Genomic DNA, 144,179 nt, shown 5'->3' on the forward strand with positions numbered 1-144,179 from the left:
TACTGTACGTGTGACATACTTTCAAGCATATATCACATTTAAAATGAAGAAGGCAAGCAGTAAGGGACATGGAAGTGGCCGTGATGCTGACGGTGCACGCAGAGGTCGTGGCCCTGGGCGCAGAGAAACAGTGCCTGCTGCCAGAGCACAAGAAAAATAATTATCCAAGATACCTGGCTTCATGTCCCAGTTTGCAGGGCAGTGCAGGACACCACTCTTGTAGTCAGACCAGGTGGTCGGTTGGATTGTAGCAGATAATGCTTCCAGTCGGTTAAGCACCACCCTGTCTTCCACCAAGTCCAGTCTCAGTAACCAGGAGTCTGGTCAACACAATGCTCACCCTGTTCCTCCTTCCTCCCACTATTTACATTCTGGCCAAACAAGTGATCCCACACTTGGATATTCCGAGGACCTCTTTTCATCGCCATAACTTGATTTGGCCCTTTCGCCAAGCACGCTTGAAGAGAGACATGAGATCTTGTGCTCTGATTCCCAACCTCTTGAACATCCACAGTCACAAAAACATGACGGTGGGTAACTGAAATTAGTGTTCATTGAAGGCCATCTTTAACAAGGGCCGTCTTTAACAAGGGGCAGCTGCCCGGGCCCAGTTGCTCCTGGGGGGCCCAAGGCAGCTGCCTCTTGAGCCCTGCTGGCCACTGCCCTGGGTGTCAGGCTGTCAGCTACACAAGGGGGTGCTGCCATGCCATGCCTGCGTGCCGACACTCCAGGCAGCAAAAAGTGAGAGCTGTGATTCTCTAGCAACCTAGCAATATTACTGGTCACATGGCTATGAGGTCATCAAAGGTCCTTTCTTTCTACCAGGAGTGTTGCTGCAGGAGAAGTTTGTCTTAACTGTGGAGCTTTTTTTGTGAAGATTACATCAGGAAAAGATGACAGTGGCTGTTATGCTAATATACTGTAAGCTACTGTATACTGTGGGGTGCTGTATACTGTGAGGTGCTGTATACTGTGGGGTACTATACTACTCTACTGTATACTGTGGGGTACTGTATACTGTGAGGTGCTGTATTCTGTATAACGTGGGGTGCTGTATACTGTGAGGTGCTGTACACTGCGTGCAGAATTATTAGGCAAATGAGTATTTTGACCACATCATCCTCTTTATGCATGTTGTCTTACTCCAAGCTGTATAGGCTCGAAAGCCTACTACCAATTAAGCATAATAGGTGATGTGCATCTCTGTAATGAGAAGGGGTGTGGTCTAATGACATCAACACCCTATATTAGGTGTGCATAATTATTAGGCAACTTCCTTTCCTTTGGCAAAATGGGTCAAAAGAAGGACTTGACAGGCTCAGAAAAGTCAAAAATAGTGAGATATCTTGCAGAGGGATGCAGCACTCTTAAAATTGCAAAGCTTCTGAAGCGTGATCATCGAACAATCAAGCGTTTCATTCAAAATAGTCAACAGGGTCGCAAGAAGCGTGTGGAAAAACCAAGGCGCAAAATAACTGCCCATGAACTGAGAAAAGTCAAGCGTGCAGCTGCCAAGATGCCACTTGCCACCAGTTTGGCCATATTTCAGAGCTGCAACATCACTGGAGTGCCCAAAAGCACAAGGTGTGCAATACTTAGAGACATGGCCAAGGTAAAAAAGGCTGAAAGACGACCACCACTGAACAAGACACACAAGCTGAAACGTCAAGACTGGGCCAAGAAATATCTCAAGACTGATTTTTCTAAGGTTTTATGGACTGATGAAATGAGAGTGAGTCTTGATGGGCCAGATGGATGGGCCCGTGGCTGGATTGGTAAAGGGCAGAGAGCTCCAGTCCGACTCAGACGCCAGCAAGGTGGAGGTGGAGTACTGGTTTGGGCTGGTATCATCAAAGATGAGCTTGTGGGGCCTTTTCGGGTTGAGGATGGAGTCCAGCTCAACTCCCAGTCCTACTGCCAGTTTCTGGAAGACACCTTCTTCAAGCAGTGGTACAGGAAGAAGTCTGCATCCTTCAAGGAAAACATGATTTTCATGCAGGACAATGCTCCATCACACGCGCCCAAGTACTCCACAGCGTGGCTGGCAAGAAAGGGTATAAAAGAAGAAAATCTAATGACATGGCCTCCTTGTTCACCTGATCTGAACCCCATTGAGAACCTGTGGTCCATCATCAAATGTGAGATTTACAAGGAGGGAGAACAGTACACCTCTCTGAACAGTGTCTGGGAGGCTGTGGTTGCTGCTGCACGCAATGTTGATGGTGAACAGATCAAAACACTGACAGAATCCATGGATGGCAGGCTTTTGAGTGTCCTTGCAAAGAAAGGTGGCTATATTGGTCACTGATTTGTTTTTGTTTTGTTTTTGAATGTCAGAAATGTATATTTGTGAATGTTGAGATGTTATATTGGTTTCACTGGTAAAAATAAATAATTGAAATGGGTATATATTTGTTTTTTGTTAAGTTGCCTAATAATTATGCACAGTAATAGTCACCTGCACACACAGATATCCCCCTAAAATAGCTAAAACTAAAAACAAACTAAAAACTACTTCCAAAAATATTCAGCTTTGATATTAATGAGTTTTTTGGGTTCATTGAGAACATGGTTGTTGTTCAATAATAAAATTAATCCTCAAAAATACAACTTGCCTAATAATTCTGCACTCCCTGTATACTGTGGGGTGCTGTATATTGTGGAGTGCTATACTGCTCTACTATATACTGTGGGGTGCTGTATAGTGTGGGGTGCTGTATACTGTATAGTGTGGGGTGCTGTATAGTGTGGGGTGCTGTATACTGTATAATGTGGGATGCTATACTGCATACTGTGGGGTGCTGTATACTATAGGTTGCTATACTGCATACTGTGGGGTGATGTATACTATAGGGTGCTATACTGCATACTGTGGGGTGCTGTATACTATATGGTGCTGTACTACACACTGTGAGGTGCTTTATAGTATAGAGTGCTATACTGCATACTGTGGGGTGCTGTATACTATAGGGTGCTATACTGCATACTGTGGGGTTCTGGGGTGCACTGTAACGCTAGGGTGAGCCGAGCCCCGGTCTCCTTCCTGCAGAGAGGTGCTTACTTCCAGCCTGAGCCCAGCTGCCTAGAGCACTGATCCTGAGCCACTGGAGTCTTCAGAACTGGAAGTATTTACAGTCATTCACTGCACTCTACCAGGTGTGTGGATTTTTTTTGTGTGTGTGTTGTGGTGGAGGGGCGTAATTGCATGCTAGAGTGTGGGAAGGCAGGATTCAGGGAGCCCAAGTAAATTTTTGCCCAGGGTCCAATAAATATTAAAGACGGCCCTGAATTAGGTGGATGATGATGAGACACAGTTCCAATGAGTCAACCACAATTACAGTCTCAAGAGGTTGATAAAGAGGATGAGACACAGCTGTCAATCACTGAGGTTGTGGTTAGGTCAACAAATCAGGAGGATGATCAGAGTGAGGAAGTGGAAGAGGAGGTGGTGGACGATGAGGTCACTGACCTAACCTGGGAAGGTGGAAAGCCGAGTGAGGACAGCAGTACAGAGGGGGAGGGATCTGCCGCACCGCAACAGGCTGGAAGAGGCAGTGGGATGGCAAAATCAAGTAGGCGGGCCACACAACACAGGCCCGCAACTGTTCCATAGAGCAACCCCTTGCGGAAATCTCCGTTGCAAAGGGGTAGATGGCGGTTTTGGAGCTCGGCAAGCTCAGACACATCCCATGCTTAGCCCTTGTGTTCAACCTTGTGGTTTAGCGATTTATGAAAACCTACCCCAATTTGCCTGAGCTACTGGTGAAGGTGCGCCGCGTGTGTGCACATTTCCTCAAGTCACCGACAGCTTCAGCCGGTCTGTCAATGCTGCAGCAGCGTTTGAAATTGCCAGCTCACCGTGCGACATGAGCACGCGCTAGAACTCAGCGTTCCACATGTTGGCCAGGCTTTGTGTGCAGCAGAGGGTAGTAGTCGAATACCAGCTGCAACATGGTCGTCGGCTTTCTAGTCAGTTTCCTCTATTCACAAGTGAGGAGTGGGCATGGATGTCTGACCTCTGTGAGGTTTTAAGAAACTTTGAGGAATCAACACAGATGGTGAATGGCGATAATGCTATTATCAGCGTAACCATCCCACTTCTGTGTCTACTCAAACTCTAGCTGCTCAAAATTAAGGACGCTTTGCATGTGGAAGATGTGGAAATGGGGGAAGACATTACACAGGGTGATAGCCAGACCACCCTCAGTTTGTCTTCTCAGCGCGAATTGGACGGTGAAGAGGAGGAGGAGCAGGAGACGGTTGCCTCCGCTACAGAAGGTAGTACCCATGGAAGTTTAATGCCATCTGTTCAGCGTGGGTGGGCAGAAGAGGATGAGAAGATTGAGAGTGATCCTCCTGATGACAGCGAAGTCTTGCTTGTTGGTACTTTGGTACACATGGCTGACTTCATGTTAGGCTGCCTTTCCCGCGACACGCGCGTTATACTCATTTTAGACAACACGGATTACTGGTTGTTCACCCTTCTCGACCCCTGCTACAAAGAGAACTTCTCATCTCTCATTCCTTTGGTGGAGAGATCGAGCAAAACGAAGATCCAAAAATTTCCATCTGACAACGCTGGCGGCAGAGTCCGAAGTTCCTTGGTCAACCGAGGAGGGGAGACAAGGGGAACACACAACTGTTCCAACTGAGGCAGGGCAACACTCTCCAAAGCCTGGGACAGTTTCATGACACCCCGCCAGCACCCTCACCCTGATGGGCAGCCTAGGGAAACATTTTGTAAGATGGTAAGCAGTATATAGCAGACCGTGTCAGCACCCTCAATGATCCCTCAGTGCCTTACAACTACTAGGTATCCAAGCTGGACACGTGGCACGAACTGGCGCTCTACGCCTTGGAGGTGCTGGCCTGTCCTGCCGCCAGCGTTTTGTCTGAGTGGGTATTTAGTGCTGCTGGTGGCATTATAACAGATAAGCGTATCCGCCTGTCAACTGAAAATGTTGACAGGTTGACCTTATAAAAATGAACAAGGCCTGAATTGACCATGACTTCTCGACTCCACCAGAGGAAAGCGGCTGAACATAAAGGCACCTTAAATGTGTTGTCTATAATGTACTGAATACACTGTATTCCCATGCACCCCTTCCACCACAATGGGTATATGGTTGAATCTTCCTTTTCTCATCCTCCTCCTCCTCTTCCATCATATCAACATGCTTATTCATCACATATAATGCCCTCGCATACAGTGGATATAAAAAGTCTACACACCCCTGTTAAAATGCCAGGTTTCTGTGATGTAAAATAATGAGACAAAAAATAATAATTTCAGAACTTTTTCCACCTTTAATGTGAACTATAAACTGTACAACTCAATTGAAAATCAAACTGAAATCTTTTAGGTAGAGGGGAAAAAATAATAATAATAATAATATGGTTGCATAAGTGTGCACACCCTTAACCTCTTCAGGACATAGGGCGTACAGGTACGCCCTTATGACCTGGTACTTAAGGACACAGGGCGTACCTGTACGCCCTGTGTATTTCTGATCACCGCCGCGCATCGGGCTGTGATCGGAAGCCGGTGCCTGCTCAAATCATTGAGCAGGCACCTCGGCTAAATGCGCGGGGGGGTCTCGTGACCCCCCCATGTTGGCGATCGCAACAAACCGCAGGTCAATTCAGACCTGCGGTTTGCTGCGCTTTCTGAAGTTTCTGATCCCCGCGGTCCCTGACCGCGGGGATCAGAAACTTTAGTATTCCTAAAATATATATGTTTCACCCCCCCTGCACCCCTGAATGATATTATGGCGGCGGGTGGTGCAGGGGGGGTGTTGCGGGCGGTGCGGGTAAAGGGCGGTGCGGCAGGCGGGATCGCGATCCCCCGCCCGCCTCCTCTTGAATAATCGTTGGTGGCCAGTGGGTATACCAGGGTGTCCGTACGGACCGCTGTATGGAAAAGGTTAACAGCTCAGGGAGCTCCCTCCCTCTCCCATCGGGGGGCTGCTGTGCCTTTGCAGCCCCCGATGGAGAGGGAGAGAGCCCCCAGACAGCCCCCCTCCTTACCCTTCCCCGTCTGCGCAGTTCTGGCCACTACTAAGCAGACAGGGAAGGTTCCCATGGCAACAGGACAGATCTGTGCTAAAGGCATAGATCTGTTCAAAGTGTAAGTAAAATACAGTACAAAACACTATATAGTGTACTGTACTGTATTATACAGACATCAGACCCACTGGATCTTCAAGAACCAAGTGGGTCTGGGTAAAAAAAAAAGTGAAAAAAAGTAAAAATAAAAAAACACATTTATCACTGATTAAAAATGAAAAAAAAATAAAAAATCCCTACACGTGTTTGGTAGCGACCTGATCTATAAAACGGTCATGTTACTTTACCCGAACGGTGAACGCCATAAAAATAAAAAATAAAAAACTATGATGAAATTGAAATTTTGCCCACCTTACTTCCCAAAAAAGGTAATAAAAGTGATCAAAAAAGTCGCATGCATGCCAAAATTGTAACAATCAAACCGTCATCTCATCCCGCAAAAATTATACCCTACCCAAGATAATCGCACAAAAACTGAAAAAAATATGGCTCTTAGACTATGGAAACACTAAAACAAGTTTTTTTTTGTTTCAAAAATGAAATCATTATGTAAAACTTACATAAATAAAAAAAAAGTATACATATTAGGTATCGCCGCGTCCGTATCGACTGGCTCTATAAAAATATCACATGACCTAAAATAAAAATATAAACGGTGTAAAAAAGCCATTTTTTGTCATCTTACGTCACAAAAAGTGTAATAGCAAGCAATCAAAAAGTCATATGCACCCCAAAATAGTGCCAATCAAACCATCATCTCATCCCAAAATGAGACCCTACTTAAGATAATCGCCCAAAAACTGAAAAAACTATGGCTCTTAGACTATGGAGACACAAAAACTTTTTTTATTTTCAAAAATGAAATCATTGTGTAAAGCTTACATAAATAAAAAAAATTGTATACATATTAGGTATCGCCGCATCCGTGACAACCTGCTCTATAAAATGACCACATGATCTAACCTGTCAGATGAATGTAACAAAAAAAAAAACAGTGCCAAAAAAGCTATTTCTTGTTACCTTGCCGCACAAAAAGTGTAATATAGAGCAACCAAAAATCATATGTACCCTAAACTAGTACCAACAAAACTGCCACCCTATCCTGTAGTTTCTAAAATGGGGTCACTTTTTTGGAGTTTCTACTCTAGGGGTGCATCAGGGGGGCTTCAAATGGGACATGGTGTCAAAAAAACCAGTCCAGCAAAATCTGCCTTCGAAAAACCGTATGGCATTCCTTTCCTTCTGCGCCCTGCCGTGTGCCCGTACAGCAGTTTACGACCACATATGGGGTGTTTCTGTAAACTACAGCATCAGGGCCATAAATAATGCATTTTGTTTGGCTGTTAACCCTTGCTTTGTAACTGGAAAAAAAAATATTAAAATGGAAAATCTGCCAAAAAAGTGAAATTTTGAAATTGTATCTCTATTTTCCATTAAATCTTGTGCAACACCTAAAGGGTTAACAAAGTTTGTAAAATCAGTTTTGAATACCTTGAGGGGTGTAGTTTCTTAGATAGGGTCACTTTTATGGAGTTTCTACTCTAGGGGTGCATCAGGGGGCTTCAAATGGGACATGGTGTCAAAAAACCAGTCCAGCAAAACCTGCCTTCCAAAAACCAAACGGCGCACCTTTCACTCTACACCCCGCTGTGTGCCCGTACAGTAGTTTACGGCCACATATGGGGTGTTTCTGTAAACGGCAGTCAGGGCAATAAAGATACAGTCTTGTTTGGTTGTTAACCCTTGCTTTGTTAGTGGAAAAAATGGGTTAAAATGGAAAATTAGGCAAAAAAATTAAATTCTCAAATTTCATCCCCATTTGCCAAAACCTCTTGTGCAACACCTAAAGGGTTAACAAAGTTTGGAAAATCAGTTTTGAATACCTTGAGGGGTGTAGTTTTTTAGAATGGGGTCATTTTTGGGTGGTTTCTATTATGTAAGCCTCGCAAAGTGACTTCAGAGTTGTAGTGGTCCCTAAAAATTGGGTTTTTGTAAATTTCTGAACAATTTCAAGATTTGCTTCTAAACTTCTAAACCTTGTAACATCCCCAAAAAATAAAATATCATTCCCAAAATAATTCAAACATAAAGTAGACATATGGGGAATGTAAAGGCATCACAATTTTTAGGGGTATTACTATGTATTACAGAAGTAGAGAAACTGAAACTTTGAAATTTGCTAATTTTTCCAAATTTTTGGTAAATTATTTTTTTTTATGCAAAAAAAAATATTTTTTGACTTCATTATACCAGTGTCATGAAGTACAATATGTGACGAAAAAACTGTCTCAGAATGGCCTGGATAAGTCAAAGCGTTTTAAAGTTATCACCACTTAAATTGACACTGGTCAGATTTGCAAAAAATGGCCTGGTCCTTAAGGTGAAATAAGGCTGTGTCCCTAAGGGGTTAAACTAATACTTTGTTGAAGCTACTTTTGATTTTATTACAGCACTCTTTTTCGGTATGAGTCTATCAGCATGGCACATTTTGACTTGGCAAGATTTGGCCACTCTTCCTTGCAAAAACACTCCAAATCTGTCAGATTGCGAGGGCTTCTCCTGTGCACAGCCCTCTTCAGATCACCCCACAGATTTTCAATCGGATTCAGGTCTGGGCTCTGGCTGGGCCATTCCAAAACTTTAATCTTCTTCTGGTGAAGCCATTCCTTTGTTGATTTGAATGTATGCTTTGGGTCGTTGTCATTCTGAAAGATGAAGTTCCTCTTCATGTTCAGCTTTCTAGCAGAAGCCTGAAGGTTTTGTGCCAATATTGACTGGTATTTGGAACTGTTCATAATTCCCTCTAGCTCAAATAAGGCCCCAGTACTAGCTGAAGAAAAACAGTCTCAAAGCATGATGCTGCCACCACCATGCTTCACTGTGGGTATGGTGTTCTTTTGGTGATGTGTAGCGTTGTTTTTGCACCAAACATATCTTTTGGAATTATGACCAAAAAGTTCAACATTGGTTTCCTCAGACTATAACACCTTTTGCTACATGCTTCTTGGAGACTTCAGATGTGTTTTTGCAAAATGTAGCCTGGCTTGGATGTTTTTCTTTGTAAGAAAAGGCTTTTGTCTTGCCTCTCTACCCCATAGCCCAGAAATATCAAGAATACGTGAGATTTTTGTCACATGTACTACACAGCCAGTAGTTGCCAGATATTCCTGCAGCTCCTTTAATGTTGCTGTAGGCCTCTTGGTAGCCTCCCCGACCAGTTTTCGTCTCGTCTTTTCATCAATTTTGGAGGGACGTCCAGTTCTTAGTAATGTCCCTGTTGTGCCATATTTTCTCCACTTGATGATGACTGTCTTCACTGTGTTCCATGGTATATCTAATGCCTTGAAAATTATTTTGTACCCTTCTTCTGACTGATACCTTTTAACCACTTGCCATCTGGGCCATTTGCCCCCTTCCTGACCAGGCCAAATTTTGCAAAACTGACATATCTCACTTTATGTGGTAATAACTTTGGAACGCCTTTATTTATCCAAGTCATTCAGAGATTGTTTTCTCGTGACACATTGTACTTCATGATAATCATAAATTTGAGTCAAAATATTTCACCTTTATTTATGAAAAAATCCCAAATTTACCCAAAAATTTGAAAAATTCGCAATTTTCTAAATTTCAATTTCTCTGCTTTTAAAACAGAAAGTGATACCTCATAAAATATTTATTATTTAACATTCCCCATATATCTACTTTATGTTGGCATCATTTTGGAAATGTCATTTTATTTTTTTAGGACGTTAGAAGGCTTAGAAGTTTAGAAGCAATTCTTCAAATTTATAAGAAAATTTCCAAAACCCACTTTTTAAGGACCAGTTCAGGTCTGAAGTCACTTTGTGGGGCCTACATAGTGGATACCCCCATAAATGACCCCATTGTAGAAACTACACCCCTCAAGGTATTCAAAACCGATTTTACAAACTTTGTTAACCCTTTAGGCGTTCCACAAGAATTAAAAGAAAATGGAGATCAAATTTTTAAATTTCACTTTTTTGGCAGATTTTCCATTTTAATCAATTTTTTTCTTTAACACATCGATGGTTAACAGCCAAACAAAACTCAATATTTATTACCCAGATTCTGCGGTTTACAGAAACACCCCACATGTGGTCATAAACTGCTGTATGGGCACACGGCAGGGCGCAGAAGGAAAGGAACTCCACATGGTTTTTAGATGCCATGTCCCATTTGAAGCCCCCTGATGCACCCTTACAGTAGAAACTCCCAAGAAGTGACCCCATTTTGGAAACTAGGGGATAAGGTGCCAGTTTTATTCGTACTATTTTTGGGTACATATGATTTTTTGATCATTCATTAAAAGACTTTATGGGGCAAGGTGACCAAAAAATTGGTTGTTTTAGCACAGTTTCTATTTATTTACTTTTACAGCGTTCACCTGAGGGGTTCAGTCAAGTGACATTTTTATAGAGCAGATCGTTACGGACGTGGCGATACCTAATATGTATACTTTTTCTCATTTATTAAAGTTTTACACAATAATAGCATTTTTGAAACAAAAAAAATATGTTTTAATGTGTCCATGTTCTGAGAGCTATAGTTTTTTATTTTTTGAGAGATTTTCTTATGTAGGGGCTCATTTTTTGCGGGATGAGGTGACGGTTTTATTGGTACTATTTTGTGGGACATACGCGTTTTTGATCACTTGGTGTTGCACCTTTTGTGATGCAAGGTGACAAAAATTGCTTGTTTTGACACATTTTTTTTTTTTTTTTACGGTGTTCACCCGAGGGGTTAGGTCATGTGATATTTTTATAGAGCTGGTTTTTACGGACGCGACAATACCTAATATGTATACTTTTTTCTTTTTTTTCTATTTTTAACTTTTTTTTTCCATTCCTTACTTGGGGACTTTTTTTTTTTTTTTTACATGTGAAACTTTTTTTTATTTTTTTATTTTCAACCTTTTATTTTTATTTTTTTTATTTTACACTTTTCGTCCCCCATAAGGTCATACAAGACCTCTGGGGGACATTTGCTTCACTTTTTTTTTTTTTTTTCACTGTTGATTTCTCCTGTAACTGGGGCTGACATAGTAGCCCCAGTTACAGAAGAAATGCACCCTAGAGAGGCTGTACAGCAGCAATCCAGCGCTGTACAGCCTCACAGCAGGGCTGATCGAGGTCTCTGAGAGACCTCACACAGCTCCTGCACACTCCGGTCACGGCGGTCACATGACCGCCGGGCCGGAACAGGAAGCGCATAGCGCTTCCTTCTCTGCAGACACAGCGCTCGGTGAGCGCTGTGTCTGCAGCGATCTAGAAGGCAGGGACACCTGGGCACTGTCCCTGCCTTGTCTTAGGGTTGCCCTGCTGTCACTGACAGCGGGCAACCCGATCAGCAGCTGCACGAATAGCGTGCAGCTGCTATTTCTGAAAGGACGTTCAAAAACGTGCTTTCAGAAATAGACGTCCACCCATAGGACGTTTATATCCTATGGGCGGACGTGAAGCGGTTAACAATGAGATCCCTCTGATGCTTTGGAAGCTCTCTGTGGACCATGGCTTTTGCTGTGGGATGCGACTAAGAAAATTTCAGGAAAGACCAACTAGAGCAGCTGAACTTTATTTGGGGTTAATCAGAGGCACTTTAAATGATGGCAGGTGTATGCTGACTCCTATTTCACATGATTTTGAATGTGATTGCTTAATTCTGAACACAGCTACATCCCCAGTTATAAGGTGTGCACACTTATGCAATCACATTATTTTAGTTTTTTGTTTTCTTCCCTCCACCTCAAAGATTTCAGTTTGTTTTTCAATTGAGTTGTACAGTTTATAGGTCACATTAAAGGTGAAAAAAGTTCTGAAATGATTTATCTTTGTCTCTATTTTTTTACAGCACAAAAACCTGACATTTTAACAGGGGTGTGTAGACTTTTTATATCCACTGTATATGCCCTTCGCATATAATGTTTTACAGGGTCAGCTCAGCTGAAGGCCCTCGTCTATAATTTTTTTGAGGGTCAGCTCAGCTGCAGGCCCTTGCATATAATTTTTTAGAGGGTCAGCTCACCAGCAAGCCTTCACCTACAATCTTTTACTGGGTCAGCTCACCAGCAGGCCCGCACATAAATTCTTTTACAGGGTCAGCTCACCAGCAGGCCCACACCTCAATTCTTTTACAGGGTCAGCTCACCAGCAGTCCCGCACCTCAAATCTTTTACAGGGACAGCTCACCTGAAGGCCCTCGCATTAAATTTTTTAGAGGGTCAGTTCACCTGCATGCCCTCGCATATAATGTTTTACAGGGTCAACTCATCTGAAGGCCCTCACATATAATGTCTTAGAGGGTCAGCTCACCAGCAGACCCGCACCTAAAATCTTTTACAGGTTCAGCTCACCAGCAGGCTTTCACCTACAATCTTTTACAGGGTCAGCTCATCAGCAGGCCCGCACCTAAAATCTTTTACAGGGTCAGCTCACCTGCAGGCCCGCACCTAAAATCTTTTACAGGATAAGCTCACCTGCAGGCCCGCACCTAAAATATTTTACAGGGTCAGCTCACCAGCAGGCCCTCACCTAATAATACCTAATAGGTAATTTGCGCGCATGCTGCCTTGCTTGGATGTGGTAGCCGTAGCTGTTTCTCAGGCTCCCTCTCCGGAATCAAACCATGATTCCCCTGTTACCCATGGTCTACATGGTTTTGGGCAGACATCCGAATGGATCGTCGCTGTCATGGGGATGTGCGATCGTCCCCAGGTTATCTAGAGTCACCAAAGCGGCAGCAGGCCCTCGCCCATAATGTTTTAGATGGTCAGATCAGCAGGCCCTTGCTCCTAATGTTTTTGAGGGTCACCAGCAGGCCATCAATCATAATTTTTCAAGGCTGTGTATGATGCCCTCCTTTATGTGTAACAAAGGGTGCATTGGAGTGCCGGTTCCTTGTAATTTTTTGCAGCCCTTTCACTTAGTGCATAGGCTTTATGATTGTAGGAGTCCCACTACATGAACAATTGTACCACAATGTGAATGAGGCTCTCCTTTATGTGATATACAGGTTGTATCGGAGTGCCTCTTCCTTGTAATTTTTGGCAGCACTTGTATATATGGAGATAGTCACACCTTCACCTGGACACCAACTGGATTAAAACTAATTTATTACAACAGAATAAAATAAAATGAGGAATACAGAATAAATGATTAAAAATTGAAAGTTACATCCCATACAAATGGTCCCCAATATACAATGCAATACAATACTGCTAGCCTGTGTTTACTGTAACAACAATAATATGATCGTATTGTTTATCACCATCTAAATTATTACACCTTCTATACTGCTAGCAGTGAATATGACTGAATTACAGGTGAAACTCGAAAAATTAGAATATCATACAAAAGTCCATTTATTTCAGTAATGCAAATTAAAAGGAATTGCATTAATGCAGCTTAAAATTAGAATTTTGTGAAAAGGGTCAATATTCTAGGCTCAAAGTGTCACACTCTAGTCAGCTAATTTATCCATACCCCCCTGAGCAAAGGGTACCTCAAACAGTGACTTTGGGGTTTCATAAACTGTAAGCCATAATCATCCAAATTATAACAAATAAAGGCTTGAAATATCTCGCTTTGCGTGTAATGAGTCTATCTCATATCAGTTTCACCTTTTAAGTTGCATTACTGAAATAAATGAACTTTGCACAATATTCTAATTCTTCGAGTTTCACCTGTATATATCTGATGTTGCAGATTAGCCCTCCGCTGACATCCAGCAAAGCAGATCAACCCCTCACTGACATCCAGCAGAGCACAATACACAAATCTGCATGGTGTAAAAAAACACTCTGTACGCCGCTAAACAAGGTAAGTACATGCGGTTAGTATAGGAGATATTCCATATATCCGATGATGGCAACAATCCGTGCTGAAATAGATGGTGTTATGTTTTAATATAATGTTACTACTGGTTAGTAAAAACAGCAGTATTGATGGTGAAGGTAATTTTCACTGCGCAGTGAGTTGGTAATGGCCTTCTGTATAAGAAAGCAAGGCAGTCCAAACTATGGTATTTGTTACAGAATATTACTTGCACATGTATTTTGAGCCTTTAGTATGCTGGTTACTCACTGTTAGTTGCGCTGGAGCGGAGTCCCGTACTTGCTGTGGCGTCCCACGTGTATTATAGTTCGGGACACCCTTACCTCCTGCTTCCTTTTTTCATGCGACTTGTTGTGCTTGTATTTCTTTAGTATGGTGCAGTGGGATCGATCCGGCATCTCCAAATACGGAGTGTTGGTGAAGTCGGCGTCCCATGTGTTCTGCGCAATCCCCGCGTGACTCAGTCTGTTAGCAAAGTACTGTAAAGCTTACAGGAGCGCTCCTGATATATAGGTACAAAGATTAAAGGGAACCTGTCACCGAGATTTTGTGTATAGAGCTGAGGACATGGGTTGTTAGATGGCCGCTAGCACATCCAAAATACCCAATACCCAGTCCCCATAGCTCTGTGTGCTTTTTGAGATGAGTCAGGGGCAGGACTCATCTCAGGTTAATTTGCATATGTATCAAATCGTTTTTTTACACAATAAAAGCACACAGAGCACACAATGTGGGCATAACTACTGTTAAGGGGCAGATCTACGCATAACTACTGTGAAGGGGGGGACATCTGGGCATAACTATGGTGAAGGGGGGGACATCTGGGCATAGCAACCGTGAAGAGAACATCTCTGGGTATAGCTACTGTTAAGGGGGCATATCTGTGCATCACTACTATGAAGGGGGCACAGTGTGGGTGTAACTACTGTGAAGGGGGCACAAGGTGGGCATAACTACTGTAAAGTTACATACAATTATTGTAGTAATATGTATATAGTATATGTTTAAAAGTTATTTCTATAAAGAAAATAATTTATTGAATTGTGTCTTGGTATTTTTTTTTAGTTCAATTAACAAAAATACAAAAATCGAGATTCAAAGCGAAAATCGTCCACAGCGTTGAAAAAAAAAAAATCGAGATTTTTTTTTTTGCAAAATCGACCAGCTCTAACACGGTTATTATGGCATTTTTTTAGTGGTAAATAGTGCCAGAAAAAATTTGTGTGTGTAGGAAACGTAAAAAACATAATAAATATACTCCAGTTTTTTGCCACAAATTGCAATTCTGAATATTCTGGCGCATATTCAGTAGTGATTCTCCCGCTTATTATATAGCCTGGACATAGTGCTAAAACACTACATAGAATAAAGATCTAATAATTTATACTTGTAATAAATATATGTATAAAAGCAGCTTATAGGGGGTTATCCCATGAATTAAAGTTAATAAAATGAAAATCATGCATAATCTAATACATATTTCGCCATAACTACTGTGAGGGGGCACATATCTGGCATAACTACTGTGAGAGTGCACATATCTGGCATAACTACTGTGGGGGGCACATATCTAGGCATAATCACTGTGATGGGGCACATATCTGCGCATAATACATGACATCTTTCTAGCAAAGCTAGAACCAGCCGTGTAACTCATATGGATCAATATTCATTCATTACTCCAATTTTCTGCTAGATTTATTTCAAGCTGGCAGATTAAAAGTCGATGTGCTGGAAGAGAACCCCCTCCAACCCATATCTAACACAGCTTCTTTAGTATTCACTGAATTGAATACCAATGAGGCCTCATGCACACGGCCGTTGACCAGCCGTGGCCGTATTGCGGCCCGCAAACAGTGGGTCCGCAATATGCAGGCACCGGCCATGTGCTCCCCGCATCATGGATGCGGACCCATTCACTTGAATGGGTCTGCAATCCAGAACTGGGGTGCAGAACGGAGGCACGGAACCCCACGGAAGCACTACGGAGTGCTTTTGTGGTGTTTTTGTCCGTGCCTCCGCACAACAAAAAATAAATAACATGCTCTATTTTTTTGCGGTGCAGACGGATCACGGACCCATTCAAGTTGAATGGGTCTCGATCCGTCCCGGCCGCCGCACGGACGTTGGCCATGCATTGGGGACCGCAAATTGGGGTCCCCAATGCACGGAACGACCGCACAACGGCCGTGTGCATGAGCTCTGAGGCTGATGGTCCTGCTTGGATCTGTGATGTTCCAGCTGGGAGGGGAAGGAGATGCAGAGACCTGGTGTTAAAGACAATCTCTGTGAGTCATGCACTAAACACAAGGTGTGGGTCACAGACAACAATTACACTGGAGGAATCAAAATGCACTCAGAACTTCATTATCTGACATATAATGCAGTAAGGTTGAATGCTGGTGTTATTTTGTGTGTTTGTAACTGGAAAACCCCTTATATGATGACAGAGCTGCTTATACTGGCATGGTATACATTTCAAAGATACTGCTATCCTTTAGGGAATTGACCAGATGACATAGATGTTGACAGCTTTCCTTCAAATTTTAGAAGTCAGCATTGATTAGGAAAATACAGGGATCGGCTGACCCCAGGCTTAACCTCTCTCAATGAGTGAGAAGCCTTTAAGGCATATGGTAGGAAAGGCAAAGATAAAATCAGACAGAGAAAGTGATCAGCAGACACTGAGCATTGCAAATCATGGTTGTGGGTCTAAATGAGAAAGCTGGTACCTGGATAGATAAATATAGTCCTTAATGATTGTTTTATACTTACTTGCAGATGAAATGGAAATGCATACTGGTCCCTAGAAGTATCATATATAGGATGTCTGTAAGGGCAGAACAGAGATTTTGATATCTAGTACATGGCTGTATGAATACTAATGGTGACAGCTGAGACAATACCTGTAGAGTCTGACGTTCTCATAGGGTGAAATGTTTATGGGTGGTCATGGTGCACTCACACAAGATGTCTAGCCAATGTAACCCTCTAATGAAAGATGGTGATTTGTACAATGACTTACCGGTATCCTGTCTCTGCCATTTGAAACCCTGTGTACAAATGCCCTAATTACTCATTAGCTCGAATTGAGAGGCAATATTGCTTGCAGTGTAAAGCTATGCAGAGGTCTCTAACATCAATTTTATTAAACAATATTATTTTTGAAAATTTTAACATTTAGATTAATATGCCCTAACTGATCTCCGTGCCATCTTATAACATTTTCTGTAACTACCATCCCCTCTCTGACTCCCAAGTACATAGAGCATGACAGGTAAAAATCTAAGTACCTCTGAGGGAATACACAGGTGACTCCATATTTTTTCTTGGGTGTGGAACTTTTCAAAGCTCTGATGGCCTATACATAAGTGGGAGGTAACAATTAGGTCATGTGCACACGACCTTAGTTTTGGTCCGCATCCGATCTGATCCACATTTTTTGTTGATTGGATGTGGAAAACTGTGTGCTGTCCGCATCCAAACGTCCGTCCCACGGCCCCACAAAAAAAAAAAATATATAACATATCCTATTCTTGACCGTTTTGTGGACAAGAACAGGCATTTGTAATATATTGCTGGGCCAGTGGAAGGGGAAAATGCTGGATGCACACAGCTGGTATCAGTGTTTTGCAGATCCACAATTTGCAGACCACGAAATCGGATGCGGTTGTGTGTAAGAGGCATGAGCTATCCCCGTTTCACATATATCAGTTGTGTCTAGCCAGCTATTTTAGGCCGGGAGCTGAACACAACTGATATACTGGTGTCTATCCAATGATAGCGCCGAACAGAAAAACTGAACCTGCAGCATTTTTCTGTTCAGCGCTGTCTGGCATTTGGCATCACAACTGCATCCGTGTATGGTTTGTTTTTCACTGATCAATTGCATAGAAAATTGATTAAAAAATTTAGTAACAAAAAAAATAAAATCAACCCAAAAGGTTCTTCGTGGAAGGATCAACCACAGTGAAACAACACTGAAGCACATCGTGATGCAAAGTTCGAATACAAAACGGGACTCATTTTTGCATACACAAAATGGGCACAGACGTGTTAATAAGGCCATGAGGCAAGAAAGAATTACACTGTAATCTCAAAAAGTTGGAATGATTATTCTGTGTTTACTGAGACACCGTGATACAGCTACAGACAATATGATGGACTGAACAAAAGTATAGTCCAGAGATCAGCAACTTTTGGCACTCTAGCTGCTGTGAAACTACAACTCCCAGCATGCACAGTTGCTTGCTTATTGTTATAACTCTCTCAGAAGAGAAAAGAGGATTCTGAGAGTTGTATTTTCAGGACAACTGAAGTGGAGGATGTTGCTGATCCCTGGTATAGTCCATCCACTTGGACTTTTTGCAGTGGTAATTCTATAGTATAATGTATAGAAACCATATGTTAGTATTTCTAGTCAATATTTAATAGGCAGACACACTAAGAAACCTAAAACATCTATTAGACAATAAGAAACAAATATGCACGTGTGTCAATGATGAATAACGAAGTGTAGAATCCCATTTAGGACCAAAATAGGTGGTCATTAGCATTAAAGGGGTCTGCCCCAAATTTTTATGTATGCCTCCCCAACAGGTATGCTTTTGCATCCTGGGGAAAAACTGTTTTGATATTCAGTTGCTGTAGGTAACATCCTGCATTGGACTCTTGTAATGTAGGACGTAGGAAGCTTCATTGTTGAGGACAAGGGTTGTGGTTAGTGTCACATGATCTGCTGATGCTAGGACAAATCTTACTGCCCTAAGGCATGATGGGACAGCAGCCAAATGACAAACCAGGACGTAGGATTCAAGCATGGGGGATAAGAGAAAACTACAAATAATGTAAACCTGAAAAAAAAATCCCGCTACAGGGGTCAATGAAAATACATTTTTGAGTGAAAAGTGATTGGCTATATAAAACAGAGATTTACAATAAATGGTGCACTACAATGGTAAATGCAATTGACAATATATGGCTAAACCCTCACACTGATATTAAAATTAGACTTTCGGCAATATATGCTTATATCAAGAACATACCGGAGCCCGCGCACCCCGTCAAGTATCTCAAAGTGGCACAGGACCTAATGCCAATCTACCTGTGTGGCCTGCGTCACATGAGTCAGTGGTAGATGGGACTCACAGCCTCCTCCCTCCTCCCATTGTATGTGTGATTTCACGCTGGATGTAACTGGGAGTTGTTCGCTGTGTGTCGGATCTTATGCCCCTGTAATTGCCCATACGGCCCCTGTAATTGCCCATACGGCACAGGTAGGTTAGCGTTAGGACCCGTGCCACTTTGAGATACATTGACGAGGTGCGTGGGCTCTGGTATGTTCTTGATATAAGAATATATTGGCGAAAGTCTTATTTTAATATCAGGGTTTAGCCATATATTGTCAATTGCATTTACCATTGTAGTGCACCATTTTTTGTAAATCTATATGCATATCTAACCCTACAATCCACTCCTAACTGCATATTCTTTATTCATTGTCTAATGGATGATGCTTCTCGTTACTTTTACAATATGTCTGAATATAACATGTGGATGAGAAATACTAAAATATGATTTCTATACATCATATTATAAAATTCCCGCTGACAAAAGTCCTAGTAGACAGAGAATACTAGTATGGTCACAAGGTTAGTAGCCTGGTGGTTAGTAATGTTTTGTGCTTTATATTATCTATGTCTGGATAATAGTGTCTTAATAAACACAGATTATGCATTCCACCTTGTAGAGATCCCCATGAAATTCTTCTGTACCATGTACTCTGCAGCTGACTGTAATCTCTCTTGTTGTGTCATGCTGTCCATCAGAGATTGACTACTGTTCTGTCTGAAGAAAGGTCATGCCCCTGACACCAAGAAAAGAGTTGTCTCTGTTACACAAAGTAAAACCCTCCTTGCCACTTTCCGGATCTGTTGCAGAGTCTATCATATGCATGTAATTGATCTCAAATAACTGTTCTAATGTGTTTTTCTTCAATAAATATCAATGATTGTGGCTCATATTACTACTATGTTATATGGGTCCTACATTCAAATAGACTAGGGATAACATCTGAATGGAGTTTATTTTCTATTCTCGTGGTTTGCCATGGGTACACAGGTTTTTTCCTACATTTCAAAAATTGGCTTTCTATAAAATATTGACCAAGGTTTGTCTGATATGAGACAATTTCATGTTTATTCTACATGGTTGTGGTATCTGTTGCCATTATATAAATTATGAGAAAGGAAAAAAAACAAGAAACAACAAAATTTTCATTAAGAAGTCTTCTTATATAAATAACTAAATGAGAAGCACATGCATTGACGACATTGTTGTCTGCTAATCAAAGCACGAACCAGGAAATGGCCCATCACTGGTGATCACAAAATGTTTCACATCTGCTTTTAGTAGCAACGTAGTCTAAAAAAGAAATCATAGTAAAATCCACACTATAAAACACATTACCACTGTTAGGACTCATGCACACGAACGTATTTTCTTTCCGCTTCCGTTCTGTTTTTTTTGCGGACCGTATGCGGAACTATTCACTTCAATAGGGCTGTAGAAAATACAGAAGTTACTCTGTTTCCATTTCCGTTTGTCCACATCGCCGTTACGCAAAAAAGTAGTGCTATTATTGTCCGCAAATCACGGTCCGAGGAACCATTCAAGTCAATGGGTCCGCAAAAAATACGGAACGCACACGGAACACATCCGTATGTCATCCGTGTTTCATCCATATTTTGTGGATCCATATTGTAGAAATGCTATGCCCAGCCCATATTGCTCGTGTGTTTGGCGATTATAAAGTTACTGTTTCTGTATACGATCCACAACAAAAAGGATCAAATACAGAAACCATACGGATATGTTTTGTGCAATCAGAGAGAAAAAAACCTCAGATACGGAACAACGGATCCGTGAAAAACGGACCGCAAAACAACAACGGTCGTGTGCATGAGCCCTTAGTCAAACATAGAATTTAATTACACATTGCAGCAGATCACATATCATACAACAGGAGTAAAATATAATCTACCATATATTAGATACAAACATGTTACATTGAGAAATAAGCACTTTTCCACTCATGTCCAAAAAAAAAAATCTTAATTTTTGTGTAGTGAAACATTCTGTAGCTTTCATATATTCTTAATCCCTGGACATTTTTAAGATCTCTGCTATTAGTGAAGAAGAGTCTCAAACCTGTTTGATACCCTTGTGTCCAGTCTAGTGATGACATAAAAAGTAAACACAACCTACACTGATACAACGTGGCAAAGTTATCAACACACTGGCCCAGATTTACTAATCTTAAAGATGGTGGAAAACTTAGGCAGTCTAGACCTGCAGCAGATTTATCACAGTGACTTTGGCGTTAATGTGTTTCTGCACTTTTTTTAAACCAAAAATATGCTGTTATCAGATGTCACTTGTCGACCAATAGATTATACAGTGACCTACAAACACTGTATTTTTGTAGTGGCGTTTTAAGAGTTTCTTAGTCTTTTTGGTCCCTTGCCTTAGTGTAGCAGATAAGACTGGTTTGACAGACATGTTCATTGGCCAAAAAATTCTAAAGTGAAATATAAAATGCACTGGTACATTTATATAGCATTACCTAGGTATCCTAGGTATGGCTTTTTCCTGACCTTCTTCCCATAGGCATTTCTGTGACAATTCCAGAAAACCCATGATACTAATTTTTTTTAAAAATGTCATTAAAACCACTTGTAAAGTACAGCATGAAAAACATTTGAAATTCATTGTAACTTTTTTTTTTTTTACAAGCATTTAAAAATGCTGAAGAAAAGTGTGTGAAGGAGGCCTTACAAAAGCAATTCACATTCTCTCTGCTTACTTTGGGGGTCTGCACCTAACTGATACTAGTGGCATATCCTAGCGGTATGCCACCAATGTCTGTGATGAGACAACCCCTTTAAGAGGAGGTTAGTTATAAAGTCCACAATTTATAAGACTTCTTTGAAAGCACTTAATGGGGGTTTTATTGGATTACTGCTGAAACAATAAATTAACATAGCCTTATACTTACCTATGCATTTACCTGCTCATGTTACAATATGGACTGCACCTGCTGGTAGTGACAACTGATTGGCCTCCATACTATAGTGTTGCCTTTGTCAAGACAAACAGAAGGAGCGGTGCAGATCCGGACTGTGGCTTGAGGGTAACAGACCATTTTTAAGGGGAAAGTACATGGCATGTTTATTAGTTATCTAATTTAGGCAGCTTTTACTTTAGAATTAATTAGCAACTGTTAACATGTTATACATTTTTTTTTAACAAATTGGTTCATTATTTAAATAAAGTTAATACGTGTTTGTTAGAAAGCTGAAGTTCATAGCGGCAAAATTGTTCAATTGTCCAATTTCTCTACTTAGAAACAGCACAGTTCTTAAAAAGTGCTAGTGATATGGCACAGAACACAATTACATGTACAGTATCAGTTATGATAAATGTGGAGTGTGATAACTCATACGTTTATGACAAATCTAGTTGGCATGGGACGTAGAAGACATAAGCAGATTATATAACGTGAGCCTATGTGCCCACTCCTATGTGACATGGTTTCTGGAAATAGTTAAAACCCTACAAAAGTCTCTTTAATATAATTTCCCAGTTGGTAACAATGAGATATGTTAATCAAAGCTGAGAAAGTAGCCATCGATTTCCCCAAAAATAAAAAGTTAGCTTCTGTGACCTAGCCATGGTAGGACATCTATGGATTTTTGACTGGATGCCAAGCTCAACTAACTGATTAAGGGCGAGTTCACATCACCGTTATTTTTTTTTCCGTTCTTCTGATCCATCAGAGGAACAGAAAAATAAAGAAAAAGAATAACAGATTGAGCCATTTCCATCAGAGATTATTGTTGTTATTATTATTATTTATTATTAAAGCGCCATTCATTCCATGGCGCTGTACATATGATAAGGGGTATACATACATACTACAGACAATTGCACTAAGCATGAACAAGACGAGTTACAAACTGGTTCAGAAGGTGAGAGAGCCCTGCCCATGAGGGCTTACAATCTATGAGGTATGGAGGAAGGACACAGTAGGTGAGGGTGAAGCTGGTCACGGCGGTATAGAGGCAGCAGGGTCACTGGTTGTAGACTTGTCTGAAGAGGTGGGTTTTTAGGTTTCTTTTGAAGGATTCCACTGTAGGTAAGAGTCTGATATGTTGGGATAGCGAGTTCCAGAGAATGGGGGATCCATTATTTTAGACAGGGAAAAAAAAGGCCTGCATGCAGGACTTTATTTTTCTGTTTTTCTAATGGATCAGAACAACAGAAAAAATATGGTGATGTGAACTTGCCCTAACTATTTCTAAACCAATAGCATAAACATCCACATCATGACAACACTTTAAAGTCTATAAGTCTGGTAAATACAATATTCACACTGTGCTAAAACATTAATGGTATAATTTCTTTGTAATAAATCTTTTAAAGAAAAATCTTGTTGGAAATTCTTCTCATAAGTATGCTACAATACTACAGTACCCAAAGCTACTGATCTCCAGTGTTCTCACTCACAGGTTTGGCCAATACTTTCCATTTCTATGAAAGTTTTCTGAAGCGAATGTAGTACATTTTGAAGGCTCACAGCAGATTTGGCCATTCATCATCTGGTCGCTTTGTCCTGTCACACATGATCCAGCTCAGCTAGCCATCCAGAGGGTGAAGGTAAAAAGAAAGCTGGGAAGAGTGGTAAATGGGCCTACTCCCACACAAAGCGTCAATGCCAATCCTAAAGCAGCCGAAATCACAACACTTCTTTGGTCTCGAATGATCTTCTTCACGATCTCGCAAAACTATGTGAAAAAGAAAAGTAACAAAAATTAATTTTAAGTATAGGAAAGTAAACAATTTGAAATGATATGTGTGTACATGGAAAGCATCTTTATGAAAAAACTACAGTATTTAAGGGGTTACCCAGGATTTAGATGGCCTAACCTTAAGATATGCTATTAATATTATATCGGTGGGGGTCCAACTCTCAGCACCCCTGCCATTCAGCTGTTTGAAGGGGCCATGGTGTTTTTGGGAGCTCGGTGGTCTCTTCATTCTTTACATTGGTCCATACTGCACACACCATACTTTCCATAGCAGCTGTGCTTGGTATTGTAGTTTTCACTTGAAAAGTACAGTCTGCAGTACAAACCAGTCTAAAATCTGCTATTAACAATAAGGAAGTTGTGGAGCTCACACAAGCAATGCGGCTTTAAACAGGTAATCGGTAGTGTGCCAATATAATATTGATGACATATCCTAAAGATAGGCAACACATTTAAAAACCAGGATAACCCAATTTGTGCACAGTCATATAGTCATTGTATACTATTCCCTGTATTTTTAATTGACTAAACATAAATCAAAGCCAAGAACATCTAAATCAGTGAATACACCTCTATACAAAATAAAGCAAATATTAACAAAATGCAAAGAAATAACAGTGTCGCCCTGTAACTTTACAAATTGTGTCACTTCCTGCAGAAGTTACAATGTTCAAGTTGTTTTTTTTTTTTTTAAAACATAATATAAGCATACAGTAAATATATAAATAAGGGAAAAAAATCTTCCTGGGATGAAATTAGAAAAAAAACAATATTCTGCAATCGTTCGCTTAAAATGACAGGAAAACGTTATTATTCTGGTCGGTATGATTAGAAATACTGAATTCATACACTTTTTGCTGTTTTAATATTAAAAAAACATATTTGAAAAAAAACATCTTTTCATCACCATATACTGACAGACATAGCTTTTTATATTTCCATGTACACAGCTATCACCTACGATGTCTTATCACCACTATACCATAGTATATTATTGCAGTCTATGGGATTTTTACCGACTTCCTGTTAAGCCTGGTTGCAGGCAATTGACTATGGCAGGTCTGGGAACCTTCACAAGGCCACAGGCTGCCATAGCAACTGATCATAGTCCCATGATTTTACAACATGGGCTCCGATTGGAGGACTCCCTCTGTTTACCCACTCGGATGCTGCAGTTGCTATTGACATCAGCATTTTGAGGAGTTATCTCTGATCCCAGTCATTGAGTCCGGGTGTCAGCTGTATTACACAGCTGGCAACTGCCGCATATAGAGCAGGCTTAGCTTGTGAGCCCACTCAATAAATTCTCTGTGCATCAATGATGTACAGTTACTTTGTAGTGCTCATAGGGCGTCATTTATTAAGACATTTTAGACGCCGGTCTTAATAAGCCCCTGTGCTGGTGGTGGATCCGCCGAAGTTATGTAGAGATGCCGGCCTCTACATAACTTCAGCATATCCAACGCTGGTCTAAATGTATATTAGCTTACATTTGGACTTTCTGGCCCGTCCCCTTCCCTGCCCACTTTTTTAGACATGGCGCGAGCGGGGAAAAGTCCCAGATTGTGGGGCAAATAACCTTTGCGCCACAAATATGCCTAATATGGCCGTATTTCTAATCGTAAATGACCCCTATATATTTTATATAAAATGCCAAAAATAACATTGTCACAATGTAAAGGAATAATATAAATATACAAGAATACAAATAATTCTGGCAAAGTAAAGAGAAAATAAATTAATATAGATTAGATGTATATTCCATGTAAGAAATACTACTATACACTTACTTTTTAAGTCACATAATACACATATAACACAGGCATACGTTCCATGTAATAAAACTAAGAAGAAAACCCCTAGTAATCATTTTATTGGACAATTATAGGGAAGTAACACCTTCACAGACTCTTAGCAGATACCATAGGGCCCAGACAGGGTTTTATGTCTGCTGTTACTACAGGAACTATTTAACTATTAGAAGGGTTAAAGGTTATTAACAATTAAAGTGAATTGTTCCAGGCCCATCCACAATGCCAGGTATACGCTACCCAGCAATAAAAGGGAATAAAATCCAGCTTTAAAGGAAAAGAAAAAAGTTACTTTGTAGTTGATATTTCCACTTGTTTTATGTGTAAATGAAATTGCAGCACTGAAGGGGTTGTACTCACACAGCGTAATTATACTGGCCAAATACAGACAAAATCTCATAAAGAATAAATTACAGCACCCATGGATATACAAGTAGATTATGTTGTAACCATATAATTCTGTTATTTCATGTTAGGATGGCTTTATAGATCTTAACAGTACGGTCAGGTTTCTGCATGCAGTTTTGGAAGCCAAAATCAGGAGCGGATCATAAAATGAGAGAAAGTATAAAGGACAGATACAACTTCTCCTTTTTTTTTATATTCACTCCTGGTTTTGGCTTCCAAAACTGAATGCAGAAACCTAATCGTGTGGAACATATTAATACTCTGTGTTGTTGAAGACTGTACACAGTTCTTTTAAGTCCAAATAAAGCAAAATAAAATTGCAGGCTTCATTTCAAGTTAACATTAATAGATAAATGATCAAATTTCTTCATATTTTGTATTATACACTACAACAAATTTGTAAAGCAGTTTACAGACAGCAATGTGTACAATCATATATGAAGTTACCTTATCCGTCTGAAAGCTCATTGGAAACCCGAATCTGCAATAAGTGACAAAGTGCTCGCAGTTGTCCCACAGCAGGCTGTATGATGTGGCCCCCACCAGTTTCTCAGCCCTCTGAGCCACTTCTTCATTAGAAAAAGGTTTTGTCTTGAAACTTTTGTCCATGTGATTAACCATTATACTTCCACCATAGGCAAAGTCCTGCACAGTGTCCACTCTTATACTGGCCACTTTAGCCAGGACACCCAGGATCAGCCTTTTGTTGGTGACGACTTTTCCAATCAGACACTCGTCGTCTGAAATAGCAGGCAAGATATCAGGCATCAGATGGGCAACCTTGTTGTTTCCCAAGTAGATCCCAAAGTGAACAAACAGAGTCCTGGGGACCTCTAACAAGTCTCCTCTCTTCAATGTGCTTAGCTCGATAGCACATCTTGCTCTGACTTTTCTCTTTTCCAGGCTAAATTTCTTTAGGTTTGCAAAAATAAAGATTTTTTCAAAGATGAAGACCATCAGTCCTACCAGAAGGGATTTCATGATGCTCACCTTGAGCACTGCGAGGTATGCATTAACTGCTGAGTTGTCTTTCATGCTAATCTGTAGTTTTTGTTAGGCACATGGGGGAGAATCTCTTGACATCACTGAGAAAAGTCTAAAAGCATTGGTCAAAGCAAATGTAGGAGTCGCCCTTCGTGGCATTCTATTAAAAATGTTAAATATGAGAAAAAAAATACTATAATAATAAAAACTATAAAAATAGTTAAAAGCATTTTAGTAAAATAATTGTTTTAATTTTTTCTACTTAGATATCAAGTAGTATCAGCCAAATAAATATAAAAAATAAAGAAAATTTAAAAAGTAATACAAACTATTGCAGTAAATGCTAATAATCATATACTCAATATTAGTAAAGTTGATACATAATAAAAAAAATTACAATATTTAAAATTATTATACAAGTGTACATTTCATTACAAGTTCAATGTATTTCTTCAATGTTTTTTTTAATAAATAAATGAATAATGTGTTATAAAAAAATAAAATAAAAACTCTTGTTGCATGTCTTTTATTAAGAGCTTCATAAAAGAGATCCAGAAACATATCAGTGGCAGATGTGACTAGAATAACAAGTCTTAAACCTGTCTGATACATCAGTCATACTAGTTATACTAGTTATACTAGTGACAGTATATTAAATAGGTCAATTTAAAAACCCAAATGGTTTACAAGGTGTTACATGTAATTGATTAAAAACAAATAAAAATAATATGCATACTCGTAACGTTTGTTGCAAATATTAAACCAAACATGGAAAATGTCATAAATATTGAACTGTCAGTTATATTTATTGAGTATTAAAAAAAAACTATTGAAAATATAATTAGAAAAAGACCCCTGGCAAGTGAGGACATACTAGTGTGAATGCTAAGTTACAGTGTATATATACTGTATGTTAAAAGTCATATTACAGATTAGTGCTTGACACAATATGACTTTCACAAAAAAGGAAGTAATAGCATTATAGTTAGTGTAGGAAACACTGTCTTTTTGATTGACAATGGATATGCTCTTGTTAAATAGATATGTTTAGTACTACACTAACTATTTAAGTCGTTGCAGTTATACCATCTTCTTAAGTCCATCAAAAAGGAAAGCAAGAAAAATGGAGCAATCCCTTAAAGTGCATTTTGATACATGCTAATCCATTATGTAAATGAATAAACCCCAGGAACAAAGCTCACAAAAGGGCAGCTCTGTCTTGTCAACAAAGCTCCTTATTCGGTAACTAATAACATAAGCAGCCAAGTAAATGCACTACTAACCCACAGGGCTTCAACTTCCCAGAGAGCCTGCAAGTAATGATAGATGGGAAGACACATTCATCTTACCTGAAAAATGACTGGGCCATTGAGGCCTGGAGAAAAGAGAACTTGATCCTTTATCCACTTGTATACAGACAGCTTTTCCCTCGGAGCCTGCCAGCACACTGTCATCAGCCATTAGCCAGGCTTTTTTGTGCTATCTTAACAAGGCACCACAAAAGATTACCTTATAACTCCTACTTGGTAAGAATCTATCCCTACTCCCTGCATAAAACGAGGCAGACAGCATATACCTTTTACTCTGCACTGTGTTTTGTGAATTGACTTGTTTATGGCCCAATTTCCTGACCTTCCAGGTTTCTTTTTGCTATAGTGTATAGTTTTCTTACTCATCAAAGAGAAAAGATGTTTAACTGGATACTTCCTTCCCGGCTGTCTGGCATAGTAAAACAAGCCACAGGTTTAGCTCACAATGGCTCAAAAAAGCTCTATCCCCAATCCCCTTTATGGATTTTTGGGGATCCAAGTGATGTCCTCCTTTCCTCAAGGCTATACAGATTAAAATATAATCATGTTTATTATAGCCACAAGAAATTTAAAATATTGCATACAATAAAAACCCTGTGAGGGACCCCAAATCCATCCGTACATATAAGTGCACACCTAATTCTAAATAAAAATGGTACTCGTACCCAGACAAACCGCAAATAGACCGCTATTATTATGGGATGTGCTGCTTTTTAATATAGTCCTTATTCTCTATTTTATACTCAGATCTTCAAAGTGTAGTCTGTAGATCCATAATGGTTATCCTTGTTAGCTGCAAATGATAACATTCAGCAACTAAAAAAAAAAAATATATATTCTAACGCTGCCCACACAAAATAGAGAAAAATTGTATCTGAAAAATCAGAGAAAATTTTTACTATGATGATTTCCAATGATTTTTTTAGGCTGGTACCCAGATTAAAGGGGTATTCTCCCATTGTCTGATAGGGGTGGGTCCCACCTCTGGGACCCACACCTACAAGGACAACGAAGCTGGGAGAGCTGTGGCTGGAGGACCCTGGGTTTCAAGGGGTTCGTCCACCACCAAGTGCTACTCCCTGCTGCTCCCATACAAGTGAATGGGAGCGGTCCCTGCTCCAATTAATTTCTATGGGGCAGACGGAAATAGCTAAGGCAGCGCTCAGTTATTTTCGGCGGCTCCATTGAAATAAATGGAGGACGGCTGCGCATGCGCAGTGCGCCCTTCATTAATTTCCCTGCTCCGTTCTCGTGGTAGGTGCGGGTCTCAGAGGTGGGACCCGCACCTATCAGACAATAGGGGAACATCCTAGCAATATGCCCCCATTGTATGTGATGGCAAAACCCCTTTAAGCTATTCATACTCTGTAAGATTGGCCTATTATGACACAAGATCTTTGTGGGGCAACTTAACCACCTCCCGTCTGCCCGTTGACTATAAACGTCCGGGAGGTGGATCTCTATCTCTGAATGGATGTTTCTGAACGTCCATTCAGAGATGGCAGCTGGACGCTAATCGTGCAGCTGCAGAGCGGGTTGTCCGCTGTCAGTGACAGCAGGGCAACCCAGAGAGAAGGCAGGGGTAGTTCCAAGATGTTCCTGCCTTCTAGATCGCTGTATACACAGCGCTCAACGAGCGCTGTGGGTACAGCTCAGGAAGCGCTATGCGTCCGGGAGAGTGCAGGAGCTGTCGGGTCTTCTACAATCCTCGATTAGCCCTGCACTGAGGCTGTACAGCGTTGTATAGTGCTGTACAGCCTCTCTGGGGGGTGTATTTACCCTGTAACTGGGGCTACTATGTCAGCCCCAGTTACAGGAGAAATCAATACTGGAAAAAAAAAGTGAAGTTAAGTCTCCCCCAAAGGTCTTGTATGACCTTATAGGGGACGCAAAGTGTAAAATAAAAAATAAAAAAATAAAGTGGTAAAATAAAAAAAAGTTCCACCCAGTCCGATAAACACCATAAAAAATAAAAACTGTGCCAAAAAAGCCATTTTTTGTCACCTAACATCAGATAAAGTGCAACAAGCAAGCGATCAAAAAGGCATATGTCCCCCAAAATAGTACCAATCAAACTGTCACCTCATCCTGCAAAAAATGAGAGCCTAACTAAGACAATCGGTCAAAAAATAAAAAAGCTATGGCTCTCAGACTATGGAGACACTAAAACATAATTTTTTGGCTTCAAAAATGCTATTGTTGTGTAAAACTTAAATAAGAGAAAGCATACATATTAAGTATCGCCACATCCGTTACGATCTGCTCTATAAAAATGTCACATGATCTAACCCCTCAGGTGAACGCTCTAAAAATAAATAAATAAAAACTGTGCTAAAACAACCAATTTTTTGGTCACCTTGCCCCATAAAGTGTTATAATGAATGATCAAAAAATCATATGTGCCCAAAAATGGTACCAATAAAAACGTGAACTCAAAAAACGAACCCCTGCACAAGACGATAAAAAATATATGGCGTTCAGAAAATGGAGACACAAAAACATAATATTTTTTCAAAAATGCTTTAATATGTAAAACTGAAACAAACAAACAAAGTAGACATATTTGATATCATTGCGTCCATAACAACCTGCTCTATAAAAATAGCACATGATCTACCATGTCAGATGAATGTAAAAAATAAAAACAGTGCCATAACAACCATATTTTTGTTACCTTGCCTCACAAAAAACATAATATAGAGCAGGGATGCTCAACCTGTGTCCCTCCAGCTATTGTAAAACTACAACTCCCATCATGCTCTGCTGTAAGCTGATAGGTGAAGGCTGTCTGGGCATGCTGGGAGTTGTAGTTTTGCAACAGCTGGAGGGCCGCAGGTTGGGCATCCGTTATATAGAGCAATTCAAAATCAGATGTACCCCAAAATAGTACCAATAAAACTGGCACCTTATCGCCTAGTTTCCAAAATGGGGTCACTTTTTGGGAGTTTCTACTGTAAGGGTGCATCAGGGGGGCTTTAAATGGGACATGGCATCTAAAAACCAGTTCAGCAAAATCTGCCTTCCAAAAACCATATGGCGCTTCTTTTCTTCTGCGCCCTGCCGTGTGCCCTTACATCAGTTTACGACCACATGTGGGGTGTTTATGTAAACCGCAGAATGAGGGTAATAAATATTGAGTTTTGTTTGGCTGTTAACCCTCGATGTGTTAAAGAAAAAAATGGATTAAAATGGAAAATCTGCCAAAAAAGTGAAATTTAAAAATGTGATCTTTATTTTCCTTTAATTCTTGTAAAGCACTTAAAGGGTTAAAAAAAATCAGTTTTAAGTAACTTGAGTGGTGTAGTTTCTACAATGGGGCCATTTATGGGGGGTATCCACTATGTTAGCCCAACAAAGTGACTTCAGACCTGAACCGATCCTTAACCACCTCCGGACCGCCTAACGCAGGATCGCGTTCCGGAGGTGGCAGCCCTGCGCAGAGTCACGCATATATGCGTCATCTCGCGATGGGCGAGATTTCCTGTGAACGCGCGCACACAGGCGCGCGCGCTCACAGGAACGGAAGGTAAGAGAGTTGATCTCCAGCCTGCCAGCGGCGATCGTTCGCTGGCAGGCTGGAGATGTGTTTTTTTTAACCCCTAACAGGTATATTAGACGCTGTTTTGATAACAGCGTCTAATATACCTGCTACCTGGTCCTCTGGTGGTCCCATTTGTTTGGATCGACCACCAGAGGACACAGGTAGCTCAGTAAAGTCCCACCAAGCACCACTACACTACACTACACCCCCCCCCCCCGTCACTTATTAACCCCTTATTAGCCCCTGATCACCCCATATAGACTCCCTGATCACCCCCCTGTCATTGATCACCCCCCTGTCATTGATTACCCCCCTGTAAAGCTCCATTCAGATGTCCGCATGATTTTTACGGATCCACTGATAGATGGATCGGATCCGCAAAACGCATCCGGACGTCTGAATGAAGCCTTACAGGGGCGTGATCAATGACTGTGGTTATCACCCCATATAGACTCCCTGATCACCCCCCCTGTCATTGATTACCCCCCTGTCATTGATCAACCCCCTGTAAAGCTCCATTCAGACGTCCGCATGATTTTTACGGATGCACTGATAGATGGATCCGATCCGCAAAACGCATCCGGACGTCTGAATGAAGCCTTACAGGGGCATGATCAATGACTGTGGTGATCACCCCATATAGACTCCCTGATCACCCCCCTGTCATTGATCACCCCCCTGTAAAGCTCCATTCAGATGTCCGCATGATTTTTACGGATGCACTGATAGATGGATCCGATCCGCAAAACGCATCCGGACGTCTGAATGAAGCCTTACAGGGGCATGATCAATGACTGTGGTGATCACCCCATATAGACTCCCTGATCACCCCCCTGTAAAGCTCCATTCAGATGTCCGCATGATTTTTACGGATGCACTGATAGATGGATCCGATCCGCAAAAAGCATCCGGACGTCTGAATGAAGCCTTACAGGGGCATGATCAATGACTGTGGTGATCACCCCATATAGACTCCCTGATCACCCCCCTGTCATTGATTACCCCCCTGTAAAGCTCCATTCAGATGTCCGCATGATTTTTACGGATGCACTGATAGATGGATCGGATCCGCAAAACGCATCCGGACGTCTGAATGAAGCCTTACAGGGGAGTGATCAATGACTGTGGTGATCACCCCATATAGACTCCCTGATCACCCCCCTGTCATTGATTACCCCCCTGTAAAGCTCCATTCAGATGTCCGCATGATTTTTACGGATGCACTGATAGATGGATCGGATCCGCAAAACGCATCCGGACGTCTGAATGAAGCCTTACAGGGGCGTGATCAATGACTGTGGTGATCACCCCATATAGACTCCCTGATCACCCCCCTGTCATTGATCAACCCCCTGTCATTGATTACCCCCCTGTAAAGCTCCATTCAGACGTCCGCATGATTTTTACGGATCCACTGATAGATGGATCGGATCCGCAAAACGCATCCGGACGTCTGAATGAAGCCTTACAGGGGCGTGATCAATGACTGTGGTGATCACCCCATATAGACTCCCTGATCACCCCCCCTGTCATTGATCAACCCCCTGTCATTGATCAACCCCCCTGTCATTGATCAACCCCCCTGTCATTGATCACCCCCCTGTCATTGATCACCCCCCTGTCATTGATCCCCCCCCCCTCTGTAAGGCTCCATTCAGATATTTTTTTGGCCCAAGTTAGCAGAATATTTTTTTTTTTTCTTACAAAGTCTCATATTCCACTAACTTGTGTCAAAAAATAAAATCTCACATGAACTCACCATACCCCTCACGGAATCCAAATGCGTAAAATTTTTTAGACATTTATATTCCAGACTTCTTCTCACGCTTTAGGGCCCCTAGAATGCCAGGGCAGTATAAATACCCCACATGTGACCCCATTTCGGAAAGAAGACACCCCCAGGTATTCCGTGAGGGGCATATTGAGTCCATGAAAGATTGAAATTTTTGTCCCAAGTTAGCGGAACGGGAGACTTTGTGAGAAAAAAATTAAAAATATCAATTTCCGCTAACTTGTGCCAAAAAAAAAAAATTTCTATGAACTCGCCATGCCCCTCATTGAATACCTTGGGGTGTCTTCTTTCCAAAATGGGGTCACATGTGGGGTATTTATACTGCCCTGGCATTCTAGGGGCCCCAAAGCGTGAGAAGAAGTCTGGTATCCAAATGTCTAAAAATGCCCTCCTAAAAGGAATTTGGGCACCTTTGCGCATCTAGGCTGCAAAAAAGTGTCACACATCTGGTATCGCCGTACTCAGGAGAAGTTGGGGAATGTGTTTTGGGGTGTCATTTTACATATACCCATGCTGGGTGAGAGAAATATCTTGGTCAAATGCCAACTTTGTATAAAAAAATGGGAAAAGTTGTCTTTTGCCAAGATATTTCTCTCACCCAGCATGGGTATATGTAAAATGACACCCCAAAACACATTCCCCAACTTCTCCTGAATACGGCGATACCACATGTGTGACACTTTTTTGCAGCCTAGGTGGGCAAAGGGGCCCATATTCCAAAGAGCACCTTTAGGATTTCACAGGTCATTTACCTACTTACCACACATTAGGGCCCCTGGAAAATGCCAGGGCAGTATAACTACCCCACAAGTGACCCCATTTTGGAAAGAAGACACCCCAAGGTATTCCGTGAGGGGCATGGCGAGTTCCTAGAATTTTTTATTTTTTGTCACAAGTTAGTGGAAAATGCTTATTTTTTTTTTTTTTTCATACAAAGTCTCATATTCCACTAACTTGTGACAAAAAATAAAAAGTTCCATAAACTCACTATGCCCATCAGCGAATACCTTGGGGTCTCTTCTTTCCAAAATGGGGTCACTTGTGGGGTAGTTATACTGCCCTGGCATTCTAGGGGCCCAAATGTGTGGTAAGGAGTTTGAAATCAAATTCTGTAAAAAATGACCTGTGAAATCCGAAAGGTGCTCTTTTGAATATGGGCCCCTTTGCCCACCTAGGCTGCAAAAAAGTGTCACACATCTGGTATCCCCGTACTCAGGAGAAGTTGAGGAATGTGTTTTGGGGTGTCTTTTTACATATACCCATGCTGGGTGAGATAAATATCTTGGTCAAATGACAACTTTGTATAAAAAAATGGGAAAAGTTGTCTTTTGCCAAGATATTTCTCTCACCCAGCATGGGTATATATAAAATGACACCCCAAAACACATTCCCCACCTTCTCCTGAGTACGGAGATACCAGATGTGTGACACTTTTTTGCAGCCTAGGTGGGCAAAGGGGCCCATATTCCAAAGAGCACCTTTCGGATTTCACAGGTCATTTTTTACAGAATTTGATTTCAAACTCCTTACCACACATTTGGGCCCCTAGAATGCCAGGGCAGTATAACTACCCCACAAGTGACCCCATTTTGGAAAGAAGAGACCCCAAGGTATTCGCTGATGGGCATAGTGAGTTCATAGAACTTTTTATTTTTTGTCACAAGTTAGTGGAATATGAGACTTTGTAAGAAAAAAAAATAAAAAAAAAAAATCATAATTTTCCGCTAACTTGTGACAAAAAATAAAAAGTTCTATGAACTCACTATGCCCATCAGCGAATACCTTAGGGTGTGTACTTTCAGAAATGGGGTCATTTGTGGGGTGTTTGTACTGTCTGGGCATTGTAGAACCTCAGGAAACATGACAGGTGCTCAGAAAGTCAGAGCTGCTTCAAAAAGCGGAAATTCACATTTTTGTACCATAGTTTGTAAACGCTATAACTTTTACCCAAACCATTTTTTTTTTACCCAAACATTTTTTTTTTATCAAAGACATGTAGAACTATAAATTTAGAGCAAAATTTCTATATGGATGTCGTTTTTTTTTGCAAAATTTTACAACTGAAAGTGAAAAATGTCATTTTTTTGCAAAAAAATCGTTAAATTTCGATTAATAACAAAAAAAGTAAAAATGTCAGCAGCAATGAAATACCACCAAATGAAAGCTCTATTAGTGAGAAGAAAAGGAGGTAAAATTCATTTGGGTGGTAAGTTGCATGACCGAGCAATAAATGGTGAAAGTAGTGTAGGTCAGAAGTGTAAAAAGTGGCCTGGTCTTTCAGGGTGTTTAAGCACTGGGGGCTGAGGTGGTTAAAAGGTGGGTTTTGGCAATTTTCTTAAAAATTTTACAAAATGATGCCAACATAAAGTAGACATATGGGGAATGTTAAGTAATAAATATTTTATGAGGTATAACTTTCTGTTTTAAAATTTTGAAAATTGCTTATTTTTCTGGGATTTTTTCATAAATAAAGGTGAAATATATTGACTCAATCTTATGACGATCATGAAGTACATTGTGTCACGAGAAAACAGTCTCTGAATGGCTTGGATAAGTAAAAGCTTTCCAAAGCTATTACCACATAAAGTGACATATGTCACTTTATGTGGGGGCAAATGGCCCGGATGTGAAGTGGTTAACCACCTCAGCCCCCCTAGCTTAAACCCCCTTAATGACCGGACCACTTTTTACAATTCTGCACTACACTACTTTCACGGTTTATTGCCCGGTCATACAACTTACCACCCAAATAAATTTTACCTCCTTTTCTTCTCACAAATACAGCTTTCTTTTGGTGGTATTTGATTGCTGCTAAGATTTTTAGTTTTTCCAATATTAATCAAAATAGGCCGCAATTTTCTCAAAAAAAGTGTATTTTTAACTTTCTCTGGTTAAATTGTTCTAATATAATTACATTTCTATACAAGTTTGTGTCCGAATTTATTGTGCTACATGTCTTTGATAAAAAAAATCCAATAAGTGTATATTTATTGGTTTGCGCAAAAGTTATAGCATTTACAAACTATGGTACAAAAATGTGAATTTCCGCATTTTGAAGCAGCTCTGACTTTCTGAGCACCTGTCATGTTTCTTGAGGTGCTAGAATGCCAGGATAGTATAAATACCCCCCAAATGACCCCATTTTAGAAAGAAGACACCCCAAAGTATTCGCGGAGGGGCATGGTGAGTTCATGTATGATTTAATAAAAAAAAAATTCACAAGTTAGCGGAAAATGACACTTTCTGAGAAAAAAAATAATAATAATAAAGTTTCCATTTCTGCTAACTATTGGCAAAAAAAATAAAAAATCTCCAACAGTCTCACTATGCCCCTCAGTGAATACCTTGGGGTGTCTACTTTCCGAAATGGGGTCATTTGTGGGGTGTGTTTACTGTTCTGCCATTTTGGGCGGGGCTAAATTGTGAGCAACCCTGTAAAGCCTAAAGGTACTCGTTGGACTTTCGGCCCCTTTACGCACCTAGGCTGCAAAAAAGTGTCACACATGTGGTATCGCCGTACTCAGGAGAAGTAGGGCAATGTGTTTTGGGGTGTATTTTTACATATACCCATGTGGGGTGAGAGAAATATCTCTGAAAAATTGACAACTTTGTATAAAACAATTTAAAAAGTTGTCATTTACAGAGATATTTCTCACACACAGCTGCCACTGAGGAAGGGGTAAGAGGTCCCCGAAACGCGTCTGGCGTAACCAGCTGAGAACTTCCACTGGACTAAGAAAAGGCCTTTATAGGGATGATCTATTAAAATCAATCTTACTAAAAATTGGAGCGCTCCAAATAAGAAAAAAAAATTCGGATCCCATTTTCAACACCAAGTTCCTGCGATACCTTGCTGCGAAATACAAACCTGTTTCCTGATACAGACCACGTGACATTCCGGCGTCTGCCTGAATAGCGTGGAGAAACAAACACAGCAGCAACTCTAAGGTCGGGTATGTAATGCCATATCTTGGAACACAAATATTCTTATCCACCTAGAAGCAGGTAAGACCTGTATAGGCGGTGATTATAGTACATACCAGTACTTGTTTTTCCATCATAGACATAAACTAAGGTCTGGACATTTAAACCGCAAACAAACTATAATCAAGCAGTAACTGGTGAACAGTATTCAGGATTGCTTTTCATCCCTTTTAAGAACACCTGCAAGCTGCAAGCCACAATAACAGCTGAATGTACTCTATGCGAACTTTTAAATCAAATATAAAGATTTAGTTCAGTCTCATTAGAAAATTAACCTAATTTATTTTAGGAACTACCTGCATATACGATTTAGCATGTGAGCATGCATATGTTTGTTTGATGTTTTTATGAATTTTTAATAGTTTTATAGTGTCATTACGATAGTTTTTCATTTATTAAATTTGAGTGTGATCACCATAATTATTGTGTATTCATTTGAAGCCACACATACAGAGTGCCAGTCCACAATTTACAAGTAATTCCAATATTTTTCTCTGTACGGGTGATACAGCCATTTGGACTAGAGCACCTGTTCCCTGTCACATAAGAGTGAGCTATTCCTACTACTTTTTTCTCAAACAATTGATTTCTCACACACAGTCTGGGTATATGTAAAATATACCCCTCACGAAATACCTTGGGGTGTCTTCTTTCCAAAATGGGGTCACTTGTGGGGTATTTATACTGCCCTGGTATTTTAGGGGCCCTAAAGCGTGAGAAGTAGTTTAGAATCCAAATGCGTAAAAAATGCCCTGTGAAATCCTAAACGTACTCATTGAAATTTGGGCCCCTTTGCGCACCCAGGCTGCAAAAAAGTGTCACACATGTGGTATGTGGTATCACCGTACTCAGGAGAAGTAGGGCAATGTGTTTTGGGGTGTATTTTTAAATATACCCATGCTGGGTGAGAGAAATATCTCTGTAAATGACAACTTTTCCCATTTTTTCTACAAAGTTGTCAATTTACAGAGATAATTCTCTCACCCAACATGGGTATATGTAAAAAGACACCCCAAAACACATTGCCCTACTTCTCCTGGGTACGGCGATACCACATGTGTGACACTTTTTTGCAGCCAAGATGCGCAATGGGGCCGAAAGGCCAACGAGTACCTTTTAGGAGGGCATTTTTAGGCATTTGGATTCCAGACTTCCTCTCACGCTTTAGGGCCCCTAAAAGGCCAGGGCAGTATAAATACCCCACATGTGACCCCATTTTGGAAAGAAGACACCCCAAGGTATTCCGTGAGGGGCATGGCGAGTTCATGGAAGATTTTTTTTTTTGGCACAAGTTAGCGGAAATTAATTTTTTTTTGTTTTTTCTCACAAAGTCTCCCTTTCCGCTAACTTGTGACAAAAAGTTCAATCTTTCATGGACTCAATATGCCCCTCAGCGAATACCTTGAGGGTCTCCGCAATCATTACATGTATGGCCAGCATTAGGAGTTTCTGCTATTCTCCTTAGGCCTCATGCACACGACCGTTGTTTGGGTCCGCATCCGAGCCGCCGTTTTCGCGGCTCGGATGCGGACCCATTCATTTCAATGGGGCCGCAAAAGATGCGGACAGCACTCCGTGTGCTGTCCGCATCCGTGGCTCCGTTCCGCGGCCCCGCTAAAAAAATATAACATGTCCTATTCTTGTCCGCGCTTTGCGGACAAGAATAGGCATTTATATTGCCGGCATATCGCATCTACAGCCTACCAGCGAATGATCGCCGCTGGCAGGCTGTAGATCAACTCGTCTACCTTGCGATCCTGTGAGCACGCGTTCACAGGAAATCTCGGCTCACGCGATGCGTCCAGGAGGAATAACCCGGCCTCCCTCAGGACGCATCCCTGCGTTAGGCGGTCGGGAGGTGGTTAAAGAGGTTTTCTGGTCCTAAAATCAAAATGCTTTTTAAATGTTCCTAGCACCCCTCTCCATACATACATATGCCCCCAATACCTGTTTTTCATGTCCATGCTTTCTTACCCCTGTCTGGACATCAGACTATCCTGGCAGATCTGTTTATTTTCCTAGTTTCCTGTTTCGTTGAATAGGTAACTTTATTGATATAGCCTGGCTGCACTGCAGATTGATGCGTCACAGGCTAGCCCCGCCCCTACAGTTCAGTCTGCAGGAGCTCCTTCCACTACATGTGGCCATGTTACAGCCAGCCATAAATCCTGCAAGTTCTTTTCTCACTCAGTGTCTAAATCCCATCACTGACAGTCCACAGGCTCTTCCCTCCCCATCTCCAGAGCAATTAATAGCTTGAATCAGCAAGCACAACAAATCACATGTGTACCTAATCCTATTATGTATGACACAGCCTGCTGTACCTGCTGCACAGGTGGTGGTGTGAGATACTGCCTGCTAAGCTGTGTATCTAATCCCATCTTGTACTATACTGTCTGTTGTGGTGTGTATCTAATTCTATATTGTATGATACTGTCTGCTGTGCCTCTATATCTAAATCTATCATCTGCAATACAGTCTACTGTTGCTGTATCAAAGACTGTCATGTGTGATGCTGCCTGCTGAGCTGTGTATCTAATCTTATGTTGTATGATTCGGCCTGCTGAGCTGTGTATCTTATCTTATCTTGTATGATATTGCCTGCTGAGCTGTGTATCTAATCATATCTTGTACAATCTGTTCTGCTGAGCTGTGTATCTAATCCTATCTTCTATGATCCTGCCTGCTGAACTGTGTATGTAATCCTATCTTGTATGATACTGCTTGCTAGAGTGTGTATCTAAAGCTTCGTGCACACGGCCGTATCTGTTTTGCGGCCTGCAAGTTGCCGATCCGCTAAATAAGGATACTTAAGGGTACTTTCACATAACAGTGACATCCACAGTGCCCCCAAATGCCATCTACACTGTCCCCCCATGTGCTATCCCAAGTACCCCCCCAGTGACATCCACAGTACCCCCATGTGCTATCCACAGTGCCCCCCCAGTGACATCCACAGTGTCCTCAAATGCCATCCACAGTGCCCCCCAATGACATCCACGGTGCCGCATTACAGAGCCCAGCACAAGCTTCTCACAGAAGGCTCCTGAGCAGCAGTGAACGGTGCTGTCAGCTATGACTGCCTGTTCATTTCAGCTCTGTAAAACACCAGCTTCAGACTGAAGCCTTCAGCTGATTACTGACATCAGCGATGACGTCCAGTGAGGAGTTCCTGGTGCCTTTCGAGTGTGCGGGAGTGGGAAATAAAGATGGCTGGCCCATCAGTGCATGAGGCGGTGATGTCAGTAATGAGAAGACGGCGAGGCACAGGAAGCGCTCAAAACGCCGAAGCTGTGGTCACATGACAGTGAAGAGGTTCCACATGTTAGATGCAGGGCTCATTTTTCAGGTTAGGGCTGGAGAACCCCTTTAACATACAGTGGATATAAAAAGTCTACTCTTCTTCATTTACCCCCGGCAACCTTCACATCCCCTGACTCTAACTGTTCTTCATTCACCCCCCCCCCCCCCCAACCTTCAGCAGTATTCTTCTAAACCTGATCCATCATCAAATATCCACGCCCCATGCACTCAGAGGCACTACAGATATCAGCTGGAGACTGCCTCATGCTGCCTTATATCTATTGTGTTAAGAAGGCTGAACCATTGCATAAATGAAGTACTTGCTACCTTTTGTGTCACACTTATCTCCTCATAGATGCAAGCAGGGCCCTCATTCCTCTTGTTTTATTTGTGAACTTGTTTGTTGCTATGTTATATATGATTTTGTACATGAACCACCTGATTATAAAGAGCTGCGGAATATGATGGTGCTATATAAAGATTATTATTATACTATATCCCCTTATGGAGGGTGCCCAATCGGCGTGAGGAGTCTTATAGGTCCATGGAACAAAGCACAGTTTGCAGGAATCTATGATCTGCAACTACTCTAGGGAATAGAACAGCCACCACAACAGCAGTCACCCTCCCACCCTAATGAATTCTTTCTAGGTAGTATCTCTTGGGATCAGAATCAGATATATTCTTTCAGGCTCATCCAAGTTCAACAGATACTAAAGGTCCATTACGTGGGTCAATGATCAGGGCAATTACTACAAGGCGGTGTTCCGCTGGTGTAAAAAAATAGTTTCTGGGCAGCAGACTGTTTTGTCCAAACCGCTACCCAGCAACAATCAATGTCTATGGGGTCAAGCTATCACTCTAACAATCGTTTGTCCCCACACAGCAGGGATGATTGCTGCATGTAAATGCAGCTCTCACCTCCTGTAATGACCAGGCAATTATCAGTAATGAACAGTTTGCTCCTGATAATTGCATGCTGTGTTGGCCCGTGTAAAGGGGCCTTAAATATATTTTTTAATTAAAAGGTAACATCTGTTGCAACTTATCCTGTTTATTTATTTTTTTACTTCAGATTTTCTCCAGAACATGGTTATCTTCTGTTTTACCCCTGACTTCTTGAGGACATTTAACATGGGCCAACCCAACAGGCAATTATAAGGAATGATCTGGTAGTTCCCAATAACTCCTGACGAAGCGAAGGCGAAACGTGCGTCGAGGTGTGTTCTTGGACCCCTTGCACCATGCTCCCTCAAACACGTCCACAGGTTGGTTATTGTCCTGACCTCGGTTTTTGTTATATTTATTTGATTTTTTTCTTTATGTTTCTCCTGGTCCTACAGCGTCTTAGGGGTGGTTAACCCTTTGAAGTAGGTATGTTACTTCATACCCTCTGTAGCATTAGGTTTGCTATGTAAATTTGATATCATTATTTCCTGATATTATTTGGATTGGTACAGGCTTACCTACCATTTTGTTATGTACATGTATTTTCATCTTTTGTGGGAGCTATGAGGGTGCTTTGAGATCCATACTTAGTACTGACCCCTGATATATTTATACATGGTTATTAGATCTTCCCTCAGTTGTCTTTTTTCTAAACTGAATAAGCCTAATTTTGATAATTTCTGGGTACTGTAGTCGACCCGTTCCAGTTATTACTTTAGCTGCCCTCCTCTGAACCCTCTCCAGCTCTGCTATGTCTGCCTTGTACACAGGAGCCTAGAACTGTACACAGTACTCCATGTGTGGTCTGACTAGTGATTTGCAAAGTGTCAGGACTATGTTCACATCACGGGCATATATGCCCCTTTTGATGCACCCCGTAATCTTATTGGCCTTGGCAGAAGCTCCCTGACACTGGTTTCTACAGTTAACTTTGCTGTCCACTAAAATTCCTAAGTCCTTTTCCATGTCAGTGTTACCCAGTGTTTTACCATTTAGTATGAACTGGTGACATGTATTTTCCTTCCCATGTGGATAACCTTACATTTGTCAGTGTTAAACCTTATCTGCCACTTCTCTGTCCAAGCCTCCAATCTATCCAGATCCATTTGTCCAGTATATGCAGGTGCCAGAGTGTAATGTGTAGTGAGGGCCCATCCCCAGCACCCTCTAGGCAGCTCTTAAATTGGAGGCACCTAGTCCTGTTCACATTCTAGAACAGATTGCTGGCCGCAATTTTAAATAATTTCTATAGAACCCCTTTAAAGGTGTTGTGTCACTTCAGCAAATGGCATTTATTATGTAGAGTAAGTTAATACAAGCCACGTAGTAATGTATTGTCATTATCCATATTACTTCCTTTGCTGGCTGGATTCATTTTTCCACCACATTAGTTAGTTTCCATGGTTACCGCCACCCTGCAATCCATCCATGCTTGCATACTATAGGAAAAAGCGTATAGGCCTCTCTGGTGGCCGGGACTGTGGGAGTGCACATAGGCTAATATTTTTTCATATAGTGTGAAAGCACATCCACTGCTGCTTTTTTTTAATTACCCCCACCGCATCCACTGAGAGCTTTATTTACCTGCTCCCTGCTGTCCCGTGGTTCCTAAGATATCTTCACTGGACTTTTATCCCCATCTGTAAACGTATTGAAAGGACAGGGTCATGTGCACTGCTGCAACCAATGACTGGCCGCAGTGGTGACATGTCCCCGAGCGGCATGTGACCCAGCAGTGATGTGCCGCTTGGGGACATGTCACCGCTGAGGCCACTCACTGGCTGTAGCAATGCTCATGACCTTGTCTGTATAGGATGTTTAGATGTGAGGACTGGTAGTCCCTTCTCACAGGTCCTGCAAGGTTATAGGGGACAATTTAAAAAAAAATGGAAAATACCTTTAGGTACATTTTATTTTCCATGAAGTTTGGAATAATTACATTAAGTGGAATTTTGTATTTAGGAACTCTAAGGGCTCTTTCACACCTGCGTTCTTGTCTTCCGGCATAGAGTTCCGTCGTCGGGGCTCTATGCCGGAAGAATCCTGATCAGGATTATCCTAATGCATTCTGAATGGAGAGTAATCCGTTCAGGATGCATCAGGATGTCTTCAGTTCCGGAACGGAACGTTTTTTGGCCGGAGAAAATACCGCAGCATGCTGCGCTTTTTGCTCCGGCCAAAAATCCTGAAGACTTGCCGCAAGGGCGGATCCGGGATCAATGCCCATTGAAAAGCATTGATCCGGATCCGGCCTTAAGCTAAACGTCGTTTCGGTGCATTGCCGGACCCGACATTTAGCTTTTTCAGAGTGGTTACCATGGCTGCCGGGACGCTAAAGTCCTGACAGCCATGGTAAGTGTAGCGGGGAGCGGGGGAGCAGTGTACTTACCGTCCGTGCGGCTCCCCGGGCGCTCCAGAGTGACGTCAGGGCGCCCCAAGCGCATGGATCACGTGATCACATGGATCACGTCATCCATGCGCATGGGGCGCTCTGACGTCATTCTGGAGCGCCCTGGGAGCCGCACGGACTGTAAGTATACCGCTCCCCCGCTCCCCACTACTACTATGGCAACCAGGACTTTAATAGCGTCCTGGGTGCCATAGTAACACTGAAAGCATTTGGAAGACGGTTCCGTCTTCAAATGCTTTCAGTACACTTGCGTTGTTACGGATCCGGCAGGCACCTCCGGCAACGGAAGTGCATGCCGGATCCCAACAACGCAAGTGTGAAAGAGGCCTAATGCTGCCCAAAACTCAGGTATAATAGCCCCATAATTGTTGCCAGTTCTAGATCTCAGTGACCAATAAAGTAATTTTCAGTGAGTAACAGCTCTGGGAATGAAAACAGTTGATCCTTATTGTCCCCATTAGCTGTGTAAGTTCTCTCAGGAGATCCTGTGGACCCTGAAAGGGCTCTACTGTTAACCCGAATTGTAATTTTCTCTCAACTACCATTGTACAGTATGTATTACAGGAAACTATGTTTTTTTATGGCCATACTGGATACACTAGTACCAGCCAAGATATTCTCTCCTCTTCTATTTTCTTAAACGTCTATGGTATCAGTGTGGGTGTGCTTCGCAAGGTCTGCCAATATTCTCACCACAAATTTCTGGGTCTCACAATATTGTCTCTGATGCAAAGAAGTCTAGTCTCTCTGTTCCTACTGTTGATCAATAGCGTCAATTTTTTTCTCAAAATTGTGTCTGTTATGTTATTCTTTTTGGCCGGGCATCTACTGTGCCTTCAGGTCTATTTTCAGATCGAAAGCCCATGCCCAGAACTGGACAGCTTTTGCACATAGGGGCAAATTTATTAAGACCGGCATTTAGACGCCAGTCTTAATAAAAGCACTAACCCTGGCGGTGGATCGGCTGAAGTTATGAAGAGGCGCAGGTGTAACATCACTCCGCCGCCCAGCTACAGCCAGCTAAGCAGCCTGAATCCTGAGGTGCCCCATGAAATTACCGCATTTGCCCAGACGGCCTGGGAGGACAAGTCGGCCATTGAAGAATGGGTTAAACAAGTTCTTGATACACCCCAGTCAGGAGACCCCAAGTTGACCAGGAGAATCGGCACGGTTTTATGTGGAGAGAGGTGTAGGGTTCCTCCAAGACAATTACTCCGGGACTGAAGTGTTTGTAGGCCGCCGGTCCGTAAAGAGACACTATTTGCCCCAGGAGAGGCACAATCTGTATGTGGGGGATCAAGTGGAGTATACCCCCATGCGGTCTATGCAAGGACTGTTTGCAGCTGGAGTCACCCTGCTGCAGAAACCACTCTCCCCTGCCGTCACCCCAGAGACCTGGCAGGAGGATCCAGGCTCTGCGGCCAGGACCAGGTGCCTTCAGGAAACCCTGGATGGCCGCCTGCTCTTCAAGGAGAAGATTCAACCAGCCCCTACTCCTTTAATACCGGACTTGTCACCGCCACCAACCCTGAGGGTGGGACAAATCAATAATAGCGTATTAACGTTTAATCCTAAGGTGCAGCCGTGTTTTATGCCTCCCTATACACTCCCTTGGAAGCAGCCTCAACAAACTGCTCCAGGCCTTCCTGAGCCTTTGCAGCCAGAGATTCTGCCCCTTCCCGCACTGGCTGTGGATTCCGGTCTGTGGCAAGCTGCAGCCACGTTCTCCAGGTTGGCGGTACATTATCCCTACTGTCACCGGTAGAGGGCGGTGGCGCACCACCACCAACACTACTCTGAGCTACCAGCAGAGGCTAGAGCAACCTCTAATGCACTTTAGCAGCTCTAGTAGCGATGAGGAGCTGGACACCTACCTGTAAGGTGTCCCCATCATGAAGAAAAATCAACAGTGACATTGTTTGGGAGCCACGCAATGGACTGATTACCTGACGGGTGAGGACCTGTTGGCATTGTTGTGTGCTTTTAACCATTTTGTTCCAGGTTGCCATTGTTTGTCCTCATCCAGATGGTCATGTCAGTAAGGACTCCCCCCATCAGCACTTAACCCCTCATATCCAAGTTAACCATGTTATCCCCTTTCTCAGGTTACTTGATAGCCTGTTGCTGCTATTTTATAACACTTTTAACCCTTTGGATTACAATTAACTTTTGCCCTGTGGATTGCAAAGGACTTTTATCAGTTTCCAGAGGATTCTGCAACTTCAAGCACTTCCAGGAATACGGACTCAAGTTATTGTTGAGCCTATCCTTGCACTTATAAAATTTGCACTACTTTTATATCAAATGTTTGCAACATAAAAGCTTGCACTCAATCCTCATGCTATTTAACATTTTGCACTAATGTACCTGTTTACTGTTATGTAACGTTCAAGATATCCTGCCCATTGTGTGTATTATCCATCCAGATGCCACAATGTGAATTTATGCACTGTTTGAAATGATTGCACTTAACCATTGCACTTAACAAAAAATGTCGCAATTTACTTAAAGTGTGCCTTTTCACAGCTCTTGTTCTCTCCCCCTTCATACGGACTGTCATCATAGGGATGTTGTACACCAATGGCCTACACCCGGTGATGTATACCCATAGGTACCCAGGGTAGGACCAAATGGTAAGTCCTGACAGGTCTAGTTACATTGGTACCCCTGCTGCTTCGGGAATCGTTAGAAGCCCTAGGCTGCTCCTTCCCGCTTGTTAAATGTTCCGGATTGTTCCCATCCGGAGGTGTCTTATTTCCAGGAGATCCATGGGAACGTACTGCCCTCCTCCTGTGACATTGCCAAAAGACACGGAGACGATAAATACCTCCCCTTCTGAGCCTTTTTGCCTAAGGTAAGGCGCCTCAAACCTTAGAGCCATATCTAGCTTCCTCTTAGTCATCATAGTGATCGTGGTATAAGCCAAATTTCTTCAGGCTATGATGCAGGGAAGGGAATACAGGATAAAGCCACCCTTCTATTTGCGGGCTTTGCATTACCCAATGGTGGGATTACGGAGTAAAGACACCCCCATACTTTCTTGGTGGACAATATACGAAGTCAGTCAGTAAAATTTGCTTTGTGCAGTAATAGGTTACCTGGTTATACCAAGATAAGGAAACTGTGTGTTGGACACCTTATGCTAGTGGGCAGGAACCTCGAGGAAACCGTTATGTGTTTTGTCTATGTATGTCATTATATGTATATACATGCAGCACTTTGTATTTTATTGGGTACCCAGAGCTAATTCCTCAACCGTCTACCATGCGCCGAGGACGGCTTCACTTAAAGTAACGGGGGTATGTAACATCCCAGAGTATGTCACTAAAACTCTTTCACCCTGCTTCATAATGTTAGGTGTACAAGTGTATTTTCACCTTATGTAATCTAACCGTGCATTACCAATGTATGTATTTCTATGCCTTTATTTTATATATTTGCTGTAATTCCTAATGTACACCAGCAGGTGGCAGCAATATGTAGGCAGAACATAGTTAGTTAATAGATCTAGACTGGAATAGACCATTCCAGGCTAGCTCCCCCCTATCTGAGGAGGAGTGGAATGTTCCCACATCCTACTTCAGAGGAGGAAAGAAAGTTCTAGGCAATGTACCAGCCACCCCCTGTTGGGGTAGGCTGTGTGGATAGGAGCTCCCAGAAACAGGGACCCCAACCAAGGATCCAAGCCTCTTCTGAGGCCCAAGATCAACCTTCCCGGCCTGAGTCCCTTACCTCAGCTGGTAGACCAAGGAAGCAGCCATCTACAGAACTATCAGATCTCCAGGAAGCCACCATCATACCCTGCGAGCAGTCCTGTAAGTAAAGATTCCAAGACAAGGAGAAGATAAGTACCTCCACAGCTAGTCAGACCCAAACCAAGCAGACCTCAGACAGAGCAGAAGATAGATACCTGCCAGATCAATAGGCGTATGTACCAGATGCAGAATAGATATAAATTCCTGCCACATATTGCCAATACCTGCTGGGATTTTAGACTAAAGCTGTATTCTTGTATGGATCAAAAGCTGCATATCATAACACCAAGTAAAGACAAGTTGGACCCTATTATCTGTGTGGAATTCCATCATTCATCCATTACTCCTATTAACAGCACTCAATTTGTTGCATGTGAGCCGGGATACAGGAGTCCAGTCGTATCACAGGTAGGAGACACCGTTGACAGGCCTCTCCATAACTTCTTCGCATCCAGCACCAGTTCTAAATTTAAGACAGCTTCCGAACTGTCTTACATTTAGACATTTTTCTATGCCTGAAACAGTTGTAGAAAATGATGTAAGAGACTGCCGGCCCATCTCCATCCACCCCACGCCCACAATTTTAGACTTGGCATGAGCGGGGCGAAGTCACAGATAATGACACAACTAACCATTGCGCTGCTATGTGCGCCTGAAATACGCCTAGTATAGGAGTATTTCAGCATGATAAATGACCCCCATAGTTTGGTGGATATGATACCTCCTTTTTTATTTACAAATTACACTACTGTCTTGTTGCATGTGAATTAGAATAGACCAGCGTTATGTATTCTCTTTACAAGAGCTTGACAAGCAATTCTTCCTGTGGAATGTAATGAAAATGTTCCCCATCCTAGGGGAGATGCACCCATAGTTACTGACAAGTCTAGTGGGGGAGGCAAGATGGGAGATAGAATGGAAAATAGATGTTTTAATTGCTTCTAAATTGTTCCATAGGTGTCCTTCCCAGAGAAGACCTTCTAACTAGAACTGCATGTTTTGACATAAGGTAGGAGCTGTTTCCTGATTATCCTTGCTAGATCTCTTAAAGGGAGTCTGTCACCACATTTGGGCATATTAGACCGATCAAATAGGGTTATATGATCAACCCAGAACTTAAAAACGGTACCTTTGTTGTAGAAAACTGACTTTTCTTTTAGCCGAAAATGAACTTATAAGGTTATGTTAATGAGCCCTCTCAAGTGCCCAGGGCGGTCTCTCAATCCTCCGAGCCCCAGGCAGCACCTCCTAAACGGCTCATAACCCCATCCTCCGTGTGCCTCTGCCCGCCCGTTTACTCCCCTCCCCTGTCCTTTTCCACTGCGGCTGTGCGGTCCAAATCGTAGCGGGCGCATGCGCAGTCCGCTCCTGGCAGGGCATCGCGATACCTACTGCCCATGCGCCCGCTACGATTTGGACCGCACAGCCGCAGTGGAAAAGGACAGGGGAGGGGAGTAAACGGGCGGACAGAGGCGCACGGAGGGCGGGGTTATGAGCCGTTTAGGAGGTGCTGCCTGGGGCTCGGAGGATTGAGAGACCGCCCTGGGCACTTGAGAGGGCTCATTAACATAACCTTATAAGTTCATTTTCGGCTAAAAGAAAAGTCAGTTTTCTACAACAAAGGTACCGTTTTTAAGTTCTGGGTGGATCATATAACCCTATTTGATCGGTCTAATATGCCCAAATGTGGTGACAGACTCCCTTTAAGGATATTACTATTATATCCAATTTTACTTTCTTTTTTTTTAACTCCTCCCGCTTTTCCTCTGGTTCTAGGTGAAATAAAGCTCACAGATCTGGTTTCCTGATTGGAAATATGTTATTTAGTCATCCCTTATGTTTCAGATTTGCTGTGGAAATTTTCCCCATTACCAAAACCTGCTCTAAAACTGCATCCAGGTTGTCCTTAAAGGGGTTCCCCGGGAATTAAGAAAATGAAAATACTTAAAGGGCTTCTGTCACCCCACAAGTCTTTTTTTTTTTTGGATAGTTACATTCCTTATAGCGCGATATAGGAGAATATAATCTTGTCACTTACTTTCATGCGGCCGTTTCTTTAGAAAACGAAGTTTTATAATATGTAAATCCGGTCTCTACCAGCAAGTAGGGCGTCTACTTGCTGGTAGCCGCAGCAGAAAACCGCCCCCTCGCCATGTTGATTGACAGGGCCAGCCGTGATCTCCTCCTCCGGCCGGCCCTGTCAGTATTTCAAAAATCGCGCGCCTCTGTTCATTCGGCGCAGGCGCTCTGAGATGAGGAGGCTCGTCTCCTCAGAACTCCCTCAGTGCGCCTGCGCCGATGACGTCTTCTCTTTCGGTGATGTCATCGGAGCAGGCGCACTGAGGGAGTTCTGAGGAGACGAGCCTCCTCATCTCAGAGCGCCTGCGCCGAATGAACAGAGGCGCTCGATTTTTGAAATACTGACAGGGCCGGCCGGAGGAGGAGATCACGGCTGGCCCTGTCAATCAACACGGCGAGGGGGCGGTTTTCTGCTGCGGCTACCAGCAAGTAGACGCCCTACTTGCTGGTAGAGACCGGATTTACATATTATAAAACTTCGTTTTCTAAAGAAACGGCCGCATAAAAGTAAGTGACAAGATTATATTCTCCTATATCGCGCTATAAGGAATGTAACTATCCCAAAAAAAAAAAAAGACTTTTGTGGGGTGACAGAATCCCTTTAAATATTAATTTATAATAAATATATTCCCAAATACCATTCATTAGTTAGAGTGGCTAGTTTTGTCTACGGAGCAATCAACTAGGAGAAATAAAATGGCCGTCGTCCTACCAGTACACACAGAACCTGTCCTAATCACACAGGAGGACAAGTTACTTCACAACACTGAGCTGAAGAGCTGCCTCATCCTCCTCTCTGCTCTGTGGGAATGGAAATGATGAGACATGAAGTACAGAGAGGAGGGTGGGGGCAGGCCTTTTTTTCTGGCGGAACGCCCCGGCCCCCCCGACATCACGCTGTGCCCCCCCCCAACTAAAATGCCCCCCCCAAGTGAGCCGTCGCCGGGCACAGGGAGATAAGCGCTTCCATTGCGCTCATCTCCATAGTAATCTGCCTGTGCTGCGGCGGTGCAGGGGAGGGAGAGGCGTGTCCCTTCCCCTTCCTCTGATAGGCTGCCGGCACTAGGCCGGCAGCCTATCAGAGGCCGCCTGAGCCATACAGCGCGGGACACAGGCCGGAAGAGGCCTGCATCGCATCGCTGACACTGAGGTAAGTATACGTTTTTTTTTTTTTTACAATAGTGTTAGTATTGTGTGGCACAGTGTATCCCTGTTCTCTAAAGGGGCGGTTTTAGGGGGCGGTCCTAGGGGTGGGTAGGGGCGTGGCCAGGGGAGGGGGGGTGAGTTCTACTACCTTTTCTCTGAGAAAAAAAACCCTGGGTGGGGGTAATGAGCAGCAGCTGTTGTATGCAGTCTTCATATCACCGCAGACTGTCCTGTCAGTCCTCTGTGTACTTCATGTCTCCTCTGAACTAAATTCCCCAGAGATTCAGCTAAAATTCTTATCAGCTGTATTCAGGATCATAATCCTTGACAAGCAGAACAAAGAGGAGGATTTACCTCAGTATTGTGAAGTAACTTCTCCGCCTGTGTGATTAGGACAGGTTCTGTGTGTACTGGTAGGACAGCGGCCATTTTGTTTCCCCTGATGATTGCTCCCTAAAAAAACAAGCCATAATAAAAAAATGTAAAGTATTTGGAAATATATTTATTATATTGTGATGTTTAAGTATTTTCATTTTCTTAATTCTTGGAGAACCCCTTTTAACTATAGTTTTCTTCTTTGAAAGAGAAACCTTTTCAGTGGAAGGCATAACTCCATTAATTTACTATGTTGAGGACCTAACAGTCTGAGATAATTAGTTGACAATCTTTCAAAAACAACCTAGAGGGAATAATAATACTTTCTGTTACTTTAGTGGACTCTATAGGATGTTCAGGGACTTCTCCTTGTCAGTGTAGAGCTCTGTCCTCTGATATAGGGTCATGTCCCTGGTTGTATTTGCAGGTCTGTCCTTGTAACTTGTAGGACCGGCCCTCTGACAAAAATGGTCTCTTGAAAGGATATTATGACTTCTTTAAATCTGCAAATGATTTGAGTTCTATAGTGTGCATTCACGTCTTGTATGAACTGAATAGGTTTCATGACTCCAAATTTGGAAACTCATGGCTGTTTGGGTCTAATTCTGACATACCAGCTGATGTTAGCCAGGGGCTCTCCTAATATTGGTGATATAAATGAAGGACTGTCCTGTCACAAGAATTACCATGTTAGTAGCTTGAAGTAAAGCTTTTTTACAAAAGACAAGAGCTTTTATATTACCATTGTCATATTAGTCTCTTGCTCTGCTTTAAGGGCCCTTTACACAGCCCGAAATTCATATGAAGGCTCATTAGCGATCATTTGCCTGTGTAAAGGTACCTCTGAACCCGATGAATGAGTAATAGAATTGTTTGTGCAGACACCTTAGGGCTCTTACACACGAGCGGATGCCATGCGGGTAATCTGCTGCGTAAAAGAGTGCCAAGGCCCACTCTGGACAGCAGAGACACGGAGCATTAACATGATTGCTAATGCTCTGTGCCTCTCTGTGACCTTTTTACTACAAAATCACACTGAGATAAAGTTGTCACCGTGATTTTGTAGTAAAAAGATCACAGAGAGGCACAGAGCATTAGCAATCATGTTAATGCTCTGTGTCTCTGCTGTCCAGAGCTGGGCCTGGCACTCTTTCACGCAGCGGATTACCTGCATGACATCCGTTCGTGTGAAAGAGCTCTAAATCATCATTTGACGGCAGCAGATTGTGCTGTCTTAACAGCACACTGCTACCGATAAACAATGATTCTGTATGGGGACGAGCGATTGCATTAGCGATCGCTCCTTCCCATACTGTAAGATCGCTGCATGTAAATTTCTCCTCCACTGACAAGCAAGTGATTGTTAGGAAGGAATGCTTCCTTCTTGACAATCTCTTGCTACATTGAGGCTTGTAAAGCAATAGCAAAAGTGGTCCTGCTGAGTCTGATCTGTACTTTCAGTGGATGCTGAGATGCCTGTGATTGATGCATCAGGTCAATATCTGGTATCCCAATACAGTTTCTCAGAATAAGAACATCTTCTTTAAAAAGGGCTGTCCTGAATGCCAGGTGTTACGGACAGTGGTTCTGGAACTACTGTGCTTTATCCTGACGGTTCCCTGTTTTTCACCCTTTATCCCATACACAGAGATCTGCACTTTGCTGCAGGGAACACACCAGGCTGCTACCTCTTTGGAGCAGTCTCCATGTGGTTGACTGCAGCAACAAAGTCTTGAACATCCTTAGAAATAGAAGGCCACCAATAGTGTTGGGAGATCAGACCCAAAGTTTTATGACTACTGGGTGGCCAGCAACCTTGGAGAGATGTCTCTAGATAAGGGCCTGCTTACTTTTGGTCCAGGGATAAATGTCTTGCGAGACGGAATGTTTTTTAGCTGAACAAAGGCACAATACAACAGGGTGTATTGGTGGGCGAAAACAGAGACCACTTGGCTTGACAAGGGTTGAGTCATTGGGCAAACATAAGATAAGTCAGGTTCTTGTGATCAGTTTAAATAATAACTGGGGAAATGGCATCCTCCAGGAGATGACATTATTCCTCGAGGGACAATTTGATAGCCAGCAATTCTCAGATGGAAAAATTTTGTTCAGCAGAGGAGAAAATAGGTGTACATTTTCCTAGAGCTACTTTTTGAGTACGGCTCCAGTTCCTATGGAGAAAGCGTCCACCTCTGGGAAGAAGTTTTTGGCAATATCCAGGTGCAGAGGAATAGAGGCTCAGGCAAAAGCTTGTTTCACAAACAGAAAAGCTGACTCGGCCTCAGAAGTCCAGTTCTTGGCATTAGCCCTCTTCGGGGTAAGAGACGAGATAGGTGCAGTCAGGGAACAGAAGTTATAAATTAACTTTTATAGTTTACAAAATCCAGAAAGCACTGAATAGTTTGCAAGCCTGAAGGGCAGGGCCAATGAAGTACTTCAGGCAGTTTCTCCGGGTCCATCTCAATATCACAGTCAGAAATAATGTAACCCAGGAAGAGTAAGGAGGTTTTTTAAAAGGACATTTTTTTATTTAGCATAGAGGATGTACTCTTTTCAAGCGCAGAAGCACAGTGCGAACATGTCAGTGACAAACTCCTAGAGTACCGCAGGATCATTACTGAAGATGAAGGGCATGGTATTCATAATGACTGTCACAGGTATTTAAAGCATTCTTCCATTTGTCTCCTTCACAAATCCAAATTAAGTTATAAGCATCTCTGTGGTCTAGCTTACTGAAGACCCTGTCTCCATACAACCTGTCAAAAATGTTGTGAATCAGCAGAAGCAGATACTTGGTCGGAGAGTCACAGGAATGGGTAGTTTTGCAGAGAGCTTGTCTTCACCTACGGCTTTGCTGGAGTTTCCTGCCTTCAGGCAGAAGGAACGCAGAGAATGTCTCTTGGCTCCAATATACAAGTATAAATCCTCTTGGCGCCTATGGCGGATCTGCTCCTCAGACTATGTCCACTTGCATGGGCTCTGAAGCTAGTTGCGCAGGAAGAGAAAATATGGGTCTCTGAAAGGCTGGTGCAGGCCTAAGAACTTTCTTTTTGTGTGCGACCTCCTTGAGTTGTTCCCTAAAGCGCATGTCAATTTGGAAAGCCAATGAAATCAAGTCGTCCAGCCTGGATGATACATCATGAACCTGCCAGCTCATCCCCAATGTGACTGGAAAGACCCTCCTAGAAAGCTGCCACAAGCGCCTTATTATTTCACGATAGTTTAGAGGTTAACATATGGAACTGTATGGCATATTGGCCGATTGTAAGGTTGCCCTGGGAGATGTACAAAAGACAAGAGGCTGAGGTAGAGCGACCTGGTTCTTCAAAGGCTGTGAAAAGAGGCTAGGAATTCCTGTAGATTGCTGGTCAGAGGGTCACTTCTTTCCCATCGTAAATTTGCCCAGGTGAGATCTTTACCCAACAGAAGCAACATCAGGAAGGCTACCTTGGAAAGGTCAGTGGTGAACTAGTGAGACTCGAAGTGTGTGGTACACTGGTTCAACAACCCACATTATAATTTAGAGTCCCCTTTATAGCGAGGAAGGAGTGGCAGGTGTAACCTGGGGCCGCTGGAGACTGCAAATAGCGGAGTTGTCTGTATAGATGTTGCAGCTTGAGGTTGCAGGCAGAAATATTATACAACTAAGATAGGAGGTGCAAAAACATATGTGTCTGCAGCTCTCACCTGTGTTCCTTTGCAATGAGCATGGACGCAGCCCCTGGAAAGTGCTGGCAATCATGAATTTAACAACTTGAAAAAGTCCAGCTTCAATTGCCAAGGTAGAGAAAAGTATCTTTATTTCAGCGACTTTGTAAAAATAACAGGACAAATTGTTACGCATTTCGGACCAGTTTAGTGGAGGTCCTTCATGACAATACAAAACTTACAGGCACAAACAGCATGGTTTAAAATCACATGTAATACTGGAGAAAATTATACAAGTAGATGTGCTTCATTTAGACTTCATAAAAATACATATAGGTAAAAAATCAATATCATTAAAACAGCACAAAGCATTGGCACAGCACAAAGGTGGATTACATAAATATAATATGCTATTAATATTACAGAATAAGATTGCATCTTCTGTTTAAACCCTGCAGATAGCGTGTGGCCAACTGGAACATCCAGTAAGCCTCCCTGTTTAATAATTTCCTTCTATGATTGCCTCTACTGACAGGGGCCATCACTCTTTCTATACCCTGTGCACACTATCCGGATGTGTCCCCCATTATGACAAACCGCAAAGTGCATGCCTACCGCAGAGACGTTGCGGTTCTGATGATGCGGCACCTCCGAGATAGGAGGTGCTCCTGAAATCCAAACTGGTCCTCCAGCTCTTTGAATTCCTCAGATAGGCCCATCTGAGGTTAGTCAGAGAATTCCATGGCCTAAGAAAATTGTTACATACAGTGGTTGTGGAACCACTGTGCCAACCAACAGATTTGGCTTTAGGTTAAGCAAAAGGGGGTTATCCTAGTGGCTCCTTGATTTTCACCCTTTAGCCTCTAAACAGGGACAAGAGACACCAGTGTTTAGCACTGAAAGAACAGGCAAATATGTAGTCAGTTACAGGATGAGGTCTGGTCAGGCAGAGTATGTGCAAATCTGAGAAACAGGTTCGCATTCAGGACAGACAGCATAGAATCAATATGGTAAACAGGCACAGGTTGGGTCAGAATCCAGGAATCGGGCAGAAGTTGGTACACAGGCAGACAATCAAATACAGCACACCATAGCAGGAACTAGCTGATTAGTGAACCTACTGCTCAGGCAGATAATGAGGCAGACATCACAGCATATATATATTAGAAGCTGTTTAACACATTAGAGGCAGCTACACACAGAACCAAAGGAGGGCTTAACCCTTGTAATACTGCAGAATGAGGTGAGGACATAGGTTCTCGGGCTGCTGCAGGAGTGCAGAGGAGGGGCAGCTGGTCCAGAGCGCCAGACCTGTAATAGACACAGGGTGACTGAAGTGGCATCTCTGCCTGCCCAAAGTAGCAGGGCTACTGTCGTAACACCATTTGTGCAAAATACCTGATGTTGGATGATTCCGGAATGGCCCATCTCTTTTGGGGGGTGGGGAAGTTACCTCCCAAATGCACATGGGTCATTTGTTTCTCTTTTACCTTTCTCAGATAAGACAGCAGACTTAGTCACTGTATTTGACTCCCAGTCTGCCTCTAGTGCAAAAAGTAATGCCTCACAGAAGGGATATTTCAAACGGAAGAAGTAAACATGAGACTCCATAGTAATATATAGAATGGGGTTGTATTAAAGGGGTTATCCAACCCCCATAATGACCCCCCCAATGCCCGGGCCCCTCATATAGGTTGCACTTACACCACTCCCCAGCACCCACGTCGCTCCTGATCCCTGTTTGGCTGCTACATCTCCTCGTTGTGCAGATCAAAACATCCAGCGACGGGGGGAGCAGCCAATAGCAGGCCGCGACTGGGACGAGTCTCCCTCGATGTGTCACCCGCGATGCTAGGGAGGCTCGTCCCCTTCGCGGTCTGCTATTGGCTGCTCCCCCCATCGCCGGATGTTTGGATACTTGCGACGGGGAAATGCAGCGGCGGATGTGCAGCATATGGAGCGACACGGGTGACGGGGAGCGGGTTAAGTATTACCTATATGAGGGGTTCAGGCACTGGGGGAGGGGGTGTCATTATAGGGGTTGGATAACCCTGTTAAATATTCCATGGTGGTTTACATTTTACCACTAACTGCACCTTATTTGGAGATGGGTCACTTAGTTGGGCCCCATAGCAGATGCTATGCCTGCTACCCTGGTAGTTACTGATATCAGCATTATAATATGGAATGTCACATGACCAGTATCAGGCTATTGGGAAGGGAGAAACAATTAAGAAATTTCTCTCATTAAATAAAAAACGTCAGTTTCACTGACAGCTGTACAACCGCATCACACTTGTGCCAAATTTAGTAAAACCGTGCGTCATTTCATAAATAACAAATTCTTTCCTTTGTGTTAACATTTTATTTTGATCTCTCTTCCTAAAGGTTCTCTACTTTTGGAGTTTTAAAAAGTTCCAAAATATGTAATAATGCTAAACCTATCAGGGCTTAAAGGGCTTTTACTATTATTCATTTTCAAATTGGTTGGAAACAGGGAGCACAAATTAAAATGTGAAACAACTAACTGCATTTAACATGGATATCAATTACTTAATATCCTCTAAAGGCCCTACAGACATATCATAGATTCTCATACTAATAGTACAGATGCAATTTTACACAAAGTATACCCAACTCTGTCAGATATATTTTGGAGGTGGCCTTGATAGATATTTGCTTAATACTTTAGTCATGTTACAACACACTTGATCTGTTAATATTTCAGAATGACGTTCATGTATCATTACATTTATGAAAATAGCAGATTTAGGGGGACATTTATCAAACCAGATAAGCCTGGTTTCTGGTGTAAAAATGTTGCACGACAGCAGCGTTTTCTGTGTTATTTCTGAAACATTTAGGAGCCAAACCACTTTTCAAAGTGGTCTATGTTTATGGCTGAAAAGTGAGATTAGTCCTGGATTATGGCACCCATGGTGTAATTTTTTTAAATTAAATCCTATAACACAATGCAGTTGCACCAAATATATGAAAACTGTGCACCATTTCATAAATTTGATGCAACCCCCACAATGCAAAACCAGATTTTAAAGTGACATGAAAATGATCTCAAATGACAAATGTCCCCCTTCATTTCTAATGTAGTCTTCACTTTGAGATCGATGCTTCTTGAAACGTGATTGGCCACCATGGTCGGGACCAAACCATTTGCTGGGCTGGAATGGTTGGGACTACAGACAGATTGTTTTCTTTTCTTTTTTTATTGGACACAGGTTGGCCAGTTTTACATGAGGGGCCTGTGTTGCACAAGATAAACAAAGACAACACTCCAGTAATCTCATTAACCTGTAGAGGACCTCCGCCGTACATGTACGGCGCTCGTGGACGTGACTTAAGGACCAGTGCCCTACATGTACTGGTCCTTAAGTATTTTGCCCCTCAAAACATGATTTTTTTTGTTTCAAAAATGCTTTTATTGTGTAAAACTTAAATAAAAAAATAAAAAGTACATATTAGGTATTGCCACGTCCGCAGCGACCTGCTTTCTAAAAATATTACATGACATAACCCCTCAGGTGAATTCCGTAAAAAAAATTGAATAAAAACTGTGCCAGAAAAGCCATTTTTTGTCACCTTACATCACAAAAAATGTAATACCAAGCGATTAAAAAGTCATATGCACCCTAAAGTAATACCAATCAAACCGTTATCTCATCCTGCAAAAAATTAGCCCCCACATAAGACATTCGCCCAAAAAAAAATATAATAATAAAAAAAACTATTGCTTTCAGAATATGGAGACACTTAAAAAATATTTTTTTAAATGCTTTATTATGTAAAACTAAAAAAAAAAAAAAAAAAGTCATATTTGGTATTGTCATGTCCGTAACAACCTGCTCTATAAAAATAGCACATGATCTAACCTGTCAGATAAACATTGTAAAAAACAAAAAATTAAAACGGTGCCAAAACAGCTATTTTTGCTAGGGCTCGTTCACACGACCATACGGCTTTTTCAGTGTTTTGCGGTCCGTTTTTAACGGATCCTTTTTTCCCTTTTTTGTTTCAGTAGTATTTCCGGTTCTGTTCCGTTTTTCCGTATGGCATATACAGTATACAGTAATAAAATAGAAAAAATTGGGCTGGGCATAAAATTTTCAATAGATGGTTCCGCAAAAACGGAACAAATACGGAAGACATATGGAGTACATTCCGTATGTGTTCCGTTTTTTTTGCGGACCCATTGACTTGAATGGAGCCACGGAACGTGATTTGCAGGCAATAATATAACATGTTCTATCTTTCAATAGAACGGAAACACGGAAATACAGAAACGGAATGCATATGGAGTACATTCCGTTTTTTTGCGGAACCATTGAAATTAATGGTTCCGTATACAGACTGTATACGGAACGCAAAAAACGTTTGTGGGAATGAGCCCTTACATTGCCTCACAAAAAGTGTAGAGAGTGTATAGAGCAATCAAAACTGCAACCTTATACCGTAGTTTCCAAAATGGGGTCACTTTTTTGGAGTTTCTACTCTAGGGGTGCATCAGGCGGTCTTCAAATGTGACAAGGCAAAAATTATCCCAGTGAAATCTACCCTCCAAAAACCATATAGCGCTCCTTTTCTTCTGAGTCCTGCCGTGTGCCCATACAGCGGTTTACGATCACAAATGGATTGTTTCTGTAAACTACAGAATCAGGGTAATAAATATTGAGTTTTGTTTGGCTGTTAACCCTTGCTTTGTTACCGGAAAAAAAATAGAATAAAATGGAAAATCTGCCAAAAAAGTGAAATTCTGAAATTTCATCTACATTTTCCTTTAAATCTTGTGGAACACCTAAATGGTTAACAAAGTTTGTAAAATCAGGTTTGAATACCTTTAGGGGTGTAGTTTCTAAAATGAGGCAATTTATAGGTGGTTTCTATTACAGTGGATATAAAAAGTCTACACACCTGTTAAAATGTCAAGTTTCTGTGATGTAAAATAATGGCGGATCCGCAAAAAACGGATGCCGCCCGTGTGCCTTCCGCAATGTGCGGAACAGAACAGGGGGCCCATTATAGAGATGCCTATTCTTATCCGCATAACGGACAAGAATACAACATGTCTCATAATTTTTGCGGGGTCACTGAATGGAGCAACGGATGCGGACAGCACACAGAGTGCTGTCCGCATCTTTTGCGGACCCATTGAAATGAATGGTACCGTATACGGAATCAAAATACGCTCCGTATATGGAACGCAAAAAACTTTCGCGTACATGAGCCATTAATGTGACCTATAAACTGTACAACTCAATTGAAAAACAAACTGAAATCTGTTAGGTAGAGGGAATAAAAATAAAATAATATGGTTGCATAAGTGTGCCCTTAAACTAATACTTTGTTGAAGCACCTTTTGATTTTATTACAGAACTCAGTCTTTTTGGGTATGAGTCTATCAGCATGGCACATTTTGACTTGGCAAGATTTGCCCTCACTTCTTTGCAAAAACACTCCAAATCTGTCAGATAGCGAGGGCATCTCCTATGCACAGCCCTCTTCAGATCACCCCACAGATTTTCAATCGGATTCAGGTCTGGGCTCTGACTGGGCCATTCCAAAACTTTAATCTTCTTCTGGTGAAGCCATTCGTTTGTTGATTTGGATGTATACTTTGGGTCGTTGTCATGCTGAAAGATGAAGTTCTTCTTCATGTTCAGCTTTCTAGCAGTAGCCTGGAGGTTTTGTGCCAATATTGACTGGTATTTGGAACTGTTCATAATTCCCTCTAGCTTAACTAAGGCCCCAGTTCCAGCTGAAGAAAAACAGCCTCAAAGCATGATGCTGCCACCACCATGCTTCAATGTGGGTATGGTGTTCTTTTGGTGATGTGCAGTCTTTTTGCGCCAAACATATCTTTTGGAATTATGGCTAAAAAGTTCAACCTTGGTTTCATCAGACCATAACACCTTTTCCCACATCCTTTTGGGAAACTTCAGATGTGTTTTTGCAAAATGTAGCCTGGCTTGGATGTTTTTCTTTTTAAGAAAAGGCTTTCGTCTTGCCACTCTACCCCATAGCCCAGACATATGAAGAATACGGGAGATTGTTATCACATGTACCACACTGTCATGGTCTTACCTGCTTGCTGCTCTCCTTCGTTTGACATGTGCTGGCGGACATCTTGGTTTCTGGGTTTCTTGTAGCCTTCCACCCTGCGGCTCCTCCTTCCCCTGGGAGGAGCTGGATGCCTAGCTCATATATATAGGAGGTCTGTGGCTTCAGTTCCTTGCTTGGTCCTCTTGTGTTCACATGCTTCTAAGACTGCTGCTGCTTCTGGTTCCTGATCCTGGCTTCGTCTGACTACCCTGCTGGTTCCTGATCCTGGCTTCGTCTGACTACCCTGCTGGTTCCTGATCCTGGCTTCATCTGACTACCCTTCTGGTTCCTGACCTCTGGCTTCGCAAAGACTCTGCTCGGTTTCACCATCCGTTTGGACTTTTGCTTTACAGCTTTATTTTCAATAAAGCCTTCTTATTTTCACTTATCTCTTGTTGTACGTCTGGTTCATGGTTCCGTGACATTAGGACCAAGCCATGAATTCTGACGGTACAGGGCCATCCTCGCTACCCACGCTGGTTGCCAGACTTGATCAGCAGGATCACCTGTTGGGTCGGTTCGCTGTGGCGTTGCAAACCCTGCTTGAACGCACGGCTCATTTCGCTCCCGTTGCCGATGGGTCGGTTGTCGCTCCTGGGCTCGCTCCTACTGCCGCTCCGGTTGTTGCGCCAGAGTCTACCCCGACACCTGTTGTTGCGCCTGCGGTGTTTCGGGGTATGATCGGTTCTGCCCCTCTTCCACAGCGCTTTGGGGGAGAGCCAACTCAGTGCCGAGGTTTCCTTAACCAGGTGGGCATTTATTTCGAGTTGCTGCCACATGCCTTTCCTACTGAGAGATCAAAGGTGGGCTTCTTGATCTCGCTGCTCTCGGACAAGGCCTTGGCCTGGGCCAGCCCTTTATGGGAGAACAACAATCCGGTGGTTGCCGAGTTTTCCGGTTTTGTTGCTTCTCTTCGGAAGGTATTCGATGTGCCGGCTCGTGCTGCCTCTGCTGCGAAGCTCCTTATGTCCATCAGACAGGGTTCACGATCCGTAGCTGAATACGCCATTGAGTTTCGTACCCTGCAGCAGAGGTGGGCTGGAATAATGAGGCTCTGGTCGCTGCTTTCTCTCACGGTCTCTCGGATGCCTTGAAGGATGAGGTTGCAGCTAAGGACCTACCAGTTGAGCTCGAGTCTCTTATTTCTTTCCTGATTTTGATTGACACCAGACTCAAGGAGAGACCTTCCTTTAAGGAGAACCTGCGGAGGTCTTCTAACAGATTGGTGTCTACGTTTGCTGTCCCACCCGTGCCTCCCTCTCCTCCCACGCCTCCTGGGGATGACTTGTCTGGGGGTGAACCCATGCAGCTGGGGTTTGCTCGCCTGTCCGAGGGGGAGAGGGCACTCCGGAGACGCGAGGGCCGATGCATGTACTGTGGTCTCGGTGGGCATTTTCGGTTGGCATGTCCGAACCGTCCGGGAGACGCTCGTACCCTGAGATCCTGTCAGGGGCAGATCTTGGGTGGAGTCTCCTCGTCCCCGGTTTCCCGTGTTGACAAACCACTGATCACTGTTGTCCTCTCCTGGGTCGGGGGCTCGGTGACGACCCAGGCGTTGGTGGACTCTGGTGCTGGTGGTTTGTTCATTGATAGTGTGTTCGCTGCCGCCAATTCCATTCCTCTGCAGGCTCGAGGTTCCCCACTGGCTCTTGAGGCGATAGACGGCAGACCCCTTCTGCCGCCACACGTGACTCATGAGACCCTTCCAGTGGGGATAGCCATTGGTGCCGTTCACAGAGAGTCGGTCTGCCTCCAGGTTATTTCGTCTCCACACTACTCGGTGGTCTTGGGGTACCCCTGGCTCCAGAAGCATAATCCGACTTTCGATTGGAGATCGGTCGAGATCCTCTCGTGGTCACCGCAGTGTGGGGCTAGTTGCATCCATGGGTCTGTCAAGTTGCTGTGTACTTCCTCGGACTCTCTGTTGCCTCCTGAATACGAGGAGTACCGGGATGTATTCGACAAGGTGCGCGCGGTTGCCCTACCTCCGCACCGCCCCCCATACGATTGTGCCATAGAGTTACAATCTGGTGCCGTTCCTCCTCGTGGCAAAGTCTATCCACTGTCGGTAGCGGAGAATGAGGCCATGGAGGAGTACGTGAGGGAGGCGCTTTCACGCGGACACATTCGCAAATCTTCGTCCCCGGCAGGGGCTGGATTTTTCTTTGTGAAAAAGAAGGGCGGTGAGTTGAGGCCTTGCATCGATTACAGGGGTCTCAATCGCATCACGATCAAGAACGCTTACCCGATACCCTTGATTTCCGAGCTGTTCGATCGCCTTAAAGGGGCCACGGTCTTTACCAAACTCGACCTGAGGGCGGCATATAACCTGGTAAGGATCAAGGCGGGCGATGAGTGGAAGACCGCGTTTAACACCAGGACCGGTCATTACGAATCCTTGGTTATGCCCTTTGGGTTGTGCAATGCGCCCGCAGTCTTTCAGGAATTCATCAACGATGTTTTCAGTGACCTGTTGCAGCAGTGTGTGGTAGTCTATTTGGATGACATCTTGGTATATTCTGAATCCATGGAGGCCCACATTCTGGATGTCAGACGAGTGTTGCAACGGTTACGAGAGAACAAGCTGTTCGGTAAGCTTGAGAAATGCGAATTTCACCGATCCCAGGTAACCTTCTTAGGTTACATCATTTCCGCTGAGGGGTTCTCCATGGATCCTGAGAAGGTTTCGGCTGTCTTACAGTGGCCCCAGCCCAGTGGTCTTCGTTCCCTGCAGCGCTTTTTGGGCTTCGCCAATTATTATCGGAAGTTCATCAGGGACTTTTCCATGCTGGCCAAGCCTCTCACGGATCTGACCAGAAAGGGCAGTAATTCCCAGGTCTGGCCGCTCGAGGCCATCCGAGCTTTTGAGGCCCTAAAGTCCGCCTTTGTGTCGGCTCCGATTCTGTCACATCCCAACCCTGGGTTGCCCTTTGTCCTCGAGGTGGACGCGTCTGAGACGGGAGTAGGCGCCCTTCTGTCTCAGCGTAGAACACCAGAGGGTCCTCTGCTTCCTTGTGGGTTTTACTCCCGGAAACTGTCTTCCGCGGAGTGCAACTATCAGATTGGTGACAGGGAGTTATTGGCCATCGTGCAGGCCCTTAAAGAATGGAGGCACTTGCTCGAGGGTTCGGTGGTTCCGGTTCTCATCCTGACGGACCACAAGAATCTGACCTACCTTTCTGAGGCCAAGAGATTGACACCACGTCAGGCCAGATGGGCTCTGTTCTTGTCACGTTTTAATTACGTGGTCTCCTACCTACCCGGTTCCAAGAACATCAGGGCGGATGCCTTATCACGGCAGTACTCCGAGCTGTCCAGGGAGGAGTCGATTCCGACTTCGGTCATACCTCCGAATCAGATCCTGGCCGCCATTCGCACCAGCCTGACCTCTCCCCTGGGTGAGCAGATTTTGGCGGCTCAATCTGGTGCTCCCTCTGGGAGACCCAACGGCAGATGTTTTGTGCCTGAGGAGTTGCGCACTCGGTTGTTGCGAACCTACCATAACTCCAAGACCGCGGGGCATCCTGGAAAGAATCAGCTGTCCTGGGCTGTTTCACGTCTGTTCTGGTGGCCTTCCCTACGTTCCGACATCGCCGCATATGTAGCGGCATGCTCCGTTTGTGCCCAGAGTAAGTCCCCTCGGCACCTTCCGTTGGGCCTTCTGCAACCCATAGCCACCGGGGAGCGCCCATGGTCACACCTGGGGATGGATTTCATTGTGGACCTCCCTGCATCCCGAGGCCATACGGTCATTCTCATGATTGTGGATCGGTTTTCCAAAATGTGCCACTGTGTTCCTCTCAAGAAGTTACCCTCTGCACAAGAGTTGGCCACGATTTTTGCCAGGGAGGTCTTCCGGTTGCACGGTTTGCCTAAGGAGATTGTGTCGGATCGGGGGAGTCAGTTTGTGTCCAGGTTCTGGCGCGCCTTTAGCTCCCAGTTGGGGATTCATCTCTACTTCTCCTCGGCCTACCACCCTCAGTCCAATGGGGCCGCAGAACGATCCAATCAGGCCTTGGAGCAATTCCTTCGTTGCTATGTCTCCGATCACCAAGACAATTGGGTTGACCTCCTGCCTTGGGCTGAGTTTGCCAGGAACACGGCGGTGAACTCTTCCTCTGGGACGTCTCCCTTCATGGCCAATTATGGGTTCCAACCTGCCGTGTTACCGGAGGTATTCTCTCCCCAGGATATTCCGGCTGTGGAGGATCACCTTTCCGTCCTACGTGCTTCTTGGGTACAGATCCAGAAGTCCCTTGAGGTCTCTGCGCAGCGCCAGAGACTCCAGGCTGATCGCAGACGAGCGCCTGCTCCTTCCTACCAGGTCGGAGACCGTGTATGGTTGTCCACCCGCAACCTCAACCTTCGAGTGCCCACTCCCAAGCTGGCGCCTCGCTTTGTTGGTCCCTTCCGAGTGCTTTGCAGGGTAAACCCGGTAGCCTATGCCCTTGCGCTTCCTCCTGGCATGCGGATCTCCAACGTGTTTCATGTCTCCCTGTTGAAGCCACTGGTGTGTAATCGTTTCACTTCCTCGGTTCCTCGGCCTCGTCCGGTCCAAGTGGGCAATCGTGAGGAATATGAGGTGAGCAATATCCTGGACTCACGCCTGGTCCGCGGTCGGTTGCAGTTTTTGGTCCATTGGCGTGGTTATGGTCCAGAGGAGCGTTCCTGGGTTCCCTCCGCAGATGTCCATGCTCCTGCCTTGCTCCGAGCCTTCCACGCACGCTTCCCTCAGAAACCGTTTTGTGCTCCGCGGAGGAGGGGCCCTTGAGGGGGAGGTACTGTCATGGTCTTACCTGCTTGCTGCTCTCCTTCGTTTGACATGTGCTGGCGGCCATCTTGGTTTCTGGGTTTCTTGTAGCCTTCCACCCTGCGGCTCCTCCTTCCCCTGGGAGGAGCTGGATGCCTAGCTCATATATATAGGAGGTCTGTGGCTTCAGTTCCTTGCTTGGTCCTCTTGTGTTCACATGCTTCTAAGACTGCTGCTGCTTCTGGTTCCTGATCCTGGCTTCGTCTGACTACCCTGCTGGTTCCTGATCCTGGCTTCGTCTGACTACCCTGCTGGTTCCTGATCCTGGCTTCATCTGACTACCCTTCTGGTTCCTGACCTCTGGCTTCGCAAAGACTCTGCTCGGTTTCACCATCCGTTTGGACTTTTGCTTTACAGCTTTATTTTCAATAAAGCCTTCTTATTTTCACTTATCTCTTGTTGTACGTCTGGTTCATGGTTCCGTGACACACACAGACAGTACTTGCCAGATATTTCTGCAGCTCCTTTAAAGGGGTTCTGCACTTTCATTTAACTGATGATCTATCCTCTGGATAGATCATCAGATTCTGATCGGCGGGGTCCGATACCCGGGACCCCCGCCGATCAGCTGTTTGAGAAGGCAGCGGCGCTCCAGCAGCGCCGCGGCCTTCTCACTGTTTACCGCCGGCCCACTGACGTCACGACTAGTATCAACTAGCGTGGGCGGGGCCAAGCTCTGTTCACTTGAATGGAGCTTAGCCCCGCCCACGCTAGTTGATACTAGTCGTGACGTCAGTGGGCCGGCGGTAAACAGTGAGAAGGCCGCGGCGCTGCTGTAGCGCCGATGCCTTCTCAAACAGCTGATCGGTGGGGGTCCCGAGTGTCGGACCCCCGCCGATCAGAAGCTGATGATCTATCCAGAGGATAGATCATCAGTTAAATGAAAGTGCAGAACCCCTTTAATGTTGCTGTAGGCCTCTTGGTAGCCTCCCAGACCAGTTTTCTTCTCGTCTCGTTCAGTTCTTGGTCATGTCACTGTTGTGCCATATTTTCTCCACTTAATGATGACTGTCTTCACTGTGTTCCATGGTATATCTAATGCCTTGGAAATTCTTTTGTACCCTTCCCCTGACTGATACCTTTTAACAATGAGATCCCTCTGATGCTTTGGAAGCTCTCTGTGGACCATGGCTTTTGCTGTGGGATGAGACTAAGAACATTTCAGGAAAGACCAACTAGAGCAGCTGAACTTTATTTGGGGTTAATCAGAGGCACTTAAAATGATGGCAGGTGTATGCTAAAAGATTTCAGTTTGTTTTTCAATTGAGTGGTACAGTTTATAGGTCACATTAAAGGTGGAAAAAGTTCTGAAATGATTTATCTTTGTCTCATTTTTTTACATGACAGAAACCTGACATTTTAACAGGGGTGTGTAGATTTTTTATATCCACTGTATGTAAGCCGAACAGTGACGTCATAACTGAACTGGTCCTTAAAGGGCTTCTGTCACCCCCAAAACCCTTTTTTTTTTTTGAGTTTGTTAAAATCCTTTTATAACAACTATTCCCTACATAGGGCTCTTACCTTTGGCTGTGGCTTCTTTTCCTTAAAAAACGATCTTTTAAAATATGCAAATCACTTCACTGCCAGCAAGTAGGGCGACTACTTGCTGGTAGCCGCCGCAAAAAAACTCCCCCTCGTCCTGTTGATTGACAGGGCCAGCGAGCGCTCTCCTCCTCCGGCTGGCCCCGTCATCATTTCAAATCCCGTGCCTGTCTTCATTCGGCGCAGGCGCTCTGAGAGCAGGAGGCTCGCCTCCTCAGCACTCCCTCAGTGCGCCTGCGCCGATGACGTCACCGAAAGAGAAGACGTCATCGTAGTCGTTATAAAAGGATTTTAACAAGCCCCCCCCAAAAAAAAGGGTTTTGGGGGTGACAGAAGACCTTTAAAAAAGTGAGTTTTGGAAATTTTCGGGAAAAATTTTAAGATTTGCTTCTAAAATTCTAAGCATTCTAACATCCCCAAAAAATAAAACGGCATTCACAAAATGATCCAAACAAAAAGTAGACATATGGGAAATGTAAAGTAATAACTAGTATATGAGGTATCACTATCTGTTTTAAAAGCAGATAAATTGAAATTTCGAAAGTTGCAACTTTTTTGACAAATTTGGGATTTTTTTTATAAATAAAAATGAAAAATATTGACTGAAATTTACCACTGTCATGAAGTACAATGTGTCACGAGAAAATAATCTCAGAATGGTTCGGATAAGAAAAGCGTTCTAAAGATATTACAACATAAAGTGACACATGTCAGATTTCCAAATAACGGCCTGGTCCTTAAGGTGAAATATGGCAGGGTCCTGAAAGGGTTAAGTTCCAGAAAATATCAATTCAGCAGCTGAGTGCTACATTCACATGCACTACTACAGCACTGGATTTTACAACAGAACAGTGTAAAATCCAGAGGTAGCAAAATTTTGTGTCTATTATCATTTTATGTAGCAACACTTATTGACCCTAATTCTACTACATTTGTACAGCTACCACTTTTATAAATAAAATACTCTTTTAGGGTAGGTCACACAAGAGTTTTTTGGAGGAGGTTTTGAGGCTGATTTTTCAGCCAAAGCGAGAAGAGGACCCAGCAGGAAGAAGAAATATATTTCCTATTCCTTTCAAATCCACTTCTGGCTTTGTCTGAAAACCCTACAGGAAAATCTGCTTAAAAACCTAATCCAAAAAACTCTGTGTGAATGTACCTTAACAGCTTTGCAGTACTCTGGGTGTGAGAGAGTTACGCTGGGTTCACACCAGAGCGTACTGAACGTACGCTCTGTATGCGCGATTGTATGGGCGTTTACAATCGCGCCGCGGAGACAAGCGAACGCCCATTGTCGCGCGTTCCCGGAAGTCTATGTACGGGAACGCGCAACACTACGCCCAAAAGGAGCTCCTGAACTTCTTGGGGCGGCGGGCGTTTTACAGCGCGATCGTACGCGCTGTAAAACGCACTGGTGAGAACTAAGCCGATAGGGAAGCATTGGTTTCTCCTTGTTGAGCGTTTTACAGCGCGTAGGAACTGAACCGGCTGTAAGGCCTCTTGCACACGAATGTTGTGTTCCCACATACGGCAGGTCCTCAATACACGGGCACCGGCCAGTGTGCACTCTGCATCACGGATGTGGACCCATTCACTTGAATGGGTCCGCAATCACGGAGATGCGGAACTGAAGCACAGATTGGAACCCCACGGAAGCACTATAGAGTGCTTCCGTGGTGTTTCTGTCCGTGCCTCCGCACTGCAAAAAAATAGAACTTGTTCTATTTTTTTGCTGTGCGGACGGATCACGGGCCCATTCAAGTTGAATGGGTCTCGATCCGTCCCGGCCGCGGCACGGACGTTGCCCGTGCACTGGGGACCACAAATTGCGGTCCCCAATGCACGGAACGGATGCACAACGTTCGTGTGCAAGAGGCCTTACAGTAAGGCCAGGTTCACATCTGCTGGAGTTCACTGCAGACTGACTGCTGGAGTTCACTGTATCTAGCATATAAGCCAGCCTTAGGCTGGACATAAAAAACTACATTGTCTGGCTGAAAACTGCTATATAAGCCAGAAAGCATCTGGATCCCATTATAGTTCGGCAATGCGCATACAGTAAACTCCTGTAGCCTATTCCTTCGCCGGAGCAGACTGCTGGACTTCACAGCCCAGATGTGAACCAGGCCTAACTTGTTTCATTTCATATCCAATTCATTGGAGGCATCTGACTCAATGAGCCTGTTTTATGCACCATTTTGATCCTATTAATAAAGTCTGAGTTAAATCCTGACAAATGCTAGATCACTAGGCTAACCTCTGCTTCTTTTCTGACCTGTACAGTTTATGATCAGACAGGGAAATGCCTTGCGTGACACATGCCAATAAGAAACAGCAGTCTGTAATTAAACCTGAGGATTACTTCTAGCCACATTAGGCTTAATTATCTTAACCAGAATGTTTAGTCTCTTTTACCAATGCTTGTTTAGGTGTGTTTTGAAGGAAATGAGGGAATGTTTACTTCTATCTACTATTGGATTATACAGGCATCATTAGGAAATGGCAGCGGAGAACAGGTCAGAGTATACCCCGGAAAGCTCATGAATGAAAAGAGCTTATTCACATTCCAGAAAGCATCTCTGTTCAGCACCCTGTGGTGCATGTTAGCAATGCAAACAGTGTGTGTATAAAGAAGAATGCAGGTGAACATCTATTATGTGCACGCACTCCAAGGCTGGATTCAAACAGAACATATGGTGGCATTCTTTGAGGCGGTTTTGATGGCTTTTGAAACATTAAACTTTAAAAATTTATAGCAAATTCTTGAGAAGTCTACATACATAGGGGGTAACATCTGAAGTCAATTTAGATCAAGTCTGAGTTGGCATACTTTGCACCAAATGTATCAAACACTGCAGATTTCGTGTATCTTTAAACCTAACCCAAACCTAACTCCTCGAATGAAGTTTGTGACTTTTTTTGCAACTTTCTAAAAAGTCTAAGGAGGATATTTATCAAATCTGCTTCTTCAGTTCAGTAGTGTAAAAATGTTTTTTTGCCACATCTTGTGGCAAAAGTCACAAATCTTGCGACTTTTTGTGAGCTGCGCCCCCTCATGCCACTTTCAAAAGTGGAGTCAGAAGTTGGTCAGGTTTTCCATTAGATTAGTCTAAAGTCATATTTATGACGTGCGACTTTTCAAAATCTCGCTAAGATGTCGCAGCTCTACGCTCAGTAACCCCTAGGAGTACTTTCACTGTAATAGGTGCAGCAACATTAGACTTGCGCCAAACTTATAAAAACCATGCAACACATTCATACAATTGGTGCGAGATAGCATATCAATAGCATATCCAATCTTAAAACTAACTTCAAATACACCTATTATAATCAGAGATGAGCGAATTTCCACTTATGTTTGTTGCTTAAAGGTAACGTAAACCATACCGCAATTCACCTTTAACCAACAAACGAAGTGTGAACGAATTTCATAAGCGGAAATTTGCTCATCTCTTATTATAATAAATCCCTCCCTCAGTTTATAAATCTGAAGTGATAATATAGCTTACCATGCAAAATCTTCCACCAGTTTTAAAAACCGGAGTGAGTGATGTAAAATGAAAAAAGTCACAACCTTTATTTTTTTGCAAGTAAGCCAAAGTTCCCTTTTTTTGAAGCCAGAATTCGGCTAAGTTCACACGGGCGAGATTTCCGCGCGGGTGCAACTGAATCCGGACCCATTTATTTCTATGAGGCTGTGCACATGAGCGGTGATTTTCACACATCACTTATGCGTTGCGTGAAAATCGCAGCATGCTCTATATTGTGCGTTTATCAAGCAACGCAGGCCCCATAGAAGTGAATGGGGCTGAGTGAAAACCGCAAGCATCCGCAAGTAAATGCGGATGCGGTGCGGTTTTCACGCATGGTTGCTAAGATGACAGTCTATTCACTGTATTTATTTTCCCTTATAACATGGTTATAAGGGAAAATAATAGCATTCTTTAATACAGAAAGCTTAGTACAAGGTCAATTGAGGGTTAAAAAATTTAATTTAATTAACTCACCTCCTCCTGTTGATCGTGTAGTTGCCGATCTCTTCTTACTTCTTTAATCATGAGCTGCCGGCTAAAGGACCTGTGGTGACGTCACATCACATGGTCCAATCACATGGTCCATCACCGTGATATTTTTTTATTTTTTAACCCTCAATTGACCTTGTACTAAGCATTCTGTATTAAAGAATGCTATTATTTTCCCTTATAACCATGTTATAAGGGAAAATAATTACATCTACACAACCTTGAACCCAAACCTGAACTTCAGTGAAGAAGTTCGGGTCTGGGTACCACATTCAGTTTTTTATCACGCACGCGTAAAACGCATTGCACCCGCGCGATAAAAACTGAACAACTGAACGCAATCACAGTCAAAACTGACTGTAATTGCGTACCTACTCGCACGGGTTTGCCGCAATGCACCCGGGACGCATCCTGAACAAATCCGTCACTCCCGTGTGAACTCAGCCTAATTCCCTCATTGCATTTTTGTCATTCTTGTGGTTGGTTTGTTTATTTTTTACAAACACAACATGATATGGGTTATGCCTTTTTTTTTTCGAGCATCTTGTCCATATGCTTTAGGTCTCCTGCACACGACCGTATGGCTTTTTCAGTGTTTTGTAGTCCATTTTTTACGGATCCGTTGTTCCGTTTTTTGTTTCCGTTCCATTTTTCCGTATGGCATATACAGTATAGATGGTTCCGCAAAAATGGAACGGATACGGAAGACATACGGAGTACATTCAGTATGTGTTCCATTTTTTTTTGTGGACCCATTGACTTGAATGATGCCACAAAACGTGATTTGCGGGTAATAATGTTCTATCTTTTAACAGAACGGAAATACGGAAATGGAATGCATACAAAGTACATTGACGAAAGTACATAGAACATGCCCTATCTTTTTGCTGAACGGCCGGATCGCGGACCCATTAAAGTGAATGGGTCCGCAATCCGCTGTGGCTGCCCCACGATGGGTGTTCGTGCATTGCGGCCTGCAATTTTGCAGGCCACAGCACAGCCACGGGGCGCACAGGGAGGTTTTATTGTTTTTATATTTCTTCCCTATTTTCTTTGAGCCATAACTTTTTCATATTTCCATTCATATAGCTGTATGAGGCCTTTTTTTTGCGGGACAAGTTGTACTTTCTAATGCCACCATTAATTATGGCATAAAATGTACTGGGGAGTGGTAAAAAAGTTCCAAATGGGGAGGAATTGAAAAAAAAAAACGCAATTCCTCCCCCGATTTATAGGTTTTGTTACCACAGCATTTTGTTTGCGGCAAAACTGATCCATGCCCTCCATTCTCTGGGTCAGTACGATTACAACGATATTTATGTATAGTTTTTTTTATGTCTAAATAGTGTAAAAATAAATGTAAACTTGATAAAATAATATTTAATTATTTTACATCACCATATTCTGCCGCCCATAACTTTTTGTATCCTTTTGTCTACTGAGCTGTTTAGAGGCTAATTTTTTGCAGGACAATCCGTAGTTTTTATTGATGCTATTTTGGAGTGTGCGTGACTTTTTGATCACATTTTCTTAAATTTTTTTCGGGGGTAAAAGAAGCAATGTAAAAATGGCAAATAGGCCATTTTTACCCTTTTTTTCATTACGCCATTCGCCGTATTGGATTTTTTTTTTCTATTTTAATAGTATGGGTGTTTTCGGTTGCGGTTATACCCATGATGTTTATATTTATTGTTATTCAGGTATTCATTTTTTAATTATACGGAAAGGGGGTGATTTTAACTTTTATTATAAATTTTTGAACATTGTTTTTTTTATTTTTTGGGATGATTTTGATGCTCATATATGAGCCTATAAATTATGTTTTTTAATTTTTAATTTTGGTCTATCAGAGATTTTTAAAATGCGATTTAAACTGAATATTGCTCATTTCTTATCCTGGCCTGCCATCAGGTGGCCAAAATAAGAATTGCAGCATGAACACTTTCAGCCTCGTCAGCACATGTACGGCGCTGGTAGAGAATGCTGCAAAATGTGTGCGTATGTATATGTATGCATGAGTACTGTATGTGTGTGTGCGTCAAGGCCTAAATGTTAACCGAGATAATTTGTAGAAACTGGAGAGAATAGAGGAGAACCAAGACATCGAATTCTGGTATCCCTTCAAATGATTAAAAAACATTATCACATTTAGAAAAACAACAAATGATGAGTTCTGATGGGCAAATGTCAGGAGCCATAATTTTTTATTAGTTTTTCTGTTTGAATAGATATATGAAGGCTTCTTTTTTTTTTTTTTTGCAGGACCAAGGTGTGCTTTCTAATGGGACCATTTAATATTGCATATGATGGCAAAAAATTAATAGCATGGAAATTTTGCCATAGTTTTATCGGTTTCATTTATATGATGTTCTAAAACTGACGTGCTACCTTCATTCTCCGGGTAGGTACATGTATATAGTTTTTTTCTTTTCTTTTAATACAGTAAAAAAAAAAAAAAATGTTGAAAACTATTTTTGTTCGCATTACCATATTGTGACCATTGTTTTTTTCATATTTAGGTCTATGGAGCTGTGTGAGGTCTCATTTTTTGTGTGGCGATCTACAGTATTTATTGATACTATTTTGGGGTTTTTAATCACTTTTTATTTAATTATTTTTGAGAGGTGAAGCGACCAACTGTTAACCAGAGATTTTGATTTTTTTCCATCATGACATTCACCATATGGGATAAATATGTTTATAGTTTAATAGTTCAGGCATTTTGGGACGTAGTGATACTAATGATCATCACATTTTTTTATTTTATTTTTAAAATAAGGTGATTTTTATATTTTTAACTTTTTTATTTATTTTTTACACTTACCTTAAGTCTTTAAAATGCGATCCTCTGATAATTTCTCCCATAGACTGTAAAGATTTACCATTGCAGTCTATGGGAGATTCAGTCCTTTCTTATCAAGCCCTGCCACAGGCCAGGCTTGATACGAATGAGGCCTATAGGTGAGTGTTAAGGTGAGCGTACACCTTCAGTAGCTGTTGGCTTAACACTTGTTCAGCGGGCAGCTATTCCTCTTGGATCCATATATACATGCTGTCAGACACCTCTGGTGGCAGCTTTTCTTCTAGGGGAACGAACAAAGTTCATCATCTTAAACTTACAATGTCCAATCCTTCCTTCCCCTGACATGATCTGTTAAGGGAGAGTCGTAAGGACCCCCAAACACATGAGATAGCCAGACAATCCTAGAGGTTGGATCCCCACCTATTACAAGAACCCAATTCTCTCGAAATGAATGGAAAGGCAGCATGATAATGCACACTGCTGCTCGTTTCTTCTCAATCGGAGTTCCGGAAATAGCTGAACACTGTACTGCGCTATGTCCAGCAGTCCCACACATAATGAATAAGGCAGCAGTGTGCATGTTCAACCTGCTGCATTCATTTCAGGGGTACAGGCCCTGTGGATAAGTGATATCTCACAAACTGGCTGAAAAGGACTGCATGACCTAAATATGATCTGAGGTTGCTCTAATAAAAATAAGTCTGGTGACATATTTCTAGTGTATATGTGTTGTCATTCGGCATTTAAAAGTGACACCAATACTATCATTATATGCAAACAAGCAGTTTATCTTGCTCAGATATTTTCAACAAAAGAGTTGGCCGATTACATTCATCCACATAAAACCAACACATATTCACATTCAAATTGCTGTCATATATTTACCTTGTCAGTCTGTAAGCTCACAGCAGTTCCATATCTGCAGTAAGTGACAAAATGCTCACAGTTGTCCCACAGCAAGCTATAAGATGTGGTTCCCACAAGTTTCTCAGCCCTCTGAGCCACTTCTTCATTAGAAAGAGGTATTTTTTTTACATGTTGGTCCATGCTGTTGAGTAATATAATAGCACCATACGCAAAATCCTGCACATCGTCCACTCTCACACTAGCTATTTTAGCTAGCACTCCTCCTATCAATCTCTTGTTAGTCACAACTTTCTCAACATAAGTCTTTTTGCAAGTTAAAACTGGAAGAATGTCTGGAATCAAATGTGCAACTTGATTATTTCCAAGGTAGATGCCAAAATGGACAAAGAGAGTGCGTGGAACTTCCAGAAGATCACCTCTTTTAAAGAGCGATGTCTCGTACATATTACCATTCGTGTCAGCTACTGAAATGCAGTTTGGTTTTGGTTTTACAAAGAACAATATCTTGTCCAAAAGAAATGACAGTAAACCTAAGACTGGATTTTTCATCTTCGGTAGTTGTTTGCTGGTTTGCAAGTAGCCTTAATGAACTCACATTCTTAGCAAATCCTGTATTTTATCATGGCATGTGGGTTGGGTCCTGTGCTTTATACAGCTTAGTATGACTGGTTAAAAAGTAGGCAGCTCTTACAAGTCTGACACTTACTAAGTACTGCACAATTAATAAGGAATAACTACACACCTACTGAAACATGACTAATATACAATTAACAATGTGGACGTTGGCATATTTTATAGTCTATCACAAACGTAAATATTCATCCCAACAGAACAACACCCAGTAAGAATAAACACTAAATATCAGTTTCTGGTTATACATGGGCAGTGGGCTCTATAATAATGCATAACAGAACCAAGTGCTTTTATATAACTGCTCTTAGGCTTGTTTAACACTTCCGGTAGGAGTTCAGCCTGCTGGAGCTCTCTGGATCTCCACTAGCCTGCTGGAGCTCTCTGGATCTCCACTAGCCTGCCGGAGCCTCTTGATCTCAACTAGCTTGCCAGAGCTCTCTGGATCTCCACTAGCCTGCCGGAGCTCTCTGAATCTCCCTTAGCCTGCCGGAGCTCTCTGGATCTCCACTAGCCTGCCGGAGCTCTCTGAATCTCCACTAGCCTGCCGGAGCTCTCTGGATCTCCACTAGCCTGCCGGAGCTCTCTGGATCTCCACTAGCCTGCCGGAGCTCTCTGGTTCTCCACTAGCCTGCCGGAGCTCTCTGGATCTCCACTAGCCTTCTGGGATTTGGCTGGACAAATACAATTTTTTGTCTGCCCAATTCCAGGCAATGTCTGCCAGACTTGCATTAAAGGGGTATTTCGGTTTCATGATATTGATGACATATCAGTCATCAATATCAGATCGATGAGGGTCCAATTCCCCAACTGCCGATCAGTTGTCTGAAGAGGCCACGGAAGGGTGCCGGGAATTGGATCTCCACCGATCTTATCTTGATGACTTATGTTAAAGGATCATTCCGGTTTCAAGATATTAATAACCTGTCCTAAAGGAAAACCTACTATGCACTAGAACACCATTATTAAGGTATACATTCTATCAGTAGCAGGTCTGTACTTGCCATTGCTTATAACCATTATTTGGTCATGAATCAGCAAAGAGGAAGAAATACATTACAAATCAAGAACTCCTTGTTGAGAGAAATACATTCTAGATATACACATATGGGAGGTAGATTTACTAATAGGGGGAATGTGCCTTTATTTTGTGTGGGTGTGCCTCATTTATGAAATAGCACAGTCATAATTAGGTGGCTTAAGTGTAATGTGATTTAGACACTGTCAGTGAAAGTACACCAGAGGGTTCTCTGATGTGGAGATGCAACATTTTTGTGACTTTTACAAAAGTCATACATTGTAAATGCCCCAGGCTGGATGATGGTACGCCTTTATCCTGTCCAGGTTTTACCACATATTAGGTGGCTCACTTTGTACCATAATGGCATGCCTGATTTTTTGTGCATATTAAAGCACCACTAAGTCATGTCCCCTTTCCCTGTTCAAGGCAAAAAAATAAGTCTTGCGATACTTAATAAATGTGGTGCATGGATACCCCTGAGAGGCTGAGCCTCATGTACCTTGGAGTCTCCCACTTATGTTGGAGAGCTTGTGGCCTAAGGGGTACGCTTTTCCACATTTTGTGGAATTGCCTGCATCTTAAACCCTTGTGGATAGAAATCTTCTCTCTAGCTTCAGAACTCCTTGGCAATGCCTTGATTCCCTCTTGTTTTTTGGTTTGGAGAATATCCCCTCTAAACTCTGAGTGGTTATCGCCCATATCTTCTTATCCACCAAATTGGCTATCACTACCAACTGGAAGAGCGCTAATATTCCCGCCAGGGAGGACATTGTGGCCAGGGTAAATCTAACATGCCTTTTTGAACGATCCATGTCCTTAGTTAAACACAATTACCCTAGGTATGAAAAGTTATGGCATATATGGAGGACCTCTAAGTATATGACTCCTTCAACGACTTATGTATCGGTACTAATTTTCTGCCCTGCGATGAACAGTTCTGTTAATTGTTTCTTTGCATATGTTATTTTTTCACATATGTGATTACTCACAAGTATATGACCTCTAATGATGGTGTAATTTGTTTATTGTCGGAAAAGCAATAAAAATGTATTGATTAAAAAATGTGGTGCATGGACTCTGCGCCAGAATTCTGATGCATTTCCAACAGTAAATCTACCCCATTATACTCATCTTTTTCATTTAATATACAGAAAACTGTACCATTTCACAAACAAATGATCTAAGTGCTTTAAAGTTTCTCTACACTTGACATTACATTCTTTTCTTTCCTGTAGCAATGCTGCAAGCAGTAGCCTGGAAATCTGGAGATCTCTGAGTTAAAATCGGTGAAACTGCTGAGTCTAAGACCTCCTGCACACGACCTTTTTTTCCCCCTTTTACTGGCCGTTTTTTGCGTTCCGTATTCGGTCCGTATACGGAACCATTCATTTCAATGGTTCCGCAAAAAAAACTGAATGTTTCTCCGTATGCATTCCATTTCCATATTTCCGTTCCGTTTAAAGATAGAACATGTCCTATTATTGCCCGCAAATCACGTTCCGTGGCTCCATTCAAGTCAATAGGTCCGCAAAAAAACGGAACACATACGGAAATGCATCCGTATGTCTTCCGTTTCCGTTCCGTTTTTTGCAGAACCATCTATTGAAAATGTTATGCCCAGCCCAATTTTATCTATGTAATTACTGTATACTGTATATGCCATACGGAAAAACGGAACTGAAAAACGGAACAGAGATGGAAACACAACGGAAACAAAAAACGGAACAACGGATCCATGAAAAATGGACCGCAAAACACTGAAAAAGCCATACGGTCGTGTGCAGGAGGCCTAAAGCTGTGGGTTTGGAAGCTCCTTCATTCTAATAACCCCACCATCACTACCACCAAAGCTATCTTCTGCTACAACTGAAGGTTCTCTTTAAGTATTATACTGCTGAAATGCATCATTAGCTGGTGAAATGTCAACAAAAGTACCATTCCCAGTGCAAAACATAGTGTTAAAGATGCCGGTATTCTACTGAAGGAGTCTTTGGGAAAGCAGGTAGAAATGTATCACAACTGAGCCCCATGCTCACAGCAGAGACACCTACAGGAAGCTGTACACAGATAAACCGCTCGCTGTCCTATTATGGGGTATTTTCCCTTGAAAATGGAATAGCTCCATGATAAGGAATTTGATAGAGCAAGCAGTATGAATCCAACAAAAAAATCACGGCATACTCCATCAGAAATACCTCCGCATGCTATCACAAGGTATTGGAGGAATATGGAGGCACAGTTGGGCAGAAAACCCTAAGGGTGCTGCATTTTGGCTCCATACAATTTAGGCTACTTTCACACGTGGGTTCGGTGCGGATCCGTCTTGTATCTGCACAGACGGATCCGCCCCGATAATGTAAACACTTGTATCCGTTCAGAATGGATCCGTTTGCATTATTCTTTTTAAAAAAAAGTCTAAGTCAAAACGGATCCGTCCTAAATTACATTGAAAGTTAATGTGGGACGGATCCGTTTTTAATTGCACCATATTGTGTCATTGAAAACGGATCCGTCCCCATTGACTTACATTGTAAGTCAGGACACATCTGTTTGGCTCTGCATCATCAGGCGGACACCAAAAACCCAGAGCGGAATGGAGGCGCAACGGAGCCAAACTGATCCATTCTGAACGGATCCTTATCTATTCAGAATGCATTGGGGCTGAACTGATCCGTTTTAGGCCGCTTGTGAGAGCCCTGAAGCGGATCTCACAAGCGGACCCAGAAACGCCAGTGTGAAAGTAGTCTTAGTTGTCCAGAGCTTGTGTATCTTGTAAAAGTTGTAAAGCTAAGAGACATTATATTACCACTGAGCTAGCTGTGCTTCTGACCACACGTCTCTTCTGTCTCTGTTTATGACTGTGCAGATTCTTTATAAAGACATATTTTGCAGGGTAATAGCTGTACTTTGCTTTATACAATAAAGCCTATCAGATACCATCATATTATATTAGGGCTATCGGTATGCAGAATCTAAGATAAAGGATCATTCACTATAAACCACATTCTTTAACCATGTATTTGTCTTAAAGGGTTTCTATCACTTTGTTTCACCTATTTAGCTTTCAGACACTAGCGATCCGCTAGTGTCTGCTTTATCTAACCATCCTAATATAAGAGCTTATTGTCCTGCCGTTTAGCTAAAAAAATAACTTATATAGATATGCAAATGAGCCTCTAGGTGCTATGGGGGCGTGATTAGCACCTAGAGGCTCCGTCTACCTTAACAAACTGCCGCCGCCCAGCGCGTCCCTCCAGCCCGCCCATCTCCAGCTGAAGCGATCCTCTCCGTGCGCGTCTCTGTTCTGCGCATGCGCAGTGAATGTCTGATCGCTTCCCTGCTCAGACATCTCCACTGCGCCTGTTCCTCGGAGCACTATGACGTCATCGGCGCAGGCGCAGTGGAGATGTCTGAGCAGGGAAGCGATCAGACATTCACTGCGCATGCGCCGAATACGAGGAGCATCGCATTCCGGAGGAGATGGGCGGGCTGGAGGGACGCGCTGGGCGGCGGCAGTTTGTTAAGGTAGACGGAGCCTCTAGGTGCTAATCACGCCCCCATAGCACCTAGAGGCTCATTTGCATATCTATATAAGTTATTTTTTTAGCCAAACGGCAGGACAATAAGCTCTTATATTAGGATGGTTAGATAAAGCAGACACTAGCGGATCGCTAGTGTCTGAAAGCTAAATAGGTGAAACGAAGTGATAGAAACCCTTTAATATTACTGTCAGGTTTCAAAAATGAAATTAAAATTTATTAAACTATTACTGAATTATTTAATCCAATCTGTTTTTAAATTATTATGTACTGGATATGACACATAAAGGCATTATAATATATATTGTGTGACTGCCAACCGATACTAAGACAATGCGTAAGTTCAGCATAGTTATGTTATATTATATATATATATATATATATATTTTAGTCATGTTAAATACATATAATAAAAATGATCTGCCTATTTTTGTTTATAAAGTTAAATAATTCTAATAAATGAGTAAACTAACTCTGACAGAGAGAGCTATAACGTGTTTTAATAGCTCTGTTATAGCACAGATTTTGCTGCGGTTTTCCTGTGAATTTTATGCTGTGCATTACTAACGGTGAAATCCGCATAAACTGACATGCTGCGGATGCATATTCCACACTGCAGGGGAATTTATGCGGCGGCGGTCTTTCTAGTCAATGTGGATGAGAATTCTTAAATTCTCATCCATATTGGATCTGATGCAACCAAATCTGCGGGAGCAATTCCATAGTATTCCAAGATGGGTGTTCCAAGATTTTAATACATCAGTATCTGATTGGTGGGGGTCCGACACCTGGGACCCCTGCTGATTAGCTATTTGAGAAAGCACCAACACTCCTGTGAGCACCGCGGCCTTCTCTCAGCTCACCAAGCACAGCCCCGTACATTGTATAGCGGCTCTGCTTGGTATCATGCTCAGCCCCATTCACTTCATGGCCTCTGCCATGTGACCGATGAATGTGTCGTCACTTGCTTTCTCGAAAAGTCATCAGTATTAAAATCTCGAAAAACCCCTTTAAGGATTCACTTCCTGGTCCTGGCTCGATGTGCCAAAAATTGCAGGAAAGGTCTGCTCAGCCAATCACTGGCTGAGGCAGGTCACCATTATGGCCAGTGATGGAATGAGCGGGCCTTTCCTTGTATTTCTGACATGTTGATCCGGGTGCAGAAAGTGGAGAACAGGAGTGGTCAGTGATTGCTGTGGGGGAGTATTGCTTCTTTTTGAACGCTTAGGTTACTTTCACACTAGCGGCACGGACCTCTGGCAGGCTGTTCCATCGGGTGAACAGCCTGTCAGATCCGTCCTGCTGCTAGTGAACGTGTGCCCCCGGACTGCTGCTCCATCCCCATTGACTATAAGGGGGGGGGGGGGGGGGGGAGAGAGTTCCGGCGGAGGCACGGCAGCGCACGGCAAGAAGCTGCTGGAATAAAACTACGACATGTCCGACATTTATTCCGGCAGCCATTATAGTCAATGGGGACGGGGCAGCAGTCCGGGGGGACACGTTCACTAGCGGCAGGACGGATCCGACAGGCTGTTCACCCGATGGAACAGGCTGCCGGAGGTCCGTGCCGCTAGTGTGAAAGTAGCCTTACCATCTATGAGCCATATATAAAACATTTTATACCACTGGACAACTTCTCTCTCAACAAATAAGTATTGTTATGTCTGTGCCCCGTTGTCCCTCAGAGTAAATTCACACTACATCAACCAGTAAAATGCATGGAAAACTACCACTTACCACAATCAAAGGCATATATCTTTATCCCTGAGAGCCATATAGCAATAAGGGAACATTTACTTTACTTACTGACGATTTCTAGGTCCGATTTGTTCCACTTCATGGATATAAAATGATGCTACATAAAAGGGCTGATTGCAGCATGCCCCAAAAATACACATATTGTAAAGGGGTTGCATGAAATTATTTTAAAAAAAAAAGAGTATTTTTTTGAATACATAGCGCCACTCTTTATTGTATCTCAGCCTCATTCACCTGAATGATGGTAAGCTAGTATACAAAAATCCAAATTTTTCCACATATGGAAAATGCATCAAAATGTACATGCTTATTCTCAGAAAGCCTTCTACTCATATATCAATCATTTCATGAACCAGTTGCCAACATTACCAAGTCACCTGGTGATCCAGAACTTCATTTTTCTCTCTATGAACAACTTGTAACCAGAGGAAGGAAACCGCAATCCTCTTTCTCTAATAACCCACCTGACTACAACAAATCCAGTAACACCTTAAACTCCTTAAAGGGTTTCTGATGCCGAATGCTAGTTCTGCAGTGAATTTTATGAAATTAAAGAAATGTTAGTCAGCTACGATCTAAAACTAGGCAGTTTCAAAACTGTAAAGTGAATATTAAATGATGTTACAAAGCCCGATATGAAGTAATGTTAACACGTGGCAGCTCTCAGTTCAGCTTACAAGATAACAAGGTGCAGATTCTTGTTTCTCCACTTTGTAAGACAGGGAGAACATGTATTGAACAATATACTAATCACACGTGTCAAATTTTAAAAATAAACCTTTTGGCTGACATGGTATTTTATGGGAGAGGTTACTTTTATATGCTAATAAACCTAAATACAGCTAAAGGCAAATGAGCACTGTCTGTCAACTTCTAACAAGGTAACATCCATAACTTATGAGTTTATCTATAGTTTATTTGTGGGTTGTATATTCCTGTCCTAATCTTGTTGGTTGTAGCTTTCCTTCATTAGGGACCTACCCTCAATTTGTTGCCCTAGCCCTGTATCTTATAACACTGGCCCAGGCAGAATGGCTAGTTGGCATCCAGGGTGTGTGCCCAACTCGACACCTCTAGCAAGTCCCCCTTTAATTTTTTGTTTTCATCAATCCAGTATGCACACTCTGCTTTTATCACGTATTATTCTACAGTACATAAACTCTATAAGAAATATACTGCCTCTACTAGTTCATAAGTCTACACCAACTAACCGTTCAACAAACTTTGAGGCATAATATTACTGGCCATTATATGACTTGTATCTGGAATTTTTAGCAGTTTTTCTCTGTGCATAGTGAATATCTAGTTTGCAGTTCTCTCAGACATGGTGGGTGGAGACTAGCTGTCATCCACTGCACACAAAAAAATAGAGGAGAATCCACTTCCTAACCTTCTCTTATGAACTCAGAAGCAGCCCCAGGAACATGAAGATAATTACAGAGATGACTTCACCTGTATGGTGGTGAAAAGAAGTTTATATCTCGGCCCATCTAGCTCCAGCAGTTTGCTTGTCTGTGTGTGCACCTGCTCACTCCTCCCCCTCCCCTCTCCATAGGCTTGCATTGACGTGCAATATGATCCTATTGGGCAGCTGGTCTATCTTGGACAGGATTAAAGGCCCCTTTGCACAATTCGATAATTGAATTAATTGAGCAGCTAACAAGTTGTTATTCGAGTCATGAACGTTTGAATGATATTCCTATAGATGCATGGAGTATTGTATAAAAATTGCAATCATGTAGATCATTTGTCAGGCAAACAGTTACATTCCACACGCACCGTGGAATCGTCTGTGCTGTAAACCAGTGGTCCCCAACCGCCGGGCCGCGGCCCAGGATCGGGCCCTGGAAGATTGTTTGCCGGGCTGCGGCAATCAGGGCTGTCTTTAACACGGTATGCTTCATTAGTACAGTAGGACCAGGAAGGATCTGTAGTCACCGCTTCCTGGTCCTCGGCTCGGCTATCGGCTGTTCAGGGCTGCGCACAGCATGAGGGCACTCTGTGACCTCACACTGTGCGCCGCGATACACAGCCAACATCAGGAAGAAGAGGATCGCGATGGTGGGGAGCGGTGGCGTCCAGGAGCAGGAGAGGTAAGTGTTTTTATTTTTATTTTATTTGCGCTGGGGGCTGACATAAGGGCTGATGGCTGACATGAGGGCTGGGGGCTGACATGGGGGGCTTATGGCTGACATATGGCTGACATAAGGGATGGGGGCTGACATGGGGGGGCTGATGCCGACATGGGGGGCTGATGGCTGACATGGGGGGCTGATGGCTGACATAAGGGGCTGATGGCTGACATATGGCTGATGGCTAACATAAGGGCTGGGGGCTGACATGGGGGCTTATGGCTGACTTGGGGGCTTATGGCTGACATGAGGGCTGATGGCTGACATGAGGGCTAATGGCTGACATGAGGGCTGATGGCTGACATGGGGGGCTGATATGGGGGGCTGATGGCTGACATGAGGGCTAATAGCTGACATGAGGGCTGATGGCTGACATGGGGGGGCTGATGGCTGAAAAATGGCTGTTGGCTGACATAAGGGCTGATGGCTGACATAAGGGCTGGGGGCTGACATGGGGGGCTGATGGCTGACATGGGGGCTGATGGCTGACATGGGGACTGATAAATGGCTAAAGGTGGGGGAGTTGATCTGAGGCATTGGTGGTCTGATCTGACGTCTGATTTACATTGGGGTCTGATTAGGGCTGTCAGCAGAGGTCTGATTAACATTGGGGGTCCGATTGCTGGTCTGACCTGAGGTGTAATGAAAAATGTTTTTTCTTATTGTTCTCCTCTAAAACCTAGGTGCATCTTATAAGGCGAAAAATACGGTACAGTGCAGCAGAGACCAGTGGAGCAGAGACCCTAGTCAGTTTATATAGTCATTATATAGTGTTATATATATTAATATGCACCTTGTGTTTTGTTATGCGTGTGAATCAGTCTGTCTTGCATGAAACTGGTCCTTGGTGCAAAAAAGGTTAGGGACCACTGCTGTAAACTATACCTGTTCACACTTCTGAAATTCTGGACGACGATCTATGATTTAGGTATTGTGGGGATTTGCTCTGGTAGACAGGCTTGCGGACGCAGTATAGAGGCAACGACAACGTCTTTAACTTAAACAGTTTGGTACAACATACTAAATCATCAACACTGATGAAGCAAATGTGTGACAATATATAACAACACCAAATGAACAAAGGGACACACATATTAGATAATCACAGATTTTTATTAAGTAATAAACATTACAGAAGACATAAAAGAATAATAATATTAGCAGCAGCAGTGCAGACTAGCGCTAGCTGCTGCTAATATTATTCTTTTATGTCTTCTGTAATGTTTATTACTTAATAAAAATCTGTGATTAAACAGTTTGGTGTTTATTCACACATAAGGATAAGCAAAACAAAAAGTCTGTTTTAAGGAAAACAGTGGGGCTGGTGGCTGACATAAGGGGCTGATGGCTGACATATGGCTGATGGCTGACATGGGGGGCTTATGGCTGACATGGGGGCTTATGGCTGACATGAGGGCTGACATGAGGGCTAATGGCTGACATGAGGGCTGATGGCTGACATGGGGGGCTGATGGCTGACATGGGGGGCTGATGGCTGACATGAGGGCTGATGGCTGACATGGGGGGGCTGATGGCTGACATGGGGGGGCTGATGGCTGACAAATGGCTGACATAAGGGCTGATGGCTGACATAAGGGCTGGGGGCTGACATGGGGGGCTGATGGCTGACATGGGGGGCTGATGGCTGACATGGGGGGCTGATGGCTGACATGGGGGCTGATGGCTGACATGGGGGCTGATAGATGGCTAAAGGTGGGGGAGTTGATCTGAGGCATTGGTGGTCTGATCTGACATCTGATTGACATTGGGGTCTGATTAGGGCTGTCAGCAGAGGTCTGATTAACATTGGGGGTCTGATTGCTGGTCTGACCTGAGGTGTAATGAAAAATGTTTTTTTCTTTTTGTTCTCCTCTAAAACCTAGGTGCATCTTATAAGGCGAAAAATACGGTACAGTGCAGCAAAGACCAGTGGAGCAGAGACCCTAGTAAGTTTATATAGTCATTATACTGTATAGTGTTATATATATTAATATGCACCTTGTGTTCTGTTATGCATGTGAATCAGTCAGAGCCAACTAGCACCCCCTAAGCCCCCCCCCCACCCACTAAGCCACCCCCCCCCCCCACCTGGTCCTTGGGAAAATTGTCTTGCATGAAACTGGTCCTTGGTGCAAAAAAGGTTAGGGACCACTGCTGTAAACGATACCTGTTCACACTTCTGAAATTCTGGACGACGATCTATGATTTAGGTATTGTGGGGATTTGCTCTGGTAGACAGGCTTGCGGACGCAGTATAGAGGCAACGACAACGTGTGACAATATATAACAACACCAAATGAACAAAGGGACACACATATTAGATAATCACAGATTTTTATTAAGTAATAAACATTACAGAAGACATAAAAGAATAATAATATTAGCAGCAGCAGTGCAGACTAGCGCTAGCTGCTGCTAATATTATTCTTTTATGTCTTCTGTAATGTTTATTACTTAATAAAAATCTGTGATTAAACAGATTGGTGTTTATTCACACATAAGGATAAGCAAAACAAAAAGTCAGTTTTAAGGAAAACATTGAGTCTGGTGTTTGTTCACACCATGCAGCAATGCAGAAGTCCTTGGACATAGCAGAAACCGCCTGCTCTCAAGCCAACAAGTAAACCTACAATGAAACAAAAGTAACTTTTGTTTCGTTGTAGGTTTATCTGTTATGGGTGAGTCAGCATTTTTTTGAGGGGATCATTATAGGCTACCCTACAATAGGTTTATGTACTTTTTGTACCAATATTGTTAACTTGTTAACCTCAAGCCAACAAGGTAGCAGGCCTTTACCCAGGCCCAAACTCGCAGGTCCCAACACAGAGACTGACAGAGCTTCACTGTCAGAGAGGAGTAAAAATTCTCACCACCTGACAGTGCTGCCTGTGTTTTATAGCCCAAACCAAGACCCAGCCTGGAACGTGGGGAGAAGCCACCCACCTTGCACTTTGGCTGCTCCCAGTAAGAGCCGGCCCGAATCGGCTTTACAGCCATACTAAATAGCAAAACCATGTCAGCCAGCACTAGCTGCCACTGACACATGAAATTACCGGTTCTTACCTCACCGAGGCTAGGAATCTCGGTGACACATACCTTCCGTCAATGACGGACGCTTGCACCTTCCTACATACCTCCCCCTTTGTTTAACCCTGAGGGGATGTACACTTGCCAGACAGTGTACCTGGGACAGGGCATCTATGTTTCCCTGTAAGCGGCCTGCCCTGTGTTCCACTGAGAACTTGAAGTTCTGTAACGACAAGAACCATCTGGTGACCCGAGCATTCCTCTCTTTGGCTTGGCTCATCCACTTGAGAGAAGAGTGGTCGGTCACCAAACTGAACTTTCTCCCCAACAGATATTAGTGGAGAGACTTGAGTGCCCATTTGATGGCCAGGCACTCTCTCTCTATTATACTGTACCTAGTCTCAGCTGGGGTAAGCTTTCGGCTCAGGAAAACAACAGGATGTTCCCATTGATGTCCTGAGGCATCAGTCTGTACCACAAATTCCCTCTTGAAGTCAGGTGTCACCAATACCAGGGACCCACACAGGGCAGACTTCAAAGCGGAGAAAGCCTTTTCCGCCTGTGTATTCCACTGAACTGTCACTGATTTGTGGCCCTTCAAAAAGCCTGTCAATGGTGTGGGCGACTGTAGCAAAATTGGGGACAAATCTCATATAGTACCCCACCATACCCAGGAATGACTTCACTTGCCGAGTAGTGACAGGTCGGGGCCAATTCCTAATTGCCTCAATTTTGTTCACCTGAGGTTTGATCATTCCGTGCCCAATTACATACCCCAGGTACTTGGTCTCTTCTAACCCTATCGCACACTTTTTTGGGTTAGCGGTCAGTCCAGCCTTCCTAAGGGAGTCCACTACAGCCTGTACTTTAGGCAGGTGACTTTCCCAGTCGGTGCTATGGATAACGATATCGTCTAGGTACGCTGAAGCGTACCGACGATGTGAGCGTAGTACAACGTCCATTAGCCTTTGAAATGTGGCGAGAGCGCCATGTAGACCAAATGGTAATACCTTGTACTGATACAGCCCCTCTGGTGTGATCAAAGCCGTTTTTTCCTTGGCAGCCTCCGTCAAGGGTACATGCCAGTACCCTTTGGTGAGGTCCAACACAGAAAAATACCAGGCTTGGCCTAACTTCTCAATAAGCTCATCTACTCGGGGCATGGGATATGCGTCAAACTTGGACACCTCATTCAGTTTGCGGAAGTCGTTACAGAACCGCAATGTCCCATCCGGCTTGGGTATTAACACCATCAGACTGGCCCATTCACTTTTTGACTCCTCGATGGCACCTAGCTGGAGCATTAGCTGCACTTCGTCCGCGATGGCTTGTCGCCGAGCCTCGGGTACCCGGTACGGTTTTAACCGGACTTTTACCTAAGGCTCAGTAATAATATCATGCCGGATTATGGACGTGCGTCCAGGGAGGTCCGACTAATGAACTCCCTGGCTTCCTAAGCCTGTTTAGAGGAGAGGCTGTCAGCAATTTTCACTGTGACAGCCGCTTCCCTGGCTACAGACAGAGGGGCTGAAACGGCTTCCCCTAAGAACCCTGATCGTGGGCTGTCTTCCGTACCTTGTAATCTACCTCTCCAATTTTTTCAAGTACCTCGTAGGGCCCCTGCCGCCTAGCTAGGAACTTACTGTCTACAGTCGATACCAGAACCAACACCCGATCACCCAGGTTAAAGTTCCGGACCAGAGTCTGCCGATTATAGACCCTACTCTGGGCTCGCTGTGCTGCCTCCATATGCTCCCTAACCAGAGGTAACACTGTTTCGATCCGTCCTTGCATCTGGGTGACGTACTCAACAACACTTTTGTGCAATGTGGGTTGGTGTTCCCACGCCTCTTTGGCGATGTCCAACAGACTGCAAGGGTGTCTGCCGTATAGCAGTTCGAATGGCGAGAACCAGGTAGAGGCCTGGGGCACTTCTCGCACTGCAAACATGAGATAGGGCAGAAGAAGGTCCCAGTCCCTCCCATCCTTAAACACCGCTCTTTTTAACATATTTTTTAATGTTTCATTAAACCTCTCTACCAGGCCATTCGTTTGCGGATGATACACGGACGTTTGTAACTCTTTTATGTGGAGCAACTTACAGAGTTCCCTCATGACCTTTGACATAAACAGGGTCCCTTGGTCAGTCAGAACCTGCTTAGGCAGACCCACTCGAGAAAACATCTCCATTAACTCCTTAGCTATGAGTTTGGCTGATGTATGATGCAGTGGCACCGCCTCCGGGTACCGAGTGGCGTAGTCGAGGATGACCAAGATGTGTTGGAGCCCTCTAGCGGACTTCGGTACTGGGCCTATGGGATCCATAGCAATCCGCTTGAATGGAACCTCAATAATCGGGAAAGGGACCAGAGGACTACGGAAATGTGGCTGGGGGCTGGTTATCTGGCAGGTTGGGCAAGACTTGCAATACTCTTCCACCTCTCTGAACACACTGGGCCAGTAGAACTGCTGTAGAATCCGGTCCTGCGTTTTCTGCTGGCCCAGGTGTCCCCTAAGAACATGTTGGTGGGCTAACTCCAACATGACCTTGCGATACACCTTGGGCACCACGAGCTGTTCAATATGCTCACCCCGTAGTTGATTTACCTGGTACAGCATCTACTGAACATAGACTGGGTGAGCCCGGTAGTTGCGGCTCACCCTCAACTACTATGGTGGGGATAGACTTTCCCGAGGGGAACACCAGTTCACTACCTCTTGAGGAGGATAGGCACACGAGGCAGCTGGTCCAGGCAGACCAGGAGATACCTGAGAAAGGTACCAGAAGTACAAGCAATGTCAGCAGGCGGGGTCGTTACCATGAGCAACAGTGCAGGACCGAAGGATGAGGCAGAGGCATAGTCAGACAGGCAAAAGGTCAGAGCAGGTGGCACAGGTCAGGCAATCTGAGTCGGCAACAGGAGAGTCAAGTCAAGCAGGCAGGGATCAGATAGGTAGCAGAATCCAGGAACATAATACGAGTCAGCAACACAAGTGGTTATCAGGAACTTAACAGGACACAAGGACCTTGACACTAAGGCATCAGGGAAGGGGGCTGAGGCACTTATATATGTGCAGGATTGGTCGGTGAGGTCACATAATCGAACCCATAAAGCCCAGGAAGTGATGCACGCAGGCTCTTAGGGAAGTGCTGCAAGAAACAAAACAGCAAGCATCCTGTGGCCAGGGCTGAAAGGAAGCTGTGGAGCGGATCCCAGAACAATAGTAGCTACACAGACATAGCCCAGGACTGCAGTGGTGAATGGGAAGCACCGGCCACAGATTACTGCTGAACACGTCGCCTGGGACAGAGGCGGTAAGCAAGGGAACAAAGGCGCACAGCAGCCGCTGTTACATTATTGACCATTCAAAGAAGTACTAATGTATATGGTGAAATAGACGACTAGATTTCACGGCGTAAATCTTATAAATATCATTAAAGCAGATGTACCTCCTACTAGAGGCAGAGTGTGAAAGGAGGACATGTACAAGCAGTACTGTCCGGCCCTAATATAATGTAGCCCGATATATTAGCATCGTTGGTTGTCTGTGCCCATCATCCATAAACATTCTGCTACTGCATTCACTATGTAGACGCAGTGCTTTCCAACCAGTGTGCCTCCAGCTGTTGCAAAACTACAACTCCCAGCATGCCCAGACAGCCTTTGGCTGTGCGGGCATGCTGGGAGTTGTAGTTTTTCAACAGCTGGAGGCACACTGGTTGGGAAACACTAATGTAGAGCATATATCACTAGTGAATGTTAAACTTGTGTAGCAGTTGCTGCGCCGTCCACAGCTATGTGATTGGTATGATTGACTGTGGGGAGCTATGAGTTGGCAAGCTTCGCACCAAAACACCTTGGACTTGCAACAACCTAGGGGTACTAAGGAACACCAAAGGGATCTTCTGGTGCAGTGGGGGACAGTGAAAGTGTAAATATTCTACGGCAATTCTAAGTAGCACTTAACATAACAGTGATTTGAACACTGCAGTACGAATGTCCTTTCTTGGTGTGGTGTCCGGATGGTTCCTGCCATGGAATATGCGGTGAATTTTTGCTGCGAGAGCTAGGCCTTAGTGTAAAGCATACTGAACAAATTGATTTAAAAAAAGAAAAAAAACACCTCAACGTATTTTTCATGTGAACAAAGGATCATGTTAAAATATGTTGAAATCCAATATACCTGATCTTTGTTTCCTCTGACACCAGCAGTTTGGCAAGGGTAGACACAAACCCCATTAACATAGGATAGCTGGTGGGTTCAGTCAACTTTTCTCTTATGTGCATAGGTACCTCAGGTGTTAATGTTGTTTATAAGAAGGTAACAGGTGACAGGACAATCTACCAGCATTATCAATGTGTACTGTAATTGAAAACTCAGATAAACTCAGATCACAACCTATTACACACTCATATAAATTAAGATAAGCAGACTAAAGCTCACAGTCTGTAGCCTGCTAGCATGTACTATATGGTCTATTATAAAGAAGGCTGCTTAAAATCATGTTATGAGCAATTTATGTCAGCTTCTAGCATAGCCCCAATTAACAGAAAAATGCAATTTACAGTATTCATATATTGTCTCTGTTTCTGACATCTACAGTACTACTTAGTGACCAGACCAACAGACTAAAGGATATAGGAATGTCTCTAATCTATTTTGAGCTATTTTTTTTTTTTTTTTTTACTGTGTTTAATATTGATGACCTATACTCAGGTTGTCATCAATATCTGACTGGTGGCGGCCCAACTCCCGTCACCCCCACGATCAGCTGTTTGAAGCGACCACAGCACTATTCCTAAGCCAGAGACATCTCGGTCAGCTGTCACATGACCTTGGCGCAACTCATTCCCATTCAAGTAAATGGGGTAAGCTGCAATACCAAGCACAGCCACTATTCAAAGGATGGTGCTGTACATGGTAAGTTGCGAGGAGCAAATAGAGGAGGGGAGCAAGTCCCAAAAAAGAAGAGTATTAGTCACAAAATTCCCTTGGAAAAAAACTATAGAAAAGTTTATAGAGTAACTACCGGGCACCAACAGGGGGAAAGTAGGAAAAGGAAGATGGGGCCAATGGTTTCAAGAAGAATATGGAAGGCTGCCTCGGGTGGTTAAATATGTCACAGGCATAGACATTTCATCATGAGGAAGAGAAGAAAAAAAGAAAAAAGAGGGCCTAACCACCGCTAGGGCACCAATCCACAGATTATACTCTGGTCAGATAGATATACCAGATCCGTCAGTCTAAAATGAACATAAAATATAGAGATTGAGGTCCAAAGAATGGAAATCTAAAAGTGGGGGTAGTACTGGAGACAATAGGATAGATCTAAAATCTATTTGAGTTCGGGGTGAAAGATCTAAAGAGGCTTTCGCCACTATCTGAATAGACATGCCTGGTTATAGATCATCAGTTATTACTGGTCATAAGGATAAAATAATTTGTATAGAATATCAGGCTGGTAAAATCAATATTTAAAACAATAATTAAAATACACGTGCAGATGCGTATGAGATAACTCTCTTCACACGGGGAGATAGTCTATGGGATAAAGCTCAAGACACCCATAGGCTAAACTCCTCCGCCAGGATCGCTTGTAGTGTCACAGGAATAACCGCAGCAACCATAGACTGTACTTCTGGAAAAATATCCCTTTATTGGAATCAAGGCTCAACGCGTTTTGGGGGTTTACACAAACACCCCCTTCCTCAGGAGAAAATAATATGCATAAACATAAAAGACATAAACATACTGTCACGGATGAAGTTAGCAGATAGCTGGAACATATAAATAAACGAGCGACTGGCTTGATCCCAAACTAAGGAGCTTATAGGTGAGCCCTATAAAACCCTAAGAGCTCTCCCTGACTGCTATGCACATGCAAGACGATTGCATGCCCACGTACCTAAGACTGTGTGACACCTGAAAACCCTATAATAGTGAGGGGACACGACCACCGGCTCCCTGCACTTAATATGGACGGAGTCAGGGTCACCTAGAATCAAGCCAGCAAGGAAACACAATAAAGTAAAAGATTTATCTGAACAAACAGCAGAAGCAGCCTCCAGCAGTGAACCCTTCATCCAGGAAGTAGTATAAACCGCAAAGTGAAGCAGTATGGGAGGGAATATAAAGGAAGATGATTAGTCAAAATAAGTGAAACCTGGCAGAAGGTAAGGAGATGAGAAAGTGAAACCAAAACAAAGAACATCATACAAGAGGTAGAGAAGAACGTCTGTCCGACCTTCTCACAGAACTGGCGGTGACAGTACCCCTCCCTCCTCGGGTGGACAATGGACACTCAGAGCCCACCTTCTCAGGATGAGACCTATGGAAAACCCTGACGAGACGAGTGGCCTTAATGTCCACCACTGGGACCCACATCCTCTCCTCAGGACCATAACCCTCCCAATGAACGAGGTACTGAAGAGAACCGCGGATAATGGGAGAATCCACAATCCTAGAGACCAGAAATTTAAGATTACCATCAACAATAATCGGAGGAGGAGGCAAAGAGGAGGTTACAGTGGGTTGGACATAAGGTTTTAATAGGGACTTGTGAAAAACATTATGGATCTTCCAAGTCTGAGGAAGATAAAGACGGAAGGCAACGGGATTGATGACAGACAAGATCTTGTAAGGCCCAATAAACTTAGGACCCAACTTCCAGGAGGGAACCTTCAGTTTGATATTCTTTGTAGACAACCACACCAGATCACCAACATTCAGGTCCGGACCAGGCACACGTCTCTTATCCGCTACACGCTTATGTCTCTCACTCATCCTCTTCAGATTACCCTGAATCTTTTGCCAAATAAATGACAAAGACGAGGAAAATCTCTCCTCATCAGATAAACCAGAAGACCCCTCTCCAGAGAATGTCACAAACTGCGGATGAAACCCATATGCACCAAAAAATGGTGACTTATCAGAGGACTCCTGGCGACGGTTATTTAAAGCAAACTCAGCAAAGGACAAAAAAAAATACCAATCCTCCTGATTCTCCGCCACAAAACAGCGCAGAAATGTCTCCAGATTCTGATTGACGCGTTCGGTCTGACCATTCGACTGCGGGTGAAAAGCAGAAGAGAACGACAACCCAATCCCCAAGCGAGAACAGAAGGCCTTCCAGAATCTGGAAACAAATTGCGTGCCCCTATCAGAAACGATGTCTGAAGGAATGCCATGCAATTTAACAATATGATCAACAAACGCTTGCGCCAGCGTCTTAGCATTGGGTAACCCAGGAAAGGGAATAAAATGTGCCATTTTGCTAAAACGGTTCACTACCACCAGAATCACAGTCTTCCCCGAGGAATGAGGCAGGTCCGTAATGAAGTCCATGGACAGATGCGTCCAAGGACGGTAAGGAATGGGTAACAGGAGGGGAGAACCTGATGGCCGTGAATGAGGGACCTTGGCACGAGCGCAGGTCTCGCAGGCTGCCAGAAAACCCACAACCGTCTTACGAAGAGCCGGCCACCAGAATCTCTGAGCAATGAGATCCACTGTGGCTCTACTCCACGGGTGCCCAGCAAGGACAGTATCGTGGTGCTCCTTAAAAACCTCATGTCGTAAAGCGAGAGGCACAAACATTCTCCCAGGAGGACAAAGATCAGGAGCCTCTGCCTGGGCTGCCTGAACCTCTGCCTCCAAATCAGGATAAAGAGCAGAGACGACCACCCCTTCAGCCAAAATGGGACCCGGGTCTTCAAAGTTCCCCCCTCCCGGAAAACAACGTGACAGGGCATCCGCCTTCACATCTTTAACCCCAGGCCAGAACGTAACAACAAAATTAAACCTAGAAAAGAACAAAGACCATCTGGCCTGTCTCGGGTTCAGACGCTTGCCCGATTCCAAGTAGGCCAGATTCTTATGGTTGGTAAACACGGTAATAGGGTGTCTGGCTCCCTCTAACCAATGGTGCCATTCCTCAAAAGCAAATTTGATAGCCAATAACTCCCTATCTCCCACATCGTAATTTCTCTCTGCATAGGATAGTTTCCTTGAGAAAAAGGCACATGGTCCCCATTTGGCAGGAGAGGGACCCTGAGATAAGACCGCACCCACATCCACCTCAGAAGCATCCACCTCAACAATAAAAGGTATAGAGACATCAGGTTGTACCAAAATGGGAGTGGAAGCAAAACTCTCTTTAATACTAGAAAAGGCTTTAAGCGCATCTACCGACCACGAGGAAAAATCCACCCCCTTTTTAGTCATATCAGTGAGTGGCTTAACAACAGAGGAATAATTCAAAATGAACTTTCTGTAATAATTGGCAAAACCCAAAAACCGCATCAGCGCCTTCTGATTCTCAGGAAGCTCCCAATCAAGCACAGAACGGACCTTCTCAGGGTCCATCCGAAAATCAGAAGCGGAGAGAAGAAAACCAAGAAATTAAATCTCCGGAACCGCAAACACACATTTTTCCAGTTTAGCGTATAATTTAGTCTCCCGCAGAATCAGCAAGCCCTGACATAGGTGGTCCCGATGAGTCTTGAAATCAGTAGAAAAAATCAAAATGTCATCTAGATACACCAGTACAAACTTCCCCATTAAATGATAAAAAATGCTGTTCACAAAATGTTGGAAGACGGCCGGAGCATTCATCAAACCAAAGGACATCAAATTCTCAAAATGACCATCAGGGGTATTGAAGGCCGTCTTCCATTCGTCCCCTTCCCTGACCCTGACTAGGTTGTATGCCCCTCTTAAATCCAACTTAGAAAAAACTTTAGCCCCAACAATCTGGTTAAACAGGTCCGGGATCAGAGGAAGCGGATATGGGTCACGAATCGTCATACGGTTCAGCTCCCTGAAATCCAGACAAGGTCTTAAAGAAGCATCTTTTTTCTTAACAAAAAAAAAAAACAGCGGCAACAGGTGACTTCGAAGGTCGGATGTGTCCCTTTCTCAGTACGCATAGCGACTCTTTCAGGTTGGGAGAGATTGTATAGTCGTGATTTTGGCAGCTTGGCGCCTGGGAGGAGATTAAAGGAAACCTGTCACCGGGATTTTGTGTATAGAGCTGAGGACATGGGCTGCTAGATGGCCTCTAGCACATCCGCAATACCCAGTCCCCATAGCTCTGTGTGCTTTTATTGTGTAAAAAATAACGATTTGATACATATGCAAATTAACCTGAGATGAGTCCTGTCCGTGAGATGAGTCAGGGACAGGACTCATCTCAGGTTAATTTGCATATGTATTAAATCGTTTTTTTTACACAATAAAAGCACACAGAGCTATGGGGACTGGATATTGCGGATGTGCTAGCGGCCATCTAGCAACCCATGTCCTCAGCTCTATACACAAAATCCCGGTGACAGGTTCCCTTTAATAGGGCAGTCGTACTCCCGGTGCGGGGGCAACTCCTGGACACCACTCTCGGAAAACACATCCGAAAATTCTGAGAGAAAATGTCACGGGGTTCCGAAGGTGCACTCGGTCCCCCATCGCCCGCAGACCTGTTGCTTAGCTTTGGGAATGAGGATCTGTGTTTGACCTCATTCCCAGGGCGGCTTTACTAGCTGGGTGGCTCCCTGCTCCTAAGTCTGCCTTGAGCGCCGAGCTGATCACTCGGTGCTCGACTGGTTGGTCTGTCGGTCATGTGACGCTGGCCACGTCACATGACCCTCACTCCCCACTATAAATACAGGCAGCCTGCTGGCTACAGGTTGCCTGTTAATTTCTAGGTTCCTGGCTATTTGTTGGACTGCTGAATACTTACCTGATCCTGTTCCTTGACCATCCTTTTGCCTGATCCTCCTGTACTGCGCATCCGTCCTGGTATTGTGACCTCGGCTCCCACCTGACTACTCTCTTAGGACTCCTCTTGTACTTCTCTGCTCTCCTGGTATTTGACCCCGGCTTCTCCTGACCATTCTTTGCTTAACAGGCCCAATAACCACTGTATTATGAATCCTCTGGTGACCCTGACTGACTATGTCTCTAATCTGACGCAGATGGTGCAGGAGTTAGGGGAAAAACTCAGCTCTTTTGAGTTAGGGCAAGGCTCTTCCACTCCTCAGGCCTCCAGTCCGCATTTTGAGCCCCAGATTAAGCTCCCAGAAACCTTTTCTGGAGACCGGAAGAAGTTTCTCTCTTTTAAGGAGAGTTGCAAACTTTACTTCCGTTTGCGCCCCGTGTCCTCTGGGCCCGAGAGTCAACGCGTGGGCATTATCATTTCCCGATTACAGGGTGATCCCCAGGACTGGGCGTTCTCTTTACCTGCTGGCGCCAGTTGTTTATATTCTGTGGAGGGGTTCTTTCAGGCCCTAGGTAGCCTCTATGATGAACCAGACAGGGCTCTAGTAGCCGAGACGGCTCTAAAGGCACTGGTTCAGGGCAATTTACCAGCGGAGGATTATTGCACCCAATTCAGAAGGTGGTGTGTCCCCTCAGGATGGAACGAACCAGCCCTGAAGAGTCAGTTCAGGTCAGGTCTGTCTGATAAATTAAAGGATCTTCTGGTCAGTTATCAACTTCCAGAGACCTTAGAGGAGATGATGACCCTTGTTGTCCGACTTGACCGACAGGTTAGAGAGAGATGACAGGAACAACAGTTCTCTTCCCAGATGGTGGTCCAGCCAGAGGCCTATCCCAGAGACAATACTGAGGTCTCCACCGAGGAACCCATGCAGGTTGGCATGACCCGAGGGAATCTTCGCCGCAGACGTGGAGAATGCTTTTACTGTGGAGATTCTGACCATTGGATCAACCAGTGTCCTAAGAAGGTCCTCTCTGTCAAGTCTCCTAAGGCAAGGCAACCTAAAGACCAGGTACACCCTGAATTTTCTAAATGTAAGCTTTCGGTACCCATTACGATTTCTCTGGGAGTAGATAAATGGCCGGGTAAGGCCTTTATTGATTCTGGCTCAGCGGCTAGCTTTATTGACTCTGAGTATGCTGCAAGATTGGGTATTCCTATGTTTGCCTTACCAACTCCTATCCATGTCATGGCTATTGATGCTACTCCTCTTATTGGTGGTACGGTGAGCTTATGTACCTCTGAGATTTCTCTAACCGTGGGTGTGTGCCACTCAGAGAGATGTTCGCTTCTAGTCCTGGAGAACCTACCTGCTGAGGTGGTACTAGGGTTGCCTTGGCTCCGACTACATAACCCCACTATAGATTGGTCCAATGGGGAGTTGGTGAGATGGGGGCCTAAGTGTGACTCGTGCCTGTCCGTGGTACAGGCTGGGGTCTCAGTAAAGTCTGATACTTTACCCTCTGTTAGAGAATATTCTGATGTATTCTCATCACCAACCCGGGAGGTTCTACCCCCCCATAGACCTTATGATTGTACCATAGAGCTAGTAGAGGGGGCCAAGTTTCCTAAAGGACGAATTTATAATCTTTCTATGCCCGAACGCAAGGCCATGGAAGATTATATTAAGGAGAGCCTTGGTAAAGGGCATATTAGACCTTCTCTCTCTCCTATGGGGGCGGGGTTTTTCTTCGTTAAGAAAAAAGATGGTGGTCTTAGGCCATGTATCGATTACCGGAGATTAAATAAAATCACTGTCCAGAATAGATACTCCCTCCCATTGATTCCGGATTTATTTAACCAGGTCCTGGGGGCAACCTGGTTTTCCAAAATTGACCTGAAAGGGGCATACAATCTAATCCGAATCAAGGAGGGAGACGAATGGAAGACGGCGTTCAATACTCCGGTAGGACACTTTGAATATCAGGTGATGCCTTTTGGACTCAGCAATGCCCCAGCTGTGTTCCAAAACTTCATGAATGACATTCTTAGGGAGTTCTTAGGTAAATTTGTTATTGTCTATCTTGACGACATTTTGATATTCTCTCCTGACTTCGAATCCCATGTGTCTCATGTTAGACAAGTATTAGAGGTGTTGAGGGAGAATCAGCTATCCGCTAAACAAGAGAAATGTGTCTTTGGTGTGCAGGAGATTCTGTTTCTAGGGCATGTTCTGACTCCTCACGCCTTCAAGTTGGATCCTGGTAAGGAACCAGCAATTACGGAATGGGTAAGACCTTCATCCTTAAAGGCCTTACAACGGTTCTTAGGTTTCGCCAATTACTATCGTAAATTTATTATGAATTTTTCCGTAATTGCTAAACCGTTGACCGACCTTACTAAGAAAGGGGCGGATTTGGAGAATTGGTCTACTGAGGCCATTTCTTCATTTGAAAAATTAAAAAAGGCATTCAGTAGCGCTCCCATTCTGATCCAGCCTGATCAGGAGAAACTTTTATTGTGGAGGTGGATGCGTCCGAGGACGGCGCAGGAGCAGTTCTTTCACAAGGTCCTGCTAGCCTCACTAATCTGAGACCATGTGCCTTCTTCTCCAGGAAATTCTTTCCCACGGAGAGAAACTACGACATAGGGAATAGGGAGCTGCTGGCCATTAAATGGGCATTTGAGGAGTGGAGGCATTTTCTGGAGGGGGCAAGGCATTGTGTAACTGTTGTCACTGACCATAAAAACCTTATGTTTCTCGAGTCTGCTAAGAGGTTGAATCCCCGTCAAGCCAGATGGGCTCTGTTTTTTACTCGTTTTGATTTTTCCATCACGTTCAGGCCGGGAAGTAAAAATGTGAAGGCGGACGCATTATCTCGGAGCTTCCAGGCTTTTCAACCTACTGAGGTACCACCTGAATCCATCCTACCAGCAAAAATCTTCTTAGCAGCTCTTACCCAGGATATCTCGGCTCGCATTAGGTCGGAACAACATCTGGCATTGGTATCCACCCCAAGTTGTTTGTTCCCGTACAATTTCGTCTCCAGCTGTTGGGTGAGTGTCACGATTCTGCCTTTTGTGGACATCCGGGTGTTGAGGGCACTAAGGATCTGGTTTCTAGATCTTATTGGTGGCCCACTCTAACTAGGGATGTCAAGTCCTATGTGTCAGCCTGTGAGGTTTGTGCCAGGTCCAAAACACCTAGGACTCGCCCTGCTGGTAACCTACGACCCATACCCATTCCCAGTAGACCCTGGTCCCATATCTCGATGGACTTTATAACTGACCTACCGCCGGCGGAGGGTAAGACTGTAGTGTGGGTAGTGGTGGATAGGTCTAGCAAGATGGTCCATTTCATTCCCCTGTCTAAACTCCCGAATGCCAAAACCCTGGCGTCTATTTTTGTGAAAGAAATTGTTTGATTGCATGGTATCCCGGAAAATATTGTTTCTGACAGGGGTGTGCAGTTTGTGTCCAAATTCTGGAGGGCCTTCTGTCAAAAATGTAAAATTTCATTGTCTTTTTCCTCTGCCTACCACCCTGAGAGTAATGGGCAGACTGAACGCCTTAATCAGTCTGTCGAACAATTCTTGAGGTCGTATGTTGCTGATGACCAGCAATTATGGGTGAAATTTCTTCCATTGGCTGAATTTGCTTTGAATAACCGTGTCAATTCTTCCGCTGGGGTCTCCCCTTTCTTTTGTAACCATGGTTTTCATCCCCGTTTTCATTCGGGGTCGTCCGTCTCCTCTTCTAACCCTGAAGCGGATAAACTCTCCTCCGAACTGTGCACAGTTTGGGCCCGGGTTCAATCGAACCTAGAAAAGGCTCAATGTTCTCAGAAACTCAAGGCCGATAGAAGACGTTCAAGGGGGGTAAACTTTCAGGTTGGGGATAAAGTATGGTTGTCCTCCAAGAATCTATCTCTCAAGGTAACTTCTAAAAAATTTGCTCCTCGTTTTATTGGACCATATAAGATCACGGAAGTGATTAACCCGGTATCTTTTAGGTTGGAGCTGCCCGAGTCATTCCACATTTATAATGTGTTCCATAAATCTCTGCTTAAAAAATATTTTGAACCGGTAGTACCATCAAAAGCCTCGCCTCCGCCGGTTCTTGTTAATGATGCTGTCTAGTATGTGGTGTCTAAAATAGTGGATGTCCGGAAGGTGCGTAATTCCTTGCAGTACCTGATTCACTGGAAGGGGTATGGACCTGAAGAGAGATCTTGGGTACCTGCCAGGGAGGTTCATGCTCCTAGACTTGTTCGTAAATTTCATTTAGAACACCCTGAAAAGCCATCGCCTGAAGTCTTGGGTCCGGTGGCCCCTCGTAAAAGGGGGGGGTACTGTCACGGGGTTCTGAAGGTGCACTCGGTCCCCCATCGCCCGCAGACCTGTTGCTTAGCTTTGGGAATGAGGATCTGTGTTTGACCTCATTCCCAGGGCGGCTTTACTAGCTGGGTGGCTCCCTGCTCCTAAGTCTGCCTTGAGCGCCGAGCTGATCACTCAGTGCTCGACTGGTTGGTCTGTCGGTCATGTGACGCTGGCCACGTCACATGACCCTCACTCCCTACTATAAATACAGGCAGCCTGCTGGCTACAGGTTGCCTGTTAATTTCTAGGTTCCTGGCTATTCGTTGGACTGCTGAATACTTACCTGATCCTGTTCCTTGACCATCCTTTTGCCTGATCCTCCTGTACTGCGCATCCGTCCTGGTATTGTGACCTCGGCTCCCACCTGACTACTCTCTTAGGACTCCTCTTGTACTTCTCTGCTCTCCTGGTATTTGACCCCGGCTTCTCCTGACCATTCTTTGCTTAATCCTTTGTACTTTGTAGTTTTCCTGGTATTGACTCGGTCCGTTCACGTCCTGTTGTTTGTCTGTCTGTCATCCCTGCACTTATTCCAAGTTAGGGATTGCCGTCCAGTTGTCCCCTGTCATTAGGACTCGCGAGGCAAGTAGGCAGGGCCAGGGGTAAGGGTGGAGCGCAGTGGTAACTTCCCTCCCCCCCTGTGTGTGTGTGTACGCGACTGTTACAGAAAAGATGGCACAGTCTTGGTAGAAACCTCTGAAAGAGACGCTGTGAGGCAATTCTCTCTGCAAAACTCACTCCAACCATTTATTTGCCTTGCTTGCCAATCAATGGTGGGGTTATGTTTAGTGAGCCAGGGTAGCCCCAACACTAGAGGAGTAGGTCATCCGCTTAAGACGAAACATGACATATCCTCAACATGAGCGTCACCCACAGTCAAACGGATATTGTGAACTATGCCCTTTAATGATCTTTGAGAAAGTGGAGCGGAATCGATAGCAAAAACAGGTATATCCTTTTCCAAAGTGCATACCTGGAAACCATGCATTGTTGCAAATTGATTATCAATGAGATTGACAGCTGCTCCACTATCTACAAAAATCTCACAAACAATGTTCATGCTGTCTAGCGCCACCCTGGCAGGTAGGAGAAAACGGGAACTACAAGCGGGAACTACAAACGGCAAACCTTCAATTTCCGCATCAACCTTGCCAATAGTAGGAAATGGAAAGTTTTTTTGTTTTGTTTTTATTACCCTCAGAAAACTCCATGAATCTCCTAGAGGGGCAAACATTAGCCAAATGATTTATACCCCCACAACAGAAACAAACCCACCTCTGAGAGCTGAATCCTCTACTATCAGAGGCAAGCAAACCCAGCTGCATGGCCTCCTCCTCAGAGGGGATTGAGACTGACTGAGACCCCTGCGCACTGAATGAGACAGCCCCACTGTCCTTGGGCTGAATATGACAGGAAAGAGTAGTCTCCTCTCTCTCTCTAAGACGCCTGTCAATACGAACAGCTAGAGACATGGCTGACTCTAACGACGCTGGTCTCTCATGAAAAGCAAATGCATCTTTCAATCTTTCCGAAAGACCATGGCAAAATTGACTTCGGAGTGCAGCATCATTCCAACCAGTATCAGCTGCCCATCTCCGAAATTCAGAACAATATATCTCTGCGGACTGTTTACCCTGGCATAAAAGACGCAGTTTAGATTCAGCCAGAGCAATACGATCCAGGTCATCATATATTTGCCCCAGGGCTACAAAAAATTCATCCACCGATCAGAGGGGCCGTGCCCCCACCGGCAGCGAAAAGGCGCAAAACTGAGCGTTATCCCTGAGAAGCGAGATGATGATCCCCACCCTCTGCTCATCACCAGATGAATTTGGAAGTAGGCGAAAATGGAGTTTGTAAGCCTCTCTAAAGCGAACTAAATTCTCACTACCCCCGGAGAACGCATCCGGGAGCGAGATCTTAGGCTCGGAACAAACTCCATGAACGCCAGCAGAACCGGTCACCTGAAACTGAGACACAGTTTTACGGAGATCTGCTACCTCCAGCGAAAGACCTTGCATGCGGTCAATCAAGGCTGAAACCGGATCCATGCTTAAGACTGTTATGGCGGTTTATTATGTCACGGATAAAGTTAGCAGATAGCTGGAACATATAAATAAACGAGCGACTGGCCTGATCCCAAACTAAGGAGCTTATAGGTGAGCCCTATAAAACCCTAAGAGCTCTCCCTGACTGCTATGCACATGCAAGGGTCTGTATGGTAGACGATTGCATGCCCACGTACCTAAGACTGTGTGACACCTGAAAACCCTATCATAGTGAGGGGACACGACCACTGGCTCCCTGCACTTAATACGGACGGAGTCAGGGTCACCTAGAATCAAGCCAGAAAGGAAACACAATAAAGTAAAAGACTTATCTGAACAAACAGCAGAAGCAGCCTCCAGCAGTGAACACTTTAACCAGGAAGTAGTATAAACCGCAAAGTGAAGCAGTATGGGAGGGAATATAAAGGAAGACGATTAGTCGAAATAAGTGACACCTGGCAGAAGGAAAGGAGATGAGAAAGTGAAACCAAAACAAAGAACATCAAGGTAGAGAAGAACGTCTGCCAGACCTTCTCACATAACTGGCGGTGACACATACATGGTGACTGTGGCTTTAAATGGTCTCTCAATCAGGAAGGAGCACATGGTGGGGAGGAGCCAGAAGTGAAAATCACTTCCGGTTCCGGTTTGGTATTCCAGGTATACAATACTGAATAAACCGGCGGACTACACTACATACACATGTTTCTGGTGCGATTGTCACCTGTAGCGCTCCTCTCAGGGGTTTCTCGATGTAATCCGAATGTCCGGGGGTCGCCAGCAGTTCTGAGCCGGTAAGTGCAATTACTTCCGGGACCTGGAGCGCACCAGTGGAACGCACCAGTCACGTGACTTCTGGTCACATGACAGGTGCCTCCGCGCCTGCGTGAGTTCCGCAACTCACCTCGACCAGAGAATCAATGGGTAGGATATTTCGGGGGCGGGGTTAAGATCGGGAGTGTTTACAAAAATAGGGGGAAGAGCGATACCCTGGCAGACGGCCCTTCTATAAATAGACATAGTGTAAGTGTATTTTGCCCAGTAGGTGTGGGCTTATACCTTATAGATCCCATACATATACAGTATATTTACACACATAGGTCTGAACAGAGCGATATGAGGGATTCAACCCCCATATGCCCATAAATAAAATATCAAACAAATATAAAATAATATAAAATATGACATAAAGGAAAGTGCAAGGAGTATTGCACAAATATCAAGATATACAGGGTAAATCCATTGTGGGGCATTGTGGAGTTTTGGATAAAAAGGCCACCTCTGTTCCCATTGTTGGTTTTTCGTCATCTTGTCCGTACACCGATAGGTGTGTGTCCCTATGGTACTCTTGGGGTGGATACATATTGCTATTATTTATTACTGTCTATAGTCTGTAGGGGTCTCAGATGGTGCAGAACAAAGGTATAATTCAATAAAAAATCTCATGTGTGTTGGAAGATTCTACCTAATAATTCATTTATTCCAACGATTCATTGAGTCCAAATGGTGATACAGTGCTCAAACGGTATATCCAACACATTTCTTTCCGGCATAGAGTCCGGTATGAGTTTGGGATCCATTCTAGGGGTGTCATCCTAAGGACTAACGGGTTACCATCGTGACACAATCAAAAGTGACGGGAAACACTATGGGTCAGAACCTTACATTTAATATTGGTACGGTGTTCGTTCATTCTTATACGTAATGTCTGGGTGGTCCTACCAACATATTGTTGATTGCAGGGACATTGGAGTAGATAAATGATATTACTGGACCCACAGTTCATTTCATGTTTAAGTGTGAATATTTCTTCTGAGATAGTACTAATTACTTCTTTTGTGTCGTGTGTTAAAAAAGATAAGATAGCAAGTAATGGTGAACACAATGAGTCCGATTCCAGATCCAACAACACTAGAAAGAAAGAAAGGAATTTTCAATCTTTCCAGTTACAAACTCCATGACAACCAAATAAAACTATTGAGTAAAGGGCTATCCTTTTGCCCTACGAATAATCCGGATCTTTTTGAACTTCTTATTGATCTAAATAATCAGTTCATCAGTAAGTTAAGACTCCAAAGACACTTGAGTATCAAAGAACATGGTCATACTGACTATTAAGGGAAATGAAGGGTCTATCCCCAACACTCAGGAAACAAATACAGGTTCTCCCATTGCTATCACAAACCCAATTCCATCTAATTTGAGAGGCAAATCCACTTTCTATTCATTGTAAAATAGAGGTCCCCATTTGGAAAGCTTCTACAATATGATGACTTTAAGGCTGCATTTACTTCCAAAACTAGGGACTTCTTACACAACACCACGGATAACCTTAATTCCAAGGATAAAAAAGCACTCACCACTCTTAAAGAGGACCTTTCACCTGTATAAACTATGTGAACCGAGTATGCTGCCATATAGAGCGGCGCCCAGGGATCTCACTGCACTTACTATTATCCCCGGGCGCCGCTCCGTTCTCCCGTTATGCCCTCCGGTACCTTTGCTCCTTAAGTTATAGTAGGCGGGTCTTCCCTTGTCCTGTGGGCGTCTCCTTCTCCTAGGCTGCAGCGCTGGCCAATCGCAGCGCACAGCTCACAGCCTGGGAGTTTTTTTTCTCCCAAGCTGTGAGCTGTGCGCTGCGATTGGCCAGCGCTGCAGCCTAGGAGAAGGAGACGCCCACAGGACAAGGGAAGACCCGCCTACTATAACTTAAAAAGAAAAGATACCGGAGCCTATAACGGGAGAACGGAGCGGCGCCCGGGGATAATAGTAAGTGCAGTGAGATCCCCGGGCGCCGCTCTATATGGCAGCATACTCGGTTCACATAGTTTATACAGGTGAAAGGTCCTCTTTAAACACTAACATAGTCATCAAGAATGCTGATAAAGGGGGGGGGGGGTTGTTATAATGGATCGTGAATACTATTTATACGAATCCAATAGAATCCTATCAGATCAGGACTATTATAGGATCTTTAAGGAAGACCCCACCGTCCCTTTTAAAAAAGCTCTTTCTGATCTCATTGAATTTGGACAGAGCACAGGGGTTATAGACAAGAAGGAAAAAAATTTCCTTTTGATACCCCATCCATCTATGCCCCGCTTCTACTTCCTGCCCAAACTCCACAAGTCTCTGGAAATGCCCTCCGGAAGACCCATTATTTCGGGCATAGGATCACTTACGTCAAAACTATCCGCATACGTTGACAATTACCTCCAAAAATATGTAATTCAGCTACCCTCTTATCTAAGAGACACTACCCATCTGTTAACCCTTTTAAACTCATTCAAATGGAACGAAGGCTATTTGTGGGTCACTCTTGATGTATCAGCCCTTTACAGCAACATCCAGCATGATCTAGGGCTCATAGCGGTCAGCCATTTCCTAGTAACAGATCCTTCTATGCCTTCATCCCAGAAGGAATTCATAATTACAGCAATAGAATTTATTCTAAATCATAACTACTTTTTCTTCAATAATAGGGTGTACCTACAAGAGAAAGGGACCGCAATGGGGGCGAAATTCGCGCCATCATACGCTAATCTCTTTATGGGCGTATTTGAAGAGAGATTTGGCCTGCTGTCCCACCCCGATATCAAATTTTACCATAGATTCATTGATAATATCATCTTTATGTGGGAGGGCAATGAGGAATCTTTATTAGCCCTCATAGAAAGATTAAACATCAATGACTGGGGACTTACGTTCAGTCATGAACACAGCCCCAGAGAAGCCATTTTTCTGGACGTCCATCTCACTGCGACACAGGATGGAATCACTACCAAAACGCATTTCAAAAAGGTAGATGCAAACATTTACCTTGACTAAGAGTTGCCACCATCATAAATGGCTGAAGAACATTCCATATAGCCAAATAAAAAGTCAGGAGAAACTGCCCAGAAGACCACACATGTAAACAACAGTTAAAAACCCTTACAGACCGTTTCCGTGAGAAAGGATTCCCTAAAAAACTCATAAAAGATTCCGTAGAGAGGACACTGAGGGAAAGTCAAGAAACCGCTCTAATACCTAAACCTTTCAAGACAACCCCATTAAAAAAAAGATAGAGCCACCCCTAGGGTGAATCTGATCACTAGATATAACTCAAAACATGCTACCATCAGGCGAATACTTTCCAAACATTGGGAGGTATTATTGAAAGACCCAATTTTAAAGAATGAAATTCAACGTTTCCCTGCAGTCACTTAATGATGGGCCCAAACACTCAAAAATATTCTAGCTCCCTCTTGTCCAAAACTATCCCAAAAGGAAACAGTTACTTCATAACCACCAAAAAATCCAACCAAGATAGGGGTATCAAAATGAGACAACAAAAGATGTATGTGCTGTACCATTATAACACACGACACAAAAGAAGTAATTAGTACTATCGCAGAAGAAAGATTCACCCTTAAACATGAAATGAACTGTGGGTCCAGTAATATCATAAATCTACTCCAGTGTCCCTGCAATCTACAATATGCTGGTAGGACCACCCAGACATTACGCATAAGAATGAACGAACACCGTTCCAATATTAAATGTAAGGTTCTGACCCATAGTGTTTCCCGTCACTTTTCATTGTGTCACGATGGTAACCAGTTAGTCCTTAGGGTGACACCCCTAGAGTGGATCCCAAACTCATACCGGACTCTATGCCGGAAAGAAAAGTATTGGATATACCATTTGAACACTATCACCATTTGGACTCAATGAATCGTTGGAATACATGAATTATTAGGTAGAATCTTCCAACACACATGAGATTTTTTATTGAATTATACCTTTGTTCTGCACCATCTGAGACCCCTACAGACTATAGAGAGTAATAATTAATAACAATATGTATCCACGCCAAGAATACCATAGGGACACACACCTATCGGTGTACAGACAAGATGACGAAAAACCAACAATGGGAACAGCCCGATTCATTCTGTCATTTAACAATGTATTTTTACAGCTTTTTTTATGGTGTTTGATATACACCTCTTTGGGTTTAAATTTGGGATCCTTTGTTATATCTATATTTATATTTACACCTATACATATATATATATTCTTTTATATCCAGATTTATTATTTTCATTTACACTTGTATTTAACCTGTATATCTTGATATTTGTGCAATACTCCTTGCATTTTCCTTTATGTCATATTTTATATTATTTTATATTTGTTTGATATTTTATTTATGGGCATATGGGGATTGAATTGCACTTACCGGCTCAGAACCGCTGGCGGCCCCCGGACATTCAGATTACATCGAGAAACCCCTAAGAGGGGTGCTACAGGTGACAATCGCACCAGAAACATGTGTATTTAGTGTAGTCTGCCGGTTTATTTAGTATTGTATACCTGGAATACCAAACCAGAACCGGAAGTGATTTTCACTTCTGGCTCCTCCCCACCATGTCCTCTTTTCTGATTGAGAGACCATTTAAAGCCACAGTCACCATATATGTTTATGTATTTTATGTTTATGCATATTATTTGCTCCTGAGGAAGGGGGTGTTTGTGTAAACCCCCAAAACGCGTTGAGCCTTGATTCCAATAAAGGGATATTTTTCCAGAAGTACAGTCTATGGTTGCTGCGGTTATTCCTGTGACACTACAAGCGATCCTGGCGGGGGAGTTTAGCCTATGGGTGTCTTGAGCTTCATCCCATAGACTATCTTCCCGTGTGAAGTGAGTTATCTAATACGCATCTGCACGTTTATTTTAATTATTGTTTCAAATATTGATTTTACCAGCCTGATAATCTATATGAATGATTTTATCTTTATGACCAGTAATAACTGATGATCTATAACCAGGCACGTCTATTCAGATAGTGGCAAAAGCCTCTTTAGATCTTTCACCCCGAACTCAAATAGATTTTAGATCCATCCTATTGTCTCCAGTACTACCCCCACTTTTAGATTTCCATTCTTTAGACCTCAATCTCTATATTTTATATTCATTTTAGACTGACGTATCTGGTATATCCATTTGACCAGAGTATAATCTGTGGATTGGCGCCCACGCGGTGGTTAGGCCCTCTTTCCTTTTTTATTTCTCTTCCTCAAGTTGCGAGGAGGCCATGGCACACACTGGAGCACCGTGGCCTCTTCAAACAGCAGATCGGCGAGGATGCGGGGTGTCAGACCCCCATCGATCAGGTTAACCCCTTCACGCAGTATCACGTACATCATAATGTGTGAGGGGATATATGGAGCGGGCCTCTGAAGCAGGGCCGCTCCGCGCACGGAGGGTGCCGGCTGTATCATACAGCAGGCACCTGCCCGCACTGATAGGGAGTGGCGATTGCGCCAACCCCGCCATTTAACCCCTCAGGTGCCACGATCAATGCTTATCGTGGTCTTTGTGAGTGAAGGCAGAGGGATGTGGCTCCCTCTGCCTGCTGAAGCGCTCTAGGCCTGCCATGGCTTTCTCCACACTGAGGTAAGTGGAAAAAAAACAAAAAAAAAAACACCTAAATATTAAAAGTTTAAATCACTCCCCTTCCCCAATTTTACATATAAAATTATATAAACAATAAAAAAATAAATATATTAGGTATCGCTGCATCTGAAAATATCTGAACTATTAAAATATTTAAAAAAATTCCTGTACTTTTGAACACTATAACAGACCTTGGCGGAATTCAGTTTTATATTTTTCTATTTTGTCACACAAATAATTTTTTTTCCAGTTTTCCAATACAAGACACGGTAAATTAAATGATGGCATTAAAAAATGCATAATGTCCCTCAAAAAATAAGCCCCCATATAGCTATGTGAATGGAAAAAAAAAGTTATGGTTCTTGGAACGTGGGGAGAAAAAATCTAAAATGCACAAATAAAAATAGGCCTTGTCTTTAAGGGGTTAAAGGGGTTCTGTCACTTTCACAATCAGTTTTAAAGTAAGCATACTGCCATGTAAAGTAGGTGCCCTGAAAGATAACCATAACCAGTCCTGTAATCATGTTGGGGAATCTTACTTCTTTATTAGGATTTGTCGCTGAAGATTCTGCAACTCAAAATCATAGTCATTCATCTGTTTCTGCAGCATGTACATAGATATCTGTAAGCCTTATGCAAACAAATGGGACTGTTGGAGCAATTTCTGCAACAAATATGCCAAATGAGAATATATTATTTATGTATATGGCTGCCCTGGAGAAGCTGTACTAGACAGTCAATATTGGTTTTCCTTAAAGTACTGCACATGTGTCACCTTGGCTATGCATTGTCTGCATAGGAACTATAGAAACAATTTGATTTTTTATTTTATTAAGGCCTAATAAAAGATTGCTCCATTTTTAATTTTAGAACCACTGTGACAATAAAACTTGGCTTTTACAGGAACGTATATTAGCTGCCTATGAAAGGCCATCAATGTAATACATAGATGCACCAGGTCTGTTGGCTTTTCATTCTGGCACACAGAGAAGAATCTGAGCAGTGGAGTCACTCTATGCCCTATTACAGCATATGGATAGAGGTTGAAGTGAGAGAACCCTTTAAAATATACACTCCATCTGCGACCAAATACAATTGTTGGTACCATTCCGTTAAAGAAAGAAAAATCCACAACGGTCACTGAAATAACTCGAAACTGACAAAAGTAAAAATAAATAAAAATTTACCGAGACTCAGCTAAGGAAAATCAGCAATTGCTTTTGTATTGTGGTTCAACAGAATAATAATAAAAAATAAAAAAAAAACGAATGAAACTCACCTGGGTTGTCCCATGAAAAATATTCTACAGTTTTCAAACCAGCACCTGGATCTGAATAGTTTTGTAACTGTATGTAATTAAAAATTTTGTTTAGCAACTGAGTTATTCAATAAAATGTATCTGTATAGCGCCACCTTCTGTTTGTTCCTTTTCCCAGCTCACTGATATGGCAGCACATGCTCAGTTTCATCCTTCAACTGTCTACTGAGCTGTGATAGGGAGAGAGCTCCAGTAGAAAAGACACGCCCCCTGAGTGGCAGCAGAAAAGACACTCCCCTTGAGCTGCGAGCTTAACCTCCTCAGGACCGCCGTACGCAGGATTGCGTCTTTGCGGCGGTCCTGTTGTTCTGGGTGGACGCGCCGGTGCGTCCTCTCGCGAGACGCGAGATTTCGTGCATTGCCGGCCCGCGCATGCGCATCGCGGGCCGGCAAAAGTTAAAGAAGTATTTCGTCACCAGCCTGCCAGCCACGATCATTGGCTGGCAGGCTGGCGATTTTCAAAAAATCAAATCAGAAGCCAGATAACAGATCATATTAGTAAATATGATCTGTTATATGGCTTCTCTGCTTCTCTGCTGGTCCTTTTCGTCGGTTGGATCCAGCAGAGAAGCAGAGATCACTGTGAGTACCCACCAACACTACACCTTAGCCCCTGATCACCTTCCATCACCCCCATCATCCTAATTAACCCCTTAATCGCCCCCTGTCAATCACTTAGTGAAAGACAAAAAGTGATCAGTGTAAACTGTCACTTTTTTTTTTCACTAGTATTGGCTGTTAGGTTTTAGGGATAGTTTAGGCTCCTTGGTTAGGTAGTTAGCGTCAGTTAGCGCCCAGCCCACCGCACCGCAGTCACTTTTATTCGCTGTTTAGCGTATCGCTAATCAGCATTTGTACTTTTATAGTATCTGTAAGTGATCAAAACTGATCACGGTCAGATCTATAATAGTATTAGTTTGCCCTCCACTCAAAACGCAGTGTTTGCCCGATCAGGCCTGATCGGTCGCCCACACGTGCGTTCACCCACGCCCGCCCCACCGCAGTGACAAAAAAAAATTTGTTTTTTGATCACTGCACATTCACTTTACACGCACTGCGGCGATAAAAAAATCCGTTTTGATATTTTTTATCAACCGCAGCGGCCTCCGGTACTTCGCTAGCCTCCCCTTTGTAAGACAGGCTTGCTTTTTTTCTTGGGTAGTCTCAGGGAATACCCCTAAATTTAGTAGTCCAAAATGTCAAACAGGGGGTATTCTTCTGAAGAGGCCTACAGGATTCTGACCCAGTCGGATGAGGAGTGGGAACCCTCATCTGACGAATCTAGCGGGTCAGAATATGAACCTGTGGAAAGCAGTGGCTCTCTGACCCAAAGTTCGGACGAGGAGGTGGAGGTCCCTGGCAGCACCAGGCGTACCCGGCCCCGTGTCGCTAGACCACAGGTTATGCAGGATCCGCTTCAAGAGCAGCAGAGTGGGGCTGTTGCTGCCGGATCACGTGGTGAGGCATACACCAGCAGCGCAGCCCTTCCTGGACCTAGTACCAGCACTGCCGTACAACATGGTGACGTGGCGAGCACCAGAAGGGCAGTTGAAGCTGGTACGGTGGCACGTGCACTAGTTACCCCGTCGCAGCCACCGCGCAGACAGGCCCGTAGAGCCCCTAGAATCCCTGAGGTGCTGGCAAACCCTGATTGGCAGTCACCAACTTCAGCCGCACCTGTAGTTCCCCCTTTCACCGCCCAGTCTGGAGTTCGGGTTGAGACGGCTCAAATCGGTTCGGCCCTGGGATTTTTTGAGCTGTTCTTGACTGCGGAGCTCTTGGACTTAGTCGTGGCAGAGACAAACCGGTATGCCACACAATTTATATCCGCCAACCCGGGAAGCTCTTATGCCCAGTCTTTCCGGTGGAAACCAGTCCAAGTTTCCGAACTTAAAATTTTTCTGGGCCTTCTCCTCAACATGGGTCTAACTAAAAAGCATGAATTGCGGTCATATTGGTCCACGAACCCGATTCATCACATGCCCATGTTCTCTGCTGCTATGTCCAGGACACGATTTGAGACCATCCTGCGTTTCCTGCACTTTAGCGACAACACCACCTCCCGTCCCAGAGGCCACCCAGCTTTTGACCGGCTCCACAAAATTCGGCCCCTCATAGACCATTTCAACCAGAAATTTGCAGATTTGTATACCCCTGAGCAAAACATCTGCGTAGACGAGTCCCTAATACATTTTACCGGGCGCCTTGGCTTCAAACAATACATCCCAAGCAAGCGTGCCCGGTATGGGGTCAAATTGTATAAGCTCTGTGAAAGGGCCACAGGCTATACCCACAAATTTCGGATCTATGAGGGAAAAGATCAGACCCTGGAGCCGGTCGGTTGCCCTGACTACCTGGGGAGCAGTGGGAAGACAGTCTGGGACTTGGTGTCACCCTTATTCGGCAAGGGGTACCATCTTTATGTGGACAATTTTTACACAAGTGTGGCCCTCTTTAGGCATTTGTTTCTAGAACGGATTTGCGCCTGTGGCACCGCGCGAACTAGTCGCGTGGGCTTCCCCCAACGGCTTGTAACCACCCGTCTTGCAAGGGGGGAGAGGGCTGCCTTGTGTAACGAAGAACTGCTCGCGGTGAAATGGAGAGACAAGCGTGACGTTTACATGCTCTCCTCCATTCACGCAGACACGACAATCGAAATTGAAAGGGCAACCCGTGTCATTGAAAAGCCCCTCTCAGTCCACGACTATAATGCGCTCATGGGAGGGGTGGACTTCAATGACCAGATGTTGGCTCCCTATTTAGTTTCCCGCAGAACCAGACGCTGGTATAAGAAGGTGTCTGTATATTTAATTCAATTGGCTGCCTATAATAGTTTTGTTCTCTACAGTAAGGCTGGGAGAACAGGATCCTTCCTCAAATTCCAGGAAGAGATCATCGAGAACCTCATTTATCCGGGAGGTTCCGTGGCCCCATCCACCAGTGTAGTTAGCCGTCTACACGAGCGACATTTCCCCAGTGTCGTTGCTGGTACCTCAACCCAACCACCACCCCGAAAAAAATGTTGTGTCTGTAGCAGGAGTGGAATAAGGCGTGACACCCGCTATTTCTGTCCTGACTGTCCGGACCACCCTGCCCTATGCTATGGTGAGTGTTTCCGGAAGTACCACACACAGGTACACCTAGCATAGGGATCACATCTCACCAGGACAGGCACACAGGGCTATTAGGGCCCTTTCTCTCACAGCTGCTGCAAACCTCTCCTTTCACCTGGGATAAAGTGCATAATGTACTTCGCCACATCTTTGGGCGATTTGCGATTTGCACATTGTCCCATGGGGAAGGAGAGGTTTGTTCTATAAAAGTAAAAAAAAATAAACAAAAAAAAAATTACCGGTAAGTAAAAAAGTTAAAAAAGTTAAAAAAAAGTTAATATGTTCTGTTCTAAAGTTAATAAAGTTATTGCTTTGCGGCCTGGTTTTTTCTTTTTTGTTTTGTTTTTTTTACCTTCCAGGTGGACCAACCGATCGACCAGCTGCAGCACTGATGTGCATTCGGACAGAAGCATTGCGCTGCTGTCAGATTACACGCAAGTCGGTGTATGCGGCGCTGCAAGACGAGATTTCTCCTCTGCAGTAAAAGATACGTTTGCCGAGGCATATGAGCTGAGGAGGTGGCGGTGTTCATATACTTTGGCAAACACTTTGTATATATATAAAAAAAAAAAATCCCGGCAATGATTTATTCATCCACATCGATTGATGTGAATGGAGAAATCTGGTTTGCCAGGGCATACGAGCTGAAGTGGGTATGGATGTTGGGCGGAGCTCCTATGTCCTGGCAGACGCCTTTCCCCTCCTTTTTCTTTTTTTGGCAGAGATTTTTTCATCCACATTGATAGATGCGAATGAAGAAATCTGTGCCGTTCATTTTTTTCTTTCAGCCCAGAGGCTGAACGGAAAAAAAATATCTCATTACCCGTATGCTCAATATAAGGAGAATAGCAGAAACTCCTAATGCTGGGCATACATGTAATGATTGCGGAGACCCTCAAATGCCAGGGCAGTACAAACACCCCACAAATAACACCATTTTGGAAAGAAGACACCCCAAGGTATTCGCTGAGGGGCATATTGAGTCCATGAAAGATTGAAATTTTTGTCCCAAGTTAGCGGAAAGGGAGACTTTGTGAGAACAAAATTTAAAAAATCAATTTCCGCTAACTTGTGCCCAAAAATTTTTTTTTCAATGAACTCACCATGCCCCTCATTGAATACCTTGGGGTGTCTTCTTTCCAAAATGGGGTCACATGTGGGGTATTTATACTGCCCTGGCATTTTATGGGCCCCAAAGCGTGAGAAGAAGTCTGGTATCCAAATGTCTAAAAATGCCCTCCTAAAAGGAATTTGGGCCCCCCTGTGTTTTGGGGTGTCATTTTACATATACCCATGCTGAGTGAGAGAAATATCTTGGCAAAAGACAACTTTTCCCATTTTTTTATACAAAGTAGGCATTTGACCAAGATATTTATCTCACCCAGCATGGGTATATGTAAAAAGACACCCCAAAACACATTCCTCAACTTCTCCTGGGTACGGAGATACCAGATGTGTGACACTTTTTTGCAGCCTAGGTGGGCAAAGGGGCCCACATTCCAAAGAGCACCTTTCGGATTTCACAGGTCATTTTTTACTGAATTTGATTTCAAACTCCTTACCACACATTTGGGCCCCTAGAATGCCAGGGCAGTATAACTACCCCACAAGTGACCCCATTTCGGAAAGAAGAGACCCCAAGGTATTCGCTGATGGGCATAGTGAGTTCATGGAAGGTTTTATTTTTTGTCACAAGTTAGTGGAATATGAGACTTTGTATGAAAAAAAAAAAAAAATCATCATTTTCCAGTAACTTGTGACAAAAAATAAAAAATTCTAGGAACTCGCCATGCCCCTCACGGAATACCTTGGGGTGTCTTCTTTCCAAAATGGGGTCACTTGTGGGGTAGTTATACTGCCCTGGCATTCTAGGGGCCCAAATGTGTGGTAAGGAGTTTGAAATCAAATTCTGTAAAAAATGACCTGTGAAATCCGAAAGGTGCTCTTTGGAATATGGGCCCCTTTGCCCACCTAGGCTGCAAAAAAGTGTCACACATCTGGTATCTCCGTACTCAGGAGAAGGTGGGGAATGTGTTTTGGGGTATCATTTTATATATACCCATGCTGGGTGAGAGAAATATCTTGGCAAAAGACAACTTTTCCCATTTTTTTATACAAAGTTGGCATTTGACCAAGATATTTATCTCACCCAGCATGGGTATGTGTAAAAAGACACCCCAAAACACATTCCTCAACTTCTCCTGAATACAGAGATACCAGATGTGTGACACTTTTTTGCAGCCTAGGTGGGCAAAGGGGCCCATATTCCAAAGAGCACCTTTCGGATTTCACAGGTCATTTTTTACTGAATTTGATTTCAAACTCCTTACCACACATTTGGGCCCCTAGAATGCCAGGGCAGTATAAATACCCCACAAGTGACCCCATTTTGGAAAGAAGAGACCCCAAGGTATTCGCTGATGGGCATAGTGAGTTCATGGAAGGTTTTATTTTTTGTCAGAAGTTAGTGGAATATGAGACTTTGTATGAAAAAAAAAAAAAAAAAAATCATCATTTTCCACTAACTTGTGACAAAAAATAAAAAATTCTAGGAACTCACCATGCCCCTCACGAAATACCTTGGGGTGTCTTCTTTCCAAAATGGGGTCACTTGTGGGGTAGTTATACTGCCCTGGCATTCTAGGGGCCCAAATGTGTGGTAAGGAGTTTGAAATCAAATTCTGTAAAAAATGACCTGTGAAATCCGAAAGGTGCTCTTTGGAATATGGGCCCCTTTGCCCACCTAGGCTGCAAAAAAGTGTCACACATCTGGTATCTCTGTATTCAGGAGAAGTTGAGGAATGTGTTTTGGGGTGTCTTTTTACATATACCCATGCTGGGTGAGATAAATATCTTGGTCAAATGCCAACTTTGTATAAAAAAATGGGAAAAGTTGTCTTTTGCCAAGATATTTCTCTCACCCAGCATGGGTATATATAAAATGACACCCCAAAACACATTCCCCACCTTCTCCTGAGTACGGAGATACCAGATGTGTGACACTTTTTTGCAGCCTAGGTGGGCAAAGGGGCCCATATTACAAAGAGCACCTTTCGGATTTCACAGGTCATTTTTTACAGAATTTGATTTCAAACTCCTTACCACACATTTGGGCCCCTAGAATGCCAGGGCAGTATAACTACCCCACAAGTGACCCCATTTTGGAAAGAAGAGACCCCAAGGTATTCGCTGATGGGCATAGTGAGTTCATAGAACTTTTTATTTTTTGTCACAAGTTAGTGGAATATGAGACTTTGTAAGAAAAGAAAAAAAAAGAAAAAAATCATCATTTTCCGCTAACTTGTGACAAAAAATAAAAAGTTCTATGAACTCACTATGCCCATCAGCGTATACCTTAGGGTGTGTACTTTCCGAAATGGGGTCATTTGTGGGGTGTTTGTACTGTCTGGGCATTGTAGAACCTCAGGAAACATGACAGGTGCTCAGAAAGTCAGAGCTGCTTCAAAAAGCGGAAATTCACATTTTTGTACCATAGTTTGTAAACGCTATAACTTTTACCCAAACCATTTTTTTTTTACCCAAACATTTTTTTTTTATCAAAGACATGTAGAACAATAAATTTAGAGCAAAATTTATATATGGATCTCGTTTTTTCTGCAAAATTTGACAACTGAAAGTGAAAAATGTCATTTTTTTGCAAAAAAATCGTTAAATTTCGATTAATAACAAAAAAAGTAAAAATGTCAGCAGCAATGAAATACCACCAAATGAAAGCTCTATTAGTGAGAAAAGGAGGTAAAATTCATTTCGGTGGTAAGTTGCATCACCGAGCAATAAACGGTGAAAGTAGTGTAGGTCAGAAGTGTAAAAAGTGGCCTGGTCTTTCAGGGTGTTTAAGCACTGGGGGCTGAGGTGGTTAAAGGGACACTGACAGGCCAAAACAGCATATATAGTTAGATATATCTCATTACAGGTCTTATACAGTCTTTTAAAAGCATATAAGTATCCCCCCTGTCCACCTTATAAAGAGCGAAATATAAAGTTTTATAACCTGCTTCTCCTGTCAGCAATCTGCCCAAGGGGCGGCGTTTCATGTGAAAATGCGCCCAGCCAGCCTTCCCAACTGCCGTTCTTAAGCCCCGCCCAGCTCATCATTATTCACTTCGCTGGGCGGCGGCTAGAACTCTCCCCAGTCCCGATCCTGCGCCTGCGCAATTCAATCCTCCGGGCATCGTTCATGCCTGGTGAACAGAATCCATAGTTGTGGACGTTGATGTTGTGCTTATGATTTCAAAGTTATTACCACACAAAGTGACATACATCAGATTTGAAAAACGTGGCTTCGTCCTTAAAGGGGTTGTCTGCTTTTTACTATTGATGACCTATCCTCAGGATAGGTCATCAATATCAGATTGGCTGGGGTCCAATTCCAGGCACCCCCGCTGATCAGCTGTTTGAAGAGAAGGCAGCGATCATACGAGCACTGCTTTCTCTGCTCTATTCACCTACTTGCTTTAGCAATTGCATTAGTGAGCAGGTGTAATTACAAGTATGGCAGCCCCATTCATTTCTATGGGATGCTCTGTAGTATTCACATGAACACAGAGCCATCCCATAGAAGTAAGGCCTCATGCACACGTTGTTTTTCTCGGCCTCCGTTCCGTTTTTTTTCCCGGATAGGATGGGGACCCATTCATTTCAATGGGTCAGCAAAAAAATGCTGATAGTTCATTCGTTTGTGTTCCGCGTCCGTTGTCCGTGTTTCCCTTCAGCAAAAAAAAATAGTGTATGTCCTACTTTTTTCACATTTGCGGACAAGGATAGGCATTTATTACAAGGGATCTGTGGAAAAAAACGGATCCTCCCAAAAAAAGGATGCCGCATCCGTTTTTTTGGGGCGGACGCACAATTTGCGGACGCAAAAAACAACTGTCGTGTGCATGTAGCCTAAATGAGGACACCATACTTGTAATTACACTGCTCACCACTGCAATTTCTGCGGAAAGAAGGTGAACAGAGCAGAGAAGGCAGCACTCGGATGAGGATAGGTCATCAATAGTAAAAAGCAGACAACCCCTTTAAGGCCAAAATAAGCTTCATCCTTAAAAGGCTTCTGTCAGCAGCTTTGTACCTATGAAACTGGCTGACCTGTTACATGTGATGCTTTAATATATGCAAATGAGCCAGATCTGGCACTCATACAATTCAATGTAAATTAATGCTGGATCCGCCATGTGTTCCGGAATTTTGGACGGAGATAAAACCGCAGCATGCTGCGGTATTATCTCGGTCCTGAAAGGTCAAAAAGACTGAACTGAAGACATCCTGATGCATCCTGAACTGATTACTCTCCATTCAGAATGCATTAGGATAAAACTGATCAGTTCTTTTCCGGAAGTGAGCCCCTAGGACGGAACTCGGCGCCGGAAAAGAATAACGCTAGTGTGAAAGAACCCTTAGAGGCTCTGTTTTCTCTGCAACTGCTGCGCCCTCTGCACTTAGTTAGACAGGGCCAGGTATGATGATGTTTTATCCATCATGACTGGCCCTGGATTGGCGCATAGAATATGTTGTGCCAATATTCAAAAAGGGTCCAAAAACAGAGCCCGAAAACTATAGGCCGGTAAGTTTAACATCTGTCGTGGGTAAACTGTTTGAAGGTTTTCTGAGAGATGCTATCTTGGAGTACCTCAATGAAAATAAGCAAATAACGCCATATCAGCATGGCTTCATGAGGGATCGGTCATGTCAAACTAATTTAATCAGTTTCTATGAGGAGGTAAGTTCTAGACTTGACGTGAATCAATGGATGTCGTATATCTGGACTTCTCCAAAGCATTTGACACTGTACCGCATAAAAGGTTAGTCCAAACGAAAAGCAAAATCCAGCTCAGTCTCGCAGAGGTAAAATCGATACTTTATTGACGCGGTATAAAAATACATCCAGGAAAAACAATCTTAGTCTACATGTTTTGGGCTACTTGGAATGTGAGCCCTTACTCTAAGGGCTCACATTCTAAGTAGCCCAAAACATGTAGACTAAGATTGTTTTTCCTGGATGTATTTTTATACCGCGTCAATAAAGTATCGATTTTACCTCTGCGAGACTGAGCTGGATTTTGCTTTTCGTTTGGACTTCAAGTTACCCGCATCCAGGTGCGTTTTTTTCCGTGCTCACAGCAGAGAAGGAGCAGGTGAGAGCAGCTTTTTTTCTCAATTGTTATGTGCATAAAAGGTTAGTATAAAAAATAAGAATGCTTGGACTGGGAGAAAATATCTGTATGTGGTGATAGAAAACAGAGGGTGGTTATTAATGGTACACACTCAGATTGGGTCACTGTCACTAGTGGGGTACCACAGGGGTCAGTATTGGGCCCTATTCTCTTCAATATATTTATTATTGATCTTGTAGAAGGCTTGCACAGTAAAATAAAAATTTTTGCAGATGACACTAAACTATGTAAAGTAATTAACACGGAAGAGGACAGTATACTACTACAGAGGGATCTGGATAGATTGGAGGCTTGGGCAGAGAAGTGGCAAATGAGGTTTAACACTGACAAATGTAAAGTTATGCACATGGGAAGGAATAATGCAAGTCACCCGTACATACTAAATGGTAAAACACTGGGTAACACTGACATGGAAAAGGACCTAGGAATTTTAGTGAACAACAAACTAAGGCTACTTTCACACTAGCGTTCGGGGCTCTGCTTGTGAGTTCCGTTTGAAGGCTCTCACAAGCGGCCCCGAACGGATCCGTCCAGCCCTAATGCATTCTGAGTGGATGCGGATCCGCTCAGAATGCATCAGTTTGGCACCGTTTGTCCTCCGCTCCGCTCAGCAGGCGGACCCCTTAACGCAGCTTGCAGCGTTCGGGTGTCCGCCTGGCCGTGCGGAGCCAAACGGATCCGTCCAGACTTACAATGTAAGTCAATGGGGACGGATCCGTTTGAAGTTGACACAATATGGCTCAATTTTCAAACGGATCCTTCCCCCATTGACTTTCAATGTAAAGTCAAAACGGATCCGTTTGCATTGTTCATGGTAATGCAAACGGATCCGTTCTGAACAGATCTAAGCGTTTGCATTATAGGTGCGGATCCGTCTGTGCAGATACCAGACGGATCCGCACCTAACGCAGGTGTGAAAGTAGCCTAAGCTGTAGAAACCAGTGTCAGGCAGATGCTGCCAAGGTCAATAAGATAATGGGCTGCATCAAAAGGGGCATAGATGAGAACATAGTCCTGCCATTTTACAAATCACTAGTCAGACCACACATGGAGTACTGTGTACAGTTCCGGGCTCCTGTGTACAAAGCAGACATAGCAGAGCTGGAGAGGGTTCAGAGGAGGGCAACTACAGTAATAACTGGAACGGGGGGACTACAGTACTCTAAAAGATTATCAAAATTAGGGTTATTCACTTTAGAAAAAAGTGTATTACTGTAGTGCAGCGGCGGCATGAAGCGCACGGCGTCATAGCAACCAATGACGCCGTGCACTCCTGCTCTCAGCAGGATGCCAGGCCGGGATACCACTGACCGTTAAGTGGGGAAAATTACCTCAGCCGTGTTAGCCCCCCCCATATCAAAATTTTTTAAACAAAACATATGCAGTTGGTTAGATCTTTGTTAGATCAGGTTAGATCAATTGTTGTTTGCGTTAGATCTCACACAGAAGTAGAGATATTAACAGTTATTTGCAGGGGGGGCTAACCCGTCATCAGCCCCCCCTTATCAAAAAATTGACCAAACAATTAGCTATTTTGGAAGATATTTGTTAGATCAGGTATGATCAACTAGTTGTTTTGTTAGATCTCACATAATTACGGACTTATTAAGTGATTAATGAGGGGGGGCTAGCCCCCCCACATGCAATTTTCAGGTAAAATTTGATGCAGAGTAATAGGCCTTCGTTAGATCCAGTAAGATCAAGTGGTTTCAATGTTAGAGCTCATATAATTACAGAGATATTTCACATGAAAACACAGATATTAGGTAGTATTATTAAATAGGGGGGCTAGCCCCCCCACATGCAATTTTCGGGTAAAATTTGATTCAGACTAATAGGCCTTCGTTAGATCCGGTAAGATCAAGTGGTTTCAACGTTAGATCTCATATAATTACAGAGATATTATGGATATTTGGTATTAAGTCAGGGGGGGCTAGCCCCCCCACATGCAATTTTCAGGTAAAATTTGATGCAGACTAATAGGCCTTTGTTAGATCCGGTAAGATCAAGTGGTTTCAACGTTAGATCTCATTTAATTAAAGAGGTATTTCACATAAAAACACAGATATTAGGTAGTATTAACCACCTCCGGACCGCCTAACGCAGGATCGCGTTCCGGAGGTGGCAGCCCTGCGCACAGTCACGCATATATGCGTCATCTCGCGATGGCCGAGATTTCCTGTGAACGCGCGCACACAGGCGCGCGCGCTCACAGGAACGGAAGGTAAGAGAGTTGATCTCCAGCCTGCCAGCGGCGATCGTTCGCTGGCAGGCTGGAGATGTGTTTTTTTTAACCCCTAACAGGTATATTAGACGCTGTTTTGATAACAGCGTCTAATATACCTGCTACCTGGTCCTCTGGTGGTCCCCTTTGTTTGGATCGACAACCAGAGGACACAGGTAGCTCAGTAAAGTAGCACCAAGCACCACTACACTACACTACACCCCCCCCCCGTCACTTATTAACCCCTTATTAGCCCCTGATCACCCCTGATCACCCCATATAGACTCCCTGATCACCCCCCTGTCATTGATTACCCCCCTGTCATTGATCAACCCCCTGTAAAGCTCCATTCAGATGTCCGCATGATTTTTACGGATGCACTGATAGATGGATCGGATCCGCAAAACGCATCCGGACGTCTGAATGAAGCCTTACAGGGGCATGATCAATGACTGTGGTGATCACCCCATATAGACTCCCTGATCACCCCCCTGTCATTGATTACCCCCCTGTCATTGATTACCCCCCTGTAAAGCTCCATTCAGATGTCCGCATGATTTTTACGGATGCACTGATAGATGGATCGGATCCGCAAAACGCATCCGGACGTCTGAATGAAGCCTTACAGGGGCATGATCAATGACTGTGGTGATCACCCCATATAGACTCCCTGATCACCCCCCTGTCATTGATTACCCCCCTGTAAAGCTCCATTCAGATGTCCGCATGATTTTTACGGATGCACTGATAGATGGATCCGATCCGCAAAACGCATCCGGACGTCTGAATGAAGCCTTACAGGGGCATGATCAATGACTGTGGTGATCACCCCATATAGACTCCCTGATCACCCCCCTGTCATTGATTACACCCCTGTCATTGATCAACCCCCTGTAAAGCTCCATTCAGATGTCCGCATGATTTTTACGGATGCACTGATAGATGGATCCGATCCGCAAAACGCATCCGGACGTCTGAATGAAGCCTTACAGGGGCGTGATCAATGACTGTGGTGATCACCCCATATAGACTCCCTGATCACCCCCCTGTAAAGCTCCATTCAGATGTCCGCATGATTTTTACGGATGCACTGATAGATGGATCCGATCCGCAAAACGCATCCGGACGTCTGAATGAAGCCTTACAGGGGCGTGATCAATGACTGTGGTTATCACCCCATATAGACTCCCTGATCACCCACCTGTCATTGATTACACCCCTGTCATTGATCAACCCCCTGTAAAGCTCCATTCAGATGTCCGCATGATTTTTACGGATGCACTGATAGATGGATCCGATCCGCAAAACGCATCCGGACGTCTGAATGAAGCCTTACAGGGGCATGATCAATGACTGTGGTGATCACCCCATATAGACTCCCTGATCACCACCCCTGTCATTGATCACCACCCCTGTCATTGATCACCCCCCTGTCATTGATCACCCCCCTGTAAGGCTCCATTCAGACATTTTTTTGGCCCAAGTTAGCGGAATTTTTTATTTTTTTCTTACAAAGTCTCATATTCCACTAACTTGTGTCAAAAAATAAAATCTCACATGAACTCACCATACCCCTCACGGAATCCAAATGCGTAAAATTTTTTAGACATTTATATTCCAGACTTCTTCTCACGCTTTAGGGCCCCTAGAATGCCAGGGCAGTATAAATACCCCACATGTGACCCCATTTCGGAAAGAAGACACCCCCAGGTATTCCGTGAGGGCCATATTGAGTCCATGAAAGATTGAAATTTTTGTCCCAAGTTAGCGGAACGGGAGACTTTGTGAGAAAAAAATTAAAAATATCAATTTCCGCTAACTTGTGCCAAAAAAAAAAAATTTCTTTGAACTCGCCATGCCCCTCATTGAATACCTTGGGGTGTCTTCTTTCCAAAATGGGGTCACATGTGGGGTATTTATACTGCCCTGGCATTCTAGGGGCCCCAAAGCGTGAGAAGAAGTCTGGTATCCAAATGTCTAAAAATACCCTCCTAAAAGGAATTTGGGCACCTTTGCGCATCTAGGCTGCAAAAAAGTGTCACACATCTGGTATCGCCGTACTCAGGAGAAGTTGGGGAATGTGTTTTGGGGTGTCATTTTACATATACCCATGCTGGGTGAGAGAAATATCTTGGTCAAATGCCAACTTTGTATAAAAAAATGGGAAAAGTTGTCTTTTGCCAAGATATTTCTCTCACCCAGCAAGGGTATATGTAAAATGACACCCCAAAACACATTCCCCAACTTCTCCTGAATACGGCGATACCACATGTGTCACACTTTTTTGCAGCCTAGGTGGGCAAAGGGGCCCATATTCCAAAGAGCACCTTTAGGATTTCACAGGTCATTTACCTACTTACCACACATTAGGGCCCCTGGAAAATGCCAGGGCAGTATAACTACCCCACAAGTGACCCCATTTTGGAAAGAAGACACCCCAAGGTATTCCGTGAGGGGCATGGCGAGTTCCTAGAATTTTTTATTTTTTGTCACAAGTTAGTGGAAAATGATGATTTTTTTTTTTGTTTTTTTTTTATACAAAGTCTCATATTCCACTAACTTGTGACAAAAAATAAAAACTTCCATGAACTCACTATGCCCATCAGCGAATACCTTGGGGTCTCTTCTTTCCAAAATGGGGTCACTTGTGGGGTAGTTATACTGCCCTGGCATTCTAGGGGCCCAAATGTGTGGTAAGGAGTTTGAAATCAAATTATGTAAAAAATGACCTGTGAAATCCGAAAGGTGCTCTTTGGAATATGGGCCCCTTTGCCCACCTAGGCTGCAAAAAAGTGTCACACATCTGGTATCTCCGTACTCAGGAGAAGGTGGGGAATGTGTTTTGGGGTGTCATTTTACATATACCCATGCTGGGTGAGAGAAATATCTTGGCAAAAGACAACTTTTCCCATTTTTTTATACAAAGTTGGCATTTGACCAAGATATTTATCTCACCCAGCATGGGTATATGTAAAATGACACCCCAAAACACATTCCCCACCTTCTCCTGAGTACGGCAATACCAGATGTGTGACACTTTTTTGCAGCCTAGGTGGGCAAAGGGGCCCATATTCCAAAGAGCACCTTTCGGATTTCACAGGTCATTTTTTACAGAATTTGATTTCAAACTCCTTACCACACATTTGGGCCCCTAGAATGCCAGGGCAGTATAACTACCCCACAAGTGACCCCATTTTGGAAAGAAGAGACCCCAAGGTATTCGCTGATGGGCATAGTGAGTTCATGGAAGTTTTATTTTTTGTCACAAGTTAGTGGAATATGAGACTTTGTATGAAAAAAATAAATAAAAAAAAAATCATCATTTTCCACTAACTTGTGACAAAAAATAAAAAATTCTAGGAACTTGCCATGCCCCTCACGGAATACCTTGGGGTGTCTTCTTTCCAAAATGGGGTCACTTGTGGGGTAGTTATACTGCCCTGGCATTCTAGGGGCCCAAATGTGTGGTAGGGAGTTTGAAATCAAATTCTGTAAAAAATGACCTGTGAAATCCGAAAGGTGCTCTTTGGAATATGGGCCCCTTTGCCCACCTAGGCTGCAAAAAAGTGTCACACATCTGGTATTGCCGTACTCAGGAGAAGGTGGGGAATGTGTTTTGGGGTGTCATTTTACATATACCCATGCTGGGTGAGAGAAATATCTTGGCAAAAGACAACTTTTCCCATTTTTTTATACAAAGTTCGCATTTGACCAAGATATTTATCTCACCCAGCATGGGTATATGTAAAAAGACACCCCAAAACACATTCCCCACCTTCCCCTGAGTACGGAGATACCAGATGTGTGACACTTTTTTGCAGCCTAGGTGGGCAAAGGGGCCCATATTCCAAAGAGCACCTTTCGGATTTCACAGGTCATTTTTTAGAGAATTTGATTTCAAACTCCTTACCACACATTTGGGCCCCTAAAATGCCAGGGCAGTATAACTACCCCACAAGTGACCCCATTTTGGAAAGAAGAGACCCCAAGGTATTTCGTGATGGGCATAGTGAGTTCATAGAAGTTTTTCTTTTTTGTCACAAGTTAGTGGAATATGAGACTTTGTAAGAAAAAAAAAATAAAAGAAAAAATCATCATTTTCCGCTAACTTGTGACAAAAAATAAAAAGTTCTATGAACTCACTATGCCCATCAGCGAATACCTTAGGGTGTGTACTTTCCGAAATGGGGTCATTTGTGGGGTGTTTGTACTGTCTGGGCATTGTAGAACCTCAGGAAACATGACAGGTGCTCAGAAAGTCAGAGCTGCTTCAAAAAGCGGAAATTCACATTTTTGTACCATAGTTTGTAAACGCTATAACTTTTACCCAAACCATTTTTTTTTTACCCAAACATTTTTTTTTTATCAAAGACATGTAGAACAATAAATTTAGAGCAAAATTTCTATATGGATCTCGTTTTTTTTTGCAAAATTTTACAACTGAAAGTGAAAAATGTCATTTTTTTGCAAAAAAATCGTTAAATTTCGATTAATAACAAAAAAAGTAAAAATGACAGCAGCAATGAAATACCACCAAATGAAAGCTCTATTAGTGAGAAGAAAAGGAGGTAAAATTCATTTGGGTGGTAAGTTGCATGACCGAGCAATAAACGGTGAAAGTAGTGTAGGTCAGAAGTGTAAAAAGTGGCCTGGTCTTTCAGGGTGTTTAAGCACTGGGGGCTGAAGTGGTTAAATAGGGGGCTAGCCCCCCCACATGCAGTTTTCTGGTAAAATTAGATTCAGGCTAATAGGATTTCGTTAGATCCGGTAAGATAGAGTGGTTTCAACGTTGGATCTCATATAATTACAGAGATATTATGGATATTTGGTATTACGTCAGGGGGGGGGGGGGGGCTAGCCCCTCCACATGCAATTTTCTGGTAAAATTTGATGCAGACTAATAGGCCTTCGTTAGATCCGGTAAGATCAAGTAGTTTCAACGTTAGATCTCATATAATTACAGAGATATTTTACATGAAAACACATATATAATTGCAATTTTCTGGTAAAATTTCATTCAGGCTAATAGGCCTTCGTTAGATCCGGTAAGATCAAGTGGTTTCAACGTTAGATCTCATATAATTACAGAGATATTATGAATATTTGGTATTACATAAGGGGGGATAGCCCCCCCACATGCAATTTTCTGGTAAAATTTCATTCAGGCTAATAGGACTTCGTTAGATCCGGTAAGATCAAGTGGTTTTAATGTTAGATCTCATATAATTACAGAGATATTATGGATATTTGGTATTACATAAGGGGGAGCTAGCCCCCCTATTTAATACTTCCTAATATCTGTGTTTTCATGTGAAAAATCTCTGTAATTATATGAGATCTAACGTTGAAACCACTTGATCTTACCGCATCTAACAAAGGCCTATTAGCCTAAATGAATTTTTTCCCGAGAATTATATGTGGGGGGCTAGCCCCCCTTATGTAATACCAAATATCCATAATATCTCTGTAATTATATGAGATCTAATGTTAAAACCACTTGATCTTACCGGATCTTATGCAGATCTATTAGTCTGAATCTAATTTTACCAGAAAATTGCATGTGGGGGGGCTTGCACCTCTATTTAATACTACCTAATATCTGTGTTTTTATGTGAAATATCTCTGTAATTATATGAGATCTAACATTGAAACCACTTGATCTTACCGGATCTAACGAAGGCCTATTAGTCTGCATCAAATTTTACCTGAAAATTGCATAATGGGGGGCTAGCCCCCCCCCCGACGTAATACCAAATATCCATAATATCTCTGTAATTAAATGAGATCTAACGTTGAAACCACTTGATCTTACCGGATCTAACGAAGGCCTATTACTCTGCATCAAATTTTACCTGAAAATTGCATGTGGGGGGGCTAGCCCCCCTCATTAATCACTTAATAAGTCTGTAATTATGTGAGATCTAACAAAACAACTAGTTGATCATACCTGATCTAACAAATATCTTCCAAAATAGCTAATTTTTTGGTCAATTTTTTGATAAGGGGGGGCTGATGACGGGTTAGCCCCCCCTGAAAATAACTGTTAATATCTCTACTTCTGTATGAGATCTAACGCAAACAACAATTGATCTAACCTGATCTAACAAAGATCTAACCAACTGCATATGTTTTGTTCAAAAATTTTGATATGAGGGGGCTAACACGGCTGAGGTGGGAAAATTGGCTTCTACCTTCCTCTGGATCAACTTGCAGAATAACAGGCTGAACTGGATAAACAGATGTTTTTTTTCCGGCCTTATAAACTATGTTACTATGTTAATAAATTACATCATCATTTAAAAACAGCATTTTTGTATTTACTCAGGTTATCTTTGTCTAATATTTAAATTTGTTTGATAATGTGCAATAACTAAATAAATCTATAAGGGGGCAAATACATTTTAACAGCACTGTAGAGGGTGTAGCAGTTGCAGAGAAAGAAGAGCCTCTAGGGGTAAGAGCAACACCCCCTTTGTTCTAGAGGGTTATTTCCATGCATTAAAACATCATTTTTCTCAGCAATGTGGACACATATGAACATGGGACCAACACAGATGCCTTCAGCTGCCAAGTGCACACGTAACAGTGTCATAGTTACAAATCTGAAAGATGTCCTTTAAAGGCGTTGTCTTAACAGTACAACAAAAAGAAATAGCAAATGTCCTAAAATAAAATAAAACGATTACTAACCTATTTTATATCCCCACCAATCCAGCATAGATGCTGCTATGGTCCCCCACCATCACAGATACCATTGACTACTGGTGACTGGGGCTGCAGTAAACGATTATTTTAGTAATCGAGTATTCTACCGATTATTTTTTACGATTAATCGAGTACTCTATTAAGAAAAAATTAATTAATAGACTGTTTTCCTTTATAAAAACTCATCAGACCCCTTACCATCAGTCCCCAACACCTTTCGCCCCCCCCCCCCATGCGATCAGCCCAAGTGCATCAGTTCCGCACAGTGCCATCAGCTCCACTATCTCCCAGTGTCATCAGCTGCCCCCTCATTGCCACCAGCTGCCTCCTAGTGCCACCAGCTGCCACCCCAGTGCCATCAGCTTGACCCCCCAGTGCCATCAGGTGTCCCCCAGTGCCACCAGCTTGCCCCCCAGGGTCACAAGCTTTCCCCCCAGTGCCATCAAGGCATAAGCTGTGGAGCAGCATCATGCCTGGTAGATGCCAGCTACCACAATAAGCTGCATAACCCGCATACCGCTGTAAACTGGCACTGAGCCCTGATCCCATATGTATAACAGAAAGCCAGGACATAAAGTGCCACCTAGGCTGTAGGTCTCGCCCCCTCCTCTGCACCAGTGTGACCTGTCATGCCATCCTCCAGTGCCAGAACATGGTACCAGCAGTGGTTGGTATCACCTGTTACACCAGTCCCACTCCCCAGGCTCCTCACCTCCTTGATCTTGTCCCGCTTCTGCTTGACATCAGGATCCGCAGGCTCCTTGCCCACCACTCCGATAGGCTCTTTGAAGGGGCGGGGATTTAACCTGCCCACGGCCGTGCCCCTGCCCTGCACCCGTCATTCTCCTCCTGGATCTCCCCCTTGATCTCCTCGGGCAGCCGTTTCAGCGTGTCCTTGGCTTCCTGCAGCGCCCTCTCATGTTCCTCCCACATCCGGGCAGGGGGCGAGGCGAGCCCCATCCTCTTCATCCTGGAGCCCAGGACCAAAGGGGGTGCGCTGCGGAGGAGGCTGCTGGAAGAACACTCCACACTGAAAGGCAGCAGACTGCCAACCGGCATGGGAGCTGGATGTGCAGCAAGGTATGGGCCGGCGGGTGACCACGGAACGGTGAGTTAGCAATCGCTTCACTCCCGCTCCGTGGTCACATGGCACAAACGAATCCTCAAAGCAAAAAATTTGCATCAAGGATTTTTTTGTGTCGAATTACTCGATTTAATCAAGTAATCATTTCAGCCCTACTGGTGACTAACTACAGCAATCACGTGCCAGTATGGCACATCATTGCCAACAGCCTGTAAACACAGAACCTCTGTTCATCTGTGCTTGGTCAGTGAGGGACTGAAATGTGAGTGCCGTTTTTTTTTCATCCCCTTTAACATTATTAGCAGTTTATTGTTGGATCACTCTAGCCACAGGATTTCAGCTGGACAATTTAACATTTTGCTTTATTTGATTTTTCTTCATGAATGCTTCTATTTATCGAATTACAAAGTACTACTCAAACCACGCATGATGTTCTGATTTGGCAGCTGCACTGCTACATCTGAAAAAGCATAAACAGGCATCTGTACAGACAGAAAGGAGATAAAAACTATTGGTGGTCATTGGACTTTTCCAAAGAATTTAACGTGCATGGCGTCAGCTTACAATACTGTACTTCCTGTATTGATCTTGTGCTCATACATTAAACTCACACTGAATATCATTTCAAGGGGCGCTCAAAATATATAAGAAGGTTATTTCTATGCTATGATGTAAACATTTGTCTGGAGTGGCTTCTATACAGAAGTCAGGGAGATAAGCAAACTCTCTCTTCCTATAAGGGCGCATTCACACGACCGCGCCGTGTTTTGCGGTCCACAAATTGTGTATTCGCAAAACACGGGGGCTGCCCATGTGCGTTCCACAATTTGGGGAACGGAAAGAGTGGCCCATTATAGAAATGCCTATTCTTGTCCGCAATTGTGGACAAGAATAGGGCATGCTCTATATTTTTTGCAGGGCCACCTAATGGAACAACGGTGTGCTATCCGCATCTGTTGCGGCCCCATTGAGATGATTAGGTCTGCACCTGTTCCGCATAATTGTATGGATACGGTCGTATGAATGAGCCCTTGGGGTACAGTGACACTGCGACAGCAGTCACAGCCAGGATCGCAGTGTAACATAGTTTATAAGGCTGAAAAATACATCTGCCCATCCAGTTCAGCCTGCTATCCTGCAAGTTGATTCAGAGGAAGGCAAGAAAGAAACTCTGGGAGGTAGAAGCCAATTTTCTTAACTTTAGGTGAAAAAAATTCCTTCCTCTAATCAGGCAATCAGACCCTTCTCCAGTAATCTAATAACTATAGCCTGTAATATTATTACACTCCAGGAATACATCAAGGCCCTTCTTGAACTCTTTTATTGTACTCACCATCACCACCTCCTCAGGCAGATAGTTCCATAGTCTCACTGCTCTTACCGTAAAGAATCCTCTTCTATGTTTGTGTACAAACCTTCTTTCCTCCAGATGCAGAGGATGCCCCCTCGTCACAGTCCTGGGGATAAATAGATGATGGGATAGAGCTCTGTACTGATCCCTGATATATATATATAGTGTAGTGGTGATCCCATAGAAATGAAATGCAAGTTGCCTATGTGAAGCGACTTCAATCCCTGAATCCCAAAAATATCCAGCACAGTTGGATTTTTTTCAATTCCGAGGTCGCAGTTGCAGAGAATGGGAACATACCCTTAGGATCTGAATAGGAAATTAGTTACTCACTACAGGCAGGGAAGGATGAATAACTCAGTATACACAGTATTTAAAATTGGTTTTAACTATTAATACAGGGCATTTTGGAATTGATTTGGGTCTCATTTCCAGGTACACTGAAAATTGGGATTGTTAAAGGGAACCTGTCATCAACTTTATGCTGACCTCACTGAGAGCAGCATAAAGTAGTGACAGAAATGCAGATTTCAGCGGTGTGTCACTCATGAGCTAAAAGTAAGAGGTTGCTGAGAACCAGCATCATAATCCTTGCAGCCCAGGCCTTGAAAAGAGTCAAATCTACCTGAGAAGAGTCCTGGTTATTCCTAATCTCCTGCTCTCTAACCCATCTGCTGATGATTGGCAGTTCTCTCCTAGAGAGAAAGGGGGAAATCTAGGTAGAAGACTGTCAATCATCAGCAGGTGGGCAGGAGAGCAGGAATCCATGAATAACCAGGACTCTTCTCAGATGACTCTTTTCCAGGCCCAGTCTGCAATGATTGTGATGTTGGTTCTCAGCAACCACTTACTTTTAACTTTTAACAGACCGCTGAAATCAACTCACCTGTCTCTACTTTATTCTGCTGTTAGTATGGGCAGCATAAAGTTGACGACAGGTTCCCTTTAAATAACAATGCAAGTTAATAACATACAAACACGCAACGACACTATAAAGCCTCCTCCACGCGATCGTATCCTTTTTGCGGTACGCAAAATACAGAAGTGGTCCATTTGCTTTCAGCAATTTTCGTAAAATGGACAAGAATAGGACAGATTCTATAATTTGCAGTCTGGCTGCACGGCACACGGATGGCATCTGTGTGCTGTCCGTTGTTTTTTTTTGCAGACCCATCCGATGCGGACGAGTTGGTTTTGACTGTCCATTTTTATTTTTGCAGATCCTTTAACTGCACATTCTGGACTGCAGCTAGAATGTGTCAACCAACCATTTTGGTGTCCGCCCCTTCCCAGTAACCACAGCAGTGGAGCATCCCATATCTCCACAGTGGTTACAGCAGTGACTTACTCCCCTACCTCACAGTAGTAACAACTGTGCTTTGTCTCCACCACTCCCATAGTGACCACAGCACCAACTAGCCCCTCCATTCCATGGGTAGTCACAACAATTCCTTGTCCTTTAATTCCCCCAGTGGTCACAAGAGTTACTTATCAAAATCAGCCTACTACTGGATACTTGATGTAGAAATCAGATACGGATTCAGTGTCTGCTTAGGGTGCTTTTGCACCTGCACGAATGGTGACACATGCACTGCTGCAGCCAATGACTGGCTGCATTGTTGTCCCCAAGCAGCATATCACTGCTGGCTGACGTGCCGCTTACATGCGGGAAGCCAAGCACAGTGAAGACGGTGGTGGACCCATGTGGCCAGAACTTAGCATTAAAGAGCAGATAAATATCCTTCCCTCATCAGGTCCTGCTAGGTAGGGGTATTTAAAAAACTATAAGAGGTTGGACAACCCCTTTAAGTTGTCTCAACTGACTTGCCTGTCAGTTGAGTGGTACTCTTTACAGAGGGCAGTAGTGTTTCTCATGTGTAAAACCTACTGTATGTCATTCAATAACAGATTGCGATAGTGGAGGACTATGTATGTACAAGCACAGCAAAAAAAAAAAAACACGACCGGTTTGCTGGTCAGTTTCCACACCTTCCCATTATAAAAAGCAGTATACATGGTTTGATAAGGAAGCGGCGTAACACAGAATCCATTGCAGATGCAAAAATAAACTAAAAAACAACCATGTGTTAGGAGTAGGACACCCACTGTAGAGTTGTCACAATACCAGAATTTTGACTTTGAGACTGATAATAAGTGCACTATCTTGGTTCTTGACACTAAAACGATGCTTTGCTGCGGTATGAATGAGATATGTTCGTTGTAGTTTTCTAATCGATTGTACATGTCCAGCTGCTTGACTTGGCCACTAAAAATCTAGCAACCTGCTAGGATTCTTGGGTGAAAACGTTTTCTGGCAACACTTGTACAATCAATTAGAACATAACCTAGAGCAATTCTTGGCTGTCCTAATGCAGTATTATATTATGTACTGCACGTGTATGAAGTACATGATGGGATTACTTGCTATTATTGTGAGGGACATGAAGGTTCAAATTGATAAAACCATGTGCCTTGCATTAATAGTAAGTGACCCCAACAAGTATCTCCTCACACAATGGTAAACATGGGGTTAACATGTCGGTACATGATAGGGTTACTTACCATTAATGTATACCCCCCTTACACCTCTATATATACGCACAAACACCTCTGTGTATACCCTCCTTACACATCTGTATACCCATCTTACACCTCTGTATACCCATCTTACACCTCTGTATACCCCCTTACATCTCTGTATACCCCCTTACACCTCTGTATACCCCCTTACACCTCTGTATACCCCCTTACACCTGTGTATACCCCCTTACACCTCTGTATACCCCCTTACACCTCTGTATATACCCCTCTTACACCTCTGTATATACGGTACCTTATACATCAATATACTCCCTTACACCTCTGTATATACACTCCTTAAACCCTTGTATACCCCTCCTAAAGCTCTGTATATACCCCCTAAACGTCTGCATATACTTCCCTTACACCTCTTTATACAGTGGCATGCAAAAGTTTGGGCACCCATGGTAAAAATGACTGTGAACAGTTAAGCAAGTTGAAAATGAAATGCTCTCCAAAAGGCATACAGTTGAAGACGACGCATTCCCTTTGTATTTGAAGCCCAAAATTTTTTTTTCATCTTTTTCATTTTCCAAAAAAACAAAAAAGCAACAGCCTGAAGCAAAACTTTGGGTACCCTCTATGGTTAGTACCTAGTAGCACCCCCTTTGGCAAGTATCACAGCTTGTTAATGCTTTTTGTAGCCAGACAAGAAGCTTTCAATTTTTGTTTGAGCGATTTTCATCCATTCCTTGCAAAAGTCTACCAGTTTTGTGAGATTTCTGAGCTGTCTTGCATGCACTGCTCTACTAAGGTCTACCCACAGATTTTCAATGATATTCAGATCAGGGGACTGTGAGGGCCATAGTAAAACCTTCAGCTTGCAGCTAGTCTTCTGTGGATTTTGAGGTGTGTTTCGGATCAGAATCCATTCTCTTTTCAACTTCAGCTTTTTTACAGTTTGTTATGGTTGCTTCCAGAATTTGATGGAATTTCATTGAATCCATTCTTCCCTCTATCCCTGAAATGTTTCCTGTGTCACTGTCTGCAACACAACCCCCAAAGCATGATTGAATCACCCCCATGCTTAATGGTTGGAGAGGTGTTCTTTTCATGAAATTCTGTGCCCTTGGTTCTCCAAACATACCTTTGCTCATTGTGGCCAAAGAGATCTATTTTAACCTCATCGGTCCACAGGACTTGTTTCCAAAATGCACAAGGTGTCACGACAGAGGGGAGATAAGTGCTGCTCTAAACTCCACCCCACCTCCATCCCTGCCTACTTGCACAGCCCGTCCTAACCGACGGCGTACAACTTGGCGGCAGTCCCTTGCTCAGATACGTGCAGGGCCTAAGAAGGCAAGAGGTATACCATAACAAAGTCAGTCAAGCCAAAGTCAAAGCCAGGAGGTAACGCGGGTACACAAGGAGCAAAACAGAAACGAGGTCAAAACACAATCCGGAGTCAGAAGCCAAGAGGTCACGTCAAATCCAAGGAGGTCACAAAGTCAAGGTCAAACACAGTGCCGAGGTCAAAACACACAGAGTACACGATATACACAATGCTGGTGAGGGTAGGAAGACCAATCACAGGCAACCTGTGGCCAGCAGGTTACCTGCTTAAATAGGTCCTCCTGATGGGTCATGTGACGAGCTGAGCGCCGACTCATTAATATCGGCGGTCAGTTCCCCATGTGCTCGTTGTCTAGGGGATGGAGGACGCCGGTCACGCCGAGGAAGGGTGACGTTGAATTTTGTGGTGAGGACGCAGGGAAGGTTTTCTTCTGATGACTGTTCCATAAAAGGTGTCGCTGAACAGTAGAACAATGTACCACAATTTCAGATTGTGCTAAGTCTTCCCGGAGGTCTTTTACAGTCAAGCTGGAGTTCTGATTTGCCTTTCTAGTAATCCTACGAGCAGCCGTCTCTGAAATTTTTCTTGGTCTTCCACACCTTCTGTTGACCTGCACTGTTCCTGTTAATTGCCTTTTCTTAATTACATTTCGAACTGAGAAAATGGCAAAGGTTTTGCTATCTTCTTATAGCCTTCTCTTGCTTTGTGGGGCTCAACCATTTTAAGGCAGCTGCTTAGAAGAACCCATGGCTGCTGTTTTTTGGGACAAGGTTAAAGGAGTCTGAATATTTATAAAGCTATGAAATTTGCCTCACTTGGCCTTTCCTAATGATGATTGTGAACCAGCCTTAAAGGGGTTATCCGAGGCTGGAAATGCCCCCCCATATGCCTGGGCCCCTCACACTGATTCTACTTACCTGGCTCCCTGCGCCGCTCCTGGTCCCCACACGGCCACCGCTGCTTTTCTCCGTGCATGGATGAAAACATCTAACATATGGTGTCGGGTGACGCTAGGGAGGCTCGTCCCCATCACCGCCTGTCATTGGCTGCCCCCCGGACACTGGATGTTTTTATTCGCGCACAGGGAGAAGCAGCGGCATCACCAGGAGCGGTGAGAGGAGTCAGGTAAGTAGAATCAGTGTGAGGGGCCCAGACATATGAAGAGGGGGGAATTTCCAGCCCTTAACAGTCTATATAAAGTCTGTGACCACAGTCAAAGTTATCTGAGCGCTCAAATCTGCTTGTTTTCCCACAGTTTTGCAAGGTACTCCTTTTTTCACTTTAAAATTGTACAAAACCAAAATAATACACTGATATTGCTTAAAATGTTGAAAAGTGTGTTTAATATGTCTTTTGGAGATCATTTCATCTTCAACTTGCTTAGCTGTTCACAGTAACAGTAATGTTGAGCAGGGGTGCATGACACTGTAAACCCTCCTTATACCTCTTACATTTCTGTATATACCCCTCTTACACCTCTGTATCTTGCTAAAAATGCTACCAGGTGCATTATATTCAGCGCTCTTTTCAATCAACTTTATTTATAATGTCCTGTAGATGCAGTAGAAACATATAAATGAGGATCATTATGAATGGTCATGGAGATTCACATCCTGCAGCTGCTGGTGACAAACTCGGTCCTATGACATTGTCTCTGCAGCCTTTGTATCAGGTGAGCTCCAGACTGAAGACACTCATACAGAATATGAATTTGGTCCTGCACAGGGACTAAAATAGCCTGGCTCCATCCCTTTTCTGGACCTCAACTAAATCATCTGTGTACAGGAGCAGAGCCTGGAGAGCCGACATCCTGCATCAGGGGTGTATATGACCAACACTGAACGGTTCAGATGGCCTAGCCACCCCGAGAACTGCTCTTTCCCCTGGCTCCGCTGCCACAGACATACGGCTTCTGATCAGAACATAGTGTGTGCTGGGTAGTGTGTGGACTATGTTCTCTCAGTTGGACCTGCTACTTAGCTTCGCAATGTCAGTATTGTGGGGATTCACTGGTAGTTAGGATAAGCGGGCGCAGTACAGATGCAAAATACAAATTCGTAATTCAAACTTCAGTGTTTATTCACACATGGTGCCAAAAACAAAACATCACTTTTGCAGTGTTGGTGTTCAAACTTCACAACCAATGGCAAGTTAATATAACAAAAAGTCACCTTGGTGGCAGTTCTGCCTCAGAAAGTCCAAATACAGGCTTTAGGCGGCCTGTTCCCCTGACACACGGGTACCAGCTCTCCAGCCCATCACAGTCCTCAGATCCCAGCACACAGACATGGCTTCTGAGCCCAGCTGCCTTTTTAAGGACAGCCAGGTGCTGCCAAAACCCAGACCGGCACTTAAAATCCGGTCCAGTATTTGACCTCACCTGGCTGTAAATCAGCCCAGCAGCACATGCTGGGAGGAAAATACCTGTTTTCCCAGACCAAACCTTTCACTGTGTCACAGTATTGAATCGAAAAGAGCTTCAGAGTATCAAAACAGTTTTGGTACTTGGATGACTCGCGCAACCCTAACCCATTGGTGTTGCAGACATCCAGGAGAGGATTATGAGAAGCTGAGGGAACTGACATGAAAATTTTCACAACAGGCTGGGGTTTCAGCAGAACAACATGTCAATGTGTACTGAAATTCCTATACCTGAAGCATCAGTTGTGCAGGAGTTAGATTGCAGCAGATTTTGTTGCATAATGAGAGCACAACAGGGACATTGCACAGGCCGATTGATTTCATTATCATACAATATAAAGTGTCAGTGCAGCAGGTCCAGGGCAATCTGATGTGTGTAGGTACTGGACCACCGAAGACAATGCGTGAAGTATGAACAGTGAAGCTGGGCACCACAGGCCCACTTAATAGTAAAAGGCAATCGACCCACATTGATTGAATTGCTGATTTACACCTGGTCGGGTACAGGAGCATCTTCCAGCAATTCTATGCAATGTTAAAGGGCTTCTGTCACCCCCGAAAACTCAATTTTCATTTTTGGGCATATTAACCTCTTAAGGACATAGGGCGTACAGGTACGCCCTTGTGCCCTGGTACTTAAGGACACAGGGCGTACATGTACGCCCTGTGTATTTTCGATCACTGCCGTGCGGCTGGCAGTGATCGGAACCCGGTGCCTGCTCAAATCATTGAGCAGGCACCTAGGCTAAATGCGCGGGGGGGTCCCGTGACCCCCCCCATGTCGGCGATCGCGGCAAACCGCAGGTCAATTCAGACCTGCGGTTTGCTGCGATTTCTGAAGTTTCTGGTCCCCGCAGTCCCTGACCGCGGGGATCAGAAACTTTATATGCCAAAAAAAAAGTTTTATTCACCCCCCCCTGCACCCCCGAATGATTTTTATGGTGGCGGGAGGTGCAGGGGGAGGGTTGCGGGCGGTGTGGGCGGTGCGGGAGGCGGGCGGTGCGGCAGGCGGGATCGCGATCCCCCGCCCGCCTCCCCTTGTATAATCGTTGGTGTCTAGTGGGGATACCAGGGTGCCAGCACATTGCTGGCACCCTGGTATAAACGGCTGACATCTGCGATGCGATGTCAGCCGTTTAACCCTTTCCATACAGCGGTCCGTACGGACCGCTGTATGGAAAAGGTTAACAGCGCAGGGAGCTCCCTCCCTCTCCCATCGGGGGGCTGCTGTGCCTTTGCAGCCCCCCGATGGGGAGGGAGAGAGCCCCCAGAGAGCCCCCCGAGAGATCCCCTCCTTACCCTTCCCCGTCTGCGAAGTTCTGAGCAGTACTGAGCAGACGGGGAAGGCTCCCATGGCAACAGGACGCCTCTCAGGCGTCCTGCTGTCCATGGTGCTGAACAGATCTGTGCTGAAAGGCATAGATCTGTTCAGTGTAAGTAAAATACAGTACAGAACAATATATATTGTACTGTACTGTATTATACAGACATCAGACCCACTGGATCTTCAAGAACCAAGTGGGTCTGGGTAAAAAAAAAGTGAATAAAAGTGAAAAAAAAGTAAAAATCAAAAAACACATTTATCACTGATAAAAAATGAAAAAAATAAAATTCCCTACACATGTTTGGTATCGCCGCGTCCGTAACGACCTGATCTATAAAACGGTCATGTTACTTTACCCGAACGGTGAACACCATAAAAATAAAAAATAAAAAACTATGATGAAATTGAAATTTTGCCCACCTTACTTCCCAAAAAAGGTAATAAAAGTGATCAAAAAAGTCGCATGTACGCCAAAATTGTAACAATCAAACCGTCATCTCATCCCGCAAAAATCATACCCTACCCAAGATAATCGCCCAAAAACTGAAAAAACTATGGCTCTTAGACTATGGAAACACTAAAACATGATTTTTTTTGTTTCAAAAATGAAATCATTGTGTAAAACTTACATAAATAAAAAAAAAGTATACATATTAGGTATCGCCGCGTCCGTATCGCCCGGCTCTATAAAAATATCACATGATCTAACCCCTCAGATGACCACCGTAAAAAAATAAAAATAAAAACGGTGTAAAAAAAGCCATTTTTTGTCATCTTGTGTCACAAAAAGTGTAATAGCAAGCAATCAAAAAGTCATATGCACCCCAAAATAGATGCCAATCAAACCGTCATCTCATCCCGCAAAAAATGAGACCCTACTTAAGATAATCGCCCAAAAACTGAAAAAACTATGGCTCTTAGACTATGGAGACACTAAAACATTTTTTTGGTTTTAAAAATGAAATCATTGTGTAAAACTTACATAAATAAAAAAAATTGTATACATATTAGGTATCTCCGCGTCCGTGACAACCTGCTCTATAAAATTACCACATGATCTAACCTGTCAGATGAATGTTGTAAATAACAAAAAAAAAACGGTGCCAAAAAAGCTATTTCTTGTTACCTTGCCGCACAAAAAGTGTAATATAGAGCAACCAAAAATCATATGTACCCTAAACTAGTACCAACAAAACTGCCACCCTATCCCGTAGTTTCTAAAATGGGGTCACTTTTTTGGAGTTTCTACTCTAGGGGTGCATCAGGGGGGCTTCAAATGGGACATGGTGTCAAAAAAACCAGTCCAGCAAAATATGCCTTCCAAAAACCATATGGTGTTCCTTTCCTTCTGCGCCCTGCCGTGTGCCCGTACAGCTGTTTACGACCACATATGGGGTGTTTCTGTAAACTACAGAATTAGGGCCATAAATAATGAGTTTTGTTTGGCTGTTAACCCTTGCTTTGTAACTGGAAAAAAAATATTAAAATGGAAAATCTGCCAAAAAAGTGAAATTTTGAAATTGTATCTCTATTTTCCATTAAATCTTGTGCAACACCTAAAGGGTTAACAAAGTTTGTAAAATCAGTTTTGAATACCTTGAGGGGTGTAGTTTCTTAGATGGGGTAACTTTTATGGAGTTTATAATCTAGGGGTGCATCAGGGGGGCTTCAAATGGGACATGGTGCCAAAAAAACAGTCCAGCAAAATCAGCCCTCCAAAAACCAAACGGCGCACCTTTCACTCTACGCCCCGCTGTGTGCCCGTACAGTAGTTTACGGCCACATATGGGGTGTTTCTGTAAACAGCAGAGTCAGGGAAATAAAGATACAGTCTTGTTTGGCTGTTAACCCTTGCTTTGTTAGTGGAAAAAATGGGTTAAAATGGAAAATTAGGCAAAAAAATGAAATTCTCAAATTTCATCGCCATTTGCCAATAACTCTTGTGCAACACCTAAAGGGTTAACGACGTATGTAAAATCAGTTTTGAATACCTTGAGGGGTGTAGTTTCTTAGATGGGGTCACTTTTAGGGAGTTTCTCCTCTAGGGGTGCATCAGGGGGCTTCAAATGGGACATGGTGTAAATAAACCAGTCCATAAAAATCAGCCTTCCAAAAACCAAACGGCGCACCTTTCACTCTACGCCCCGCTGTGTGGCCGTACAGTAGTTTACGGCCACATATTGGGTGTTTCTGTAAATGGCAGAGTCAGGGCAATAAAGATCCAGTCTTGTTTGGCTGTTAACCCTTGGTTTGTTAGTGGAAAAAATTGGTTAAAATGAAAAATTAGACAAAAAAATGAAATTCTCAAATTTCCTCCCTATTTGCCAATAACTCTTGTGCAACACCTAAAGGGTTAACAACGTATGCAAAATCAGTTTTGAATACCTTGAGGGGTGTAGTTTCTTAGATGGGGTCATTTTTGGGTGGTTTCTATAATGTAAGCCTCGCAAAGTGACTTGAGACCTGAACTGGTCCCTAGAAATTGAGTTTTTGTAAATTTCGGAAAAATTTCAAGATTTGCTTCTAAACTTCTAAGCCTTATAACATCCCCAAAAAATAAAATATCATTCCCAAAACAATTCAAACATGAAGTAGACATATGGGGAATGTAAAGTCATCACAATTTTTGGGGGTATTACTATGTATTACAGAAGTAGAGAAACTGAAACTTTGAAATCTGCAAATTTTTTTCAAATTTTTGTTAAATTAGGTATTTTTTGGTGCAAAAAAAATTTTTTTTTTGACTCCATTTTACCAGTGTCATGAAGTACAATATGTGACGAAAAAACAATCTCAGAACGGCCTGGATAAGTCAAACCGTTTTAAAGTTATCAGCACTTAAAGGGACTCTGGTCAGATTTTCAAAAAATGGCCTGGTCCTAAGGTGTAAAAAGGCTGTGTCCTTAAGGGGTTAAAATCCTTATTGTACGACTATTCAATATATAGGGCTCTTACCTTGTTCTGTGGCTTCGTTTCATTAAAAATCTAGCTTTTAAAATATGCAAATTACTTTACTGCCAGCAAGTAAGGCGGTTACTTGCTTGTAGCCGCCGCATCCTCCTTTTAAAAAAATGCCCCCTCCTCCAGTTGATTGACAGGGCCAGCGAGTGCTCTCCTCCTCCGGCTGGCCCTGTCTGCAATTCAAATCCCGCGCCTGCGCCTTACGTGTCTTCATTCGGCGCAGGCGCACTGAGGAAGTGCTGAGGAAGCGAGAGTCCTTCTCTCAGAGCGCCTGCGCCGAATGAAGACACGTAAGGCGCAGGCGCGGGATTTGAATTGCTGACAGGGCCAGCCGGAGGAGGAGAGCGCTCGCTGGCCCTGTCAATCAACTGGAGGAGGGGGCGTTTTTTTAAAAGGAGGATGCAGCGGCGGCTACCAGCAAGTAGACGCCCTACTTGCTGGTAGTGAAGAAATTTGCATATTTTAAAAGCTCGATTTTTTATGAAACAAAGCCACAGAACAAGGTAAGAGCCCTATATAGGGAATAGTCGTCCAATAAGGATTTTAATATGCCCAAAAATGAAAAATGAGTTTTGGGGGGGTGACAGAAGCCCTTTAACTGATCATGAATGTGAGTACTGTTTCTTTCAGAAAGAAAGATTAACTTGCCACACAAGTTTGAATAGCTGCTAGTGGAAACCACTTCCAACATCTCCTGTGAGAGGTAAGTATGCCATTTTTCCATTATGCTGCACAAACTAGGCAAGGGAAACAAGGTCCACCATGAATATAGGAGTTGCAGCAAGACTTGTGCACTTTAAGTAACTATTGATACTGTAAGAGCATAGAGATGAAGTTTGGAAGCATTTTACATCTGGCTTTTAGTTCTAAGTTCAGCCCGGGTTGAGATAAAAAATATAGAGATAAACAATGGGTTCAAATTGTATTGTCTACAGTGAAGAACCTATTCACAAAGCTAACCTGAATAGTTGCTTCATGAACCAGATTTACTAAAATGGTTGCAGATTTGACTGGCTTGTTGCATGGAAGAGTAGTATGCATGGGTGCTGACCTTCAACACATTTACCTTACTGCAACACAAGCCATGCTGCTTTACTAATATGGCCACCAAGAAAGATACTCGGCTCCAGAACCGATTCAGCCTCATCAATTCTCATTTCCAGCCCTGCATACAAGGCTTCACCTTTTGCCCAAACTGTGGCAGATGTATGGCATTCAGGCAGATGAAAGAGAGAACAGAAGTTGAGCAATACTGAATGGACCTTATGTAAATTCTAACTGGCAATTCAACCAAGATAGTGGTACAGTAGTAACAGTACGTCAGATGGGGATAAAACACAAAAAAAGGTAGCAAAATATATAGACTTTGTAGAGGTACTCCTAATTTTGCTATAGTTTTGTCCTACAGTATACGTACTAAATGTATCAGTGGCAGACCTCTAGTGACGTGACACCTGTAAAAATACAACTACCA

General features: G+C 43.5%; 1 protein-coding gene and 1 long non-coding RNA gene across 3 annotated transcripts; one reads left to right on the top strand and one right to left on the bottom strand.

The window, feature by feature from the left end:
• Nucleotides 1-23,138: 23,138 nt before the first annotated feature.
• Nucleotides 23,139-76,012, bottom strand: LOC120990060 (lecithin retinol acyltransferase-like). Of its 2 annotated transcripts, none has more exons than XM_040418571.1 (2): nt 75,462-76,012; nt 23,139-23,764 (listed from the first exon to the last, which is right to left on the bottom strand). In XM_040418571.1, exons 1-2 carry the CDS (start codon nt 75,990-75,992, stop codon nt 23,612-23,614), a joined length of 684 nt encoding a protein of 227 aa, XP_040274505.1. In that variant the 5' UTR covers nt 75,993-76,012; the 3' UTR covers nt 23,139-23,611. The 2 variants fall into 2 exon arrangements, with proteins under 2 accessions (XP_040274505.1, XP_040274504.1); XM_040418570.1 differs by lacking the exon at nt 75,462-76,012 and adding an exon at nt 26,455-26,988.
• On the top strand, nt 41,997-79,439 carry LOC120990062. The gene is made up of 4 exons (XR_005776364.1): nt 41,997-42,189; nt 48,992-49,043; nt 78,330-78,393; nt 78,882-79,439. It is a non-coding gene; the product is annotated as an uncharacterized LOC120990062 (long non-coding RNA).
• Nucleotides 79,440-144,179: the final 64,740 nt, after the last annotated feature.

This window comes from Bufo bufo, chromosome 2 (assembly GCF_905171765.1).
Source record: "Bufo bufo chromosome 2, aBufBuf1.1, whole genome shotgun sequence".
NCBI lineage: Eukaryota > Metazoa > Chordata > Amphibia > Anura > Bufonidae > Bufo > Bufo bufo.

Excerpts from the sequence above, each read along its gene's own strand:
- LOC120990060 (XM_040418570.1), bottom strand. The coding sequence starts at position 26,988 with ATGAAATCCCTTCTGGTAGGACTGATGGTCTTCATCTTTGAAAAAATC. Across the intron at positions 23,765-26,454 it reads TGAGCTTTCAGACGGATAAG|TTTTGCGAGATCGTGAAGAA; the intron begins GTAACTTCATAT and ends TTTTTCACATAG.